Below are 144,179 nucleotides of genomic sequence, written 5' to 3'. Positions count from 1 at the left end.
GGATAATTGGACAGCTACATGTAAAAGAATGAAATTAGAACACTTCCTAACAGCATACACAAAGATAAACTCAAAATGGATTAAAGACCTAAATGTAAGGCCAGACACCATCAAACTCTTAAGAGGAAAACATAGGCAGAACACTCTATGACATAAATCACAGCAAGATCCTTTTTGACCCACCTCCTAGAGAAATGGAAATAAAAACAAAAAAAACAAATGGGACCTAATGAAACTTAAAAGCCTTTGCACAGCAAAGGAAACCATAAACAAGATGAAAAGACAGCCCTCAGAATGGGAAAAAATATTTGCAAATGAAGCAACTGACAAAGTATTAATCTCCCAAACATGCAAGCAACCCATGCAGCTCAATATCAAAAAAACAAAAAACCCAATCCAAAAATGGGCAGAAGACCTAAATAGACATTTCTCCAAAGCTGATATACAGACTGCCAACAGACACATGAAAGAATGCTCAACATCATTAATCATTACAGAAATGCAAATCAAAACTACAATGAGATATCATCTCACACCGGTCAGAATGGCCATCGTCAAAAAATCTACAAACAATAAATGCTGGAGAGGGTGTGGAGAAAAGGGAACACTCTTGCACTGCTGGTGGGAATATAAATTGATACAGCCACTATGGAGAACAGTATGGAGGTTCCTTAAAAAACTAAAAATAGAACTACCATATGACCCAATAATCCCATTACTGGGCATATACCCTGAGAAAACCATAATTAAGAAGGAGTCATGTACCAAAATGTTCATTGCAGCTCTATTTACAATAGCCAGGAGATGGAAGCAACCTAAGTGTCCATCAACAGATGAATGGATAAAGAAGATGTGGCACATATATACAATGGAATATTACTCAGACATAAAAAGGAACGAAACTGAGTTATTTGTAGTGAGATGGATGGACCCAGAGATTGTCATACAGAGTGAAGTCAGAAAGAGAAAAACAAATACCATATGCTAACACATATACATGGAATCTAAAAAAAGAAAAGAAAAGAAAAGAAAAGAAAACGGTCGGAAGAACCTAGGGGCAAGACGGGAATAAAGATGCAGACCTACTAGAGAATGGACTTGAGGATACGGGGAGGGGGAAGGGTAAACTGGGACAAAGTGAGAGAGAGGCACGGACATATGTACACTACCAAATGTAAAACAGATAGTGGGAAGCAGCCACATAGCACAGGGAGATCAGCTCGGTGCTTTGTGACCACCTAGAGGGGTGGGATAGGGAGGGTGGGAGGGAGGGAGATGCAAGAGGTAAGAGATATGGGGACATATGTATATGTATAACTGATTCACTTTGTTAAAAAGCAGAAACTGACACACCATTGTAAAGCAATTATACTACAATAAAGATGTTAAAAAAAAATTAGAACTGCTGAAGAAAATGCTTTAGGAATTTAGTTATGGGTGAATAAAAGGATAGCAGAACAGCATGAAGGCCCTAATTGCACAGAACTCAACTGGCAAGCTCGCCTGAATTTCTCCAGCAGTGCTTTGCAAAACAAGATCAACGGAGTTGTTAAAGCAAAGCAAAGCAAAACAAAACACAAGTGATAGGGTTTGATTAAATTCGGAATGATGGGAGATTAAAGAATCATTGGATCCAAAGGTAATAAGAAAGGTTACAGCCAGGCCAAGGTAGAAATCTGAAGGCAGGTGAGTGAAGCCAAGAAGAGGTTAATGGGTGATCTTTCACTTACAGTTCATTTGGAAGAAACATCAACTAGACTAACTGTGTAACATTATTGATGGCAAAAGACACAGCGTGTTTTTTCAATTTTACCCCCAGATACAGCTCTGCTTACTTGCAGTATAATTTATGTGCTAGTAGTCAGGCTGCTTATAATTTAAACTACCTTTTAAGATAATAGGATTTGGATAATGTTCTTGTTATTCAGAAATTCCTCTTTGGGCTCCCTCTGAAAAACTGATTCTACATATTCACTTTCTGGAATTCAAATATTTAAAGCTTTTTCATTTTGCTTCAGTTCTTACTTAGTGTCCAAGAATTTACACTTCTGACAAATTGAGAACAACAACAAGAGTTTAGACCTAGATGTAAAACAAGCACAAGGGGAAAGGAAAAAAGGAGAGGAAATGCAAAATAATCACATTAATGAAAACAATCAAGTTCTTGATTGCAATATGAAAACAGGAGAAACTGCTGTGCTAACTCACAAACTCTACACAATGGTTGCCAGGGGAACAATACTTGTATATTTCCTGGTTCTCAAAAATGTACCATGTAATGTTTGTGTCTCTTTTCTTTTCTTTTTGAAAATCTCTTCCAAGCTTGTGAGTTCTTCGCTATTCACCTCGTAATTTCATTCTTTAGAGCTCAAATCACAGAATCCACTAAGCAGGCAACATATAAAAAGGCACTGATTTTTTTCTTCAAAAGTCATGAGTGCTGTATGCAATGAAAATTTCTGCTCTCCCTGGAGCCTCTAAAAATAGCAAAGTGTAAACTGGTTATGCCTCTAAGTATCTTTCATTTTTGTTTACTCTCTTTCTACTTTTAGACTGTAAGTTCCTCCAGGGCAGGCACTAGATCTGCAATTTTTATGTAATTCCCCACATAAATTAAAGCAGATATAAACCTAGTATTACATATAAGATTAAAAAGTAGTTTTGGAAATTGTGAATTGGTTTTTCTTTTCAATTTGTTAAAATGAACTCAGGTGTTAGATATTTACCATCAGTAAATAATCTCATCTAAGAAACAGGCTGCAGAGGGAAAAGTGTTTTTCTTCCATACTGGGTAGTATGTGATGCTCCTATCCTGGTTTGGCCATTTCTGCTGCCTATTCTAGCCATTGCCCCCAGTGGTGAATGCTGCCCTTCATTTGTGTGACAAAAAACCCCAAATGGATTAGTCATGAATAACTTTAAGACTATAGTTAGGGATTTACTAAGACTAATAAAAATCATTAACTAAGACTTGGTTCAAGGCATATACTGCTTATGAAAAGAAAATGAATTCTTAGTAATAAGACAAACATAAATTAATTAATTCACCTGTCAAATATAGACACATGGATTTATTAAATATTTATTAAAACATTTATATAAATGCACCATAATTAGTGGGGATATAAAGAAGACAACATTTTTACTTTCAAGAAGCTAAAAACACGTTATTTTTTTTCCATGGGAGAAAAATATTTACTCTTTCTATATTATCCTAGTCTCAGCTGGTTTATAAGTAGAATTTCAATTTTAGATATTGTTAAAGCAAGACAACAAGCCCAAAATGGAGTTACTCATGCTAAGCCCCATGTCACCAAACTGAGACTTAATTCAGTTTCAGTTCTCCCAGAAATGGAACCTTAAAGCAGTCAGTCAGGAACCACCTGATCAGCACTAGTGGGGCTGTCTGCCTGACAGGCCCCTGCCATCCCCTGAAGGAAAGTAACTGCATTAACCCACCGCTTCTTGGCCTAGTTTACTTTCCTCGTTCCTGCTCCCTTCTGCCTGTAACTCTTTCATTTTCAACAGCTCCCTGGAGCTCCTTTCTGTCTTCTAGACTAGATGCTGCCCAATTCAAACTGACTTTTGCTCAAATAAACTCTTAAAATGTTTTCTATGCCTCAGTTTATCTTTTAACAGTTCTGTTAGTAACAGTAAGAAGCGGGGACCGAAGGAGACTCCCGACGGCCCCAGGAGCAACGAGCAACCAGACACGGTACCTGCTGAGCCGTGAGCTCGCTGCGTCTCCCGCCTCAGGAGGTGCTGGGTCCGTCCCTCGCGGAGCCTCAGCAGCTTCTGCCTGAGGAGCTTTCAGGCTTTATTTGAGCGTTTCTTTTCCAGACCGGGTCTAGAAACATCCAGAGGTGGGCCGGGTCCGACTTAGAAACCCTTCCGGGTCAAAGGTTGAACCGCGTCCTACTCAGAAGGCGGACCGGGTGGAGGGTAGGACAGCCAAGGAGTTAGAAGCAGGACTAGTTCCGGGTCGGACTGATTTAAGCCGGACTGGGCCTAGCCTGAGGTGTCAGGTGAATACAATTTTCTTTTAAGGCCAAACAAGCACGTTAATCTTACCCAACGTAATCCTGAATTACAGCGACCACAACAGAGAACTTTTTTTTTTTTTTTTTTATGCGGTACGCGGGCCTCTCGCTGTTGTGGCTTCTCCCGTTGCAGAGCACAGGCTCCGGACGCGCAGGCCCAGCGGCCATGGCTCACGGGGCTATCCGTTCCGCGGCATGTGGGATTTTCCCGGACCGGGGCACGAACCCGAGTCTCCTGCATCGGGAGGCGGACTCTCAACCACTGCGCCACCAGGGAAGCCCCAGAGAAATTTTAATGTAGATTAGTTTATCCATTTAGGAGGCGCCTCAAAGAAAAAGGGGTCTCAGCCAAGCGCTCACTACAAAGCGTAGAGGGAAAACCATTTTCCCTCCTCTTCAGCTGCTTGTGACCAGCCTGAGACCCGCTGGGACGCCTCGCGCGCTCCGGAGCCTGCAGAATCCTGAGGAAACTGGAAGAAGCCGGCAAAGGGTAAGAATTCTTATCAAAGTCAGCTCTCCTAGGCCTCTATCTGTGGTGCCTGGTCGCGAGAGGGAGGGAAACCTTCACGTTGTCCTTTCCTTTCAGATTGGCAGGCAAAAAGCATGTGTGAGAATTAAATATTTGAAGCATGACTTGTGAATTTGCTTTCGGATACCCACTGGTTGTCCACCTTTTCTCTCCCAGGAACAGCTATTGCCTTCTTGTTTGTCTCATTTTGTGCCCTGAGAACTTGACTTGGCTTTCTGCCTGACTGGGGCACGTGGGTTCTTATGTGTTCAGGCAGCTCCACTATTAGGTTGGGGGACCCCCAAAATACGGCTGGACAGAAATGTGGATTGCATTCCATTGGTGGCTAGGGCCCTACTGTTGCCAACACTCAGAGGAATTACCTTTTTCTTGGTTGTCTTTGGGAGTGGCTCTGGATCTTGGGAGGGTAGTATTTTTTGCACTATCTTTGGGGATGCCTCTTGTCTCCTTGGAGTTGTTCAGTACTGTCAAGAATATTTACTTTTTGTCCCTGATGAAAATATTCAGAAGGATTTTTTAAGAGAAAACATTAATCAGTTTACTTTGACTCCCTGATATAGCCAAATCAGTACAACTAGTTTGACCCACCCTTAGATGTTGGTTGGAGAGACAAGCCAAAGTCTCAAGTCATTGTTTTTGGACTTAGTCCCTTTGTGAAGTGGCTGGACAGAGGTACCATAGGAGCAGAAATACATCACTATTCTCAATACCTGATTTTCTAACCACCCTACCCCCCAATTTTAAAACCTATAGTAGTTAAAACTTACATGCATTCATCATCATACTCTATTTGATTTTACAAAGAACCAAATCCCTATTTTAGTTAATATAGCATACAGGAAAGATCACAGACTTTGTGATAAGTCAGAGGTTCAGTTTCTAGCTAAGTGAGTGTGGGCAAGTTACTCTTTGAGAATCAATTTTATCACCTCCAAAATGGGGAATAATCTCTACGTTGCACAATTGTGTTGAGATTTAAATGAGATAACCTGGTCCATGGTAAGTACTTGGTGATAGCCTTTATTTCTAACTTTTCATTGACGTATAACTAGCATATAACATTATTTTAGTTTCAGGTATACAACATAATGATTTAATATTTGTATACGTTACAAAATGATCAATAAGTCTCCTTAACATCCATCACCATACATAGTTATGATTTTTTTTCATGTGATGAGAACTTTTATGTAATATAGTGTTAACTATAGTCATAATGCTGTACAATACATCCCCTTGAAAACTTTTTTCACCCACCTACCCACCCCACCTTTTCTGGAAACCACCAATCTGTTCCCTGTATCTATCTAAGCTAGGGGTTTGCTTGTTGTTTTGGGTTTTTTTTTTTTTTAGATTCCATATATAAGTGAGATTATGGTATTTGCTTTCTCTGACTTATTTCATTTAGTATAATACCCCCAAAGTCCATCCATGGTGTTGCAAATAGCAAGATTCCATTCTTTTTTATGAGTGAATAATATTCACTTATTCCATCTGCCAGAAACACAATTTGGCTTTTATAAACTAGTGAGTTTTGCATTATTGTACCTGTCATATAGATAAAATTTTAAAATGAAAGTTATAAGATCTATGTGTTTCTGTATGTTTATGTATGTCTTCATATGTCATAGATGTGTGGTTTTTTCCTACCTCCAGTGGTATCACGAAAGTTAATTTATAAAGAGGTCTATTTAATTGGCTTAAAGACAAACAAGCATTTATGTAAATCAAGTATACTCTCAGAAATATAGAAACTAACCCAAATGTTTTTCAAGTTCATGTGATCTAAGATAATCTTCAGAAAATAAAATCTAGTTTAAGTTTGTTGGTTTAATTAAAACAGGCATGTCTTTAGAGTTATCAGCATTAAATATAAAACTTTTATTCTTCATAGGTTTAGTAAAATTCAAATAAGCTCATGCTGTCTCTATTCCAAAATTTGTCATCAAGAAAGATAATTTAAGGTGATGGTTAGCTGTTTAATGTCTCATCAGATTTTCATAAGTAATCTAAACATAATTGTCAAGAACAAGTAAATAGATTTATAAAAGTTTATAAATGAACTTTTCAACAATAATTCTACCTTTTGGTATGTCTACTTTAAGAGTTTCCAAAATCTTTTTGGTAACTTCAAATCTTAAAGTTATACTTAGGTAAGTTAAATGATGGATATTAATTGAATATCTAGATTATTTCCAAATAAGATAAAATACTAAAATATTAACTGAACATAGATATATCAACTTTTGTTCCTTTTACAGAGGAAATAAAGATATTTGGGTTTATTGATAAACATTTTGTGCCACTTTGGAAAATGTACTATGAGGAAGAATATGCTTCTATAAATTATAAAATGTATTTATGTTTGCCAGTCCACAGAATGCTATAATAGACAGCTCTCAATTGCTTACTTCTTAGTTTTCACTAGCAGTTAAGGATTCTGAGGCTTAAGAATTCTAATCAGTATATGTAATTAAAACTACTTAGAAATTATATGGGGGAAAGAAAACAACAGTGTATGAAAAATAGGTAAGGAAAGTAGAATAACTGATTGTTCCAGAATGAGAACAAAAGAGTAAAAACCAAAGGACAAAATCTGAATGGATATTAAAAAGTTGTAGGTTTGTGGGAAAGGAATCTTTGGAAAGGAATCTTATGTGTGGTCAAGTGACTGATATTGGAATGGATTTATTTAAGTTTTAAAAAATGAATTTCATTTCAAAAGTACACTAGTACAAAATTAGAATTTAGTTTTCTCTCTTAAAAGGACAAGTTTTTCCCTTTTTTAAATTGAAGTATAGTTGATTTACAGTATTTGTTTCAGGTATACAGCATGGTGATTCAATGTTTATACATTATACTCCATTTAAAGTTATACCAAAATACTGGCTACATTACCCTCTGCCGTACAATATATCCTGTTGCTTATTTATTTATTTATTTATAATAAATTTATTTATTTTATTTATTTATTTTTGGCTGCGTTGGGTCTTCGTTGCTGTACGCGGGCTTTCTCTACTTGCGGTGAGCGGGGGCTACTCTTCATTGCAGTGCACGGGCTTCTCATTGCGGTGGCTTCTCTTGTTGCGGAGCACAGGCTCTAGGCATGCGGGCTTCAGTAGTTGTGACTCGCAGGCTCTAGAGCGCAGGCGCGGTAGTTGTGCACGGGCTTAGTTGCTCCGCGGCATGTGGCATCTTCCTGGACCAGGGCTCGAACCCGTGTCGCCTGCATTGGCAGGTGGATTCTTAACCGCCGCACCACCAGGAAAGCCCTGCTTATTTATTTTATACATAGTAGTTTTTAATCTCATAATCTTCTACCATCTTGCCCCTCCCCCCTTCCTTCTCCTCACTGGTAACCACTAGTTTATTCTCTATAACTGTGAGTCTGTTTCTGTTTGTTATATTCATTTCTGTGTTTTATTTTTTAGATTCCACATATGTTATAGAGTATTTGTCTTTCTCTGTCTGACATATTTCACTAAGCATAATACCCTCCAGATCTATCCATGTTGTCACAAATGGCAAAACATCCTCACCAATATTTGTTGTTTGTAGGCTCTTTGATAATAACCATTCCGACAGGTGTTAGGTGATATCTCATTGCAGTTTTGATTTGCCTTTCTCTGATAATTAGTGAATATTGAGCATCTTTTCATTTTCCTGTTGGCCATCTACATATCTTCTTTGGAAAAATGTCTATTCAGATCTTCTGCCCATTTTTTAATCAGGTTGTTTTTTGGATATTGAGTTGTATGGGCTGTTTATATATTTTGGATATTAACCTCTTATTGGTCATATCATTTGCAAATATTTTCTGCAATTCAGTAGATTGTCTTTTCATTTTTTTGATGGTTTTCTTTGCTGTACAAAAGTTTTAAGTTTAATTGGGTCCCATTGAAAAGAATACATTTTTCTTGGAGTATTAGTCAGCTCTTTGTCTTTATCAGGTTTTACATTACTTTACAAAACCTAGTCTTTTCAATATTGAAAGAGCTAAATTTTGTTCACAACTATGTAACCTTCTATATTTACCTTTAAAATTGTCTATTGCCACTTTGGTAAAATAGATAATTAAGTGTTATTTCATAATAATCTGTGACCCTATTCATTCAAATGCTCAAACCTTTTGATGTTTTGACAAATTCCCAAAATCAAATTCTAAATGGAGTATTTTGACCTGAAATTAACTTTGAGATTCCCCTAGAGAATGTCAAAGGATTTGTTTCACACTTTGTAAAAGAGAGATGCTAAGTAAGAGATGTTATGTTTACTTGGTGCATTAAATGACATAAGAAGAATTGTCAAATAAGTGATGATAAGCCTTCTTACATATTTGTATTTATATTTGTATGGTTGCAGGTTATCAGTAAAAGTGTTCTAGAAATTGTATGAAATTTCTAAAAATCTGATATATTCTGATATATTATCAATCACCATTCCAGTCTTAACATATTGCAGGTCACAGAAATAACCAAATTTCATTGTCTGTTCTAAGGAACTCATCAAATCTTTAACCATGGGCATTTTTAAGTCTTTTGTCATTTACAGAGAGTTATTGTTTTACCCTAATGCTTTCACAAAAGTGAGATTTGTGGAAAGAACTCTACCGAGTACTTTTGACCAATGACACTGCAGCCAAATTACAAGTCAAAACTTGGATGCATATTTCACAACTGAAGACATGTGTTCTACCTGACATTTGATCCTGTGCAAATGCTGGAGGCCTCAAAATCAAATTGACTAGGAAAAGAAGTAGCTGACATCGAGCTAGACTACTTCCTCTCAAGACTTTCTTTACATTCTTCCTTTCCTCTCTGTCATCCTTTTCCTAATTCTTACACCATGAAACTCTTTATAATTCTTTTCTTCACCTTTTTTCTTGCTCTGACCTAGAAAGATAATACCACTGTTCACATATCTCAGGTTATTATAAGGGTGTGGGTAATCTAACCACCAAATGATAGTTGGATTTGCCACAATGCTAGTGATCCTGTAGTTCTTTCCATCACAAACTTCTCCCTGATATCCAAAGTCTCAGGGTCTCTGGAACAAACTCAGCCCCCTCTCTATAATGTCAGACTCCTAATCCTTAGTGTTTATTTCCTTGTCTCTGGTTAACAACTCCAAACTAGCAGAACATTTCATTCAGACTCTGTACAAAGAAGAGGACACAAGGCAAAAGTAACCAGAATAAAACCACCTGTGCAGCCTATAGACCCTTAAATTTTACTGGCCTCCATGGCAGTCACCTTTCCAGTCCTGAGCCACAGTCTCAAATGGGAATTACCAGGAGGCATAGAAGATTCACAATTAGTTTCCTTTGGCAGATCCCTACTGCCCTGGCTAGGAGTAAGTACAAATGAGGCTGTGATCAGGAATCTCTCCTTAACTTTCATTGCAGAATCTTCTGTTAAAGCAGTAGATGCCTGATAAAAATCCCTAGACTCTCTGGCCAAAGTTGTTCTTGATAATAGGATAGCCCCTGATAATAGGATATCTTTTAGCTGAGCACGGAGGTGTTTGTGCTGTGGCCAACACTGTGCTGCACTTGGACTGAGATTTCTGGGGAAGTTGAGACTCAGCTACATAAGATCACTGAACAAGCCAGCTGGCTTAAGAAAGTGACTCCTTCAGGGCTTCCCTGGTGGTGCAGTGGTTGAGAGTCTGCCTGCCGATGCAGGGGACACGGGTTCGTGCCCCGGTGCGGGAGGATCCCACATGCTGCAGAGCGGTTGGGCCCGTGAGCCATGGCCGCTGAGCCTGCACGTCCGGAGCCTGTGCTCCACAACGGGAGAGACCACAACAGTGAGAGGACTGTGTACCGAAAAAAAAGAAAGTAACTCCTTCAGTGGGGTCTTTCTTTGATTTGATTCCGATTGGTTTCAGTCTTAGGGACCATGGTACTGAAGTGTACTCCAGAAATTGGGAATTATCCTACATATAACAATCATAGTAGTCTCCCTGGTGTGCTGTATCCTCTCAAAAGCTTAAAATGCATGTTTACAGCCTCTAACCACCAAGCAAATAATCTCCCTAAGACTAGAACATCAGAAAAGAAACAAAGAGAATGACCAACTTAAAGAATGTGAACTCAACATCATGATCTGTGAATACCACACAGAGATCCTACAAAAGTTGAGAACTCCAGAGTGGTAGCTGGGAGTAGAGTTAATGCCTTAAAAGTTGATCATATCTCTCAGCCTGAAATGCTGATAAAAAGGGGGGAATTTTTAAAAACAAGACAATTGGCCCCAAATGGAATTGCTTTTGTTAAACCCCATATCACCAAACTGAGGCTTAATTATACTTTCATCTCTCCCAGAAATAGAATCTTAAACCAGTCAATCAGAAGTCACTTGATTAGCACTAGTTAGGTGATCTGCCTAATAGACCCTTGCCATCCCTAAAGGAAGGTAGCTTTGCAATAACCAACCCACTTTTTGGCCTGGTATAACTTCCTTGTTCCTGTTCCCTTCTGGCTATAAAAGTCTTTCATTTTTTCAGCTCCTTAGAGCTCCTTTCTATCTGCTAGATTAGATGCTGCCTGATTCAAATTGATTTTTGCTCAGATAAACTCTTAAAATCTTTAATATGCTTCAGTTTGTCTTTTAACAATACTATTGCTAAAGAAAAATTATCCTGACACTTGTAAAAATGGCAAGAAAGACTTTATTCAAGACTATTGCAATAGGGGAGAGAAATCAAGCTCAACTCTAAATATAGCAAAGCCAGCTGGGGATTTTTAGTCAACAAGCAGAGTGAGGGGGTTAGTGGATAGAAAATTACTGAGAGGAGACATCAGGGGCAGGGAGATTCTTGCTAACGTGACTTAGAATTCTTACTGAAGGCAAGCCAGGATTATCAGATATCAACCATGGGGGATAAGGAATTTGATTATATTGAGGGTGGAGGGGTTCTCATTAAACTGATTCAAGCAGGAATTTTGCTACAACTAGACTATGCAGCCAAAGACAAGACCTAAAGACAAGGCCTTGTTGAAAAGATAGCTCAGAGGAGTTTGTCTAAAGTTTGATTAAAAAGAGAGTGTTACTATACTGATGCTGCTTTGCTAAATAGTTGAGTCAAAGTGTCTTCAAGTCAGCTTGTATGATTGTAAAGGCAACCATGCATGGTGTACCAGGAAGTTCTCTAATGATCTTGAGACCCAGCCCTCCCACATACCTTCTTGGGTGGCTTGGGTATGTCACTTTTCTGCTCAGGGCCAGTTTCCTCATCTGTAAAATAGGAACAATATCTGCATTAATGGACTATTTGTGTAGCAGATAAGATGATATATTGAAAATGCCTTGAAAACTCTAATTTGCTATGCAAATGAAAGGTACTTTTGTTGTCAAGAATGCCTGTCTCTTCCTTGTTCCAGGGAACTCAAGTCACTACCAGCCTGATGCCTTCCATACCACAGATTTAAGTAGCTATAACTCCCTCTGTATGGTGTTAATGCCTCTCTTGCAGCCTTTATGATTTTGTCTTGCAATTATCTAGTTACACAGCTTTTCATTCCGGTACTCTTTTCCCAAGACAGGCAACATACGTATTCTTCTTTGTGCTCTCAATTCCTGTGGCATATATTTCGACTTCAGTGAGTATTTGCTGAAAAGACAAATAGTTATTTCACAGTTCCAATAACATCTACTAAGAGTTCTTTGTTTCTCTGGTTTTCCTAAAGCAGCCTCCTCCAGCAACCAAAGAAACTCTTTTCCTGGCTCTCCTTTTATATTAGCAGACCAGAATGAAGTCACATAGAGTTTATATTGAAGAAGAGCATGTGAAAAAAAATCACATGTAGTCGAATTTGTCTTTGAAAAAGGCCTTGAGTAGCCCTTTGTTTCTCTCTTGCAACCTCTTTCATTAGGTCACTGAAAGCAAAAAAAAAAAAAAAAAAAAAAAGAAAGAGGATTTCACATGAGATCTTGTAGGTAAGCAAAGCTATTTTTTTCGTAAGTTAAGTGTATATATACTGGTGTTGCCTTGTACTGTTGGGTCCTACCTAATTCCCCTCCTCTGATTTTCTTTTCCTCTTAGCTGGAAACTTGTCATTCTTGTTTAGGTTCAAACCTACATTCGTTTCTATCAAAGGCTCTGCAAGGCAAGAGAACTCAATGTTATGGTTCACCATGTGGGCAATTAGCAGCAAATTGTTGTCCCGACTAGTTTGGCCTGACCCTAATTATTGGTCCCAATTATGTTAGTGGATTTTTACCTTCTTCCCAAGATCACATTCTCTGCCTCATGCTTCATGAGTTAACTGCATGCCTGCCTTACCTTGATGCATCAGCCTCTGTCTGAGGAATCTGCCTGGTACCCTATTCCTCTAGGAGGTGGCAGTGGACTTAACAATTGCTAATCAGCTTCTCCTCATACATGTGGGAGTTCTAATTTCTTTCTCTTGTTCTCACAGTCTACCTACATTCTTGCTATATATTTCAGATAGCTTTACCTGTCAATACCTTTGCCTATATTGTCAACAAACCGATCGAGTACTTTTTTTTTTTTCAATTGCAAATGGGACTCTGCCCCAAGCCCAACAGCTGGTTCCAGGTCCTCACTTTCCTATCTTGCTACTGTGAATCTCATCATCATATCATCACATCATGAATCTAACTCAATTGCAGCAGCTCAGATGAATGGGTGCCTTTTAAAAGAGACCAGACTGTTGTCAACCACAACTAATATAGTATAAATAGAATTAAACCTTTAACACAAGAATCATGTATTAAACATTAACATATTTCCTCACACATCAACTATCTGGTGGATTTTATTTTTATGAAGAAAATGAATATCCAAAAATTTGTCTTCAAAGCATTAATTCTTTGAGTCATGAAGGGGTATTTTATTTAGGGAACAGAATCCAACAATGGATTTAACTCATAACCTTAAAATGTACTCAAAAGGTGATGTAGAATGATCTCTTCATCAGGAGAAAATGAGGAGGAATGAGAGCCAGACGGTGGTCACTATGAGATCTGTTGAATAAAAGTGATTAATTTCACAGATATGGGATTGATGGTCTTCAGTTTGAAATTTTTATATACTGTATCTCTACTTATAGAAGAATCCTGCATATGAAAACATTGATTTATCAAACAGTTTAATTTTCTTGGAGAGTTTCCAGCAGTGTGTGTTTTTTTAAAGAAACACATATATACACATATATACAGTTCTGTATCTTGAATTAGATTTAGAAAGTGTTGGAAGTGGGCTATAAAATCAAATTCAGGAATGAGGCGATGATGAAGATTTAGACTTATAAGACAGACCAAAATGAGAATTGGCTCATTTGTGTAGCTTCAGTCTCCAAACACCTGAGCTGAGATATGATAAGAAGTATGCCTTATTTCACATAATAACATGATTTGAATTAATTCTTTCCTACTGCCTGTTTCGCCTTCAAGCAATTGCAATCTTTGACCCAGCTGCACAAACATAGCAAAATCATGGTTCTTTATAGGCTCTTGGTTGTGTAAAGGAACAGCAATAAAAATCAAAGTGAGTTTTAGGAGTATCATGTGAAAAGCTGTCTGCATGTTGAAAGGTACTTGCTTTTTGCAATTCAGAACACTCTCTTCTAAGGAAAAAAAAAATCAAGACTCAAAAATCATGATTGGATTTCCATTGATGTCTCATTATTACTAGGAGTCCTGTGTGGTCCTAACATTTACTACTTTGTTATATGAGTACATGGAACAGTATAAACACTCTGACCCTTAACTCAGGCTCTCATCAACCATACCCCATGCCTTCCTAGTCTGGTCTGTTATCAACATAAAAATTGAGAAATATAGGATTTAATAACCATATTTAATTAATTTACCAAATAGATTCAAAGCAGGTATAGTTAGAGCTATCAGGTAGCTGATTTTTTCTGTGCACTTTATAAAAACAGAAAAACTAACATTGTTCAGAGAATAAAAAGATTGAGCAATGTATTTTCTGGGGTAATGGTTTGAAGGGGCCTGGCCCAGAGGAGGGTGGGAAAAAAAAAAGATGATGTACAGCATGATTTTTCCTTGAAGCCGTTTTCAGCTTTTTACAAAGCATGACAATACTTTACTAATCTGTTTTCCTGACTGTGATCATAGCTTTTAAGTCATACACTTAAAGAGAAAAAAAAAAAAGCATTCTCTCTACTGTTCCCAGGCTTGAGAAAAATTCTGTTTCAAGTTTACTGAAGTCATTTGGTATTTTGATGGAGATAGGATAAGACTATATATTCCTCAGGAAAGAGCAGTGTGGGAACATGGCATGTACGAACTCATATTAAGAAACAATTATAAACAATCTGAAGAAAACTGGGGTTTCATGAACATCAAAACAGGAAGACAATGGTATAAAAATAATCTAAGAGTTGATCAGGTTTACTGGGGGAAAAAAATGCCTGCTATTGTTACCATTATCAGCCCACTAGAATTAACAAAAAATGTTTTCTGCTGTGAATACTGTTGACAAGGGGAAGTTGGTCTAAGATTAGCTTTTTCCTTTTTGCTTTAATTGCCTGGGAATCAACTATCATTTTATTTCTGGGTTCATTCCACTAATTTATAGCCTAGAAACACACATGTGGGCTTAATTCATGGAGAGCTAAGCTAATCTCCTATCTGAGCTCACTCAACCTCATCATTCAAATTCCCCCAGTGATGGGGGAATTTTTTTTTTTTAAACATCTTTATTGGAATATAATTGCTTTACAATGGTGTGTTAGTTTCTGCTTTATAACAAAGTCAATCAGCTATACGTATACATATATCCCCGTATCTCCTCCCTCTTGTGCCTCCCTCCCACCCTCCCTATCCCACCCCTCTAGGTGGTCACAAAGCACCCAGCTGATCTCCCTGTGCTATGTAGCTGCTTCCCACTAGCTATCTGTTTCACATTTGGTAGTGTAGATATGTCCATGCTACTGTCTCACTTCGTCCCATCTTACCCTTCCCCCTCCCCTTGTCCTCAAGTCCATTCTCTATGTCTGTGTCTTGATGGGGGAATTTAAAGGACAATTGTTTTCTCTTTATTTCCATAATTTCATGCCTGTAAATCTTCATATTTCTTACATGATTTCATAAATTATATATAACTTCCAAATTGGTTTATAATTTACCTCACTCTTGCAAATAAAGTCATTTGCTTAAAGTCTCTGAAAATGATATATGTTAAACTAGTTGTAAAAGAATTTGAGAAGCATGAGGTTGTTTTAAATCACCTGCGCCTTGCCTGGAAAGATAGAAAAAGTAAAACATACTGTAAAACGATGACAAAGAGAGACGGGGAGAGACAGCAAGTGAAAGATTTCAAGAACTACTTTTCCTTTCAATGATTTTGTTCTTAGGATTATTTTACACACGCACACACACACACACACACACACACAGAATCTGTAAAAACTCACAACTCTTCTCAATAATACAGTCCCCCTACTCCACCCCCATAACCCCTGTGCTGCCCATGCCCATTTTGCCTCTGAGGGATATCTTGGATTTGAAAATTGTGATTGTTTAATATCTGCCTTACAATTCTCAAGAAATTTTCAAGTTCAGTACTATTTCCTTTAAGAGCATGTTATCAATTCCAGGATGTGGCTGTATACAAATGACCCTAAATCATTTCTTGATTTATAAAATTAATATTTCTAGATAACAGAGAGATTGTATTTTCTAATCTCTTTTCCATAGCCTTTCCTAACCATCATGGATTTTCTAATGCTCTACTTTAGAAGCAGTAAGATTATTAGATACTAGCTATGTAAACATGTTTAAAATATGACAGTTTCATATCAGAAATTTAACCAAATCTATAAATTGAATACATTAGTAACTGCAATTAATATTGCAAAGTCCCCACAGTTCAGTTGACATATGGCTCCGTTGATTATAACTTATATCAAAAAAGAATGAAATTTATTTAGCAGAAAATTTTGGCAATTTATGTTTATAGTAAAAAAGGCTCAATTTTTACATAGTTATGTAATCCTGGATAAATGAATGAAAAAGTAATTTGAGTTTTACTTTTGGAGCTTTTGCCCTTTCATACACAGGAAGGTGAATTCAGTGGTTAAAAATACAAAAAATAATTATTATAATTCATTCAAGACTGTCTATATAGCACATTATCTTTACAAGGATACATAGCCCACCAATTTATTTCCAAGCTATCACAGACAAAATTACTTAAAAAGAAGTTTCCGGGGCTTCCCTGGTGGCGCAGTGGTTGAGGGTCCGCCTGCCGATGCAGGGGATACGGGTTCGTGCCCCGGTCTGGGAGGATCCCGCATGCCGCGGAGCGGCTGGGCCCGTGGGCCATGGCCGCTGGGCCTGCGCGTCCGGAGCCTGTGCTCTGCAACGGGAGAGGCCGCAGCAGTGAGAGGCCCGCGTACAGCAAAAAAAAAAAAAAAAAAAAAAAAAGAAGTTTCCTCACTAACTAAAGTTAATACTCAATTACCCATTATTGAAATGGTAGATAAACTAAGGTGAAATATATTCAGATATTTTGATATCTGAGCAATAAGTCATTTGGCTTCAAGGACAAGCATGTAAATTTAGCTGTATGTCTTGGGGGAACTTTTCTTTTAATACTGTGCTTTTTATATTTTTCATCTGTCAAAGTAATTTATAATCTGTAAATTGTCAGCATAAACATTGTAGTTATGCTTTGCAAGTGTTTATGAAAACTTTGGGCAACATTATTGTGCAAATCTGAATTCAGATACCTTATAATCAACCATGAAATCTTTAGAAGTGGCATTTAAGATGATGTATTTACATATGAGCTTTGCCTCTGGGGTAAAAATTCACTTATGCCTTTCAGTTGCCTTCTTGTATTGCAGAGACTAGAAAGCTAAAAATTTTCCTGTTTCCCAGGGAGTTCCTTGGTGGCGTAGTGGTTAGGATTCTGGGCTTTCAGTGTTGGGACCCAGGTTCAATCCCTGGTCTGGGAACTGAGATCCCGCAAGCTGCACGGTGTGGGAAAAAAAAAAAAATTCCTAATTCCCTTGTAGCCATCACTCTAAATGGGATTTAACTTTATAACTATATATTTAGATGCACTGGTACAAGATTTGAATTGAATTCAGAACTGAGTTATTTGGAACAAAAGGTAAGGCATCCATCCATTACAAGGCATCACAGTAACAATACCAATTACTGAAAAATTTGACAGAGGAACCTTAGCAATGGTAGTGAGACTCTGGAGCTGATAGTTGTAGAAGTGACGTCTTAACTGCACCAGCAGCATCCTGCTCATGGCAGAGCTGCTGGTCCCATAGTGGTCCGATTCTGTAGTTTATAATTTCTACCACAGAGTCTTTCTTCCCAGAGAACACAGGTTTAGGGAGTCTTTGTCCACCCAAGACACACCTAGAAAATCTGGACAGGAGCTGCAAAATGACACATGGGAGCAACAGCCTGGGCAAGGTAGCCTGTTAAAACAGGTGAAGAAATTTAGCTCAGAGAGGTTAAGGACCTGTCCTTGGGTCACATTGTAAGATACTCTGTGAGAGAAATTCAAATTTAGTATGACTCAGGCCAGAAGGCAGCAGTACATCAATACTAGTGGTTGAAATATTGAAATATTTCTGTAATGGTTGGTAAATAGCCACTGCCTTGAGTCCTCTGTATGCCCCTGACCCTTCGCTTAGGACCCAGGGGACTTCCTTAGCAGCTAGAAATGAATAGATAATGGCTGGTGTAGCAGGGGGTAATTAGTATTTTAGCCATTTCTTTTCTGATTGTATGACTTGTGCCATCTAATTGCTAAATATTTTTATTTTCACTCCTGGGTGTGACTCTTCAGGCAGGTGCTTTTTACCACACCAGGTTATGTCTTTGCTTAATACTTTATTGAATTCAACAGAATACTTAGATTTCAAACTGAAGTAACATAATTTTTATCTCTCCTTAGAGCAATAATGCCATTACTGTTTTTGGAGGAGGGAGAAAATGCTAGAAACTCAGCAATTCTCTGTCATCAGAGTGGTTCATCCAAAGATGTCAATCTATAAAATTTTATTTTGACAGGTGGATAGCAGCCTTATAGCTCTGGTGAAATGCTTAACAAATTGAAAAATGAATTTGAGATGAAAGCCATCTATCTTGGTGCTAATAACAAACACAGAGCATAATCTTGAATACATAAGATTTTATAACTTTCACATTTGTAGAGAGCCAAGAGAAAATAAGCCAAAGGCCATTAAGCTATACAGTGCTATGCAACTGAGTTATTTTACTTCAGGAAACACTAGGTGTTATGACAAAATTCTTTACATTTATACCTCTTGACATCTGGGTTTGACAGCTGCATTTAGCAACAAACATACAGAATAACTCTCTTCTTATTATTGCTTGTTATCATAAATTACTCCCAAATTCTCAAAATGCAAAATTCCCTAGACTTTCTAGACCCTTGATCAGTAATGAGTGAGTCATTACACAAAGACTGCTGGGATGATCAGCCTTTATCCGAGAAATGGAAGATAGATTTTTTTGTCTTTCCTGGCACCTAATTCTGCTGTAAAATAAATGTGTCATAATTTATTTAAAGTTCAGGGAAAAGAGAAAGCCCAGGAGTTCCTGAACTGTAGTGTACTTACCTCATGGAAAAATTATATCTGGTCAGATAACTGCTACTACTGAATTTAAAAAATAATACTAAACATAATAGCATAATGGATGAGAGTAGAAGTTGGAGAAGTCACAAAATTCTCAAAACAAAATACAAATGTTCCCATCTCTAGGCTTTACAATTTTACTGGGAGAATTCAATAAAGAGTGAAAACAAAATTGTTTTTTAAAATATTAAAATAGTTGAAAAATAATGCTTGATATTGTGGTAAGCATGGGGAAATGAAAATGCATATTTATTCCACTCTGTCCTAAAACTCCACTAATATGAGTACAAATAAATATATCAATAAGTAAAATATTTTTACAGAGCAGGCTACTGCCCTCATAATCAAAAAGAATAGGAGAGGAGAAAATAGAAGAAAGTTGGTAATAAAAATTTAGGTGATGGAAATAGTGACTGACTTAGCAGAGTGATGAAAGCTGAAACTAAGTACTTGCATTTATCATTTACTAAATATTTATTCAGCACCTACTATGTACCAGGTCCTGTTTAGAGAGAAGCAATAGAGCAGTGAATTAAAAAGGCAAAAACTCTGCCCTTTTGGAACTTAAATAAAAGAACCCACAGAGAAGAAAGTTGATTTGTATCGCAAAACTGTAGACAATCTGAAAACAAATTTAGGGTATAAAGTATCAGATTCCTTCTCCTACTCAGAACAGCTAGTGTCTTGCACCAACCTTCCAAGTGTAAGAAATATGGCTCCTGCTTCCCTTCCATCTTCCAAACCTTGAGCAAAATGACTCATGCAGCCAGTGCTAATGGAGAACCATAGCAGGTGGGGCATCCTGGGAAATGTAATTCCAGTTTGTCTAAGTTGACACACTGCAAAACCACAGAAAGATTTGAGATTCAGGAAACAAGGGAGCCAAGAAAAGAATGAGGTAAGAGTACTTTGAGGATAATAAAGGGACGTTCAAGGAAAAAACAATTGAGCAAAATACCTAGAAAGAAATTAACCCATATTGGAGCAAGAGGACAGAGGGCCCCAAGAAATATGGATTTAAGAAAAATGTGAATTCAAGTGAACTGATTAACTGAGGTGTTTGGTTACAATAAGAGGTGTTTTTGAGTTCTTGTTGGAAAGCAGTTAAAACTACAGGAAAATAAAGAATAGATGTACAAGAAGCGAAGTGTAATCATAACATTCTGCACTGCTCAGTTGTTAATGGTATTTACATCATTATAATCATCTCTTCATTGAGTGGCGATTCAACAAAAATTAAGAAGAAATATATGGAGAGAGGAGGAAAGGTAGTATTAGAAAACTAAAACAACCTTATTCATGGTAGGGAGTCAGAATATAGCATGTAAGCTCTTTTAATTAATTATTTTTAGGACAGTTTTACATTGACAGAAAAATTGAGCTTATAGTACAGAATTCTCAAGAACCCCTCCCACACACATACAGTTTCCTCTATTATTCATATCTTGCATTAGTATATTATATGTGTTATAATTAATGAACCAATATTGATAATCATTACTACCTGAAGTCCATAGTTTACATTAAAGTTTACACTTTGGTTATATAGTCCTGTGCGTGAAGGAAGAGGATAAAATGCATAATGTCATGTATCTGCCATTACAATATCATAAGAATAGTTTCCCTACCCCCAAATTTCCCCTGTATTTCATTTTCATTTCTTTCCCTATTACCCAAACCTCTAGCAATCACTTCTCTTTATACCGTCTTTATATTTTTGTCTTTTTTCAGAATGTCAAATAGTTGGAATAATACAATAGTTAGCCTGTTCAGACTGGCTTCTTTCACTTAGCAATATGCATTTAAGTTTCCTCCATGCCTTTTTGTTGCTTAATAGCTCATTTCCTTTTATTGCCAGTTAATATTTCATTGTAGGTATGTACCTTAGTTTATTTATTCATTTACCTATGAAATGACATTTTGGTTGCTTCTCGTTTGGGGTAATTATGAGTAAAACTGCTAGAAACATTTATGTACAGATTCTTATATGGACAAAATGCTTTCAACTCATTTGGATTAGTACCTAGTAGAATGACTGCTGTATAATATGGTAGGATTATGCTAAGCTTTGTAAGAAACTGCCAAACTGTCTTCCAAAGTGGCTGGACCATTTGCATTCCTACCAGCAATAAATGAAACCTCCAGGTATTCTGCATCCCTATCAGCATTGGCCATTGTCATATTTTGGATTTTAACCATTCTAATATATGAGTAATTATATCTAATCGATGTTTTAATTTTCAGTTCCCTTATGACATGATGTTGAGCATCTTTTCATATGGTTAGTTGCTGTCTGTACATCTTCTTTGGTGACGTGTCTCCTCACATCTTTTCCCCATTCCTAAATTGGATTGTTTTCTTATTGTTGAGCTTTAAGAGTTCTTTGTGTATTTTAGAGACAAGTCCTTTATGTGTTTTGCAAATATTTTTTCTCAGTCTGTTGCTCATATTTTAATTTTTTTAATGGTGTTTTTATAGAGCAGAAGTTTTAATTTTAATAAAGTCTAACATCTATTTTTTTTTCCTCAGGGATTATGCTTACAGTGTTGTATCTAAAAACTCAAGTTCACTTAGATTTTTTCCTGTTGTATTCTAGAAGTTTTATAGTTTGTGTTTCCATTTAGGTCACTGATTCACTTTGATTTAATTTTTGCTAAAGATGTAAAATCTGTCTAATTTCTTTCTTTTTCCACAATGATATCCAGTTGTTCCAGCACCATTTGTTGAAAAAATATATATTTTTTCTTCATTTAATTGCTTTGTTCCTTTGTCAAAGATCAGTTGACTCTATTTGTGTGGGTCTATTTCTGGTGTCTCTTTTCTGTTGATCTATTTGTGCATTCCTTCTCCAGTGCCATGCTGTCTTGATTACTGTAGCTTTAAAGTAAGTCTTTGAATTCAGTGATGTCATTCCTCCAATTTTGTTCTTCTTTAGTCTTGTGTTGGCTATTCTGGATCTTTATCTTTTTAAATAAAGTTTATAATCAGTTTGTTGATATATTCAAAATAACATGTTGGCATTTTGATTGGGATTGCATTGAATCTGTAGATCAAGTTGAGAACAGGTATTTTAACAATATTGAGTCCTCTTTTTCATGAACATGGAACATCTCTCCATTTATTTTGATCTTTGATTTCTTTCATCAAAGTTTTATAGTTTTCCTCAAATATAGTTCCTGCACAATTTTCATTAGATTTATGTCTAAACATTTCATTTTATAATGCTAATGTGAATGGTATTATGTTTTAAATTTCAGATTTCAATATTTTGTTACTAGTATATAGGAAAGCAATTGACTTTTGTATATTAACCTTGTATTCTACAAACTTGTTATAATAGCTTATTAATTCCAGGGACTTTTTTGGTCAACTCTGAGATTTCTAAGTATATAATCATGTTATCATCAAACAAATACAATTTAATTTTAGTTCCCAATCTATATACCCTTTATTTCCTTTCCTGTGTTATTGCATTCTAGTACAATGCTGAATAGAAGTGCTGGGAAGGGACATCCTTGCCTTATTCCTGATTTTAAGGGGAAAGCAACCTTCATCAAAGAAGGAATTCAGACTATAATGTGTAAAATTTTTAAAGGCAATAAGTAGACTGTTAAGTGAGTTATTTTAAAATATAGAGTTAAATATTAGATAAAACTGTTAAAAATAAAGAGTTTGCCTCTGCAGAGTGGAATGTTGAGGATAAGGAGGAGTGATGAACGGGCCTGCTGTTTATCACTATATCTTTCTGTACTGTTCGACTTGCAAAACATATGTTACTATGAGTATTTTGATAATTTTCTTCAGAATAATGTCATAAGTAATTTTGATGAGGCCTATTTTGAGACTAACTGGGGACAACTTATGTAAATCAATTAACATAGTTTCTGGCACATAGACAGAAACCACTGAATCTTATTCACATAACTGAAGAGAAAAAGGTGATGATGATTTTAGTAGCAATCATATTAGTATCACTTTCATAGAGAATATCAACTAGAAAGTAGAAGAATAGTGATAAATTAAGATCCATGGTTGGATTTTAAAGGACTAATAGTAGGTGATTACTGGTTGCTTAATAAATCCCTATAGACAAACTTATAAAAGAATCATTCATTTGACTTGGTTGTGACAGCCTTGCCTTACTGGAGTAGGTAGGCATTAGCTTCTGATAGGCAGAGGAGGAAAAAGAAAATAGATTAGATTTTTTTGTTTTTGTTTGTTTTGCCTCTCTGTTGGCCCAAATTGGCCCAAAAAAAGGGAAATGCAAAGAATCTGGGAAGAGTGTCTGAATTCTTTTGGCAGTCACTCTGGGCACATCTTTTTAGTTCTTTCCAGGTAGTATTTGATTAGATGTTATTTCTACAATGCTAAACATTTAATTCACGTCCTTCTCCTTTTTTTATTTCCATTTCTCTCATTGGATAGTGAATCAATATGAAGTCAATATAGTAAAAACATAAGATCAATATAACTCACCACACACCTTTATCTCATCTGAAAACTGCATCCTTCCAAATGAAGTCTTTTCTTCCAACAAAAAATGATATGCACTTCAGACTCTATGTATCAGTCATAAAACACATCTTTTTTTCCTCACTCCAGTGATAAGAATTGAATTTGGGGACTTTTGCTTTAAAAAGTAAGGCAGACCAGATACTGGAAGACCATCCTTCTATTTAACAACCAAGTCCTTGATAAAACAAAACTTCAGTGCACTTTGAGGTATACAGTAAATAAAAGAAAATTTCTAAACAGCTCTCAAATTCTCCATCTTAAACACTACTAGCCCCTACTAGCCCCTACCCCTTTGAGAGGGAAAAAAAAAAAAAGACCGCTGAAACAAGGGCAGGGAGCAATGAAAAGTAAAACATTAAAAGGTGGTCTCTCTCTGAAGGAAAATGGTACTATCAGGCTATGTTTCTTTTTTATGCTGCGTAACAAACTACCATAAACTTAGTGACTTAGAGCAAGATACATTTACTATCTCACAGTTTCTGTGGACTAGTAGTCTTAGATTAGCTGAGTCCTCTGCAAGGCTGAATCAAGCTATCAGCAAGGTCCGGGTTCTCATCTGAAAACCTGTTGGAGAGGGTTTGTTTCCAAGTTCACTAATGTTGTTGGAAGAATTCATCTTCTTGCAGTTTGAGACTCATGATAGCTTCTTTCTTCAAAGTCAGCAAAGAGAACAAGATTTTAGAGCAAGTCAGCTAAGATAATGGAGTCTTATATAATGTAACGTAATGATCGGAATAGTATCTAATCACCTTTGCCATAGTGGTTGGAAGCAAGTTACAGGTCCTGCCCATACTCAAGGAGAGGGCATGTACACCAGGAGGTGGGAATCATGGTGGCCATCTGAAAGTCTGTCCACCATAAGACTAATATTGATCAGGATTCTAAGGACAATGAAATGGAAAAGGGTGGAACTTGAGATTCCTTCATTTAGCTAATAACTCAAAAGGGCATAAAAGGATCACCAACTGTCCATACACTATATGGCTTCTTGTAAGGACATAAGGAAGGAGGTTAGTGAGTCTTTCAGATGTTTAACTACATAAGGAGCATCATATTGGTACCAAAGAGCTTGTACCAATTTATATTTCAAAATCATCTCTGGATGATAACCTTCTCAATTTAGGCTTCCAGCACTCATACATAATAAAATCAGTGAAATTTGGGTTTATTACAACAAATGCAAATAAATACTTAAGGAAAAATTAAATGAATGAGAGTCTGTAAAAATAAGAAACAGCAGAGTTATGCCCCCATAGCACTTAGATATTGAAATTATCAAAAATGGTTTATAAACTGTGAATTAAATATTACAAAAATTTTAAAATGAGATTTTATTTTTAAAATAACTCACTAAAAAATAACAAGCCATATTTTTAAAAATAAATTTTTCATGAAAATTGTTAAAATCAGAGGATCAGTGAAAGAGTTAAAAAGCAGATTAGGTACAACTAAGAGTACCTAAAAGAGAGAATTAGTACATTGGAAGATAAAAGTAAAACACACAGACTCCTGCATAAAGAGAAAAGAAACTGAAAGATATTTTTTAAATGGCCTGAACAATGGAGAAAACAGAATGAGTTAGTATAATGTATACTCTACCAGAGTCTCAGGAAAAAGGATAGATAGTATGAAGAATAAGTTATATTTGAAGAGATAATATCTGTAATTTTTTTTCAGAGCTGATGAGAAATAGCACTTTACAAATGCAAGAGATGAAATTAATCCCTAATAGAATAAATAAAAAGAAATTCACACCTAGGTCCATCGTAGTTAAACCTCAGAATACCAAGCTGATTTTAAAATTTATATAGAATACCAAAAGCCTGAGAGTAGCCAAGACATTACTCAAGATGAAGAATAAAAAGGGACTGCTTGCTGTACCATTTATCAAGTCTTATTATAATGCTGTTTTAATTAAGGTGGTGGTGTAATTCTGCAGGAAAGTGACCTGTGGAACACGCGGCCCGTGCACGTACACACACTCGGAGAGGGAAAGAGAGAGCCCCAAAATAGAGCCACACATATATGCAAACTCAGTGTATGACAGAAATAGCCTTGCAGACCATGAGGAAAAGAAGGAACAATTTAATAAGCGATGCTTTTATCAATTTGGATAAAATTAAGTTGGACCTTTACCACACACCATACACAAAAATATATGCCAGATGGCTATGCCCTTAAATGTAAGAGGTAAAACTTTAAAATTTTGGTAGAAATTGTATGAGAACAATTTCTGATTTGGGGTTAGGAAATGATTTAAAATACTGAACATAGAAGATAAGATTAATAAATTTAACTATCTTAAAATTAAGAAATTCTATTTATAAAAAGGTACCATGAGGAAAGTGCAAATTAACTCTATGTTGTAGATAGTATCTCTAACATACATAACCAATAATGAAATGATACCTAAAGAATAAGTAACACAACTCAATAAGAAAAATAAAATAATCCAGGGAAAATGGCAAAAAAAAAAAAGAGTAGACATATCACAAAAGAGAAAACATGAAGAGACAATACCCATATAAAATTAGGTTCAGTCTTATGATCCAGAAATGCAAATTAAATTCCAGTGAATTTACTTTGGCCACAAATTAAGAAGTCTGCCAAGGTCAAGGATCAGCATGTTGAAATATAAATTTATAGAAGCACATTGGAAACAATTTGGTCCTATTTTAGATGGTTGATCATAAAATCCCAACAATTGCCAGTTTTATTCAAGGTATCAGTCTGAGAAAATTCTTGAGTTTGTATACCAATAGATTTTTTTACGAAAAATCATAACAGCATCATTCATAATAGAAATGTGAAATGAAAACAACAAGAAAATGAATCATAGTATATTCACTTAATGGAAAATTATACAATATGTCGATGACACTTAGAAGTATAATCTTAGGTTAAAAAGTCAGCTGCAAGAGAGGACTAGACATAATGATTCAATTTTTGTAAAGCTCAAAACCAAGCAAAGCCAAACAGAATATTATTTAGTAATGTGTGTGTTACTAATCACAATGACGATAATGATAATAAAAAATTAAAATTGGCACAGTGCTTACTATATGCAAGGCCTCTTTCTGCATGCTACAAATGTATTAATATAATTCTTATATGAGATAGATATTATAATTATCCCCAAAGTAGTAATTTGGAAACTGTGGCAAAAAGGGGTTAAGTAACTTGCCCGAAGTAATTGGTCTGACTCAGAGTCTGCATTCTTGACGATTATGCTATACTACATAGATATGATAGTTGGGAGGTGTGTGTAAAGCAGGGAGATGGGATGGGGAGGAGCACACAGGTTGATACAAAGGAATTGGTAACATTTAAGTTTTTGGTTCAATGCTGAGTGATAGGTATGCATTTTAATATTTCTACCTTAACATTCATACATATTATACATATTATTTTGTGCTTTCAAAATGTATGTAAATATTTTTGAATGAATAGAATTTGATGATAATTAGGCTGTCACCTGAATATCTGCTTTCAGTATCTTACTAGGTTAGATCTGCTTTGCCCTACCATTCTACTTAATGGTGGGTCTCTTGTAAGCATCACTAATTGTGTATTTCCCAGTACTAGGCATTGTCCTAAACATTTTATGTGCTTTCATTCTCTTATTATTCACAATAATCCTGTGGTAGATATTTTTTATTATTCCAACTTGACTGTTGAAAAAAAACAAACAAACAGTGTATAGAAGGAAGTTAAGTAACTTGCTCAAAATCACATAGCTAGGTAGTGCCAAAATCAGAGTTTTAACCATTCTGCCATAACATCTGTTTTTATGAGCACAGGTTAATCTCATCCACCTAAAGCAGAAGATAATAGTAAATTAATTATAAAATACGTAGACTGTCCCAAAGTTACATACATGACTTTTTTGTTAGCTATAATCACCTAAGCCAGTGGTTTCTAAGCACTGTTTTATTTACCCTTTGTTCAAAGTAAATTGGTATAAATTTACAGAAGCCCAATATATAAAATTGATAAAAACAAAACTTCTCTGGTTTGAGTAGATGAAAATCCACCTACACTGATTTCCCAGTAGTTCTACCAAATATATTTGTAAAACCTACAACATTTTATGGATAACTGAGAGGTGTTGGTGATAGATTGGATTACTGTGTCCATTCTTATCTCCATTTCTATTATGGAAATGTATATCCATGCCCTTTGCCAAGATAAGTAGGCATACCTCTCTTTAATGTAGACAATATATTTTCCCTCCTTGCCTGTTGCTCTTGAGCTTGGCCATGTGACTTGCATATGCCAATGGAATAGTAGCAAATGTGACACGAGCAAAGATTTTAAATACTGTTGTATGATTTGCCTTGGATTCTTGTGTTCCTGCCATTGCAATGAGAAGAGCATGCTCTGTGTAGCTACTTGTTCTACAATGGAATATATGGAATAAATACAACCTGACCCGCAGGTGAACTCACTGAACCCAGTTAAGCTCAACCAGGACCAGCCAAACTTCAGTTGACCCACAGACATAGAAGCAAGAAAAAATGTTTGTTATGGTAAGCCACTGAGATTTAGGGATTGTTTGTTATATAGCATTATTGCAGTAAAATCTGTCTAACGCTATAAGTGTGTTATAATTCAGAAAATAGTATTAACAAAAACATAGAAGTCTAAATTATAGCAAGTTTCTCAGCATTTAAAACACTTTCATGAGAGGCAGTACCGTGTAGTAAAGAAGCATGGCCTCCGATGTCTGGCAGATTTGGTTAGAGACTGAAGTTACTGAATGTCTGGGCCTCAGTTTTCATATCTAACAAATAGACAAATGGTTTGGGTAGATTAGAAATTATATATGTAAAGAGTTTAGAGCATGTAAACATTTAACAAATGGTGGTTTATTACTATTATATAGTCATTCTATATTAAGCAAATTAATGGAGACACAAGAACCTCTTTTCAAAAGAGCATCTTGAGAACAGAGATACCTTATATTTACCTCTGTTTTATCTCCATTCTTGTTCCAAGCAAAAGAGTGACAGACTCACTATGTGTATGGCACATATTCAAAATTAGGTGTTAGAAAAAAAAACAGAGTATGCCCCAATAACTTGAGAGCCTTGTCCAGTTTCTTATTTTTCTGCGAGTAATATTAGCAGAGGAAAGGACCTTGCTTATTAAACTGTGATCCCACAGTGCCTATTTGACAACAAGCATTTAACTTTTCATTTTCTTTTTGTTAAAGATTCTGAATATGCTTGACATTTCTTGTAAAAAATTTACTTATCTATTATGCACCACTAAATTTGTGTGGTGTCCTACATTTGAACTCATCTTCTACAACACACAGAATATGTTGAAAAATGTCTCTTTTTTTCCATGGCCTTCATGATACGACTCATTCCCTCATGGGTAGTCCGTAACTCTGCCCTTGGTCACTAAGTGAATGATTTGGAGAACCTCTGTGGCGGAACATATTCAAGTTAAATGATGCAGTGGGAAAGACAGGGGTCATGGAAAGAGCAGAGCCTGTAGATTGTCAAATGATGCATGGCAGGCTTCAGGAATGTGATGCAGATGGAGAGGCTGTGAATATGTTTCAGGTACTGCAGAAATTAGAACAAGCAGAAATCCACACAAGTTCCACTTGGATATTGGAATCTGGTATCAGTGTTCTCAAAAATACAAATGGTATTGCAATACACATAATAGCCTTAACTGTCACCATCTGGACCCAAAAGAGACTGCTTGCTTGGATTCCCTAATCAATGACCATGTTTTACTGCATGGGTAGCAATTAGAAGTAATGTTTCTGTACTTTTTTTTTTTTTTAAACTGATAACCTTAGCATTTCTATTTTCTTTCTCTGAATTGATTCCTCTAACCCTGTCACTTATAACCCTCTTTGCTCTGAGCTGATTAGGACACCTGATTCCAAGCAATTCTACTCTGTTCTTCATTCATCATATGAGAACAAATTTGTAGATGGGGAGTTTGAGCAGCACCCATCCTCCAAGGAAAGGTGATATGCTCATAAATAATTTGGTTCTGTCAACAAGCAGCAGAAGAAACATCTGGCATGAGCTTTTATGTTGTCTGTGCTACATGACTTAAGAGGAAAGCACCATCTCTCTGAGCTGCAGTGAAGCCAGTGTAAAGCAGTCACTCAAGATACAGTCCCATTGGAGTGGCAGGGTAACTCTTGGTGGTATTGGTTTGTGTTTTGCTCTCCTGCCCATTTTAAGAGAGTAGTCAGGTCCCCATACACATGCTTGCTTCAAAGAAACTTCATGTTATCAGGATGATAGCTGAGGTTGCCTAGACTTTATTCCTACAACTGAGTTTCTGGAAAAATTACTAGTGAGCAATTTAAAGAGCAACAGGGAATAAAAGCACTCATTGAATTTTGTCTCCCTAAAAGACATGTTGAAACCCTAACTCCCAATACCTGTGAATGTAACCTAATTCAGAAATACGATCTTTGCAGTAATCAGGTTAAGGTGAGGTCATACTGGATTAGGATGGGCATTAAATCCAATGGCTAATGTCCTTAGAAAAAGGCTATGTAAAGACACAGGAACACAGAGACACACGGAGAACACCATATGAAAAAGGAGGTAAAAACTGTAGTGATACAGCTGCAAGTCAGGGGACACCAAGGATTGCCAACAATCACCAGGAGAAGCTAGAAGTGAGTCATGGAACAAATTCTCCCTTTGAGACTCCAGAAGGAACCAAGCTTGCTGACTCCTTGATCACAGACTTCTAGCCTCTGGATTTGTGACAGAAAAAAAATTTTGTTGTTTCAAGCCACTCATTTTGTGGCATTCCTAGGAAACTAACTCAAAAATAAAGCCCTTGTGGGGCAAAAAGATTCTTAGGAGGCTAAAATGAGGTCATGATGAAATAGAGAAAATCAAGAGCAGAAATTCTGTATAGCTCCCTCATTTATTTAATTCTGTGATAATGAGCAACATATAATTTCTCTAGGGTTCATTTTCCTTCTTTACAAAATAAAGAAGGTAATTTATTTGAGCTAGGACAGTGTTCAATATATAATAGCTCTGATTCCTTTGTTGTCATGATCATGATCATGAATAATCATTATCACCATTGTGTGCACTACTTCATGAAGTCATGGGGCGGGGGAGCTTGCAATGGGACCAGGGCCTCAGCTGACCATGATACTAACCAAGCTGTGGTGTGCCCGAAATAGTGGACACAGTCTTAACCCAGCTAAGCTATAGAGCCATCTATAGCTTAAAACACAGTGGTTCCAACCCAATTTCCCTGTTAGGGAAAGTAATATTCTTCACACCGGGTGGTTGTCTCCCATCCAATGCTGTTAAGGTAAGAAGTCAAAGTGGCTTTGGGAGTAGAGACTAGAAAGATTTCTTGTAGCTTATTATTCTCATGATTTACTTCATTTTGATCCACAGAGTAGCAAGGATGTACAAAGACAAGAAAGAGAAATCAGGAAGGTACCTCATATTTTCAGTTCTGTGCATTTTTCCAGCACATTTGTTGTATCTTCAGTTTATAAAACTGTCCTGTTGTGAGTCTCTAAGAGATCTCAATTGAGTAGAACATCGTTTTGGATTTGATTCTCTGAGCAGGCTCCTTATCTTATCAAAGAAGAATCAGATCACAGTTTATGACTGGGTCATACCCCTCTCAAGTCAGTCATCTCACACACATGAGCCAATGCAGGGTCTCCAAGGTCCCTACCACCATCATTGTAAAACTATCCCATAAATCAATATATATTTTACTGCCTTTGTAACACATACTCTGATTAATGATCATCCCATACCATAATAGAAGGTAAAGGCATGATTGTATGATTTCCTCTAGAGTCAATAATGGCTCCTTTCAGTAACTTAGTCATCACATATTTGTGATGCTTGGTATCTTGACCTCTTCCTGTGACATCTGCTTTCTTTTTCTTATGATGATACCTTAAAAGGATATAAGCCAAGGTAGCCATTCTCCACATTTTATACAATCTGTTAAACCTTTTTTTATAGCTGATGGCTAAAAAATAATTAGTGCATGGCAGTGGCATCCTAAATCGTCTGCAATTTTTAAAATTTGATTTATCATTTCCTTGTGCTCAGTTACCAAAAACTAGTTAAGACTAAATAGGAATGTCTTAAAATCTTACTGATATATTATGGTACATTCCAACATGCAGATCTCCATCAGGTCTTGTACTATGGAAAACAATAGCCAAAAAATACATTTTATAATTGTTGTACCTGAAAAAAGTTAATCACTGATTGTTCCTGTCTCTGCTTTTTGTTTTTTTTTTACCAGCACATATAGTGGGGTAGAAAGGATGTGGCCCTAGAGACACAACTCTCCTAAGCATCATCCTGCAAGTTCACTTTTTTCTTGGCCTACCTATACTTCCCAAATGACTTGCAGTTAGATTTTCTAGGATGATCTGCATTTGGTTTTCTCAGATGAAATCTATAGCCCAAGGCTAAAATACAATCATTCCACTGAGGGGAAATGGGAATCTAACAAGATTGGGAGAACCCTGGCGAATCTAATCCTTGGCTAGTAGGGTTGGCAGAAAGTGGCACAGAAAGGTCATTTGCATGTGGTAAGGGATAATGGGGATTAGAAAAGATATTGGTTCCAAAGTTACCGTACAAATGCCAAAATATTACAGGTAGGTAACTCATGGCCAGTAGGAGTCCTGTAGAGAACATGTAGATTGAGGAAGATAAAATTATTATTAAATCCCAGTATTCTACCTAATCTCATTTCTGCATCCTGTCAGTGTGCCTATTATGTGAAGAATCTATGAGTTGGAGGGCAGCAACTCATTAAGAAGAACCAAACTAGCTTAATAAGTAAGATTTTTGGAAGATATGCCATTCAATTGCATAAAAGTTTTTAATTTCACCTAAAGTTACCTTCTTGAACTTTGCAGGTACGAATGATAGTAGATTGTACATTGAGCACTCATTATTGACACAGATGGCTTATTTTTAGCAAAGCAGCTCCCAGAATACTTTACAGCACCTACACAGAGAAAGAAATCTACATGTTAAAAAATACAGTGAGGCTGTCAAAATGAACATGCAACTGTGTAATAAATTCTTTCAAGAACTTATTTCAGGAAACAGGGCTGTAGCCTAAGAACTTTTCCTTGATGCTTTTATGTAGACCATTTTGACAAATCAGTTCTCCCCAAAGATGTCTATGTTAATATTTAAAGCATCAAATATTTTTAAGCATTTACCTAGTATATTTGTCCAATGATTTATAAGAAATTTGATATTTAGAATATTGTTTTCCATGGGAAGAGGAGGAGACTGCAACTCTTAGAAATATTTAGGATGTGATACTTTATATCCTGACCTCAAGAAATATATAGTCTAATCAGGAAAAATTAAACACAAATGGCAAATAACACCACAAAGCAGAATCAACGGAATTTGTTTAAAGTCATATTGGTTTTTCTTCTCTTACAATTTCTTAGATCTCTTTTACCACTTTCAAACTGTGTGCAAATAAATGGGAAATGAAAGCCTAAGAAGCAATGTCTTTATGTATTTCTTAGCATCCTTTTCAGTAATCCACACGCTGTACCAACCTCATCTTCATAAACAGTGACACCTAGCAAATGTGAGGTCCTCTAGACTGCAGCTGTACGGCTTATACAAAAACACATTTCAAAAATACATATGGAATTGGTCTCTTCCCTTTATATCTGCCTTGGAACATTCTACAAAGACTAAATTCTAAAGATGTCTTTCCCATCCTTCTCTGAAATGAAAGCCCAGCTCATAAAAGAGAACCCAGCTTTGTCATTCTTCCATTTTCACAAAACACACATTGAATTTTGTTGTGGAGACATCTTAGAGCTCCTCTTGACATTTCCAGAAATTCTGGTCTTTACACATTCAGAAAGAGATCAGTCTCCTGGTCCTAATTCTCAATGTTTGGCATCTTAAGGCTTCAGTTAATTTCCATCTCTTTCAAGATTTCTAGTTGAAGTCAAGATTTTGCAGTTAGGAAGAATGGTTCCCACTTAATTTTCACTCAGTGTGTTACTAAAATAAAATCTAAGCTGCTGTAACAAAAATACTTCAAAATACAGTAGTTCAGATATATAGCTATTTATTTTTCCATGTTGTAACAGTTCAAGAGGGTAGGCAGACTCTGTTTCATAATGTTATTCAGGGACTCAGGCTGGTGCAGTAGTTCTGCTATCACCAACAAGTGGCCTCCAGGCTTGCCTCAGTCATGGTTCTTTCTGTCATGAAGATCAGTGTGAATCTGTCTTATGTCCAGTGCAAAAGAGGAAAGATTACCAATATATTTTTTAAATTAGGTGGAATTTGTATACATCACTTACATTCACTTTTCACCAAGGAAAATTCATTTATGCAGCTACATAACTGCTTAGAAGGCTGGTAAATAGCCTTACAGGACAGCCATGTGCCCAAAGAAAGAGGGAAGAGATTATTAGGAAACAACTAAGAGTTTGCACACTCAGACGTTATGAATCATATGGTTCATTTTTTAACTTTTTTGTTTTTTCAAAGTTGCCAATTACAGGGGCAGTTGTTAGTTTTTCTCATTGAGGGAGATGGCTAGACACTACTTCCATCACATCCTGACTGAACATAAAAAGAAACCATAGCTCATAAGAAAGTAAACCATAAATCTTGATACTGTTTTTATTCCTTCGTCATTCTGCATATCCTAAACCGAACAGACATATTTCTAGTAGAAGACAATGTATCAAGTACTATAAAATTATTTGGCTGGAGAAAGTGACGGAAATTTCTTGTTCGAAGGCCATATTTTTATCCTGTAGAGCTCAATGAACTTGTTACCCGCTGAGCACCCATCGAGAGTTCTCCTAGCCCAATTCAGAGAATTAAAGGAGGTTTAGTGGCTGTCTGGAGGGCTTACCAATATACATTAGACAGAGGTGGAAATTTTCAGACGTATCAAACTTCAAAATATGTTACACAAACTATTGCACTAAAGTTAATAGGAGATAAAATTTTTGAATATTTCACAGGAATAAGAGCTACTGTCCTGGAGAAAAGGGAGAAAGTAATTTGGCCAGATGGCTAAATATTTTTAGAGGGAGAGAATGAATATCAGTATGAATTCAGTCCAGTTTACCCTGGCTAGGTCTACCAAGAAAAGTGCAAAGATTGCCAGGAATATTCTCAAGCCATCTAGCTAGGGAGTCTTATTTACTCAACCCTCAAATATTTATTCCTCACAATATCCATTATCTCACAGTTGCCCTCTATCAACTGTAGCCCTGGACCTTTAAATGTAGCCAGCATTTCCATGCACAATGGTAGTAAGCACCTCAAATCCAACAGTTGTATGTGTAACATGCATTCGATGACAATCAACCTTAACTTTAATTTCTGAATCCACTACTTTATGCTTGAATCTCTGTTCCTAGGAGATGCCCTCCAGTGTTTATTATTGCTTTTGACCCTTGTTGGTTTGGCCATTGTAGACTTTATCTCTAGCATACTGCCATGTGTCTTCACAAGGCCCAGTTCTGAAGACATCTCATTTGCCAGACTAACCATCTTTCTTTTGTCCTTCCCTTCAAGAAAATTGTATCCTGGCATTTTAGGTTCTGCAGTGGCAGAAATGGGGAATGCAGATTTGAGAGAAGTCTGGAGATCTGATAGCAATTAATATTCAATAAACCATTATAGTGCACCTTCTGTGAGTATAGTACTCTGTCAGGCAATATCGAGAATATGAAAAAGTGCCATTCTGTTGGAGAGACAACAGAACTATGCAAAACACAAAAATATATGTTTACCTGGTACTCACAAAAACAATGGAAATAAATTCTCTGTAATTTTTAATTGAGGTATGGTTGATTTACAGTATTATGTAAGTTTCAGGTGTACAGCACAGCGATTTATGATTTTTAAAGGTGTACTCCATTTATAGTTCTTATAAAATATTGGCTATACTCCCTGTGCTGTACAATATATTCTTATAACTTATTTATTTTATACGTAGAAGTTTGTACCTCTTAATCCCCTACACTATCTTGCCCCTCCCACCTTCCCTCTCACCACTGGTAACCACTAGTTTGTTCTCTGGACCTGTGAATCTGTTTCTTTTTTGTTATATTTACTAGTTTGTTTTATTTTTTAGATTCCACATATGAGTGCTATCTCAAAGTATTTGTCTGTCTGATTTATTTCACTGAACATAATACCATCCAGGCCCATCCATGTTGTTGTAAATGGCAAAATTTCATTCTTTTTTATGGCTGAATAGTAGCCCAGTACGACCCGTGTTGGACTTCTGACCTCCAAGCTATAAAGTAATAAATTTGTGGTTTTTTAAGCCATGAAATTTGTGACAATTTGATACAGCAGCAGTATGAAGCTAACACAAAGTAGAGTGTTAAGGGGGTGTCCTTTGAGGTTAAATTACCTAGATTTAAATGCTGGGTCAGCCATCGTCTAGTTGTGTGACTTGAAAACTACCCAACTCTCCAAGTTTCAGTTTTCTCGAGTGTCAAATAGGATAATCATCCATAACGCACAGGACTTTTATAAGAATTAAATAAAGCACTTAAAACAGTGTCTGGCACAACCTGTTTTTTAAAATGTTTGCTATTTTTATTATTGTTTTGTGATTATCATAAGGTCATATAGTAAAGCCAGCTATTTCACCCCCACCACCACCTCTTCTCCATATTCGTTCCACAAAGAATTTGAGAAGGCTTTCAGAAAATACATATGAGGGATGTATAGAAGGCAAAAATTAAGACCTCATAAAATACAAATTATGATGTAAGCATCAGGAACAAAAAAACAAAACTCTTGTACTGAATGATCCTCCCTAGTTGTGGTTGGGTTCGTGTCTCATAGAGAGACCTGGACATAAATAATTAGAATGCACAAAAAGTGACGTGAATCATTTAAGGCTTGAACAATGTACTTCGAGAACTGTCACCTAGATAGGTCATGGGAAAGTTTTAGGGAAGTAGAGGTAATTAGAGTGGGCCTTAGAAAATTATCAGGATTTAAATAAGTGGAGAATGGAAAAGAACAAAGAAACAGACATAGGCAGTAGATCCTTTCCATAGAATCCATCAATAGCCTACCTCCTTGACACAGTGCTCAGCAAGTTTACCCTTTTCTAAACAGAACTACCCACATCACACTCCATCCCACCTCTCAAATATCTTCCCAAATGTATGCTTAGTCATTCAGACTAACTCTTATCTAAATTCCCTTTCACTCTCCCCAGCTGTATATAAATATTTCCTCAGCTACAAGGCTTCCTGTTGAGCCCTGCTCCTCCTCAGGCATGCTTGCCTTGAAAGATTGAATACTTGCCTACTCGAGAAATCAATCAGCATTGCTATATCCCTCAGCTCAGAAAAGTGGACTGCCTCAAACCTTGTAGTAAGTCCCTTCAACCATAATTCTTATAAAAGAAGTGGCAACACCTTCCTAGATTTAGCAGTTGTGATAAAATATACCCCTCTCCAAATTATTGAGAACCTTCTCTTAGAATGTGAAAGAACAGATTTCTGAATGCAGAAATCTTGATCCTTTAAAGTTTTAAAAATTACCTATAAAAAACTTTGACTGCAAGACACCTAGATTATAGAAAATGAAGTATCTACCTTCTGAAGTATTAGGCTTTCTTCTGGGTAGTTAAGTATAGCCTAGTTTCTGGATAATTTCAGAGTGAATATTATGAGGTCCTGTAACACATATAATAAGAACATGTGAAACATTTAAATTTAGTCCCCAAATGACCTGGAAACAATAGGTTTTTTTAGTTTTTTTTTTATTTTAATTTTTTTGGAGTATAGTTGATTTACAATGTTGTGCTAGTTTCAGGTGTACAGCAAACAGATTCAGTTATACATATATATACATTCATTCTTTCTTAGACAATTTTCTCATATAGATCATAGAACACTGAATAGAGTTCCCTGTGCTATACAGTAGGTCCTTGTTGGCCATCTATCTTATATCCCAAGCTCCTGATTTATCCCCCCCCACCCCACTTCCCCTTGGGTAACCATAAGTTTGTTTTTGAGATCTGTAAGTCTGTTTCTGTTTGTAAATAAGTTCATTTTTATCATTTTCTAAATTAGATTTTACAAAGGAGAGATATCATATGGTATTTGTCTTTCTCTCTCTGACTTACTTCAGTTAGTATGATAATCTCTAGGTCCATCCTTGTTGCTGCAAATGGCAATATTTCATTCTTTTTAATGGATGAGTAATATTTCATTGTACCACATCTTCTTTATCTATTCCTCTGTTGATGAATATTTAGGTAGCTTCCATGTCTTCACTATTGTAAACGGTGCTGTAATGAACATTGAGGTGCATGTGTCTTTTCAAATTATGGTTTTCTCCAGATACATGCCCAGGAGTGGAACTGCTGGATCATATGGTAGTTCTATTTTTAGATTTTTAAGGAGCCTTCATACTGTCCTCCATAGTGGTGGTACCAATTTACATTCATTCCAACAGTGTAGGACAATTCCCTTTTCTTCACACCCTCTCCAGCATTTGAAACAATAGTTTTTAATGTTCGTTTTACTCTTGCCAAGAAAAAGGAAGCGCACACACACACACACACACACACACACACACACACACACACACACAAAAGGGAGAGTAATTTCAAACAGTCCTGCCTGAAGCATCACAGTTAATTGATGCATACAACAAATATTTCTTGAGCATTTACTTCAAGAGAATTGGAATCATAAAAATTAGAAAAATGGAAAACTATTCATTCTTACTAAAAAAAAAAATGAGCTCTTAATCTAGTAGTGAAGTTGAACCACAAAAAAATTACAGCAGACAGGTGCAAGATCACAGCTAGAAACAAACTGTGACAAGTAGGGACAAGTATGAACACTGGAGCAAAGTACTCTTGAAGCACTGGGGAAACAAAAATTTTTTTCAGAAGAAGTAATAATTGACTATTTTTGTGGGAGGGGAGTTTTTGGCCCTTTGTATTTTCTCCTCTCTCCATAGGCAAGAAAAAACATCATGCCCAATCTTCTGTCTTTCTTTACCCATGTCTTGGCAACTTTTTAAGGAAAGAGCTATTAACCTTATTAATCAAATCCCAGAATATTCACTGGAACCTGCTTTCTAGTGGGGCAGTTCCTGAGTTGTAAAAGACATAAGACCATACTCATAGCCTACTCTTTCTTCCATTTCCTTCCTCTCACTTCCTGCTCCTGTGAGGTCAGCATGGGAACATGACCCCTCTCATCTAGACAGCTACTCTGATACTTCAGATATTCTAGATTCCACAAATGAAATTAGAAGCCCCTTTTATCTAGACTTAAACTATGTGCTAGTCACAAGTCACTAGAGATGAATGGATAGTGGAACAATAGAGGGTAATTTCCCAGAAATCAAAATAATCATATTTCCCCATTTGGCTATAATTTCTTATTCTCTCACTTTCTAATAGGGAACGTCAAGGAGGAGGACAAGTGGGTGTTTGGATTCAGGGATGAAACCACCCAAAACTCCATTGTCAAAACAGCTTGAGCTGAGTTTTAAATGATAAGGAGGATTTTCTAAGCAAGGGGTAGGAGGTGAGGGTGGGAGGTAGCTGGAACAGGCAGCATACGGAGAGCATTTGAGAGTGGAGCAAACAGCATCAGCAAAACTGTGATACAACTTAGATAGAGTAGAAGATAGTAAGGCTGGATGGGACTGGGTCCAGGTCAAGAAAAGTTTGGTTGTTATGCTAATATATTTGGCTTTTATTCAGCAGGAAGCAATTGAAGGAATTTAAACCAAAGAAAAAGATAATCAACTAGTCTCTTGAAAAAGTGTCTTTGACAGTTGTGTGGATAATCAATAGGAGAAAAATGAGAACAGCTAGGAGATAATTGTGGTAACCTAGGTAAAAGAAAACAGTGGTGCTATGGACTGAATGTATTCTCCCAAAATTCATATGTTGGAGCCCTAATGTCCAATATGATGATATTTGGGAGTGGGGTCTTTGGGAGATAATTAAATCATAAGGATAGAGCCTTCATGAATGGAATTAGCCCCTATAAGAAGAGACATGAGAGAGGGGTTCTCTCTCTCTGCCGTGTGAAGATACAGCAAGAAGGTAACTGTCTGCAAGCCAGGAAGAGAGTTCTCACTAGGAACTTGCTCTTGGACTTCCCAGCCTCCAGAACTCTGATAAATAAATTTCTGTTGTTTAAGCCACCTAGTCTATGGTATTTGTTATAGCAACCTGAGCAAACTAAAACAAGTGGCATGGGTGGGAAGAATGAAATTATTTGAGTATCTGATACGTGATGGAGTTGACTGATCTCAGCACTTCAAACCCATTTACCTTTTATTCCTCAAAATTACTGTGGAAAGATAAAATTACTATCTCATATTGACATAAAATAAGATAGTCAGGATTAGAACCCATGTCTGCCTCATTTCAACTCTTACTGTCTTTTCACACTGAACTGTCTTAAATGCCAGAGGGAATGAAGAAATTAATATAGGCGAAAGAGAAGCTAGGAGGTCAAAATAACGCAAAAAGTAATCTGACGCATTAGAGAGAGGATGAAAGAGGAGCCTTTGATTTGTGATTCAGACAATAAAATGAATGCAGGTTCTCATGGAAAAACCAAGTGGAGATGCCCAGTGTAGTTGGAAGTTGATATGGAGACTAGCAGAATGGCCTGTGCTAGAGTGTTCACATCACACAGAATAACATTGCCTAAGGAAAAGCAGATAGAAACATAAAATTAAGGATGATGTATCTGTCAGGTTCTACTCAGGAAAAAGAAATCACACCAGTTGTTTTGTTTATTATTATTTTTAATAGAGAGAAATTAATGTAAAGATTCTTAAATTAGTATTGAAGAACTGAAAATATCAAAGTGGAACAATATGGTAATATGGAGGTAGCAAAAGCCCAAAGTATCTACCAGCCCTAGGACTGTGAGGATGGGAGAATAAGTGGGAATTATTAAAATTTAGAAGCTTAGAGAAGGGGTCCTGAGGCACTGCTTCTCAGGCCTCTGAGCAGGGGTGTGTTTGGTGTCCCCAAAACTACCCTCACCCTTCATAATTCACTAGAAGGACTTGCAGGACTCAGAAGAGCTGTTATACTCAGAGTTGTGGTTCATTAAAGCCAAGCAATACAGATTAAAATCGATAAAGGGAAAAGGTGCATGAGGAGAAATCCCTGAAAAACCAAGTATAAATTTCCAGGTGTTCTCTCTATATAGAATCACACAGATGCACTAATTCTCTCTGCTATGATATTCAACAACATCTGTGAGGTGTTGACAACCAGAGAAGCTCATCTTACCTTGGGGTTATTGGATTATTGGTTACTGGGAGTCTTTAGTAGGTTTAATAATGCCCCCTAAAAAGTTAATGTCTAAGGCCTAACCCTTGGTACTTGTGAATGTGACCTTATTTGGAAATAAGGTCCTTGCAGATATAAGTAAGACTTCCAAGATAATACCATATTGGATTTAGGATAGGCCCTAAAACCAATGACTGGTGTCATTACAAGAAAAGGAGAGGGAACAGGGACACAGGGAAGAAGGCCACGTGAAGGCAGAGGCAGAGCTTGCAGTTAGGAAACCACAAGCCAAGGAATGCCAGGAACTACCAGAAGGTGGAAGAGTTGAAGAAGGATTCTTCTCTGGTGCCTTCGGAAGGACCATGGTCCTGCCAACATCTTGAGTTCAAACTTCTGGCCTCCAGAACTGTGAGAGAATCAATTTCTGTTGTTTTAAGCCACCCAATTTTTGGTAATTTTTTTTAAACAGCCTAAGGAAGCTTTTACAGATTTTGGCACCAAGAAGTGAGGTGCTGCTATAGCAAATACCTAAAAATGTGGAAGGTGGCTTTGGGATATGGTAATGGGTAAAGACTGGAAGAATTTTGAGGTACATGATTTAAAAAGCCTGTGTTGCTTTAAAGAGAAAGTTGGTGGATATATATATATTAAAGGTGTTTCTCTGAGAGCTCAGGAAGAAGTGAGGAGCATATAAAGCTGTCTCTGGTGAGATCTCAGAAGGAATGAGGAACATGGTACTGGAAACTGGAGGAAAGGTGATCCTTATAACAAAGTGGCAGAAAATGTAGCTGAATTGTATTCTGCTGTTGTGTGGAAAGCAGAACTGATAAGCAATGAACTTGAGTATATAGCTGAGTAAATTTCCAAGCAAAGTGTTGAAGACACAGCCTGATTTCTCCTTATTGCTTAAAGTAAAATGCAAGAGGAAAAAGATAAATTGAGAAAGGAACTTTTAAGCAAAAAGGAACCAGCACTTGATGATTTGGAAAATTTTCAGCCTGTCCAGATTGCAAAAGATGCTAAAGTGTGCTCTGGAGACAGGACCAAGGGTATGGCTGGACATATTTCTGCTAAGGAGATTAGGGGTGGGGCTCAGGGATCCAATCATACAGCTGAGCTGAAGTCAGGCACAGAGATGGAGTTATCCAGGAAAGATCTGTGGAAGAACCTCTTGTCTCACGGTGTGGATCCCCTGACACACATGGGAGAGCCATGGTTTTTGAGAATGCTGTATCACCAAAAACAGTCTCAGCTCAGAATGAAGGAGACAGAGATTAGATGAAATGAAGAAAGTCTATCACATTTCTGGAATTCTACAGGGAAAACAGACTGATAATCCTCCTGGGCTGCAAATGTGATATCCTTCAAGAAAACAGAAGAATGACTTAAAGGGCAGAGCCACCGTTCCTGAAGGGGCTGCCAAGAGCCCAGAGAACTGAGTCAACCCTTTTCTGCACAAGGGTGCACTGCTTGATTACTGCTGGTGTCTTGAACTCAAAGAAGAGTTCTAGGCCTCTGAGGAGAGGGCAACAACGAGTTGGTGCTAGAATCCCAAAGGGGCATATATAGGATTATTGTATTCATTTCTATTGCTGTGTAACAAATTACCACAAAATGAGCAGCTTAAACCAGCCCCTGTATATTAACTTACAGTTCTGTAGATTAAAGTATCTACTCAGAAGGCTACAAGGTGTTGGCCAGAGCTGTTATCTCATCTGAGTCTGAGGGTTGCCTTTCAAGTTCATTGGTTGCTGTCAGAATTCAGTTTCTTGCAGTCCTAGGATGGAGGTGCCTGTTGCCTTGCAGGCTGTCAACTGGGAGGCATTCTCAGATCCTAGGGACTGCCTTTATTCTTTACCATGTGACCCCTTTATCTTTAAGACCATCAATAGAGAATCACCATTGCATTAAATCCTTCTTAAGCTTCTAATCTTTCATGCCAGGGAGGACCATGTCATATTTTTAAAGATTCACCTGATTAAACCAGGTCCAACAACAATAGTCTCTCTATTTTAAGGGCAGCCTGTTGCCTTGCAGGCTGTCAACTGGGAGGCATTCTCAGATCCTAGGGACTGCCTTTATTCTTTACCATGTGACCCCTTTATCTTTAAGACCATCAATAGAGAATCACCATTGCATTAAATCCTTCTTAAGCTTCTAATCTTTCATGCCAGGGAGGACCATGTCATATTTTTAAAGATTCACCTGATTAAACCAGGTCCAACAACAATAGTCTCTCTATTTTAAGGGCAGCTGATTTGGGATCTTAATTACTTTTGCAAAATCCCTTCACAGCAGTACCTAGATTAATGTTTGCTTGAATAATTGGAGGAAGTGTGACATCAGGGGCTGGGAATTTAGAGGCCAACTTACAATTCTACCAACCACACCAAAAGTGTTAGAATAACTGCCAACTGTTGCTTCTGTGAGGAACCACCACTTCTAAGTGAAGAAGGTGTATTGCTGGGAGACCCTGGGAAGAACAAGAAAACAGGAAGTAAACAGCAACAGGACGCAAACAGGCAGAGGAATCCAAGGGAAAGAAGCAAGTCCCTTCCCCTCACATCAGCCTTCCAGTCTTCCCTAGTGCCCCCTACTGGCAGAGCGAAATGTGCCTTGCAAAGTCATGACCCCAGCTGGGGATAGTAGGGTGGGCTTGAAGCTGAGAGGCAATATTTAATAGTTTAATAACTGTCCCAGATGGTACTAAAGGGCACATCAGCAGTATTGGCCAAGTTGGAGAGGGGATGCAGGACAGGAAGAGTAGGATGTTTATGGCCAGCTGGGTGTGGAGGGAGAGTGTCAAAGGAACATCCAGAGAGCTAGAACAAGAACCAAGGTGATTGGGGGAATTACTGTTACCCAAACATGATCAGGGATTTTGTTGATCTAGATGTATTTTAACTATTTCTTTGCATTGCTGTAATGATCCAAAGTAACCCTAATTGTCATATTAAAATGGAAATAATTTGGAATGCTTTCTTTAGATTTCCCATATGACTTCAAGGTAGAAGGGTAATGTGTTTGTTTGTTTCTGTGTAAGAGATTCAGATGAGATGGATGTCCTCTGATCTGCACAAAACTAAAAGGGAATATAAAAAGTTGTGACAGAGATTAAAAGCCACTAGAAGCAGAAAGCAATGTTCGTTCCCAAATTCATTAGGAAGTAATGAAGAACGCTTTTTTGGAGGATGACAAATTGCCTTTAATTTTGTTACTTTATATAACAGTTTAGGGCAATAGTTTTTTGTTTTTTTTTTAAACATCTTTATTGGGGTATAATTGCTTTACAATGGTGTGTTAGGGGCAATAGTTTTTGAAGTTCAGACTGTGATTTTCAGAGGTTAATATACTTCCAAAAAACAATCAAAGCAGACAGAGAAGATGTGAGAAGGAAATTGAGAGACATGGGGTAATATCTAGGGAAGAGCACCATCATTTATTACTTCCACTTATTCAGTTTTTTTCAGTTATATTCTTAACCTGTAATAGAAGCACAAAACTAAAAAAAACAAACAAAAAAAGCTTTGCAAAGCCTACTTTTAATTCTAGAAATTAAACTTTAAAATGTGCATATGATGGTGTCACATTTACCTGGAGTTAAATGAATTCCTATTCTCTAGAACTTTTGGACACATGCAAGTAGAAACTTATAAATTTATATCCACTTTATCGTCTTCTTAATTGAAGAGGAGGTGATTTTTTTAAGGTAGTAATGTGATCTCTGATTATATAATCTGTCTTTCCAGGGACAAGTGCTGTAGGGATTAAAACCCACCATTAGAAGACTGATTGGAAAGAAAGCTGTTAGAAGAAAAATCAACAGTAAAGTCAGCAACAGATTAATTAATAATGTGATTGACATCCTAAATTTCTCATGCAGATTGTTAGAAATTAAGAAATTAAAGATTCTCATACTGCTTCTCTGATCTGGCCCCCACTGCTGCGTCATTGCCTGCTCCCTTTCCTAACAGAAATTAATCAATGCCAGCCATAGTAGCTTCTCTGCTCTTTCCAAATACACCTAGCAGGCTCCTACCTCAGGGCCTTTGTATCTGCTGTTAAAGATGCCTGGAACATTCCTAATTTCAGATCTCTATGTAAATGGCACTTCTACATTTAGCACTTGCCTGGTAATTCTGTATAAAATAGTCCCCCCATTTCTGTGCCTATCCCATCTTTCTTTATTGCTTCACCTGCTTTATTTTTCTTCATATGGGAATTCAGTACCCAACCCATAGCATAATTTTGTTTATTCATCTGTCTTTCTCTTCACTCTAAAGTGAAAGATCTAAGAGGGTAGGAACTTTTTTGTTTAGTTTATTGTTATATCCCTAGAACCTAAAACTATGCTTGACATTGAAAAACCTCTCAGTAAATATTTGCTGAAAATTGTTCACCTAATCATCATTATTATTTTGGCCTGTTTCAGTCTGTATTTCACCAGGATGAAATTTAATGCCTTGATGATTATAACATGAATAGCTTACATTTATTAAGGTCTTGCTGTGAAGGGAGCACTGGGGGAAGAACTTCACAAACATCTCAGTCCCTACAAGCCTGTGAAGCAAGTATTAGCATCCCCATTGTATAGATAAGGAAATAAAGCCAGAGAGAGATGGATTCACTTGCCCAAGGTCACTCCAACTTGCACAAAACTAAGCCAGGATCTCAGCCCAGTTCTGGCTGGCTCTCACCACTTACTTTGGGTACTCTTGCAGCTGAACTGAATTCTATCAAAAGCATATACAAATTCAACAATTTCTATCTTTCTTTGAGGCTGTATCCTATCCTACAGGTCTAAGTGATATGCTCCCTTTTTACCTCTCCTTCCCTCAGGGCTTTTGCTAGTTGATATGGCACATTTGTGTGATTTGAAAGGTCCTCTAGGTGGACCAACTAGAAAAAAGATGTCTCCACTGGGCAGCTCAGTCCTAGGAGCAGAAAACGCTTTTGTGCAAAGAAAAAGGTTCCTCTTTTCTCCAGGCTGACCTAGCCTCTCTCCAAGAAACATGAGTTGGTTAGTGTCACATGAGTTGGATTTCAGCACCCACTTGCCTCTAGGACTGATGCTCATTTACCCAGCACAAATGCACAACTTCCCATCATCTTCTTCCGCCTTTCCCCCTCGCTTAATCTGCTGTATCTACATTTACCTTTCTGTTTTTCACTTGAACACTCCAAGTGTGCTCCATCTTAGGTCCTATGCATTTGCTGCTCCCTTTGTTTGAGAAATCTCTTTCCCTACATATTCTCATAACTCATTTGGGCTCTGTGCAAATATCACTTCTCAAAGAAGCCTATGACTATCTTATATAAACATAACACACCATTATTTTTTTCTGCCTTATGCTCCTACCTTTTGTTTCCTTCATATTAATCACCACTATTTACTTGATACTAGGTATTAGGAATGCATCTAATTTTGGTGGGGGAGACATTCCCATTTGTTTTATGTGTGAAGACGCAGTTCTGCTAGCTCATTTTTCCTTCTGAATTGAAGTTAACTTATCTATGCAGGTGTCTGTGAGGTAATTTGACCTTCAGTTATTGCGAATACATCCTCTATGTTGTAAGTTGACCTCGGTTCTTTACTCATTAGCCTCGGACAGTTGAAATAAAGCAAATAATGTCTTCATCATAATTGCAATGTATTTGAATATAAGATATGTATATATTATAGAATATGCTTAGTTAATTTTTAATATCAATGTGTAAACATAAAATTTTAAATGCTCATCAGTGACTTTCAGATTACCCCCTTTAATCTCTCCACACTTTTAAAGATATTATTTTTCAAAGTTTTCATAAGAATAATTGAGAAAACAAATGACTGAAACATAGTAAGTGAACAATAAATTGAGTCCTGACTTTGTTCCCTAAAACCCACATACCCAAGCACACAAACACACACACACATATACACACACAGGACATAATATATACTTACATTTCAGTTGTCACAGACTATATTTCAGGAAAGGCTGGCTATTTTGCTTCAACGATTACAAGCCTGTGGTTAAAGTAAATGAATAAAAACAGAAATGTTGTCAGTTAAGCTCATATTTTTATTTCTTAGTATTTATCGTAAAGTTCCCAATTCTGTAATTCTTAATCACTCAATTTCTAACATCTTTAATTCATTGCTTATAGGTTTGTCCAGTGAGAACACAAAAATAGGTCTTTTGGAATCTCATAAAATCCATTCTTTATTTCTCACATTATAGTAGAAGGAATTTAAATTTAGTTCAAAATGATTTATCAACAGGTAGAAAAATATATGACAAATAATTTGCAGCATAGCATATATTTGTATCCAGTATACTTAAAAAGATAAAAACTCACAGTTTCACAATTTTGTAACCATAACAAATGTGACCAGGATAATTTTTTTCTTTTTAGATATAATGTAGCTTTTTCTATGATTTAAAATGATGAGAAAAAATATGCAGAATGAAGAACATTTGAGAAAATTTCTAGAAAAATAGCAAGTATTCTTCAGACCTCAAAAACATTTTGCAACTGCTGATGGACATTTAAATGATATTATTTCTCATATGTTTTCTGCAATCAAAATCTCTTTGATTAGCTGATTCTGAAATAAATGACAATTAGTCAATACTTCCATGATCTTTTAATTATTTAGAATTAAAAATGAATTTATGACCTCTGGTGCATGCTATATAGACTTTATAATTTTCTGTAGTTTACTCTATGATTCTAATGCATTATAAACTACAAACATGAATTATAAAGAGGTAACTTGGGGGAAGAAGATGAATGGAAAAAAGCAAGGCTCACAGTAGAACATAATTACAAAATCTTCATATACTCCCTAAATTAAAATTTATTCTCCTAACTTCAGCTATTACAGCAAGTCTCCATTAGAATTGTCCCTTTGCACATAAATATCCATATTACAATATACTTTATTATCATGAATAGTAAAGCCAAACTTACAAATTCTGTCTTGGTAGACAAAAGTCGAAACCTATTATAGCAAATATTTACTTGAGCTGAGACAAATAGGTAGGGATGAAAACAGAGGATCTTGGTCTCTACTGCAGATATAAATCAAACCAGATATTTCTTTTTGTTTCTGGTTGCAAAGGTAAAGAAAATCTGCATTTCATTTCAGACAGCCAATAAACAAAACTCTTATTTTAATGATTGAGACTTATACATGTATTATATTTATTATATATTAAATAGATATTATATACAATAGTCCCCCCTTATTGGTGGGGGATACATTCCAAGAGACCCAGTGGATGCCTGAAACTGCAGATAGTACTAAACTCTGATTTTCGTTCATGTCCTCCACTCACAAGTTTAATGCTTTTTTTCCATCTTAACTCAGCACTTGTTATGCATTGTGGCTGTAACTTTTGTAGTTTGAGGTGCAACCACAAAACTAGCACAGATTTCTTTTTCTTTTTCACAGTTTCACATACAGAAGATTTGTTCTTAATGTAGATCTTTGCAACTCAGTATTGGATATTTTTCTTTCCTTGTTAATAGAGAACTTTCACCTCTTCACTTAAAGGCTTCTCTTATGGCTTCTCTTTGGCACACCCAAATTGCCAGAATCACTACTCTTGCACTTTGGGACCATTATTAAGTAAACTTGAGCACAAGCACTGAGATACTGTGACAGTTGATCTGATAAGTGACTAAGATGGGATAAGCTGGACAAAGGGATGATTCACATCCCAGGAAGGATGGAACGTGACATTGGAGATTACATGCCAGTACTCAGAACAGCTTGAATTTTAAAATGTATGAATTGTTTATTTCTGGAATTTTCCATTTAATATTTTTGGACTGTGGTTGATCTAGGGTAACTGAAAACACAGAAAGCAAAACTGCAGATAAGGGAGGACAAGTGTACATACCACATATACTGTATATACTGTATATGTAAACTTCTGTTACATATAAATGTAATATATTTAAGTATATGTATTATATAATTTTATATATATATTATACTTCTGTAATATAAGATACCCCAAAACAGAGTGGCTTAAATATGATAGATATTTATTTTTATCTCATATGGTAGTTCAGAGATGTGCAGAGTGTAGTTTAGTTCCACAAGGTTTTCAGGGACACCGTCCCTCTATCTTGTGGCTCCATCATCATGGACATTGTCTTTACAAAGTGGAAGCAAAGTGCAAACTGGAAGCTGACAACTTTCACATTCCTGTTCTACCCTATGAGAAGAGAAAGAGAAGTTTCAGGAGAAAAACACCATATCTTTAAGCAGATTCATTGGAAGTTGTAAACATCAGTTATGCATGCACATACCAAATGCAGGCACAAGCCTCACCTAGCTGCAACACTGACTAAAAAATGTCTGTAGCACAGTGGTCATATGTCTGTAATAACTTGAAAGATTCTATTACCAAAAGAAAAGGGGAAATGGAGACTGCTCATCTATGTGTTCTCTCTCTCCCTTTCTCTCTCTCTCGTTTTCTCTCTCTCTCTCTCTCTCTCTCTATATATATATGCGTATATATATATGTATATATATGTGTGTATATATATGCGCATATATATGTGTATATATATATATATGTGTGTGTGTGTATATATATATATATATATATATATACACACACTCCAAATCAAGACTTAGCCAGTGAGATGAAACAAGGGTTTTAACCACCTAGAAAAACAAAAGCAGCTTCAAATTAATAAGTCATAAATTTTGTTCTAAATGTAGAAAGTATGGATTTCATTTGAAAAGGCATATCTTAAATTCTTAAATTGTGAGTAGGAAGAGAGAGCTAGGACCTAAAATCCCTGAGGGGCCAAACATGTTCTACACCGTTTATTCAAGCTGTCTGTCATTGAGCAGTATGGCAGATGGAGAGAACTTTTTCTTATCTGAAACATATAATACCAACACTGGGATTTTGTGAGTGTTAGCTAGAACTGATTTACAAAAACACATGATATATGTATAATGTATTTACCCAACACAATGCCTGGCACATATTAGGTATCTTATAAATGATAATGGCTGTCATTAGTGTTACTTTAAAAATTTACTTAAGAATTACATTACCAGTCATTGGTATTTAGTGATGAATGCACAGACAAAACAAACATCCTGGTACTCAGGGAGCACTCAGAGTCCAGGGATAATGCTAATCAGAGAAGTAAACAATTTTAATAATATGTAATAAAAATTACCATAAATTTAAGCTCACAATGCTATGTTGTCTCAAAGGAAAGTTACCCACTCAGCGAAATTTGTGTGTGTGTGTGTGTGTGTGTGTGTGTGTGTGTATAAAGTCCACCAGCTCTATTAGTACCATACTTTTAAAATATTTCTTTGAATATTTTTTTAACTTATAGTGAGAAAGTAAAAGTACTGATATCAGTGATAACACAATTGAGTGAAAGACTAAAATGATGAAGCATATCAACTCACTAACATTTAGCATGAATCTGACATTCATATGCTATATATTAGTTCACTCTGTGCTAACATTAAAAGAAAATAACATTTAAAAACAAATTAACAATGCTGGATATATAACATCAAAAATAGTAGCTAAAACATGAACTCTCATGTAGGAGGATAAGCAGATAAGGTCCAGAAATTGAAGGATCACAATAAAGAAAATGCAGAGCTACTACCTAAGTATAGTGATCAACATTAAACTGTTTCTATTATACAAAGCAGAAAGAAAGGCGTTCACAGGTTCACAGAAATTTGATAGAAATAACAGCATATCACTGATTCTCTATATCAAGAAGTAAAGGCATATATTCAGTATCCCTGCCCAGATTTCCAGAAGAGTTAATAAACCACTCTTGAATCAACATCAAAATAACCTGCTCTATCTCCTGCAAAAGTTCCTTCTAAATTCCTTGCCAAATCACCATCAGTAAATCTTTCTGCTCAACATTAAAATCAGTTTCTTCTGTCTACTGAGAAAGTTAAGGTAACTAAACTACAAGGTAAAAAGTTATTTTTGACAATCATTTTCACTGTGTATATTCAATACTTAGCCTAATTTACTGTATTAAAATAATACATAAATCATATAATATTCATTATAGGCAGGCTTCAGCGATATTGCATGTCCACAGTATTTCAGACCACCACAATAAAGTGAATGTCTCATGAATTTTTTTTGCTTCCCAGGGAAGATAAAAGTTATGTTTATACTATACTCTAGTCTCTTAAGTGTGCAATAGCATTATGCCTAAAAAAACAATGTACATATCTTAATTTAAAACTACTTTATTGCTAAAAATTACTAACCATTATCAGAGCCCTTAGCGAGTAACATCAAAGATTACTGATCACAGATCACCATAACAAATATAATAATAATAATAGTTTGAATTATTATAAGAATTACCAAAATGTGACACAGAGACATGAAGTGAGCAAATGCTGTGGGAAAAAATGGCGCCAATAGACTTGCTTGATGCAGGGTTGCCACAAAATTTAACTTGTAAAAAACACTCTATCTGCAAAGCACAATAAAACAAAGCATAATAAAACAGATATGCTGGTATTTAACCAACCATGATCACAATAACTAGGTATTTTATCATATATTTCAGCTGTTGAGGAATGGAAGTGTCCTTACCGCTCAACTCTTGTAGATTTTACTTTCATAGATGTTCTTACATTAAAACAGTAAATATTTCTTATGAATGTACATACATATACTCACATTTTCAATGAATAGTTATCAAGCGCCAGGTGGAACACCTAGCTTCAGACACTAAACTAGATCCTCAGGTTAGAGGGGTGAATGTTATAGACATAGTTCCAGCTTTCATGGAATCAATACCAAAGAGTGGCATGAGATAATCAAGAAAAAATAAAACCTAGAATAATTAAAACCAACACCTACATGGTTGAGGAGTTCAGCTCTAGCCCAAAATCCTCAATGTGATCTTTCAAGCCCAACCATAGGCAATTCCAAAGATCTTACCCAGCAGGCTTCATGGGGGAAAGCTGTCCTCCCCACATCAGACTTGGTGCAAAGACACTGCATTGCAGTCTCTAGAGGGAGTTGCATTCAAGGACACAGTCTCCCCTGGTTGTGGCCACGCTCTTCCTTATATCTGTGTTCTTAGCCCAGGAGCCTCCATTCCAAAGCCTGCTTATTGAGGGACCATCAGCCATGGCCTTTCTTAGGCATCTTTGCTGAGACCACGTTATGGCAGACGGGTGGTGGCAGGGTGGGTTTAAAACACTTCTCCACTCTGACTCAGTATTAAGTACTTTGCCACTCCTAGCCCTTCCCACTGTCTCTACTCCACCCCAGCTAGCTCCCTGGGACCATAAAGTAACAAGAGCCTTTTTTCAGGGCTCCCTCTACAATGAAGGGATCCTTCCCCACTCCCCATCTTTTTCTGTTCTAATACATCTGACCCTTGCTTGACACTGTTCCATGTGGAACAATAGAACATAACGGGGGCTAGCATTTTTAGTCTCTTGCTTATACTCTCATAATTAAGTGACTAGAGTTTTGATTGTGACTTTCATTTTGGCTTGTCTTAACCACCTGGATACATGGCAGCTCAGGTCTCTCCAGCTCAGCTCTTAACAACACAATGTTTTGTTGGCTACAGACCTTCTGCATATGTTAAGGAATCTCATCTTTACAGCCTCCCCAGAAAAGTAAATTAGGCACAAAGAGGTTAAGTGGCTCCCAACGATCATCCAGCTGATAAGAGATTGAGCCATGGTATAAGGCCAAGCAGTAGGGCTCAAGGGCCTGAACTATAAATAAGCTCCATGGATGTATGGCCATTCAGAAAGTGATGGAAGCCATGAAGAAAATATAACAAGAAGAAATAAGCAACATTATAGACAGTGGTTCGGGAATGGCTCTCTGAGGATGTGACTTTTAGCTAAGATATGAATAACAGGAAGAAACTGAGACTGAGAAGATATGGAAGAGGAAAGTTCCAGGCTGAGGGAAGTAGAAAAGGCCTTAAACAGAACAATCTAGTGTGCTTTGGGCACTGAAGGCAGGAGGTGTGTCTGGAGCATGGAAGCATGCCATAGGGGTGGCAGACAAGTTGGAGAGTTGGGAAGTCACCGATTATGGAGGGCTTTGAAAGTCATTGGTAAGAGTTTGATTTTATTCTAAGTGTAATGGGAAATCATCAGTGAGTTTACACAGGGAGTATCGTGCATGATACCTATTTTTAAAAAGATTATACTGACTGCTGTGAGTAAATGGATTGAATAGAGAAAAATTGGAAGTAGGGACATCAATGAAATTAGTCAGGAAGAGGCAAAAAGAAGATGCACATTTCAGGCAGAAGAAATGCCACAGAAAAAGGCAAAAAGTTGATAGAAAGCATGGGGACCTGAAGGAGGTACAAGTCCTAAAGAATTACTAAATTATTGGGTGCAAGTTGGTGAGCGACTATTTGGGGAGGCTGAGAAATTCATCAGCGTGCATCCAAACCTTACCCAAGCCTTGATAAGGAGTCTGGACTAAGAACAATGGCAGCTCATTGCTATTTAAAAGAAAAGGTTTCTCATTCACAAGTCAAATCTACCTCTTAGAAAGGGGTAGAGAAAATGAGAATATACAGGCAAATGGTATAGCATATCCCTAATCCCATAGCCATCCTACAGGCAACTTCTTGTAAATAGGACATTACCATCTCTTGCCCAGAACACCTGAAGACCATAGACTGGCAGGTCTGCTCCACCGAGACAACCACATAATCCTGACCTAGCCTAGCAGGTTATTAAACGTAGGTGACGTGTACCATGTACCTGACTGCCATTAAACTGAGAGTCTGGCTTTCCTGAGGCAAACTTTGCACTCTTGTGTCTGTGGAGTTTCAGACTCATTTCTAATCCCCGTCATGTTTGTGTAGGCCCTAAAGTAAGATCTCTGTCTAGATTTCCCAACTACATTTGCTTCTCCTACTGAGATAGAAGTATTGCAAACTCCAGGTAGCAAGGAAAGAGTCTGGCCCCTGACCTTCCTCTCAAAGGGCTGCAGATTCTACACATGAGTATCCTCATTTTTTTCAGAAGACTTTCTTCAAAAACCACTGTGAAATCACAGTGCTATCCCCGATTGCATATATCTATTCACCGTTTGGATACTCTGGTTACTTTGTACTCTTCAACCCCAAATCAGTCTCTTTATGCAGCCCCAGATACCTGTAAGCAAGCCCATAATTCCCTCTCCCCATGACCTACCTGTGACTCCCAGCATTTTAAACAGCAATACCTCTCAATCCATTTTATTAACCTGGTAGCTTTGGGGAATAAAGTTCTAAAGTAGGTCCAATCCCTTTCCCTTTAACCAAGAACCCATTCCATTTCCTGGACGTTTTGTGACTTTTAGTTACCACAGACTTTGTTATTGCTGACTAGTTTATGTTTATATACTGTAAAATAATCAGCATCTCCATGTAACCATAAGAAAAAAAATCAAACAAATCCCAATTAAGAGACATTTTTAAAAATACTTAACCAGTACTTCTCAAAACTGTCAAGATCATTAAAAATAAGGAGAAATCTCAGAAACTGGTCACAACCAAGAGGATCCTAAGGAGACATGACAGTTAGATGTATTGTGGTATCCCAGATGGGATTCTGAAACAGAAAAAGGACATTAGGGAAAAAATGAGGAAATGTGAATAAACGATGGACTTCAGTTAAATAATAATTATCAATATTGGCCCATTAATTGTGACAAATGTACTATACTAATATAAAATGTTAATTAGAGGAAAACTGGATGTAGGGTATATAGAAGCTCTCTGTACTAGCTTTGCAATAATTCTGTAAATCTGAAACTGTCTTTAAATTAAAATCTATTTTAAAATAAGCAGTTAGGACAATGGCCATATATTCTACTTTATTCCAGAAATTATGCTCCTTGCCATAACTTTTCAAACCTCCTTTTTATTTCTTTGGTTAAATTCAACTCCCTCGTTTCTTTGAAAGATATATAAAGATCTCCCCTTTTTTCCTGAACAGATTGATGAGATTATTTAAGGTCAGGTTATCTAAATATTAGGACTGGCTTCATTTGGAGTTGAAAGGAGAACACTTAAAATCATTTTTAATTATTTATTCCTGAAGTTTCTGATTCTTCCTTTTATATATTGATTTACATGAGTACAAGTGACCATCCTGAATGCTTAATTAAGGTATTATTATGCTTCCTTTCTCTATCTTCGAAATGCATCTTTTCAATTGACCCATTTTCCATCATCTAAGCACCTGAAGAAAGAAGATAATGTTCTCACCTTTGACAGTAATGATAATGGAGCATATGGAAGATAGGAAAAATAGAAGCTCCACCACTCAGTAGCTTTTTGACCTTGTACAACCTCTGCAACTTAGCTTGCTCCATCTCTAAAGCAGAAATAGTACTAGTAATGAACTCATATATATGGTGAGGGTTAAGTGAGATAATGTATTTAAAATGCTTAGCGTAGGACCTACCACATAAGTTCTCAATAAATGGTAGCTATTGTTTTTAGGGCTGTGGTCTCCTCTGAGCCTATATACGACAGAGAAGGCAAACCACCTGTCATGGAGCAGTAAAACATAAAAGTCCGGGTCCTCCTAAACTGGGAGAACAAAACGAGAAAATAGAGAAAAGGATTTCCTGTACATGGATAAGGGAATGATGGTGATGTGCAAAGTCAAGGAAGCAGATGGAAGCATAGAGCACCTTGGCTTTTCCTACAGCTTTATAATGTCTCTGCAATGTATGATGACTATTACCAAGTCACTACCTCTTCATACGTGTAAAGAGGTCACCAAAGTGGTGGTTTTGAATTTAAGAGAATTTCATTATTGTCGAGACCTACTCTGATCTCTAGGGGAGACAAAAAAAGGGGGAAATAAAATGTCATTATCTTACCCACAGTTATCTCTGGAGACCACACACAAAAATGAGTAAATAAGTATTTGTTGAATAAATTTATCCTTATAAGGCAACAAAACTGTATTTTTATTAACATTGTGTATATGACATGCATTCTATATATCTCATCTTGTTTACTGTTCACTACAAACCAATAAGATAGCTTTGCATCACTTTCAGTTTAGAAAGATAAAGTAAAACACGAAATTCTATAGCATGTCCAAAGGCACACAGCTAGGACAAACGGTTGGATGCCAGGTCTCTCTAACTCCAGATCAACATTTGAAACTTACTCCTCGTGCAGGCACTAGAGGTAATAGTGCATAAGATATAATCCCTGCACTCAATGAGCTGAGAGTCCAGTGAGGAATACAGATAGGGTAAGTGAAGTGCAGGTCTGTGGGATAACAGGGGTCGAAGCTCTAACACAGAGACAATTATTCAGTATTCATGGCTCACATCAAAGCACATTTTCCCACTTGGTTCAGATATGTGAGATCCTCTCTTTTTTTTTTTTTTTTTACATATTTATTGGAGTATAATTGCTTTACAATGTTGTGTTAAATTCTGTTGTATAACAAAGTGAATGAGGTATATGTATAAATATATCCATATCCCCTCCCTCTTGCGCCTCCCTCCCACCCTCGCTATCCCACCCCTCTAAGTGGTCACAAAGCACCTAGCTGATCTCCCAGTGCTATGCAGCTGCTTCCCACTAGCTATCTATTCTACATTTGGTAGTGTATATATGTCAATGCTACTCTCTCACTTCATCCCAGGTTACCCTTCCCCCACCCACCATGTCCTCAAGTCTCTACATCTGCATCTTTATTCCTGTCCTGCCCCTAGGTTCTTCACAACCACTTTTTTTTTTTTTTTTTTTTTTTAGATTCCATATATATGTGTTAGCATACGGTATTTGTTTTTCTCTTTCTGACATTTCACTCTGTATGACAGACTCTGGGTCCATCCACCTCACTACAAATAACTCAATTCCGTTTCTTTTTATGGCTGAGTAATATGCCATTGTATATATGTGCCACATCTTCTTTATCCATTCATCTGTCGATGGACACTTACGTTGCTTCTATGTCCTGTCTATTGTAGATAGTGCTGCAATGAACATTGTGGCACATGTCTCTTTTGTATTATGGTTTTCTCAGGGTATATGCCCAGTAGTGGGATTGCCGGGTCATATGGTAGTTCTATTTGTAGTTTTTTAAGGAACCTCCATACTGTTCTCCATAGTAGCTGTATCAATTTACATTCCCACCAACAGTGCAAGAGGGTTGCCTTTTGTCCACACCCTCTCCAGCGTTTATTGTTTGTAGATTTTTTGATGATGGCCATTCTGACAGATGTGAGGTGATACCTCATTGTGGTATTGATTTGCATTTCTGTAATGATTAGTGATGTTGAGCATCCTTTCATGTGTTTGATGGCAATCTGTATATCTTTTTTGGAGAAATGTCTATTGACATCTTCTGCCCATTTTTTGATTGAGTTGTTTGTTTTTGTTGATATTGAGCTGCATGAGCTGCTTGCATATTTTGGAGATTAATTCTTTGTCAGTTGCTTCATTTGCAAATATTTCCTCCCATTCTGAGGGTTGTCTTTTTATCTTGTTTATTGTTTCTTTTGCTGTGCAAATGCTTTTAAGTATCACTAGGTCCCATTTGTATATTTTTGTTTTTATTTCCATTTCTCTAGGAAGTAGGTCAAAAAGGATCTTTCTGTGATTTATGTCATAGAGTGTTCTTCCTATGTTTTCCTCTAAGAGCTTTATAGCATCTGGCCGTACATTTAGGTCTTTAATCTATTTTGAGTTTATTTTTGTGTATGGTGTTAGGACATATTCTAATTTCATTCTTTTACATGTAGCTGTCCAGTTTTCCCAGCACCACTTATTGAAGAGGCAGTCTTTTCTCCATTGTATATGCTTGCCTCCTTCTCAAAGATAAGGTGACCATATGTGTGTGGATTTATCTCTGGGCTTTCTATCCTGTGCCATTGATCTCTAGTTCTGTTTTTGTGCTAGTACCATACTGTCTTGATTACTGTAGCCTTGGAGTATAGTCTGAAGTCAGGGAGCCTGATTCCTCCAGCTCTGTCTTTCCTTCTCAAGATTGCTTTGGTTTTTCGGGGTCTTTTGTGTTTCTATGCAAATTGTAAAAATTTTGTTCTTGTTCTGTGAAAAATGGCATTGGTAGTTTGATAGGGATTGCATTGAATCTGTAGATTGCTTTGGGTAGAATAGTCATTTTCACAATGTTGACTCTTCCACCCCAAGAACATGGTATATCTCTCCATCTATTTGTATCATCTTTAATTTCTTTCATCAGTGTCTTATAATTTTCTGCATTCAGGTCTTTTGTCTCCTTAGGTAGGTTTATTCCTAGGTATTTTATTCTTTTTGTTGCAATGGTAAATGGGAGTGTTTCCTTTATTTCTCTTTCAGATTTTTCATCATTAGTGTATAGGAATGTGAGCGATTTCTGTGCATTAATTTTGTATCCTGCTACTTTACCAAATTCATTGATTAGCTCTAGTAGTTTTCTGGTAGCATCTTTAGGATACTCTATGTATAGTATCATGTCATCTGCAAATAGTGACAGTTTCACTTCTAATTTTCCAATTTGGATTCCTTTTATTTTTCTTCTCTGACTTCTGTGGCTATAACTCCCAAAACTTGTTGAATAATAGCGGTGAGAGTGGGCAACATTCTCTTGTTCCTGATCTTAGAGGAAATGGTTTCAGTTTTTTCACCATTGAGGATGATGCTGACTGTGGGTTTGTCATATATGGTCTTTATTATGTTGAGGTTGGTTCCCTCTATGCCCACTTTCTGTAGAGGTTTTATCATAAATGGGTGTTGAATTTTGTTGAAAGCTTTTTCTGTATCTATTGAGATTTTCATATGGTTTTTATCCTTCAGTTTGTTAATATGGTGTATCACATTGATTGATTTGCATATATTGAAGAATCCTTGCATTCCAGGGATAAACCCCACTTGATCATGGTGTATGATCCTTTTAATGTGCTGTTGGATTCTGTTTGCTAGTATTTTGTTGAGGAATTTTGCATCTGTGTTCATCAGTGATATTAGCCTGTAGTTTTCTTTTTTTTATGACATCTTTTTCTGGTTTTGGTATCAGGGTTTTGGTGGCCTCATAGAATGAGTTTGGGAGTGTTCCTCTCTCTGCTATATTTTGGAAGCATTTGAGAAGGATAGGTGTTAGCTCTTCTCTAAATGTTTGCTAGAATTCACCTGTGAATCCATCTGGTCCTGGGCTTTTGTTTGTTGGAAGATTTTAAATCACAGTTTCAATTTCAGTGCTTGTGATTGGGTTGTTCATAATTTCTGTTTCTTCCTGGTTCAGTCTCAGAAGGTTGTGCTTTTCTAAGAATTTGTCCACTTCTTCCAGGTTGTCCATTTTATTGTCATATAGTTGCTTGTAGTAATCTCTCATGATCCTTTGTGTTTCTGTAGTGTCAATTGTTCCTTCTCTTTCTTCATTTCTAATTCTGTTGATTTTAGTCTTCCCCCCTTTTTTTCTTGATGAGTGTGGCTAATGGTTTATCAATTTTGTTTATCTTCTCAAAGAACCAGCTTTTAGTTTTATTGATCTTTGCTATTGTTTCCTTCATTTCTCTTTCATTTATTTCTCATCTGATCTTTATGATTCCTTCCTTCTACTAACTTTGGGCTTTTCTTGTTCTTCTTTCTCTAGTTGCCTTAGGTGTAAGGTTAAGTTGTATATTTGAGATTTTTCTTTTTTCTTGAGGTAAGATTGTATCGCTATAAACTCCCCTCTTAGAACTGCTTTTGCTGCATCCTGTAGGTTTTGAGTCATCGTGGTTTCATTGTCGTTGGTTTCTAGGTTCTTTTGATTTCCTCTTTGATTTCTTTAGTGATCTCTTGGTTATTTAGTAGCGTATTTTTTAGCTTCCATGTGTTTGTAGTTTTTACAGATTTTTTTTCCCGTAATTGATATCTAGTCTCATAGTGTTGTGGTTGGAAAAGACACTTGATACGATTTCAGTTTTCTTAATTTACCAAGGCTTGATTTTGACCCAAGATATGGTCTATCCTGGAGAATGTTCCATGAGCACTTGAGAAGAAAGTGTATTCTGTTGTTTTTGGATGGAATGTCCTATAAATATCAATTAAGTCCATCTGGTTTAATGTGTCTTTTATTATTTTTTTTCATTTATTGATTATTTATTTTTGGCTGCGTTGGTTCTTTGTTGCTGTGTGCGGCCTTTTAAATAATTGCAGCGAGCAGGGGCTACTCTTCATTGCGGTGTGTGGGCTTCGCATTGGGTTGCTTCTCTTGTTGCAGAGCACGGGCTCTAGGCACACAGGCTTTGGTAGTCGTGGCACTCGGGCTCAGTAGTTGTGGCATGCAGGCTCTAGAGCGCAGGCTCAGTAGTTGTGGTGCACAGGCTTAGTTGCTCCACAGCATGTGGAATCTTCCCAGAGCAGGGCTCAAACCCGTGTCCCCTGCATTGGCAGGAGGATCCTTAACCACTGCACCAGCAGGGAAGCCCTAATGTGTCTTTTAAATCTTGTGTTTCCTTATTTATTTTCATTTTGGATGATCTGCCCATTGGTGAAAGTGGGGTGTGAAAATCCCCTACTATTATTATGTTACTGTTGATTTCCTCTTTTATGGCTGTTAGCATTTGTCTTATGTATTGAGGTGCTCCTGTGTTGGGTGCATAAATATTTACAAGTGTTTTATCTTCTTCTTGGATGGATCCCTTGATCATTATGTGGTGTCCTTCTTTGTCTCTTGTAATAGTCTGCATTTTCAAGTGTATTTTGTCCGATATGAGTATTGCTACTCCAGCTTTCTTTTGATTTCCATTTGAGTGGAATATCTTTTTCCATCCCCTCACTTTCAGGCTGTATGTGCCCCTAGGTCTGAAGTGGGTCTCTTGTAGACAGCATATATACGGGTCTTGTTTTTGTATCTATTCAGCTAGCCTGTGTCTTTTGGTTGGAGCATTTAATCCATTTACACTTAAGGCAGTTATCAATATGTATGTTCCTGTTACCATTTTCATAATTGTTTTGGGGTTTTTTTTTGTGGGTCTTTTCTTTCTCTTGTGTTTCCTGCCTAGAGAAGTTCCTTTAGCATTTGTTGTAAAGCTGGTTTGGTGGTGCTGAATTCTCTTAGCTTTTGCTTGTCTGTAAAGGTTTAATTTTCCATTGAATCTGAATGAGATCCTTGCTTGGTAGAGTAATCTTGGTTGTAGGTTTTTCCCTTTCATCCCTTTAAATATGTCTTGCCAGTCCCTTCTGGCTTGCAGGATCTCTACTGAAGGATCAGCTTTAACCTTATGGGGATTCCCTTGTATGTTATTTGCTGCTTTTCCCTTGCTGCTTTTAATATTTTTCCTTTGTTTTTAATTTTTGATAGTTTAATATGTTTCTCCTTGGATTTATCCTGTATGGGACTCTGCGCTTCCTGGACTTGATTGACTATTTCCTTTCCCATGTTAGGGAAGTTTTCGACTTATAATCCTTTCAAATATTTTCTCAGACCCTTTCTTTTATTCTTCTTCTTCTGGGACCCCTATATTTTGAGTGTTGGTGTGTTTAATGTTGTCCCAGTGGTCTCTGAGACTGTCCTCAATTCTTTTCATTCTTTTTTCATTATTCTGCTCTGTGGGAGTTATTTCCACTATTCTATCTTCCAGGTCACTTATCTGTTTTTCCGCCTCAGTTATTCTGATATTGATTCCTTCTAGAGAATTTTTAATTTCATTTATTGTGTTGATCATCATTGTTTGTTTACTCTTTAGTTCTTCTAGATCCTTGTTAAACGTTTCTTGTATTTTCTCCATTCTGCTTCTGAGATTTTGGATCATCTTTACTAAATTCTATTTCAGGTAGACTGCCTATTTCCTCTTCATTTGTTTCATCTGGTACTTTTTTTTACCTTGCTCCTTCATCTGCTGCATATTTCTCTGTCTTCTCATTTTGTTTACCTTAATGTGTTTAGGGTCTCTTTTTCACAGGCTGCCGGTTCGTAGTTCCTGTTATTTTTGGTGTCTGCCCCCAGTGGGTGGGGTTGGTTCAGTGGCTTGTTTAGGCTTCCTGGTGGGGGAGACTGGTGCCTGTGTTGTGGTGGGTGGGGCTGGATCTTGTCCTCTGGTGGGCAGGACCGTGTCCAGTGGTGTGTTTTGGGGTTTTTGTGAACTTAGTATGACTTTAGTCAGCCTCTCTGCTAATGGGTGGGGTTGTGCTCCTGTCTTGCTAGTTGTTTGTCATGGGGCGTCCAGCACTGGAGCTTGCAGGCCGTTGGGTGGAGTTGGGTCTTAGTGTTGAGACGGAGATCTCTGGGAGAGCTCTTGCCGATTAATATTACGTGGGGCTGGGAAGTCTCTGGTGGTCCAAAGTCTTGGACTCGGCTCTGCCACCTCAGAGGCTCTGGCCTGACACCCAGCCAGAGCATGAAAACCCTGCCAGCCATGTGGCTCAGAAGAAAAGGAAGGAAAAAACAAAAACTGACAGAACCCCAAAACAAATGTTAAAGCAAACTAAACAGATAAAAATCACACAAGGAAACATACCCACACACACACACACTCAAAAAAGAAAAACAAAAAAACCAAGAAAACAAAAACAAACAAACAAAACGAACCCACAGAACCCTAAGACAAATGGTAAAAGCAAACCTCAACAGACAGAATCACACAAACATACACACACAGTCACAAAAAGAGCAAAAAGAAAAAAATAAAGGAAGAGCACAACAAAACCAATAAACAAATCCACCAATGATAACAAGCACTAAAAACTAAACTCAGATAAAGATATAACCGAAAACAAATCAGAAGCAGAATTCAAACCCCAAGTCAGCATTTGCTCCCAAAGTCCACCGCCTCAATTTTGGGAACATTTTTTGTCTATTCAGGTATTCCACAGATGCAGGGTTCATCAAGTTGATGGTGGGGATTTAATCCACTGTTCTTGAGGCTGCACGGAGAAATTTCCTTTTCTTTTCTTTTTTCACACAGCTCCTGGCATTCAGCTTTGGTTTTGGCCCCGCCTGTGCATGTAGGCCGCCCTCACGTGTCTGAGGTTAAAGCAGCAGCTGATTAGGGCCCTCTTGCTCACTCAGGCCAGGGAGAGGGAGGGATGTGGTAGTCATAATTGGAATGCAGGGCGAGCCTGCAGAGGCAAAGGCCAGTGTGACGTTGCAACAGCCTGAGGCATGCCGTGTGTTCTCTCAGGGAAGTTGTCCCTGGATCAGGGTACCCTGGCAGTGGCATGCTGCACAGGCTCCTGGGAGGGTGGGGTAGTGACCTGCACTTGCACACAGAACCCTTGGTGACAGCAGCGGCAGCAATAGAAGTCCGTGCCTGCCTCTGGGGTCCGAGATGAAAGCCATGGCTTGCACTGGTCTCTGGAGCTCACTTAGGCAGTGCTCTGCCATCTGTGGGCACATGAAGCAGGAAGCCCCTCTCCTCCTGCATCCTGAAACAGTGGTCTCTTGCTTCTCCAGCAGGTTCCAACTTTTTCCTGGACTCCCTTCCGGCTAGCTGTGGCGTACTAGCCCCCTTCAGGTTGTGTTCACACAGCCAACCCCAGTCCTCTCCCAGAGATCTGACCTCCAAAGCCCAAGCCTCAGCTCCCAGCCCCCACCCACTCTGGCAGGTGAGCAGACAAGCCTTTCAGGTTGGTGAGTGCTGGTCGGCACCGATCCTCTGTGCGGGAATCTCTCTGTTTTTCCCTCTGCACCCCTGTTGCTGCACTCTCCTCTGTGGCTCCAAAGCTTCCCCACCCCCGCCACCCCCCATCTCCACTAGTGAAGGGGCTTCCTAGAGTGTGGAAACTTTTCCTCCTTCACAGGTGGAGGTGCAGGTCCCATCCCTATTCTTTTGTCTCTGTTTTTTCTTTTTTCTTTTGCCCTGCCCAGGTTTGTGGGGATTTTCTTGCCTTTGGGGAAGTGTGAGGTCTTCTGCCAGCATTCAGTAGGTGTTCTGTAGGAGTTGTTCCACATGTAGATGTATTTTTGATGTATTTGTGGGGAGGAAGGTGATCTCCACATCTTACTCCTCCGCCATCTTGAATGTCTCTCCTATTTGAGATCCTTAACAGCAGAGATTATGCTGCAAGAGAGGTAGTGGTTTAGCACACCTACTTTAGAGAGAGAGAGAGCATATGTGAGCTATAACTGAGCAGTTACTGCCATGTTTTGGGTATGTTGTGGCTTGGTTTTCTCATCTATTAAAAGGGGATGCTGACAGTCACACTGTGCCACAGGAAGGTATTTTTTGGAGGCACTTAGAATAGTGTCTGTCATATATATACATATATTTGACTCCTTCCTCTTCACAGCCAGCACTATGCTTGACTACACTAGGCACTCGATCAATGTTTTTAAGTCATTGGAGAGGTTGTGGAAACTCTGTCTATATTTTAGACAACCCTGTAAATAAACTCAGACCCAAGGGGGTAAAAAGCCAATTTGGCATAAAAAGAATAAATAAATAAACCAATAAATAAATAAATACTCTCTTCTGCCAGAGCCAGCAGGTAGGTGTGAAAGTTTAGACGAGTGCCCGAGGCTTATGCAAGGCTGGGTTTTATCAAGAAGTCAACCAGTCTTCTTTCAATTTCTGTATCTGTACTTCTGTCTCTTCTGCTGCTTCACGACCATCTTACCTTCTCCTCAGCTTCTGGAATTATCCAGAAAATTCCCTGTCTGTTGGGTAAGGATAGTGGGTGGTAGTTGGTCTCCACTGAGTCAAATCATTGCCTTGGATACAGGCAAAACGTTCCAGATGTGCTGGCCCATGATTTAGGTTTCCATGAATATTTATTCATGGCTAATTGTGTCTTAAATTCTCAGTGGAGTAGATCCTTTTATTCTGATTTTATTCTCCTGATATGCACTACAATAGAAGGGATCAAGAGAAGTAAAGCATAATATGGGAAATAGAATTGAGATACGATCTATCTGGATTTTGTAGTTTCATTAGAATAGCAAGTGTCACAAGACTCTAAGAAATTATTTACAAGATTAACCCCAAAGCTTTTTATTCTAACACCTTCCCAGTGAAAGAATGAGAAAACATGTTAACACTCTCAATGTGATAACAATCTAAAATTTTCCAAATAAACCTAGAGTAATAACAGTAGTAGAAAGGAGGGAATTCCCTGGCTGTTGAGTGATTAGGAGCCCGTGCTTTCATTTCCATGGGGCTGTGTTCGATCCCTGGTTGGGGAACTACGATCCTGCTAGCCATGTGGTGAGGCCAAAAAAAATTTTTTTTAAAGGAAAAAATGCTTTCCTTTTCTAGAATGACCCAAACTCTAATTTCATGTCTGAGGCTCATAAAACTAATCACAGTGAATTCATTTAGTATGATTGTGGGGTGCAGTTCAGCTCTTCACATGGAATTTTGTTCTATTGTAATTTTGTTCCAGAGCACTATATCATTAAAGTGAACTATTAATGATATTTTTATTACAATTATCAAGAAAATTATGGACAGGATTCCAAAAAGATAAAAGCTTGTAATTGTTTTAGAAACCTACATTTTAAAAGTGTACTATTCAAAGACATTCAACTTCTTAAGAAAATAACATATGACGACTCACATTTATCATGGGTACTTATTATTCCAAAATTACAAAATGCTAGGCTGAACCAAAGAGCAACAGTAAAAGAATTTATATGAAAGATTAATTAGAATATAATGTTTCTCTTTAGAACAATTCTAAAGGAATTCAGTGTATTGGTGTTCATTAGAATTTTCATTTCTTTAAAAAAAGTAATACTTTTTTCACAGCTGTATCTGCCCTGAGAAAAAGATACTTTCAAATCACAGCTCTTTGGGGAATATTAAAATAGTGTCTTTGGCTCCCAAAATGACTATGTGCAACCTAAACCACGAAAATGTGTCTTGTTTTAAATTCCCATGGACAAAATTAGTATGAGTCCTGAACCACTGTTTCCTGTGGAAAATACTAGCCCACTACTGGGAATAAGTTTTCCCCTAAAAACTTGCTGATATTATAGAACAATTTTGACAACAGTACTGCTAGTAGCAAAGAGTTTTTGTTTGCTAATTTTTATGTGTCACTATGAAGTTCAATAAACTCTTATCAACTTAGATTTTGAACAAAATTTATTTAAGAACACATTTCAATAAAAATAAATTAAGGAAGTGTGTGACAAATATTTCCTTCCTGTCTTTCTTTTTGTATTTCTTTTGTCTTTCTTTCTGGAAAAAAAAAAAAAACTAACAGATTAATGCAGTTGTTAGATTCAGTAAATAGGCCTTAATCATTGAAAAAGCTTCTCTTTGGGAGAGAAGGTTGATGTAGAACCTAGAAGAAAAACATATACTTGTCAATAAAGTCAAACTTTGTTAATTTAAAAGATCCTTGACTTATCCAGAGTTCTTTTATCTGATAACACAAAAGTCCGGAATATACTTGGAATTTGTAAGAGAAAAAATTAAGTATCTTAGATGTCACAAAATTCTTTTATTTAATTCCACATATTGCATTCAAAGGGGATCATTTTAGTACTTTGATCATAATGTTCTGTACTCTATTTTCAAACTCAGGTTAAATCATATTGATTTTCATGTTATACAGGCTGTGGAGAATTCAAAGGGTGCTAAGTGGCAGCTTTCCTGTTGTCAGGGTAGTAAAAAAGAGAAAAACTATAAAAATGAATCCCAAACTAAAAAAAAAAAAAAAAGCAACTAATGACCCAATTATTGTAGACATTCTCAGTTCATGAGAATATTGACCTTGGGTTGAATTGTATAATATGGTATCAGAAAACTGTCAAAAAATTGTGCTAAATATATCCTGTTGAAGAGTACATGAGGTGATATCCTGAGATGGCTGAATAAGTTCCCATAATACTTGACCCTCCTGAAGGTAACACTTCAAACTCTAGACAAGAAATATTTTTTTAAAATAGCCTGGAAGCATTGAAGACGGTTACCAAACAGGCGAATTCTAGAGGGAATTTGAAACTTGGAAGAATGGATCACAGGAAGTGAGTTGCCTATTGTTATGGTATTTAGCTTTTAAATGCCAATGATAAACCTGCAGTCTTTCTGGCCTGAAGTTTCAGACCATAGAGTTTGAGGCAAAAAAATCTTGGAAAATAAGGAGAAAATCCCAGAAAGGAGAGCTCTGGACAGGCAGAGTTTCAAATTTTGTTTCTAAACTTACTTAATAATCTGACTGACCTATGAGCTATGCATGCACAAAACAGCTTCAAAGCAGTCCAAGTAAAGATTTTTTTTTTTTTATGAATTGAAATTTGAGTTATCTACAAAATAAAGTTTGTAGATTGAGACCTAACAAGTTAATTGCCCACTAAGACAAAAACCTTAACACTCTGTGGAAAAATAAATAACAAAATCCAAAGTCCCTGTAATATGACAGTCACACTGTGTTTGTTCCAATCCAAAATTATTTGACATCAGATGATCCAGGAAAATGTGATCTGTTTTCTAAAGGAAAGACAATCAAGACCAACCCTGAGATGACTCAGGTTTTAGAATTATAAGGCAAGGTATATTAAGCAGCTCTTATAACTATGTTCAGTGAGGTAAAGGAAAATATGCTTGTAATGAAGAAATCTCTGAGGAGAAATAGAAATCACATTAAAGTGCAAATTCTAGAACTGAAAAACAACATCTGAAATAAAATATTAACTGGAGGGAGTTAATAGCGGAATAAAGATGACAGAGAAAAGAGTTAGTAACTATGAAGATAGATCCATAGAAAATGTTCACCTGAAGAATACAATAAGAAACATTAAAAAAAAAAAGAAAATTAGAGAAACTCAGTGGCTTGTGGGACAATAACAGAAGATCTAACATATGTGTAATTGGAGTTGCAGTAGAAATAAAAGAATGTGACAAAACAAATATTTGAAGGTAAAATAAGTAAAGGTTTTCAAATTTAGAGAAAGACATCAATTTACAGATTAAGAAATTCAATAAATCACAAGCAGGAAAAATACAAAGAAAATCATGACCAAGCATGAGATTATCAACTTGCTGATAACTAAAGATAAACAGAATATCTTGAAAATAACCAGAGGTAAATAACACTCTACATGCAGAGAAGCAACTATGAAAATTTTCTGACTTCTTATGAAAAACTGTAGAGGCCAGAAGAAAGTGAAATAAATATCTTTAAAGTAATAAATGGGGTGGAAAAGGCAATCCAAAATTATTTATCAAGTAATAATATTCTTCAAGAATGATAATAAAGACATTTTCATATGAAAGAAAGCAAAGAAAATTTGTCACCAGCAGACTTATACTATAGAAAATAAAGATTTCAAGCTAAAATAAAATGATCCCGGATGGAAATTTGGATCATCAGTAAGAAGTAATTAACAGCAGAAGTGGTAAATGTCTGCAAAATGTAAAAGAACATTTTTCTTTTAACTTCTTTAAAATATATAGAACTATTTAAATCAAAAACATAAAATTATTTTGTGTTCATAATGCATGCAGGGCAACTATAACATAAACAAGGATGGGAGAAGATGAACTCTTAAAACTGCAAGTTTTCTATACTTCTTCCTGAAGTGTTACAATATCAACTTTCAGTAGATTGAAAAAACTTTGTATATTGCAATCCTTAAAGCAACCACTAAAAAAAATAACATGAAAAGTTACAGCTAAACAAGACAATAGATATATTAAAATGTAGTTTAAAAAAATTACAAATAACAAAGAAGGAGGCAAAAGTACAGATGGACTTAAAATATATAGACCTAAATCAAATCATATCAATAATTGCATTAAATGATTATGGAATAAACACATCAATTAAAAAGCAGAAATTGTTGGAATAGATCAAAATAGAAAGAGCCAAGTAACTGCTGTCAATAAGAGATGCACTTTAAATATAAAGACAGATAAAATGAAATTTAATAATTGGAAAAAGATATACCCTGAAAACAGTAAGCGTAAGATGGCTGTGTTGGCTGAAATGATACCAGACAATATAAGCTTCAAGATAAAGAGTATTATCTGAGGGGGAAAAAAAAGAAAAAGAGGCCTCCTCATAATAATAAAATGGTCGGTTCATCAAGGAGATAACCATTATAAATGTGTAAGTACCTATAAATAGAGCTTCAAAATGTACAGATTATAAAGTGAACAGAAAGAAAATGCAAAATAAATAATTCAGCACTGCTGGAGATTTTAACAACCCTCTCTCAGCAATTGATAAAACAACAAAAATCAGTAAACACATAGAGGAATCTGAATGAGGCCATTAACCAGCTTGACCTAATTGTTATTTATAGAACACTGTACATACACTAGAATTGCAGAATATACCTTCTTTTCAAACACACATAGTTCATTCATTGAGATAGAAATATGTTGAATCATTAAAGCGAGTCTCAATAGATACAAAATCATTTAATTTATAGAGAGTATGTTTTTTCACCACAATGGAATTAAATGCAAAATTAATATTAAAATCAAGAATTACCTCAAATATTTTGAAATTTAAAAAAAAATCTACTTTGGCGGTTGGACCCTGGTATCAGAGTTTTTTAAAACTTCTTCACATGATTCTAATGGGCAGTAGGGCTGGGACCTGGCCAAGGAGCTAATAATGGCATAAGAGATTGAGTGGATGAGGGAACAAAGAGAAAGAAGGAAGGATGACTTTCACTCTTCATGTGAGTGAAGTTGACAGTGATAAAAGTAATGTAGTGATCTCTATTCCTAAAGATCTATTCATCCAATCTTTATGTACATATGTTTTAAAGTAAAATCATCATAGATCTTCATGGCTCCTTCCTAGAAGTTTACATTTTTAAAAAAAGGAAAATCCAACAATTATGTCATTTGTCACAAACAAATATTTCATAAATATGTTTCTTCTAAAACCTCTTATTTCGTTGCTATTTGATAATATTATGTTTTATTTTTGCTAAAGTTTAATTTAAGAAAAAAACAAGAATAACACTTATCCTATTATGTTAAAGAAAATATGTGAACTTCATTTAAATTAGTTCTCATTTCCTCAATGTAAATGAAATGTCTGTATAAAAATATCTTGATTTGCAAAAGAAATGTCCTAAAATAAAAAATAAATATATTTTTTAAAAACCCCTCCATCTTACTAATAGACTCAGTAGAGAGACCAGAGAGATGCCCCTAGGTAGCTTAATGAGTATGCTGCCATGATGGGGAGACCCACATGGCAAGGAACCGTGGATGACCTCTGAGAACCGCAGGTGGCCTCTAGTCATTGGGCAAAAAACAGAAGCTCTCTGTCTGATACCCACAAAGAATTGATTATTCCAAATAGCCATTGGAGTTTGGAAGAGGTCCCTGAACTTCTGGTGAGAAACCAACTCTAGTCAACACCAAGAATGCAGCTTCATGAGACAGTAAGAAATGGATCCAGTTAAGCTACGCTCAGATTCCTGATCCACAGAAGCAGTGAGAAAGTAGATGCAGTGCCACAAAATAAATAAATAAATAGATAAAATTAAAACACTTCCAAATAATCTATTGGTCATAGAAGTAATCAAAGAAAATTATAAAATATTTTGGACGTAAGGATAACAACAAAAATGCAACCTATCAAAAATCGAGGGATGCAGCTAAAACAGTGATTAGTGAAATTTATAACTAACAATAGAAAGAAAAAAACACAAATCCAAAATTAGATTATTTGAGAAGATGTGCAAAATTGACACACTCCTACCTAAACGAATCCAAATAAAAAGACGGAAAATGCATTCCCATATAAAGAATGAAACAAGGACTATCACTGCAAATTCTACAGAAATTAGAAGAAAAATAATAGTATAAACACCTTTATGCCAACAAATTTGACAACTTAGATGAAACAAGCAAATTACCTGAAAAATACAGCTGACAAACATGAAGCAGAAAATCTGATTATCCCTGTAACTATTAAAGAGATTGAATTTTTATCAAAAATTCTCCTACAAAGAAAATTCCAGTCTTAGGTGCTTTAAGTGTTGAATTCTGTCAAACATTGAAGAAAGAAATATTACCAATTTTACACAAAATACTATCAAATAGTAGAAAAGTTTATACTTCTCAACAAAGACATTATAAAAAAGAAAGTTCTTTCTTTAACCAATACCGCCTCATGAATAGATACAAAAACACTTAGCAAAATAGTAGCAATTGAATGTAGCAACATACGAAAGGATACATCATGACCACAGTTTATTCCAGGAAGATAATGTTTTAACATTCACTAATTTAATTTACCATGTTAATATATTAAGAAGAGAAAAAAGACATAATTATCTCAATAATGCAAAAAAAATGACAAAATTGAACATACATCCATGATAAAAACTCTCCAGGCAAGGAAGAGAGATTCCTCAAACTCATTTTTTTTTAGAAAGAAAAAACCTTACTGCTAACCTCATACTTAATGGTAAAAGATTGAATGTTTTCTTCTTAAATTTGGTAGTAATGCAAAAATGCCTGCCCTCATCACTTATATTTGACATCATACGAGAAGTCCTAATAACTGCAATATGGCGATAAAGTCATAAAGATTAGAAAAAAATTTAATGGCACCATATAAAGTTTTGCATAGAAATAGAACCATATGGTATGTATTCTTGGTGTAAGGCTTCTGTGATTTACATAATGTTTTGAGATTCATATATGTTGATGTGTGTATCCATAATTTGTTCCTTTTTATTGTGGAGAAGTGTTTCATCAAATGAATACCTACCAATTGTTTATCCATTATCCTATTAATGGATGCACTAGCTATTTCTAGATTACTGGCTATTGTGAATAAAGTCAATGCAAACTTTGGACACATCTTTTTGTGAACATATGTTTTCATTTCATTTTTTTGTGAGTGGACCTCTTGGGTCATGTTGTAGTTTTAATTTATTTTTCCTCAATGAATAATGTAGAGCACTTTTTCATGTGTTTCTTGACCATTATTTGGTGAAGTCCCCAGCAGATTTTTCTGTAGAAATTGATGAACTGATTGTACGATACAAATATAGAAGGCCTAAAATTTCCAAAGCAACCTTAAAAATGTAAATAATATAATGTAGTGTAACATGCTTAATGATAAATGTAACTCATATATGGTGGAGAACAATTAGAAAATTTGCCTTTGGGTGGGTGAAGGTAGAAAATGAAAAGGAAAGGACATGAGGAAACTTTCAGGGAAATGGTAGTATTCTAGAACTTAATAGGTGTTTGAGTTACATAGGTACATACATTAGTCAAAACTCAGCAAATGTACACTTGAGATTTGTGCATTTTATTGTACATAAATTTTACCATGAAAGAAAAATAAACTGTACAGTAGATAATGTTATATAAGCTAAAGTATTTGATAGAAAGTATACTGATGTCTGCAATTTACTTTGAAGTGAACCAGATATAAGATGCCTTAGTGGCTTGGGTGAAGGAGGAATAGATGGATCAACACATGCTATAGTTCCTATCATAAAACATTAATAATAGAATCTATGTGGTGTGTATATGGATGGGTACTGAATTCATACAAAATTCTTTCAACATTGCTGTAGATTTCAAATTTTTCATATTAACTTTTGGGAAACAAGGAGGACAGGAAACGGAATAATACATTTTTAAATATTTCAAATAAAAATAGAAATAAAATATTAATTTTGGCACTTAAGGCAGACATTTTACATCTCTGAAAATTCAATAAGTAGAGTAACTCCTTTTCCTTTATTGCTGGGTAAGTAAAGCTGTTCTTTATTAAATAGAGAATCTTTTCAAGGAAATCTTTATTTTCTTACTTTCTCCTCATTGAAGCATTTTCTTAAATAGATTTAATTCCAAAATGGCTTTCAGTACAGAATGGCATATGTTGTCCTACAGTGTGCATATTAAAACATTTTAAAATATAAAAAGATATTTTATATGCCTATAGAATCTCTACTGGTGTTCCTATTTTATAACTGAAAATGGTTATTTTTGCCTGCTCTTTCTTCTTTTTGAGTCTTGCTTGGATTTTAGAAACTTGTTAATCTTTTCAAAGAAACGAATATTTGCTTTTTTGTACTCTCTAATGTACAATTGCTTTTTATTTCATCAATTTATTCCTTTATCATTATTTTCTTTCTTCTGTTTTTTGTGGGGAAGGTAGTTATGTTTTTGTTCTTTTCCTCACTTCTTGGGCTGGATGCTTAGATAATTTATTTTGGGCCTTTCTTTTTCTCTTATAACTGCATTTAGGTCTATAAGTTCCTCTCAGCTGTATCTCTCATGTTCCGATGTCATATTTTCATTTAATTCAGCTCAAAGTATTCCACTGATTCCCTCTTTGCCCAATGGGTTCTTTAAAAGTATATTGCCTGATTTTTAAATCTTCCACTGTGGTCAGAACATATACTTTGTTTAATTTTAGGACTTCAAAAATTGTTGAGACTTACATTTTATTGCTCAGCCTTTTGTTTTTTAACCATGGATGTTTAGTTCAACAAAGTAAAAAGTTAAATGCTATTTTAATCCCTATGCCACACAATATAAAGATCTTAGAATATTTTAAAGCTGATCAACTCCCTGTATATTTATATAATATTGTTTTTATTATTTTAGTTTTCCTTTTTACCCTACATACTAGAGATTATTCATGTTTTATATTAGCATTAGCATTGTATGTTAAGCTTAGTTACGTATTGGCCGTTTTATTTGGTCATCATTCTTTCATTTCTGGCTGTCACTCTGGGCTTTTGTCTCTTCTTTCTGAATTTATATTCTTTAAAAAAAATTTTAAGACAAGGAATTGGTAGTGAAGCCTTTCCATTTTTATTCACCTGAAGGTGTAATACCTGCACTACTTTGGGGCAGACAAACATTCCTTACACAGAACACAAGAAGCACTAACCATAAATGATAAGATTAGTAAAGTTGATTTGATTATAATCAGAAGCTTTATCAAAAGACACCACTGAATAAAAACATAGACAACAGAATGTGTGAGAAAACATTTTCAATACATGTGACCAACAGTAAACTAATATCCAAAGTTTATTTTTAGATGTGTGGGTTTATCTCTGGACTTTCTATCTTGTTCCATTGATCTATATTTGTGTTTTGGTGCCAGTACCATACTGTTTTGATTACTGTAGCTTTGTAGTATAGCCTGAAGTAAGGGAGCCTGATTCCTCCAGCTCTGTTTTTCTTTCTCTTTATCTATTTGGGGTTGTTTGTGTTTCCATATAAATTGTAAAATTTTTTGTTCTAATTCTGTGAAAAATGCCATTGGTAATTTGATAGGGATTGCACTGAATCTGTAGGTTGCTTTGGGTAGTATAGTCACTTTGATAATATTGATTCTTCCAATCTAAGAACACAGTATATCTCTCCATCTGTTTGTGTCATCTTTGATTTCTGTCATCAGTATCTTATAGTTTTCTGAGCACAGGTCTTTTGCCTCCTTACGTAGGTTTATCCTAGGTATTTTATTCTTTTCGGTGCAATGGTAAATGATATCATTTCTTTAATTTCTCTTTCTGATCTTTCATTGTTAGTATATAGGAATGCAAGAGATTTCTGTGTATTCATTTTGTATACTGCAACTTTACCAAATTCATTGATGAGCTCTAGTAATTTTCTGGTAGCATCTTTAGGATTTTCTGTATATAATATCATGTCATCTGCAAACTTTTAAAAGAGAAAAATGCCTACAAATCAGGAAGACAAAGACTTTCCCAAAAGACACAATAGCAATTTCCAAAAGAACGGTAAACATGGGAAAGGTTGATCCATCTCATTTGGCATCAAGGAAATGTAAGTTAAAATCACAAAGAGATACTAAACTCCAGAGAAATAGTGAAAATTTAAAAGAGTGACAATACTAATGGTTGGCAATGATTTGGAGCAATTAGAAAACTTCTACAATCTTTTGATTTGTGAAATTTTCTTTCTGTTTTTTGTTTGTTTTTAATAAATTTATTTATTTTTGCTGTTTTGGGTCTTCATTGCTGTGTGTGGGCTTTCTCTAGTTGTGGCAAGCAGGGGCCACTCTTCATTGTGGTGTATGGGCTTCTCATTGTAGTGGCTTCTCTTGTTGCGGAGCATGGGCTCTAGGTGCACAGGCTTCAGTAGTTGTGGCATGTAGGCTCAGTAGTTGTGGCTCGCGGGCTCTAGAGCGCAGGCTCAGTAGTTGTGGCACACGGGCTTAGTTGCTCCGCGGCATGTGGGATCTTCCCAGACCAGGGCTCGAACCCGTGTCTCCTGCATTGGCAGGCGGATTCTTAACCACTGCACCACCAGGGAAGTCCCTGATTTGTGCAATTTTCTGTATGTGGGTTTTACTCTAATGTAATTTGTTATTTTAAAAATGCATAGGGGGACTTCCCTGGTGGTGCAGTGGCTAAGAATCTGCCTGCCAATGCAGGGGACGCAGGTTTGAGCCCTGGTCCCGGAAGATCCCACATGCCGCAGAACAACTAAGCCCATGCGCCACAACTACTGAACCCCCATATTTATATCAGGTAATTTATTTCTCTCTTCTTCATTTTTAGGAGCTTACTAAAATGGGTTATTAGTGTTCTGTTTGTGGCACAAGTTACAGAAAACTTTTCCTTAATTATTTTGTTTTTGCTTTGTTTATGTTTTTTTTCTCTTTCATGGGCAATAAAAATAAATTGCTGGCTTTTTTAATTAATCCTTTTTTGCTTCTGGGTTTGAATTATAGTTAGGAAGATTTTCTTCAATCTTGGATTATAGAAGAAATTGTTCATCTTTTTCTTAAGGAACTTGTATGTTTTCTTTTCCTCCCACTTTCATAACTCTAATCCATTTAGAATTAATTTTAGCATTTAGAGTGAAATATGGATTGAAATTTTTCTTTCCCCCTCCAAATACTATCTGGTTGATTAATTTTCTTGATGTCATTACATCATTCCTCTCCCTTAGAGGTCAGAATACATGCGCGCACACACACACACACACACACACACACACACACACACACACACGTACCCCTTTTCTTATAAGGGTACTAATCTCATCAGACCAGGACCCCACCCTCATGACCTCATCTAACCCTACTTGCCTCTCCAAATATGTGTGTGTAAATATGTACATAATATTTCTGTCTTTTAGTAGTTATGTTGAAATGTTATTATGCATTTTCTTTGGCCATGCCACACGGCTTACATAATCTTCAAAAAAGTTCAAAGAAGAAAAAAATGAAAATGATTCTTAAACATCTGAAAAGGTGGTTAATTCATAACAAAATACAAATTAAACTGTTTCTAAGTTCCTATTTGTCACCATCAGATCAGCAGAAATCCAAGTTTAACAATATCTGAGTTGGCCATGGGAAAACAGTCGTTGGCATCTATTTCTAATAAAAATGTAAAATGCTAAAACCCTTGTGAAGGAGAATTTGATAATATTTAGCTTTCATAGTTGGTAGTATTTGTGCAGCTTCATTCAACAATCCTGAACAAAAAAAGAAAGAAAAAACTTTTACATAAAATTATTGATTGTGGCATTATTTGTAATAGCAGAATATTGGAAACAATCCAAATGTCCATCAGTGGAGAACTGGCTGAATAAACTACAGTGCATCCATGCAATAATATTCTATACTACAGTAAAAAGTAATGAGGTCATTCTTTATTCCCTGATAAGACATGAACCTCAGGGTGTATTATTAAGTGAAAAAAGCAAACATCCAAATGTAGAACAGTGTATATAGTATGCTACCTTTTATGAAAGAAAATGAGGAAACACAATTTTCCGTGTGCATATGTTTGTGTTGCTTATATTTGCAAAGGGATTTCCTACTAGGAAAACCCAAAACTGAAACGGTTACATCTAAGGACAAGAGGTAATAAAGGTGAAGAATAGTAATGAAGACTTCTTTTAGTATACCTTGCTATATAATTCTATTTTGGAATTTAGAAAATGTTGACATCTTCCAAAAATAATATGAAAAAAAAGGAAAAAAGCAAACTCTGAAAACTGAAAATAGAAATAAATGAACTTAACCATCTATCAAGTTGATGTCATAACCACACAGAGAGAATTGTTATTTTCTGTGACTTGGGAACACAGTATTTTGATTGCAGATCCTTGATAGAATCAATTCTATGAACAAATAGAACTGTAAAAAAAATCTTCACTAGTTTTGTTGTAGTTTTATATGTAGTAACATCAAGTTAATAAGTGATTATACTGTTAGAAATGTTGTTAAGAACAAAGATTTTCAGAATATTGAAAACAATTCAAATGTCCATCAATAGAGAACTGACTGAATAAATAAATAATAATTTATTAATTATAAATATTATAAATAAATGCAATTTATTTATTATAAATATAAATAAATGCAATTTATTTCTAATTAGTTTATTATAATTCATAAAATATGGATGACTCTTAGAAACACAATATTGAATGAATAGAAACTCAAGTCTCAAAAGATGAAGACAATAATATGCCTTTTTTTTTTTTTCCCGCGGTACGCGGGCCTCTCACTGTGTGGCCTCTCCTGTTGCGGAGCACAGCCTCCAGATGCGCAGGCTCAGCAGCCATGGCTCACGGGCCCAGCAGCTCCGCAGCATGTGGGATCTTCCCAGACTGGGGCACAAACCCGTGTTACCTGCATTGGCAGGCAGACTCTCAACCACTGCACCACCAGGGAAGCCCCTAAAATACCATTTTTATAAAACTTGAAAACAATTACAATCAAATATGTGGAGGCAGGCTCTGAGATAGCCTCCAGTGAGCTTCACCTCCTGGTGTTCATGGTCCTGTAATCTCCTCTGGTGAGTGTGGGCTGAATTTACTGACATGCATCTAGTAAATAGAATGTAGCTGAGGTGATAGGATTTCAGTCCTGAGCCTAAGTTTTGTAAAAACTATGGCTTCTGTCTTGGGCTCTCTGTTACATTTTCTCACCTGCTTGCTGTTATGGGTTGCATTGTCTTGTCTGTAAAAACACTGAAGAAGTCCTCATCCCCAGTATCTTAGAATGTGGCCTCTTTCGGAAATAGGGTCATTGCAGATGTAATTAGTTAAGATGAGGTCATACTGGAGTAGGGTGAGCCCCTACTCCAATATGACTGGTGTTCTTATAAAAGGATGGTAATGTGAAAACAGAGGAAACAGAGAACACGATGTGGTGGTGAAGTCAGAGGCTGGAGTTATGCAGCTGTAAGCCAAAGAGCACCAAAGATTGCCAGCAAACCACCAAAAGCCAGGGAGAAGGAAGGAAGGATTCCTCTTTAGGTTTTAGAGAAAGCATGCCCCTACCAACACCTTGATCTTGGACTCCTAGCCTCCAGAATTGTGAGGGAACACACTTCTGTTGTTTTATGCCACCCAGCTTATGGTATTTTGTTATAGCAGCCCTGGGAAACAAATACACTTGCTCTGAGTTCTGACCCACAGATATGGAGATAATAAAGGGTTGCTATCTTAAGCTGCTGAGCTTTTGGGTAATTTGCTATGCAGCAACGGTAACTGTACACGTTACACATGAACTGTACACAACGATAACTGTACACTATATAAATATGTGACCATTTTAAGAAGATTAGACTTGGGAATTGGTGAGATCTGGGCAGTTCTGAGAGACAGGGCAGCAGGAAACACAGAAAACACCTCATAGCAAGAATAGTCTGACCTGTACATTGCCACCGAGATGAATTTATATCAGACTCTTTTTGTGTCCCTGCATCATTTGCTCTGCATTCACAATCCTGGAAGAAGAAAGCTTCCAGTGGGCAAGATTAAATCATGTCCCCACCACTGGCTGTATCAGGGAATTAGAGAAAAATTGTTGGGCTTTGGATTTCTAAGGGGACTGAGTGGATTGTATCTGGCTTTACAATTATGTAAAAGCTATTCAAATTGGGGGTAGGATAGTTACTTCCAAAGAAACTGAGGTATATTGCCATGGGGCAAAGATTTCAGGGACCCTCAATGCAACATATACATATCCTCTAAAAGAAAGTGTTTGAAGACATAACAAAAATGAGTTGGTATCATGATAGATGAAAAAATCCAAACTGTCAAAATAAAGAAGTAGCTCTCAGTGAACTGACAACCCACATTAGATGGGCCTGCTTTGAATTCTTCCTCAAATTCCTTTCACTGGAATTCTAGGTGTGGCATTCATCAATTCAAGACTAAAGGGAGAGGAATGGCAAAAGCAAAGCTTAACTCAAACTACCCTATGCACTGTTTTTTTAAAACCATCTTAAAATGTTTTTGTTTGACTGGTGGCAAATTTTATTGAACACTATTTTTAGTCTCTCTCTCTCTCTCACATACACACACACACACACACACACACACACACAAATAGGCAGAATTGATTACACACACAGCATTGAACAAAAAAGTAATCAGACTGGTAATACACATACCACTCCCATCTTAATAAACAGTGTACTCAAACGCGTTGTAAATCATTTGTTTTCATTCTGTTTTGCAGAAAGAAGATAGCACGTATCAGGATTGTGCTCACCTCATTACAGGAGAGTGAATCCTCCTGTCTTTAACAATTAACACTTTAAAATTTGGGTTTTTTTCCCAATTTGGAGTGTGTGTGTGTACGTGCACATGTATGCCTTTTATAAGAATTAAATAGCTAAGCAGTTAAGTGGTTAAATAAATAATAGAGAAAAAGGGAAGAGAACACAGTTAAACCATTCTCATAAAACTTATTACTGGTTATTTTTCTCAAGTTAATGTACCACAAGCCACATGCTTGCTTATAAGTTCCGGACGCATCAGAGAAAATGGCATTCAAATGAAGCTCCACGCACCCCACTTTGGTATGTTCCACAGGCAGCTGCTGCCTTGCAGTTCTATAACTGCCTGATGTTAATATCCTAAACCAGTCTTTAAAGGCTTCTTTGCTTGCTTGTGAGCTGCCCACCTCAGGGAAAGGCCTGTGTCCAGCACCCTGGCAGCATAGGTGAATTTGTCAGCTCCAGCAAGTGTCTCATTCCGGTGCCACAGTCTGTGCACCCACACTGCTCTTTCTGAGTGCTTTGCTCTGGGTCTTCGATCCCTTGAAGGCTACCGTGGTTCTGATCATTACCAGACAAAGTACTCAGGGAATGAACACAACCTTCTGGAACTGCAGATATCTAGCAGAATTAACACACCCCAGAGAACTGCTTATTGAAGTGACATGAGACAAAATCCAAAGCCTGAGTATTTAACTGAAAAGGGGTATTAGTCCCGACCCTTTATTCATTGGGCCTCTCATTTTTAATCTGCACTACTAAAATACAAATGTTAAAACATAGAAAAATATTCACTGCCTTCTGTATTTTATGGGTGTCATCTACAAGATGTTTCAAAAAGAAATTCCAAAACCAATAAGCAATACAAAGTAGAGAATGTATGCGGGAAATATGTTCAGAGAACATACTTCAGGGGCAAACACCTCACTTAAATCTTTTAAACTTCTAGAAATTGGATGAATAACTACTCAGCCTAGCTGAACAGAGAACTTATTGTTCCGTGTCTTTGAAGAAGACAGAGTAATACTCATTGTTTTGTTCTTGTCTCAAATACAGCAGTTTCTTTAAAATCAACATACCCCCAAACAAACAAGCAAAAAGGTATTTCTTTTGTGTTCTCCCAAACGTGTTGGTCCTATTAACTTACTATCTCAGTTATAGAATCTACATCCCTTCTGTCATCCAAATTGGAAATCTTAAATCTAGAAAGTCAGCAAAAAAAAGAAAAGAATTATTCTCCATCTCCCTATCAGAATGGCCATCAGGATTTGTCAATTCCACCCTCACTGGGTGCTTCACTCCCTCTCCATCTGTCACTGTCAGAGCATTCATTCAGGCCCCTCTCATGTTTGCTGGATTGTAATAACACCCCCACCCTCCAAAAAAGGATCACCTTGCTCCCGTCTCTGCTCTGTGCAATAATTCATCCTCTACATTGCTTTCAGTCACTTCTTCTGACAAACAGAAGCAAACCTCTCACTCCCAGCTTGAAATTCTTATCATGGCAATCACACCTCTTCATTCTCCAGCTCCAGGCTACCTACCCTGTAGTGGATCCTGCTTTTCTACTCACCAAATGCACTTCCCAGGACGCTGTATACACCCTTTCCTGAATGTGATGCATGTTCTGATGCCTCTCTGCTTCTTCCTTGCATCAGGAAAGGTCCCATCAAGAAAGAGAAATTTGAACAGGGGAAGTTTAATATAAAGAATTATCGACTATAACAGGGGGTTTCAGTGATGAAAGATAGGCTAAAAAGAAGTAAAGTGAACTCAAAATTACATAGGAATAGTAGCTATAAAAAGTAATTGTCCCCTCCAGGGCTGAGATAGCACATATGAGCAACACTCACCTCCTCCCAAGGCTAAGATCTAGACCCCACTGGGGAGGGCATGGCCATGGCTCACTGAAGGTAGATAAATCAGTGGAGGAATTTGCTGGAAATTCATTCTCTGGAACTTACCAGGGAAACTATTCATGGCGAGGTGTCTCATCAGAGGCACTTCACTATGAAATGACCCTAGGGGGTTTCATGGGGCAGCTGCTGGCTTCTGGGTTCTGCTGGCTGCTGTTCACTGCAGGATCTGCGTGCTGGAGGAGCTGCCCATACTGCAGGAGCTGAAAGCTGGAAAAGCCACAAGAGCACCTGTTGAACAAGCACCCTGGAATGAGGAAGCCAAACCCTTTTCCTCTTGCAGTGTCTCCCCAGCACCCACTGCTGATAAAGCTTAGCATCCTAAAGCTTAGAAAAGAAAAATTTTTAAAGAGCCCATCTCCAATGAAGGAAGGGTGAGTTTGGACCCACGAGGCATACTTGATAACTGGCACATGCCATACTTTTTCCTCAGCATGGAAAGCCCCTCTCTTATGGGCCAGTTCAAATGTTGCCTCCTCTCTAAAGCCTTTTCCCACCATCACATCCTAATCCCAAGCAAAATTAATTCTTTGGAATGTTGTCCATATCATTATTAAAAACATCTTTCTGTATCATTTATTTCTATGACTCTCATAAACCACTTATTTATTTCTGTGATAACTTCAAGAGTAGGAACCATGACTTATGCATCTTGGTGTCATAGCCCCTAAAATAAGACCTGAAATTAGAGTACAAAAGAGACCTCAACTTCAGAGTACAAAAGAGAGTAGAGAAGCTAGAAGTTGCGAGAGAGTGAAAATGCTTTTGGTTGCTATCCATTACTTCTTTTAAGTTAGATGGGCGCAGAGTTCCCACATACTTTTGTTCTTTATCAGCCAAGGCCTGGAGAGATCAAGTAACTCATCAAGCATTATGTAACTTGTCAGTGGCAAAGCAAAGACTACCACCCAGCTGATGCGTATGACTTCAATTTTAGTGCTTTCTCCACCCTTTCATACGAATTCCTGCTAGGAAATATAATTCACGCATTATTTTGTATTAAATTTTTATTTTTCCGTAAGTGGTAGTTTAGTCACCAGATTTCTGTCAGTAACTTATCTTCTTATTCAACTTATTCATTGATCCCCAAAATGGGATCAATGAAATAGGAAAACATGTAGATCATGTTTCCACGTATGCTGTGATCTCTTTTACAGACTGGCTCGTCACTTTTTCTCTGTTTTGTAATTTCCTTCCCCACCTTTTCATCTGTCTTCATTAAGGCTCTCTATTGTTGGAATAATAGAGACATATTAACTCTAGCTTAATTAAAGGAGATGAAGTGGGGTCTTGCAAGGCACTGAAAATGGAATCTGGAAAATCATAAAGAACCATAGCAAATAGCAGCTCGCGCGCTCTCTCTCTCTCTCTCTCTCTCTCTCTTTCTCTTTCTCTCTCCCCTCCGCCCTCCTTACCTTTCCTTTCATCTCTGCCTCTTATAAAATTTTCACTCTTTCTTTACACCTAGACCAACCTTTTCTGCCTCTCTATGAACATGACAAAATAATAATATAGTCACCTTAAACTCTAAGTTAACCTGTCCTAACAGGTCCAACACCTGCTGCTAACTGCCAGGAAGTTTAAAGTCTCAACTACAAATCTCAGGGAGAGAGAAACTGATTGACCATCTTGAATCAGGATATCAATTCAAATCGAATCAATTGTGATTGGTGGGCTGAAGCAGAGATCTGTTTTGTTTTGCTCTCCCCTAATAAGTGTCTCGCCTAACAGAAAAGAGCGGAAATTAGTTTAACAGAGAGAGACTATGATCTAAGTCAAAAACTTCAATGTTTGCTACATTCTACTACTGAAATCTTATATAGCTTTCAGGCCCAGTTTAAATGCCCTCCACTGGCCAATCTTGCCCAGATCTTTGAACCAAATTTAGTCACTCCTGGATGTTGTACCTCTGTCATACAATTCGCTTCATTCATTCTTATTGTACACTTTTGCTTATCTATCTTTTCCAACCATGTGATTCATCTTTGTGTCCCCTTAGACAGTTGTGTGGCATTGTATATATGGCACACTGAAAGAATAAAGAAAACCATCTTTCTTCCTTTGATTTTTTTTTTGACTTCTTAACATTTGTGATGTACTCATTTATTATTTCAACAATTATTTATTGAGCACATATTATGTTTTAGGCAGTGTGGTTGACACCATATACAATAGACTGCCCATATGAACCTCTCTCTATATATTGTAGAATTAAGTAGTCAAGCAAGTAAATATAAAGTTGTAAATTATGATTAGTGCTATCAAGAAAATATAGGGTACCATGTCAGTATAATTAAGGGACCTAATTTAAACTGAATTATCAGAGGATTCCTCTCTGATTAAGTAACCTGTCATCTGTGATATAAGGGATGACCAGAAATCTACCAGGTGAATAGTGCTGGTAGGAGAAAGGGGAAAATTTTTCCAGGAAAAGGATAATATGTATGAGGGCCCCAAAGTGGTAAGGAATTTGATGCATCTCAAGAATGACAGAAGGTCAGTATGCCTGCAAAGTAATCAGCAATCAGACAGAAGAAGCAAACTGGCTGAAGTGGTATGCCAAAATCAGCTTCTAGACAGGACAACACTTAGTGTTTGATCCTGAAAGAAATGGAGTGCTGCTGTAGTGCTTTAAACAGGGCAGGATCATGATTCAAATTTGAATTCTTAAAAGAGCACTCTAAATTCAGGTTGGAAAATGGATTAGAAAGAGGAGACATTGTAAAAATGGAAGCAAAATGTAATAAGTTCTATAAGAGAAGTGGCACATATATTTAAACTCTCTGAAGACATCTTTCTCTACTTATACTGCTGAATTTCTCTTTCTGCCTTCACCTTCAGGACTATTACTCTCAATGACTTCCTTTCTACCTCCTCTGTGGCTGAGCCATGGATTCCTCTTCTTGACATTCCTGTGTCTCTTCCATCTTCTCCCAAGCCAATCCTCTGTCCTTAACAACACCTGTACTTCTCTCCTGTCTTGGAATTTCAGTCAGCCTCAATGTAGTCAAAACTTTTTTGTTGATTCATATACTTCTGTGAATTGTGACAGATTTGAAGTATGACTGGTCACTGGAATTATTTAGGAAACTTTTTCAAAATATAGATTTCTTAGCTTTACTTCCAGAAACTCCCAATCAGCAGGCATATGGTGGTCTTAGACCTTTATATTTTTAATGGTTCCCCTGAACAAAACTGATGATCATCCATGTTTGAGAAACTTTGTTATTAGACTGTTATCAAATTCATATCTTAATAACTTTGTTATAGAAATCTTCTACCATCTCTTAAGTTTCCAGAGGCCACTTAAGAGGCATGTTGGAAATTCAGCTTTTGAAGTCATAATCCAGTCATTTGCCAGTGATTTGTCCAAGGCTGGCAACATCCTTTTCTTCAGTGACAATAGCTCACCAGTTATATGCCTGTCCTCAGTGACAGAAAATTGTATCTCAGATCTAAAATAACATGGTGGATTTTTCTAGATCCTGCAGCCATATTTTATTAACAATTTGATACTAGTTGCACATAATCCTAGTAGTAGCAATAAACATTTTGATGCTGTGTCATATTAGGAGAAAATTTTCCTGATTTTTTTATTACTCACTTAAAAGGTTAAGATATCAGGTAATGTGAGAGAAACGAAAACTATAAGCTTATGTGATATGCCTACGAGAAAAAAGCAAGAGCAAATTCAAAAACCCTGAGCTCCCAAATTTCCAGTCTTCTGTTTCTCCCCCGGAGCCGTACTGCCTCCCACACTGCACATGTTGTAAACTGTATGTGGCCCATCTGTTAAGTAGTTTGTTTTCCAAATTTGCAGGGGCTTGGCACTTCTGGACCAAGTATTAGAACTAAGTGTGACATAAATTTTTACCTTTTTAATAATTTTGAACTGCAAGGACACTGGTGTTGTAAAGGGTCCAGGAAACAGAGGAAGTAACGCTTAACGCACAGAAGCAGTACAGCAAGGGTTAAACATCGTGGCTTAGGCAAAGGTATACTTAACACCCGCCATGATGACAGCAGTAGCAATGCTAAGGGCATATTGAGTTTCCAGGTTCAGTTGTGGGCTGAATGTGGGCACAGTTTGGCATTTGAAATTGGGCAGATTCAGACCATGATGTTTTCTCACAATTAATGCAGAGACCATAGATAATAATTATGTTGCTGAGCCTACAGAGAATCTTTACGACTGATCCTCTATTAAACTGGCAAAACAAGAGGATAATGTCTCCAGCACTAACAAGTTGGCAGGGAAGTAGCTGGCAACTCCTCCCACTAATCTTCCATCTGTGCAAACCTTCAGTATGATCCAGGAGATTGTTTCCCCACACAGGTTGTGCCTGCAGTATAATCAAGAGAGAGGGAGACAGAGTGGAGATATCTTTATTGTTTTTGCAAGTCACTGCCATTGGAGGGGGAGCAGTGCATGGGATTGAACACTAATGCTGTTATGTCATTCTAAGGAGAAGTATCTATGCGGGGATTTAGACAGGAAAATAACCATTTCTAAGTGCTGACTAGTCTCAGTGACATAAAAGTAACAGAACAAGAACAGTTTCTAACTGGGATTCATTTTAGAAAAGTCTTTTGTTTCTTTTCATGGAAGCTTGGAAAACCACTTTTGTTTAAAAATATCTTTTCTGTTGATTGCTAACACAGTCCACGGTACTTTCCCAGCCTTGACTCTCCTCCAACATCCTGGGTCAGTTGGCTCAGATTTTGCTCTAAAAGCACAGAGGAGGAGGAGGAAAGGCTTGTGAATGCAAAGGGAGTACACAAAAAGGCTGAGGCACATCCTAACTTTCATCCCTGTAGTGATGTCTGTCATCATACACTTCCGATGCCACCCAGGAAATAGTCCCTGGATGTTCCAGGCAGAAGTAACATCTGCCTCCTCTGAACTCCTAAGCATCATTTGATATTTAACATGTACTGCCCGGTTTTAGAAATATTGAACTGTATTGCTTATTCTTCCTTTTATATGATCCACAGTGCCTAGATTAGGGTCTCATTTAACACACTTTGTCTCATGACTAAATAAATGGATTCTAAGCTGTCCTCATTGAAGGCCACAGGCAGGGAAACTGATCATTATCATCAGGTTACTCACCAAGAAGGCATATCACCAGTGCCTTACTCATCCTCAGTGGACCCTATGTAATACCAGGTCATAATAGCTAATACTTTGATGCTTTTATGTGCTGAGCTGGTTCGAAGCACTTTATATGTTTCACCCATTTAATTATCACAATAGGAAGTACCTGTTTTTATTATTTCCATTTTGTAGATTAAAAAAATCTAAGTCCCCAAACAGTGGAAATTTTTTAGAATGTTACAACTACTAAGTGGGAATGTTGAGACGTAAACTTGAATGATCTGTCTTCAAAGCTCAAATTCTTAAACACTGCACGTACTGCCTCTGAATGGGATTCATAAATGTCTACAAAGGACATGAATATACCATTTTTACATCATCTCTAAGACCTTACGTGACAGAAATTTAGAGGAGGCAAATGTTTTAATTACCTGCTTTCTCTTGTGTTCTCATGTGTTCTCCTTCATGGAATTAACTTTGAATACATATTAGGAGATTGAAGAAGTCCAGGAAATTACATCCTTCCATCTCCTCTTCATTAATTCATACCCATACTCCCACCCTACACTTTTTCATTCCCTTCCTACTCTTCCAAACAAGGCAGAGACAAAAAATATAAAATATTATTGCTACCAGAGACGCAAAGATAGGGCCAATTCTTCCTCTCTGGAAGGTTCCGTCATTACCTGAATCATCTATCAACTCTTGTTCATCCAAACATGGTCTCACTGGAGTGTTTCCTTACGTGTAGGCCACTTAGGTGCCTCCCACAGTTCTTCGTTCATAGCTACATTATAGCAATTATCTTTTTAGAAGACTGTTATTTATTTGCACTTAAATCTCCCTTCCTAAGCTATAAATTCCTTGAGAATAAAGACTAGGTCTTTTATTTACTATTCCTAGCTCTGTGCATTATAGCAGACACTTCAAAAGGATGTTCTGAATGAATTAACAAATTCAATACAAAGCCCTCATTTTATAGAGGAAGAAACTGCAGTGGAGGTGGAAATGTAAAGTGACTGCCCATGATCACATAACTACTCAGTGGAAAAGCTGACCTTAAGTCGGCTCCACTTTCCATTATGAATGCCAACTTGTCCTCCCCAGCCTAAATCAAACCTGCCCTCCTTAATACCTGAAAACCATAGCCCAGCACTAATAGCTATCTCCCTTGGATCTTATAATGCTTATAATCTATAACACTCACTTAGCTCTTCTGTTACTACTGCCTTGTATTTTAACCTAGGTGTACATGTGTGTGTTTTACTTCTTTCTGCCTGGATTATAATTATTTGAAAGTTAGAAATGCACCTATTTTTTCTTTTCACAATGCTTTGATTGTTTGAGTGTTTGCACTTGGAAAAATTAGGAATTGATCATCTTATCCACTCTCACCACTTCCATCATCACATCTAACTCCAGCACCAGGCACATGCTCAAGTGCCAGACTTCTGTTTCCATCTATGTGCATAGTTCTGCATCTCCATGTCTCCCCTAGAACCTTCAAAACACTCCTTTGGACCATTATCAACGGTCACAAAACAAAAATCAGACTATTCTGAGATTGGGTTAAGTGGGCTTATTGATTTCCCTTGGAAGATCTCTGTGGAATGGCAGGGGATAATTATCCTGGATAAAGATATTTTTTGTTGTGCAAGTTACAGACACTCTTCAGAATATCTTGAGTAAGTGTGTCTGCAAGTGCAGGAAGCTCTCAGGGCCTGGAGGAACCAGATTGCAAAAGCTGTCAGAAAGCAAAGCAGCTACTTTGCCAGTTTTCCATTCTCATTCTCTGTCCTTCTCTCTCCCTCTCCCTCACTCCCGCCCTCTTTCTCAATCTATCTCTATCTCTGTCCGCCTCTCTACCTCAAGGAACACATGGTCTTTCTTCTGCATGGCTGCTTTATCATTCTCTCTCTCAAGATCTGCTGTCTTTGTTTGTCTACATGTGTACAGGGCAGTTGATGCCCTATACCTCCCAAGTACACTCATTCAAGTAACAGGCATCTCTGAATCCCAATTCCAAGGTTCTGAAAGAGCCAGTAAGATTGCACCAACTTAGGTCAGGTGTCCCCCCACACCGCAACATGGTCTGTTCAGCCCCAGGAGTCATGGTCATGTGGAATAGACATGAGTTTATACCATCTGATATGACCTCTGCTAGACACCATGGAGAAATAAAGAGATGAGAAAAGGGGAAAACTTACTTTCAAAAACTTAATAGTAAGCTGCAGAGCAAGACTAAAGGTATTTTTTTATGACCTCTATTATCTTTCCTGAAATCAAGGAAAACAGAAAGTGTCATCATTAGTTGGTCAGAAAAATGGAGGAACGGTTGTCATTATCTTCCACAGTATTTCACCATTACCCACATCTCAAAGATTCCACCGTCTCTTCTATCCACAGCAAACTCCTTCACTCAGGATGGAGAAAATAGGGAAAAGATGCAGGACCTCTTCAAGCTCCCTATAACACCTAAGATGTGGCCGCCTAGGATGTGGCCCCAGGCTTCTAGGGCTCAACACAATTATTATATCTCCAAACATCACACTAACATCCCAAGCAAATAGGTAAATGAAGAGAATAAGAAAGAAATGCTACCTCTCTTTTAAGGATACTTATCAGAGGTTCCATGCAATGATTCATTATCTCATCGATCAGATCTAGTCACATGATCACACTGAGATGCAAAAAGGGTGAGGATATGTAATCCTTTAACTGGGCAACATTGTGTCCAGCTAAGAACCAGGAATACATTCGTCTCTAAAAAAGAAGGGCAGAATATTTTATAGCTCATTAATTGTCTCTGCCATAACCTTTAGTTCTTGCCCTCAATCTATTTACGTGTCTATAGCTTTTGATCCTGACAATTTTTCTTGGCTCTTTTAAACCTTATCCTCCCCTTGACTACTGTGATACTGAACTATGCTTACACTTCTTCCTTTCTGATTACTTTTCTAATTTTTCTACTTTCCTCAGTTCCTCAATTTCTTCCTACCCTCTAAGTATTAAGTGCCCCAAGGGCTCTGTCTTTTCCTCTTTGTGTATGTGTCATCCACTCCCATCATTTTAACTACCGACACTATATTCTAACTTATTCTCTCTTCTAACTTCCAAGAACATATTTTAGACCACTTGCTGATCATTTCTAATTGACTATCCTAGCAATTAAGAACTCCAAAAATCTAATGAGGTCTAAGAAAACAATTCAAAATGCAATTCAGAGAAATTTCAGCAGGGAAATTCTGACTCCCCTCATCAGGTAAGGTTGCTCCTTACACACCTTCATTATACCCTGAAGTTCTTCATCAGGCTTACAACAGTTGTAAAAGTTTTACTTGTTTTAACTGTACAATGATTTGTTCAATGTCTGTGCTTCCTACATAGAAGTCATTCAGAATAACAAATGGACACATAAATGAATGAATAAAAATATCATTTGGTTTACTTCCCAAAGTCCTCATGGGGTGACATTAGCTTGGTCCTCAGTGTATTGCCTGATGTTTTAAACAGACGAAGAATGAGTTGGTACTCCCAGGTAGAATCAACTCCCACATTCACTATGTCCATACACCAATAATTTTCAAAGACGGAAACAAACACCATAGTATATGGAAGAGTTGTGTCAACTAGTCAAGGGCTAGGAAGCCAAATTATATTCAGAAAGTTACCTGATGACCACAGAATCAGAACAAGGGGCATACTCACATGATTCAGTGTTTAGTGTGTCCAGGTCCAGATATGCTAACATATCCATCTTCATAATAAGGATAATTTTGATGATAGGGTCATAATACTTGAAATATGTTGACTTATACTTCTCCCTTGCACAGTCCTTAAGAGTAAGAGATTTGAGTCTGAAAAAAATATATATCATTATCTACCTTTGGGGACTGTTATAAGGACTAATAAAATACCTAGCACAATTTCTCACATTGAGTAAGCACTCAATAACTGGAAGTTATTGCCCCCCTCCCCGCACCCAGGTTTCCATGGATGATCAATCTCTTTTCAAATTAACCTATTTCTTTAGATATGTAAAGTTAGGTCTCAGTCCAATTGGTCAGGGAATCCATTTTTTATGTCTCTATTCTGATACATTGTGTGTTGGTTTAATAGTTTTAACTTTCAGAGGCTCTTATTATCTAAAACTCAGCTTTCTGTAGGCCTCATCAACCTAATACACCAAAAAAGTCATATTGATAATAATAATAATTTGCATTTCCTACTTCCTGTTCCCATCCACTAACGGAAGACCTCCATCTCCCAAGAGAGCTCCCTCTACCCACCCAAATACTTCTGAGAGTCTCCAGGGTCAGTCTCACATGGGCTAAATCAGTGTTTCTGCCGCAATGAATATTTTTCCTCTTTTTCTCTGTATTTTCTTCCTATTGCCCTTTATATATGGTCTTGCTTGCCCTCTCTCTATCAATAATCAACTTAGCCCAGCGGCAACACTGAGGAAGAAGCTCCATCATGTCCTCCATTTCTCTTTTCCAAGTACACTTTCACCATCATCTCCTTGCTCTTCAGCCAAAACCCCAAGAAGCTCACATACTTATCAACACATGCCTGGGGACCTCAGGTGGGCAGAGGTGCCTAGCCCTATAATCCCAATGCCTGCTTAGATTCAGTCAGGACATCCTGTTGACTTATTTATATTCTTTTTAAGTTATTGGGCTCCACAGCAATGTAGTTTCTATCTACCTATAATTTCTTTTCAATAACTTCTTATTCTATGGTCTATATTTCTGGTAATGGTGCCAGGCTCAAAAACTCAGAGTAGTCTCCAATCAGTTCCAATTACTGCAGATTTTACCTCCATAATCTCTCTTGTTTTTATTGCCTTCTTTCTCCATTTCACAGATACCAGCCAAGGTGAACCATTAATTACTCTTGCCTAGATTGCTGAAAAGTCCTCCTAATTTGTCTTTTTGCCTCTCCCCTTACCTTCCATCTACACAACAATTTTCTGATCTACAGAGTTTGAATACTGGAGTAAGTCTTGCAGCTCTAAAAGCCATTGAGTCCATGAAAATCAAGTTAAATGGTCCAGACATTTGCCTACAATTTATATCATTGTTTCCTTCCATTTTAGGTAAATCTGATGAACTAGGTCAGTTTTTTTCCAGTTCAGGTTGAAAAAAAATTGTTAGAAGCCAAGCTATACTTCCTTTTGAAAACCAAAAGTAAATGTTCCAGATTTCAAATACAGAAGTTACAGAGATGTACACCCATCAAAGAGGTTGCTATGGGACTGCTTTTATCTTAAATAGAAGAAAGTTAAGCTTGAGAAATAGTTGGAATTATCCATAACCAATTATGGGCAGCTGCCATAGTATCAAAGCAAAAGTAATATGCATGGCATACTCCCCCAAACTATAAACCCCATGAAAATAAGATGGTATCTGCCTTGTATCCTCGGTGTCTAGACATAGGGCCTGATACATAGTTCAAACCAGATATTTATTGAATAGATAAATGAATGAGTGTCTTTCCAGAGTACAATTCTAATACTTGATAATACTTGTAAATGGAAAGCTTCTTAAGAGCAGAGGCAGTAGCCTATTTATCTTTCTATGCCTAGCGAGACACTGTGCAGTACTTTTCATAGGTCAGACATTCAAAAGGATTGAAATTCTTGATTCTTTTAAAAATTTATAGGTGCATTCATGTATATCACCAAAGCAAGTATTGCTCTCAGCATGGCAATACATAACAGAATCTGGAAATGGAAGAAGAAGTCATAGAAGAAGTTGTCAAGCCTTTAAGGTAAGGACTTCTCAATAAATTCCTTTACAACCTGGTCAGAAAAATTTTAAATGTATGAGATCACTCAGGGAGAAGCAAACAATCCCTCTCCAAAGGAATTCCCATTAGGAAGGGAGGTCATAACAACTTCCAAGCTTTGTGCATACCATATTCAAACTTTTCACCACTCCATTGTTAAACTTTAGAACAAAGAAAAGAAACCCTTCCTTCTCTCAACAAGAATAGGAAGATTACTGGTGAAAAGATGTTTGCCAGAGTTAGAGTCAGATGACAAGGTAGTCACTAGCTGAGTGCCTTGAGGAAGTTCATACACACTTCATAGCTCAAATGACATATCTATCAAATCCTGTCCTCTGAAAACCATTGTTCAGAGAATAAAAGAAGATCATGTGTGTTAAAGTGCTTTTTAAAATATGAAATGGATAAAGAAGATGTGGTATGTATGTGTGTATATATGTGTGTGTGTGTATGTATATATATATATATACATATATATATATACACATACACACACACACACACACACACACACACACACACACACACATTTGAATATTACTCAGCCATAAAAAATGAAATTTTGCCATTTGCGATAACATGAATGGACCTGGAGAGTATTATTCTTAGTGAAATAAGTCAGACAAGAAAGACAAATACTGTATGTTTTCACTTACATGTGGAATCTATAAAATAAAACAAATGAATGAATATAACAAAACAAAAACTGACTCACAGGTATAGAGAACAAGCTGATGGTTACCAGTGGGGAGAGGGAAGAGGGGAGGGACAAGACAGGTGAAGAGGATTAAGAGGTACAAACTACTAGGTATAAAATAAATAAGTTACAAGGATGTAATATACAGCACAAGGAATATAGCCAGTATTTTATAATGACTTTGTATGGAGTATAATCTATAAAAATATTGAATCACTGTGTTGTACACTTGAAACTAATGTAATATTGTAAGTAAACTATACTTCAATTGAAAGAAAAAACGTGAAATGAGATACGTGTTAGGTATTATAATTGCTTCTGCTGCTTTTGTTATTGTTTTATATCTTGGGAACTCTGGTTTGAATTATGAGGATACCTGAATATCAATAATCACCTGAATACACAACCCTAAGGTGTGGCTTCTCAATATGGTTACAAAGAATGCTGTAATAATGAAATTCTCTAAACAAATATTCAGTTTGGGACACACTACATCCCCATAATTCCAGGTGCAAGTTCGAAAGCATCTCAAGGGAGCAGAGGTAATTAAAACTATTTTAATGAAGCAAGAAAAAAAAATCAAAAAAGACCATAGGTATTGCACAGAAGGAAAAGAATGGGAAGAGAAATGAGTTGTACATCTAGGATACTGGATACTCCCAATTACATTAAATAGAAAAAAATTCCAACCTTACACTCCCTTGATTATCCTGAATAAAATAATATGGCATTCCAATTTTGTTATTAAAAAACTCAACCCCCCTACTCCAAGACTAATCTCTTAGTTCATCTGCTTTCTTTAATCTGCCATTCTTTATCTCTACTAGTGTTTTCCCTCTGTCCTTTTATGTTTGACGATTTCACTGTTTCATAAATAGTTCAAAGTTTTATTGTCTTTTATTTCTTGCTTAAATTTTTTTCTTCTTCATGCTATCTTATCTTTGTATCAATTTTTCTATTTTCTCTTATTACCCATCATTTTTAATTTCCACTGCTTTTGATCTGCCCTTTACTTCTCTCCATTTCATTTACAGACTGTTCTGGTGTGTCTGCCTTCTATTGATGTTTCCTCTGTTGTTTCCCCCTTTTATCTCTTTCCCAATCCTACCATCTGTCTTACTTTTTATTATTATTATTTTTTTTTAAACATGGGTGGGTGGCCTTAAAATATTGCAGGAACAATTTGTAACTAGGATATTTAGGGGGAGTAAAACCACAGCAAACATTTATTCTAATGAGTATGTTTCTGTGAGTGTGTGGTGGCAGGTGGTTGACTCAAAGCACTAGGTGGCAGTAGTCCAGATCTGATCCTAATCAGATGACTGTGCCCCTCCCCCTTCTTCCTTAATGTTTATGCCCTATATATGGATTTTTCTTCAAAAGTTCGTTTGGTTCTCTGCAGCATCTACTTTTGAAATCTAGGACGTGTCACATCAGTTCTCAAAAATAACATAACTTAACAGTTAAGGGTTTATGACTGCTGATTTGAGCCTGAACTGGGGAGAATTGTTTGGTTGATTGGCTTTATTTGCATGAAAAAAAAAAGAAATACATTTGAAGAACTTAATACATAAATGTGATAATGCATAAAATACCAATCCAAATGTTTAGTTTGTGAGGTAAAATGTATTTTGAGCATTTCATACAAACATATCTTTCAAGATCTCCAAATCTTGATTATTAGATAATTTGAGTAACCCACTTTGTGTTCTATTGAATATGTAATGCACACCTGCTGCTTTTTGTCTACCCTATACCTTTTTCTTTTTCAAACTGGCCCTGCTCTAACTATTTACTAACTAGGAAACTTTAGACTCAGTATGAAATCTCACTGTTCCTTAGTTTTTCCCATCTGTAAAATGGAAATATTAATGATATATACCTCATGGAGTTACTTAAAGTTTGAATGAGTTAATATATGTAAAACTTTTAGAACAGTAACTGGCATATAGTAATATTTTTAATGATACATATTATTTATTCAAGATTTCCTTAGACCTCCTATTATTTTTAAGTGTTAGATCAGGGGCTAAAAATTAAATGGGAACTGTTCCCTGTAACTTATAAATAATGTAATCAGATAATTACAATACAGTATGGTAAAGGTGATGGAGGAGGAAAAACACAGAATTCTCTAGAATGAAATAGGATCAAGTGACTCACTGTTGGGTATGGGAAGGAGAGAGGGAAATCATCCCAGATAAAGTTATATGTTGGTTGAAACCCAAGTATGAGAAAGTTTGACTGGATGAATTGTTGGGGAGAGAAGATTGAGAAAAGTGTTTCTGGGAAGAGGATGAGCATATGCCCTTCGTGCAGGTGTGACTAAGAAGGTAACACTAGCTTTACTCACGAATTAGGCCATTTGTTTTCCTTAATGCTCCTTGGGATCTGTGAATAATTCATTCTGATTCTCTATAAAGCAAAAGTGAAGAAGTCATTTCAAGGACCAAGAAGAAGCTATTATATAGCCTGGTCTACTGAAATGTGACTATTAAATAATGAAACAGATTTTTAAACAAAATATGGCATGAATCTTTTCTCAGATAACATGCTGATCTCCTCTCTATAGAATGCTACTAAATTTGAATAAGGATACATTCTTGAATTATATTTTCCAAGAGTGGTGATGGGTTTATACTCAGTCATCAGTTATTCTGTACTTTGGGCCAAGTGTGTGAATTTGCAAATCAGCTTGATATGGGATGGGAGAAGTGCACAATCTGGAGCTGGGCACAAAATGAAGCCACTGAACATAAGAGCAATAAAAGTCTGGATTATTATTTTTTTTTTTTTTTTTTTACAATCAACTGACCTTAGGTTTTACTCACTGAAATGAGATCACCAAGAATGGGACCTGGAGGGAATGAGTTCCCCATAACTTCTAGTCCCATAAAGATGTAGTCTTGATTTCCCAAATGGATAAAACAAACTTCCTATAGAATGCAAAACCAGACCTGGCTTTGCCCTTTTTTAAAAGCAAACAGCAGAAATGTGGGACAACAGAAATTAGTTTAACTATCCAGAAATTGAGTCGGAAAACCACCTACATATCCTTTCAGGAAACATGTACTTCTGTAAGGCAGAGAATTGTGGACACTTTGTGTGATGAAATATGTAAGAAAAACCCCATGGGTCTGTATGTGGATGCAAAGTGATTAAATTGAGCACTTACTGTAATTGCTTTCTACCATTTAGTCAAGTATTGATTAAAATGGCAGCCATGCCATATGAGCGAGAAAAGGGTCAAGTGTATTTCTAGCTCTGGGTATGTCCTTCCAGTCTTCAACTCTTCTTTTTATGTTCCTCCTTTTATGCATCTCCCTTTGTATATTGAACTATCAGACTTGAAAATACCAGAATTCCTCTCTGCCTCTCTCTCTCTCTCTTTCTCTCTCTCTCTCTCTCTCTTTCTTTCTCACCCTCAGGACCCAGATTTAGAGTTTAAAGGATAGTCAGGGACCCTAAGTAACTCCTTCCTGATCTAGAGCAGTGAAGGGCTTCAGGTAATTGTGGGTGGGTTGAGAAGAATTTGAGAGTAATATTCCCCCAGGCCCACCTTCCAGCAGATATATGGTTCCCATAAAGCACTTTACATCCTGAAGGTTAGCTATTGGCAACCATTTAAGAATTTTCCCCCTATTAAAAATTTACCAAGAGTCTCATCCTTAAGGAAAGCCCCCTCTTTCAGTAAATCTTAACTCAGTAATTACTCCCACATTTCCTCTTACTCATCCTGTTTGGATTGTGGGAAACCCTTTCCCCTCTTCTGAGCAATTTGTGCCACCTTGTTTTTCAGGAATTTTCCTGGAATGGAGAGTGAGTAGTTAGTGATACTACTCTTTCTTTTAGATTTCTCCATTATACAATGTGACGTCATGAAGTTACTAGACTGGTGCAGTTAGCAGAGATGCCTTCTCTCATTTCATAAGCCTGAACATAGTATCTGTAGTTCAAAAAGAAACTTATCAACAACAATCATCCCCTTTTGATTGTTTTTCTTTTTTATTTCTAATTTGTTGCGATACCACATGCTTTTATTATTATATCTCATAAAGCTCACATATCATTAAATATTCCACAATGCCCACCTACAGCACACTGATACATATAATGTATTATCTCCTTCATTTTTCCACCCTTATCAATTCTACCATTACTATTTAATTATACCCTTACTAAACCCATTCAACTATTCCTTGTCTTCTTCCCACCTGAGTTACTTTAAGATGCATAAGTTATGGGTCCTTTTCCTATAAGGTTCCACTCAGCTTGGCTTTTAACTTTTAACCCAATTTTTCTACCTTCCAGGGCTAACTACATAGCTCCAGCAATGATCTCCCTTCTTCTTTTTCATACCCCCAGTCCAGCCCCTTAGTATCTAAAAACAGGTATTTTCCCATCCATTGCAGCTCCACACCAAAACCTTAGTGAACTTGTCCACTTTGGGAAGGAATCAAGGGAAACTCCAAACCAGTAGAGTACATTAAAGGAAATTTTTTAGATATATATTGAGTGAGAACATCAATATGTTCTCACTTACGATGTAATTAAAACATTTCTAAAACATCCCATATTGGATTTGGGATGTGGTAATTCAAAGATAAATGGCTAAGGGTAATGTGAAAATGTGCATTTGCTGTGTATGTGTATATGATGCTGTATATTGGATACTAAAGGCTAACCCATCTGCACCTAGTATGTTGGAGAAGTTTTTCAATAGTAGACAATCCATTGTCCACAACTTATTCCTCTGCCTGGGAAAATCAATGTCCATCTCCACCAATCTGCTACAGTTCCATTCCAAACAAGGTTTGAACTTGGATACTTGACCTTTTTGTCCCACTCTAGGTTTTTAGAATTGGCACATTTACAGTCATGATTTTTACCTTGATTTCCCTTCTTCACGTCGTGTAAGAACATGAGGCTTTTGGTATGACTTGTTGAATAGTAAACAGCATCTTAGTAAACTGCAGATTTTTTCTAATCAGAACATAAACCTGCGCTGTAACATCCCCCTGAGACAGTACAAAGATGATGAAGATGGCCATTGAATCACCCTGGTCTCAAAAGATAAGGTGTCTTTGTGCTTACTGAGAATAACACTACACTTCCTTAATATTTTCAGTATTATCAGGTAAATTATAACAATTCAACTTTTATCCCAGATCCTAAGTTAACTGAAATAAAAATTGTCCTTAATCCCAAACCACCAGAGTCTGTTTCAAGCAAAAACTTCAGAACAGATATAGTCTTCAAGTGGTCCTTGTATTTCCTGGTAGAAAAGGGTACACAAGAAAAATAACCAAGCATCAGATGCAGAGACAGCTTCCAGGAAGCCAACTATGTTCAAGAGCAGACCTAAACTGAGCAGCTATCCTAAGATTGAATTCCAAGAGTCATTCGGGTCATCTTCCTTTTTGCCCAGCCTCCCCTCACCCTCTCAATCAGCCTCAAGGTTTCTAAAACCTGACCAAGCAGTTCTAGTTAGAACAAACTCACCCTTTAGCTATGGGAGGAGAAATTAGCTTCTCTGGGCCCTGGCCCTGTGGCATTTGCCTGGCAGTGGAGTTTCCAAGAATAGCTATTTTCTGTGGTTTTCTCAATCCCCACTCCCTAGGGAAACCAGGGGGTATAAACATTTTTGGTTCTAAGGTTTAAGCATCAGCTAAATGTTTACCTTGAGTTTTAGCCAGCATCTTATTTCCCAAATCTCAACTTACACAAATCAAAATGCCCACCAGACAGATCAGCAAGTTTCTATTCTGTAACATTAATAGAAAAAGAAATAGTTAAAAGGAGGCTAAGTGACCTCTAGAAAGAGTTTTTGGTTGAGTGGCAGATAGGGCAAGTTAAAGCTGAAAGCCAGCACTTCAGTCTCAGATTAACGTAATATTATTTTGAGTCACAATTGATGTTAATTGGTAGCAAAGGGAGCTCTTTGAGCACACATCTTTGAGTAAGAGAAATTTAAGAAGGAAACAGAGTATCTCTGAAAATTCATTTGTAATGGAAAATGAAAAGCAGGGCAGGGCACTAAGCAAAAAGTTCACAGCATCGTTCAACCCCAACATGTAAATAATCTTTTTGAGGAAATTTTTTTCACCATTTGAGTCAAAATTAGAGTTACAAATGGAACACTTAGGAATGTCTCCTTAATCTTGGAATGCAAAGATGTTGTATATCTTTTAGTTCCTGATTAACCAACCTAAGCTTTCACCTGTCATATTGGCAGGAAGAGCATTAGAGAACCAGCACAGTGTAGCAGGAAGGAGCACAGGCTCTGGGGCCAGTTTGGCTCCATACCCTCCTCACTTCTTTGTGTGATCTGGAGGAGTATAGGAAGACGAGGTGACTTTCCCAAGATCACACAGTTACAGTCAGGTGGGCTGGCCTGGCTTCCAAATCCAAGCAGTCAGAGCAAGGGGTCTGTTTGATTTAACTTCTGCTCACCATTTTTTTGCCACTCAGTACAACTATGGACAAGTAGCCCTATGAACTGGACAGATAAGGCTATTGGCAAGTAGTTCTATCAGTCTGACAGATAAGGCAAACCCCCATAGATCCAGGTCTCTAAACAGGCCATTGTGGATACACTGGGAGAATGACTTTCCTCCTCCAAGGCTGAGCCTTTTGTGACAGTGGTGTATTAATTTCCCATGGCTGCTGTAACAAATTACCACAGACTTGGTGACTTAAAACAATAGAATCTTATCTTCTCAGTTCTGGGGCCAGAAGTCTGAAATCAGTTTCACTGAACTGAAATCACGGGGTCAGTCAGCAGGACTGTGCCCCCTGCAGAGGCTTTAAGGGAGAATCCATTCCCTGCTTTTTCCAGCTTCCAGTGACTGCCAGCACTTTGGCTTGTGGCTGCTTTACTCCATTTTCTGCTCCTGGGCTGGGGTCATAATGCCTATTCCTCTTCCCTGTGTGTGTGTGTGTGTGTGTGTGTGTGTGTGTGTGTGTGATGAAATCTCCCTCTGGATCCTCTCAGAAGAACACATGTGATAGCATTTATGGCCCATCTGAATGATGCAGGATAATCTCCCCATCTCAAGGTCTCCTCAAAACACAGAAGGCATAAAATCATTATTCACTTTCCCAACAATAAATGTTCCTGCCTGCCTGTCCTACTGATCATAGGGTTGTACACAATATTTACAGCCTGGAGAAAATCTGCATCTGCTTGCACTCCTATCTTAGGAAAATGACCAGATTTTTCCAGTGCCTCAGAGATTATTAACCCATCCAAAGATACCTAAGGTGGCTCTTCAGCTTTTCTCTTACTAAAGCAAAGCAAGTAAAAAACTTTGTGCAATGCCAAAATAAATAAATAAGTTCCAATCTGTGCTGTGAGGTGGTGTCAAAATCAGAGAATAGACTATGGAGATGGCCCTGATATATTTTAAGGTAATTTTCCTCTTTTTTTTTTTTTTTTTTTTTTTTTTGCGGTACGCGGGCCTGTCACTGTTGCGGCCTCTCCCGTTGCGGAGCACAGGCTCCGGACGCGCAGGCTCAGCGGCCATGGCTTATGGGCCCAGCCGCTCCGCGGCATGTGGGATCCTCCCGGACCGGGGCACGAACCCGTGTCCCCTGCATCGGCAGGCGGACTCTCAACCACTGCGCCACCAGGGAAACCCCGGTAATTTTCCTCTTGCTCCCCATTGCAGTCTACACAAGTTTAGTCCCCTGCCTTCGTGGTCGATATTCTCTTTCTTCTAGGCTTGTCCATTTCTTTTATATAATGGTTGGCATGTATAGTTGTTAAAGAGAGAACCCAGAAGGCTGGGGTTCAGAGCCCCGCTCCGCATTTTCCTAGCTATGTAGTCATGGAAAAATTACAAAATCTTCTCTTCATACTTGTTTCTGATTTATAAAATAAAAGCATCTGCTCATTGTCTATTATGAAGATTAAATAAATTAATGAAGTGCTTAGAATGGTGTCTGACACATATTAAGCACACAATAACTTTAGCTATTACTGTCCTCTTTCCCTTCCTTGATGTTTCCCTGTAGAAAACTCTCATTCACTCATTCCCCCTCATTCACAGAAGGCTTTGGCACATGGTTCTCAGGCTTCCTTTCTACTTCATGGGCTGGAGCCATGATAGATGACTTTGGCATCCTCAATGAAGACTTATTTCCAAGCTTTTAATCTCCAGGGAGTGTATTTACCTTGAAACTAATAAAACTGAAGCTACAGGGTCATCCCTCATTTGCATATGCCCTGTCCAAGGCCTTAGGAGCTACCTTGTCATTTGTATTTGTAGTTTGTATTCTGTTTTTTAAAGAGGATCCTCCCCCAATGGTATAAGCTCCAGGCCCCACAGGAGCCGAATCCATCCCTGCTTCTTTCCAGTGATTTTCTGCACCTCAACCACATTCTCCACTGGCCACTCTGGAAATTGGCAGCAGCCTAGCCTATGCCTGCTTTGAAATCACCTTACCCTGACCACAATGCCCCAGTTCTTCCAGCTTTCTCTCTAGAGTTCCTATAAAATCCATTTTTTGACCGCATAATCATTTTCTCCATAAATTAGTAGTTATCTTTTCTTAGAAATTGCAGAAATTGTGATTTTATATTTTTTAACCCACAAATAATTTTAAAACTCAATTATTATCGTATATAATATGCCCTAAAAATATTTCAGTCATGAAAAATGAGCCCTTATGCTCCAATACTTGGGAAACCTTGCACTGAAGTTACTAGTTAAATCAAGATACAAACCCAGCACTCATTTTGAACTGTAGATCATCAACTTCCAATGTCTCTATACATCAGGAATTTTCCTTGCCATGTTGGTGGTCACTGGAGTTATATTCACAATGAAATTATGTTCAAGGGCCTCTGTATCCACAAAAAATTACGCAGTGTCGCCTATCACTAAGAGCTTTGCCTCAGAAAGGCAAAAAGATAACTTGTATTTTTATCTATGTTCGTTGCTTAGGGCCAAACCTAATATTTCAGAATCTTAACCTTCAAAGATCTAAATTCAAGTGTAATGAGGGAAATCAAAGGTGACTGATGTTTAATGAGCATCAAAGATTGTCTGCATTTCTTTGATTGTTCTCAAATAATATATTAATGATGAGGTAGTGTAATGTTAGTATATCAGAATTCACACTGCTGGATTTTAATTCCTGACCTGCCAGCCACCAGCTGTGAGACCATAGTCAAATCAACCAAACTTCCCTTGCTTCAGTTTTCTCATTTGTAAAGTAAGGGTATTATAGTATCTGCATAATGGGAATATTTTGAGGATTAATACATTAAAATATGGAATAGCACCTGACTCATAGGAAACACTCCATAAATGTTCACTATTTTTATTGCCGTATGTCATTTCAATAAGCATGCCATTTGTCAGAGTGTAGAAATATTTCTAATAATACTAAAATTTTGTGTAGGTTTTTACTATGATCATAGTTTTTTCTTAGATTTTACCTTAAATGTAGATTAAGATACTTCTTCTGAGGTAAAAAATTACATGGGGCGGAGGGGGAACCTTATGGTCCTGATGTCTAAACCTTAGTAATATAACTGAAGGAATAGAATTCCTGATTGTCTTTGAAATATGCATTTACACATAGGATATAAGCCATAAACTTTAAAGACTAAGAGTGTATTCAAGACTGTGTGTCCTGCCCCAGAAGACTGTTTTTAGAAGGAGTATTCCCTCATCAAACATTTATTAAGGATGACACTGATAATAATTAGGATAAAAATATTAATAAAAATGTATACCCTCATAAGCTTACAATCTAGTAAGAGATAAAGATAACTAAACACACCTTTATCACACTGTGAACAGTGTGTGATTGAATAGTGTTTTAGAGTATTTAAGCTTTAAGTTTCTTTTAATTACAAATAAGCCATGTTACCCATATGAAACAGTTTGACCCCTTGTTTTCATGATTATCTTCATTTTAGATTCTTTGTTTACTAATGAATTTATCTTTCTGCCATCACTACCTGAGACCAAGCAAATGTGTTCCGTTCTGTTCCCTTGATGAAGTTTTAGTGTCAAAAAAGGTTAATATACTGGTTAATTTGCTCCTTTAAAGAAATTAAATACAGAAGGATTCAATATTACTCAATATAAGTACATAACCCAGAGTCATAACCCAGGACATAATTAAGCCCATGTGTCCTCCTGACCAAATCAGTGCCCAGGAAGAGAAGAAATCCCAGCAGACGATTGGTGTGAACTTAAATCAGTTAAACGTCAAATTCTGCGCCCAAGATAGGGCTTGCCTTTCAGTCAATCAAAGCACTGTGCCTTGCATTTTGACACCAAAAGCAGAAAGTCAGAGAACACAGTTAGATCTTTGAAGGCTGTGGATAAAGTAGAAGTGTCTCATCTGAGTCATTCCTTTGTGATGTGTCGAGAAATTGAGGATGTTTCCCAAGGTGCTAAAGGATGTGGAAGCCATTCTCCCACCCACTAGGTGTAGGTGCAGTGCTGTATGGCTGATGCATCACTGGGTGAGGCTGGGTTATGATGCAGCATAAGCAAAGTTCCAGCAATGCAATTGCTTGGAGTGGACCAAATTCAACCCCATGTCAGGATCACAGCACTCAGTAGTGGCTCTCTCTACTTCCCAAGGGCGGAAATCAAAGAGACTGGTAGAATGCAGGCATTGGGGATGGGAGGGTGGGAGTGTGGGGGAGGAAAGTAACTATCTCCCCTTTATATTCATGGAGGGGTACGTGATGTATGTGAAATGAATTATACATCTCAACCTCCTTCACTCTTATCTGGAGTGAATAGACTGCTTTGTCATACAGCTGCCTGAGGCTAATCCTCCACACTCCCACAGTCTTCTCAGTCTACTGCCTGAGTACCTTTGAAGCCAGGATTTAAAACCCTAAAAATAGAAGCAGGATTACTGGTTGCAAACTGCTGAAGAAGGTGGGGGGGAGGAGGGAGGATGTACAGCGGCAAGAGGAGGGATAAATGGAAAGGGGAAATGTCAGTTTTTAAGAGAAATGTTAAACTCCAATCTAGGGCAGTATTTGAATAAATTTGACTTCTCTTTTCCTGACTGTCAGAAATTTTGTGGATTTTCACAATTAGAAATTACATCCAGTCAATTTAAGTCTTTATTTATAAAATGTCCTCTTCCCTTCCACCAGTTGAATTCATCTCTGCATCACTGCTAAGGCAGGCTTATGATATCCATCCACCAATTCTGCTGGCTCATTTCTTGCCTGGGTTTTCTGATTGACAGCCCTACAGTTCTAAGATTGCACGCACCATCAAGAGGGGTAATCACTGCCCTGGAGACAGGGTCTGGCAAAGCACCACATACTGGTTGAACAGGCAAGCCCTATAAACACTTTTATAAACCCAGGCCTTCTAGGTTAGCATGGAGCAAAGGCTAATAAATATATTTTAATAATTACATTTGATACTAGATTCAGAATTGAGAGTGAATGAGACTCTTATGGGTACCTGAGGTCTTAGGGCTATTCACAAGTATTTATTTCCACATTCCTGTCAATTACTATTAGGATGTTACTGCCTCATCCTGATGAACTCAAATGTGGCCATGTGGTTTTCTTTGGCCAGTGAATGGATATTATGAATGTCATTTCCAATCAGAAGCTTTAAGAGACATCATACACCTTGTCACGTGCTCTGTTGCCTCTCCCACAGTAAATGGCAGTGTTTAGGAGAAGAGGCTGAGTCACCAAGAAAGGACAACAATGTAGGAACAGAGACCACAGTCAACTCTCAGTGGATAGCAATAAACCTTTGTTTTAAGTGAGTGATATTTGAGGGTCGTTTGTTACTGCAACGTAACCTAGCCAATCCCAGCTAATACATACCATACAATGCTTCTGGGATACTAAGTTGTTAAATATCATGGTCTTCCACTTTTAAATATATCTTTTAAGGAGGCTTACTTTCAATAAATGTCTTCAAAGTAATTTTACACATCTTAAAAGCAGTCAAGGGAATGAAAGTTAAGTCTAAACCTAATGAAATCCTGGCAGAGTTATAAACAGAACTCAAAGTCCAAGCTGTCCTCTAGCTTCTATCATATGAATATTTTCATAAGAAAAAGGTTTTGCCTACAAAATTAAGCATATTCTTCCCTCCAGATCTTCACTAGGGAAAAAGTAAATTCAGTATACACCAAGTGTTAGAAAATAAAGCTTATTCTTAGTTCATCAACAGTAGTCTAAAGAATATTATTAAACTGAGATAAATAAACACAAATGTTTTTGAAAACAGAAAAGGTAAATACATAAAGATTTCCATCTCCACCTTAATGAGGCTACACCAAAGCAATTCAACACTCCAAGGCATTCTAATATAATAACATCTTATTAATATATAACAACTTTTCTTTTAATCTCAGTGGGATTATTACTCTAATCATTTCCCTTGTCATTAATTGAAATATTTTTTTATCCATTTGCAACTTTTTTCCTGGGTCTATTTTATTTTCAAATTCATCATTTTGCAATTTCTTTCTCAAAGTTTTAATAAAGTAAAACAAAATGTCATCTGTTCATCTGCCAGCTATGAATTAGAACTTGAGATTGGTAAATGTTAAATATGTCTGTTTCTCCAGAAACAAAAGAGTAATTTCAAAATCCCCTTTAAAGTTGCATGACTTAACTCCACAGCATTTGGACTCCATTTATGTTAGTAAGCTAAGAATAACAACTCTTTACCTAATCAAGTTCTCCCTAGCAATAGGGCCAAGAGTAATAGATATTATCTTCAATGTCGCAGAACTTTCCACATATTACTTAGGTTAGAGATTCCCTTAGAAATGCACAGAGAAAGGTAAAGACTGGAGACTCCTTAGTGACATAGACTAGAGCCAGCTATTTTGAAATAGTAAAAACAAAATTGGAGTGTGTGTTAGTCTGTATGCCTCCTGTACACCAGTTCCCTAGTCTCTGTGGAGCATATTAGTCAAACATTTTTACAACAATGGGGACTTATCTGTTTGGGGGTCCAAAGACAACTAGCAAGAGCTTCCACTCATTTTTTTCCAGCTAAAATTGCTACCAAAAAAAGATATAACCACAATTCTTAGCATTTTACAACTTCTTTTCACATGTTTTTAATATTAAATGCATGTCTCCTGTGTGATTGTCAATGTACTAGTCTTCAAGAATCTAACGATGAGTAGAATCTACATTGGCTCTGTCCTGGTGGAACATACATTGTAGTGAGAAAGACAGACAATCAAATCAGCAACAATATAAAGGATGGTAATAGAGATATTCCAGAGTAACAAGAACATGTAGTATAAGCACCTAGTCTTGTCCAAAAAGGAAAGGAGAGGGGAATGCAGAAGACATCTAACATATCACCACCAGAAATGGAATCAGCCACGCAAAAATATGCGAGCATATCTCAGGGTGCTGGGAGCTAGAGAAAGTACCCCTGAGGACAAGATTCTGACCAGAATTTTTAGAAAACTCAAGTGGGCCTACACTGTGCACAAGAAAAGCCGTGTCCCATGTTTGGCTCCACAGCTCTAAAAGCACAGGAAATGAAGCCAAGGAATGGAGAGAAGGAAGCAGAGGACCATCAAGTCAGAAAGGAAAGGATCAGAAAGAATTGTGGAAGCAACATAAAAATGCATGGCGCAGTGGTTGAGAGTCCGCCTGCCGATGCAGGAGACATGGGTTCGTGCCCCGGTCCGGGAGGATCCCACATGCCGCGGAGCGGCTGGGCCTGTGAGCCATGGCCACTGAACCTGCACGTCCGGAGCCTGTGCTCTGCAATGGGAGAGGCCACAACAGTGAGAGGCCTGCATACCGAAAAAAAAAAAAAAAAGCACTCATCTAGGAGTCAGGTGAGCTAGGCACTGGGTGTTACAACTGTAAACTATAGCACTGCCAACATGCTCGCCCCTGTGATTAGCCTTCTAGATGCATTAAGTCATTCAGCTATCACTATAAAGCATTAAGGTGGGTATCATAGTATCCCATCTTAAAGATGAGCAAAATGAGGCTTAGATAGGGTAATAAGTTAGATATTTCTACCTTCCAATCCTGAGCTCTGAACCACCAACCCACTGCCCATTCAAGTTAGATTCACATACAAAGGGTTTTTTAAACGCCAGTGTGCAGGCCCACCCCAGACCAACTAAATCAAATTCTCTGGGGTAGGACTCAGAAATGAGCATTGTTTTAAGCTTTCCAGATGACTCTAATGTGCAACCAAAATTGAGAACCACTGTGGCCTCTGCTTCTAAGCCACTAAATGACTTTAAAAATATATAAATTTTTTCCACTCAGGCTTTTATCAGTAAAGCAAAGAACTAGGACTAGATTATTCCTGAGGTCCCTTCAGTCATTCTTCACTTCTATACAAAGAAATTTCTATTAAAACAAATGTTTCCAAAAGGTTTGAAAATGGGTAAGGGAATTTATGACCTAACTAGGTCATTAATTACATAGATCTCATCTTGTCAGTAGTTAGAAACTTGATGTATATTTATGAAACATCAAAATGCAAAGTCTTCCAATATTATGATACTTCCACTATTGGAATCCAGTAAGTGAGTGAGCTTATCACTCCAGCACTATCTTATGTGATGAATTAGAGAAGACCGGAAGAACTGAAAGTCAATTCCAGTTAGTGATCTTAGACAATATATAAGCCATTGTAGTACAAATTATGTAAAATTATGATGCTTATTATTTTTAAAACTAGTATGCAGCCTATATGCTTTTTCTTCCCAGAAGATCCCTCTAGCATACAGTTTCAGAGAGCTGCTAAATTGATACAGCTATGAAACAGAGCTGAATGTTTAAGGAGAGAGAAACAGAAGCTGGGACCTAGTAATAAGAAAGGTCTGCTAAGATGAATAGAACATTTTTGCATATTCAGTGGAGCAGCCCAAAGAAGAAGAGAATGGAAAAAAGAGCAGATAAGCTAAAGATAAGTGAGACAGAACTCCATATGGATTTATAATTTGGAAAATAATAAATTAATGCCTCCAGGGGAACTGATTGAGCCCATGGGAGAGAAAAGGAAAAATAAAAATTCTAGCTTTAAGAACTGAAGAGGAGACCAGATATGCTGAGAGGAGTACAGCACTATGCAATTTTTGTATTTTCAAATTTACTGCAAGCTTAAGAGCCATGCCATGGCACCATGTTCAGTTGCTTAATGATGGGGCAGAACTGTTCATAAAAAAATTCAGCATCCTTTAGTCCCAATAAAACAATAATTGGGCCTTTAGGCATAATTAAATACCATCTCACCAGTTAGAAAATAGCCACAACCGTCCATGAGGCTTATTCATACAAAATGGGTCTGAAGTCGACCTGGACTTTGGAATGCATGTACCTTAGTCATGGGCATTAATGTTGAGTCACTAATAAACAGCATCTGGTGTTTTGAATGTTTCCTGTGAATGTTGCTTTCTCAGCCAGGAATCAAACGTTGAAAGGCATTAAGGAATCAACCACGTTCCTCATCACTTGAGCCCAAGGTTGTAAGCCATTATATCCCCTTGCTTCCTAAACAACACTATACATACGTATGCAAAATGGGTGAGTCTGGCATAAAGCTTAGCTTACCTCACCTCATAGCAACTTTATAATTGCCACCATGAGATTTGTCTGTAGACATTTTCACCAACCCCTCAGGATAACAAGTAAATAGAAAAGGCATGGGAAAGAAAATATATAAAAGTCACTAAAGTGAATAGGAAGAAAAAGGAAAAGGAAGATAGAGAAGAAAAGGAAGAAAAAGGGAGAAGAAGTAGGAAGGACATAGAAGTAAAAGGAAGGATGTGGTAAGGGGTGATGAGGTGCAAACAGCCCTGAACTACATTTGGTAAGAATCTAGTTCAATTCAACAAATATTTGTTGAGTACCAATCAAGTAGTAGACTCTGTTGGAAGATCTAGAGATAACAATATACAAGATCCAATTCATTCTTTAAAGAGCTCATAGCCCCTTGGGATAGGTAGTCACACACATGTTTGTGTGTATGTGTATATATATATACTTTTTCAAATATTCAACTGACAAGCTATTTTTTTAAGTAAGTACTATATACCAGCCATCATCCTAGGAACTTAGCATGCAAAAATCAATGTAGTCTCAGAAGTGCAGTACTAGCACTAAGAATAAAATACCATAGGAACACAGAGAAAAGAATGACCTTCAATGACGAGGTCATTGAAGGCTTCAGACGTGTCAGCATCACAGGCCTGGGGGCCAGTGCTGGGTCTTACACTTACCAGCTGTGTGACTTTGAACAAGTTCCAAAATCACCATCACCCTCTACAATATTGTTAGAAGAAACAGATTTCTTTTTATCATATGACAATTCTAATAATAGTGCATGCACATCCAAATTCACAGATTAAAACCATTGGAAAAACAATCCTTCTCACTCCACTGCCCACAAGGGTGACTCAATCAGATTTTTTCAAATTTAAGAAAGTCTGCAATTAAGACAGTCTGTGCTGATCACATTTCTAGATAACCAGAGTTTAAGACCAAAAGAATATGTAAAAGAAGTTAAATACCTGCTCTCTGCCCATCAACTGCAGTGATGACAGGCCAAGGGACATGATTAGGCTGAACACAGTACCTTAATGGTCACTCTCATAGCTGTCTATTCCCTCACTATTTATGGCACATTGAAATGAGTGAATTCAGAATGAGTGAATTTGTCATTTTGTGCAGGCATAGAGTGCTGAACCTGTTATCTAACCTAACTCCTTCCATTAACACACAAGAAAACCAGGGAAAAAATGTCAAATGATATTCCCAAATTACAGAACTCATTAATAAAGCATCTTATGTAAGTGGCTACTCAACTCAGGCAAGAGAATGATCAGGTTTTGACAGGGGGTAAAAAACAGTGAGATTTTATGGGTCTGCCTGTGTTTCTGTTCCGGGAGGAAAAGGCGTGGTGATACTGAAGGAGGAGTAGAAGAGGGTTTCTAAGGAAAAAATTAACAGGTGATGGGAGAACTAATTAGCCACACACACACACTTAGTTTTCAACATCCATAACTGACCTGTTTCTTTAATATTGTAAAGGAAATAGTCCATAGGAAATAACTCTTATGCCTATGGCTCTGAATTTAACAGAGTTTGCTTTTCTATCTTAATAAGAAAGCAACCCAATTTCTTCTATATGCTTGACATGTTACCAGTTCGTGACTAAATAACTAATAAATAGCTGCAGACAGGTAAACCTCAAGGGGCCTCCAAGGCACAGCTTGGATGTTTGTGTTAATAAGTCTAGTCTCAAAGTAGAAATGGCACTCTCAAAAGAAAATTGCCTCAGCAGTTCACATCTCCACCCATTGTTTTGCTAATCCTAACCACCACTTCATCATGCAAAATGGGATTTGGGCATGTTTATCTTGGTTGAATGTTTAAAAGAATGGCTAAATATGGCTCAGAATACTGTAGTTTATCTATAAGAGTCTAATCATTGCCTCTAATCACACCAGCTCTTTAACAACACTGACATTAGAAAATTCGTTGTCAGTGTGCCTTCCCTCTTGTTTTGCTACATATTAGCAACTCAGTAAAATAGACCTAGCTTATTCCATGTGTGATGGCAGAGGGGAGATTCAAAGGGAAACAGGAATCTCAGTTCCATTGGGATTCAACATGAAGGTTGCAATAATTTACCTGTTGGTTAATATTGTTGTTCATTTTTCCCATACGGTGTGTGTGTGTGTGTGTGTGTGTGTGTGTATGTTAGGAACTGAAGGTGACAGAAAGAAAATAGAGAGGTAGTAATGGTAGAAATTAGAAGTAGTGTCTTGAAAGGTGTCTCAAACCATAACAATGATAAAACTTGGCCACCTCTCACCCATTTCTAAATGGGTTGAATGAAGTCCAGAAACCTCACTGACTTTCCCAGCACAACATGGACAAATGAACAGATGAGAGTTAATGCTTATTGCCTCCCAGATTATCAGCCTCCTTTATATCTAATGCTTTATCCATTTGTAATTAACGAGTAGCTTTGGAAATGTTCTTGACTTCCTTTCGCAAATGTTTTACTATCTCAACTAGATGATGAGCTCCTCCAAGTCATAGTCTATATCTGCTCTGCATTTGCTACTACTTCTTATTCCTACTTTGTCCCTCACCCCTGCCACCCCACCCACCACCACTCATAGTCACAGCACATAGAACATGGCCTGAAGCAAAGCTGTAGCATCTTCTCTGGTGTACCATATATATGAGGCCAAACTGTCCTAAACTTTTGTGACCACAACCTGTTCCCTAATGTTATATTCACATTTTCTTGACTTTATGTCTTATAGCCTCAGAGTTTTTTATCCAAATTCTGCTGTCTCAGCAAATAGCTGTTCTGATTGGCTCCACTCTTATCAGAATGTGCAATCAGAATAATCTTCACATTTTATTCCTAATTATACTCTAAATACAATCCTAAATTTATTTTTCTTTTATCCCTAGCCTTAGAAAAATTTTACTATTTGATAATACAGTGAAAAAACATTGGACTAGGAGCAAGAAGATGGCAGTTAGGTCTTGCTTCTGTCTTCTTGATGCTGTAACGATCTCAGTATGTGCTATATTCATAGTCTGATGAGTGAATGTCACAATTTATTAATCTACCTAGGACAGATCACACAGTATTTTGGAAACTTGGTTCCCTCATCTATATAACAGGAGTGTTGTAATCTATAATCTTAAAATTAAGAGAAATAATCCAAAAGAAATGAAATCATCTCAGAGAGAGATCTGTATGCTGTGTTCATCACAGCATTATTCACAATAAACAAGGTATAGAAACACTCTAAGCATCTGCCAACAGATGAATGGATAAAGAAAATGTGGTACGTATACACAAGGGAATATTATTCGGCCTTAAAAAAGAAGGAAATCCTGCCATTTGCAACAACATGGATGAACCTGGGGGGCACTATGCTAAATGAAATAAGCCAGACAGAGAGACAAATACTGCATGGTAAGACTTATATGTAGAATCAAAAAAAAGTTGAATTCATAGAAACAGAGAGTAGAAAAGTAGTTGCCAGGGGCTGTGGGGTGGGGAAGATAGGCAGAGATACAGACTTTCAGTTATAAGGTGAATAAGGTCTGAGGATCTAATATATAATGTGGTGACTGTAGTTGATGACACTATATTGTATAATAGATATTTGCTTGAAAATTAGAACTTAAATATTCTCAATAACAACAAACAAGATGAATATATGAGGCAATAGATGTGTTAAATAATCCAATGGGGATAATCTTTTCATAATGTATACATATATCAAATCATCACATTGTACACTTTAAATATCTTACAATTGTATTTGTCAATTATCCCTCAATTAAAAAAGGAGCACGTTTTAAAAAGGAAGAGAAATAGTGGGTACTTATACGGTACCAGGTATTTTAAAATAGATATAGAGCTGCAAATATACAGATAATGAATAGATATAGTTTAGTCATTACAACAACCCCCGTTAATCCCATTTTACATGGGAAGAAAACTGAAATTCACTAAAACTATGTACAATAACTGGCTGAAAGTCACACAGTGAGAAAGTGGCAGAACTGATTTTTAATCTCAGGTGTGTGTGTCTCCAATATCAATGCTCTGACCCCTCTGTCACACTACTTCTCTTTATTTTTCTAATTCTTTATCTCTGTATGAACTCCATCTTGTCAATCTGCACTTGATTTAGGTAAAGAATACCCTAAATTTTAGTAACTTTGGATGCTTTTCAGTGTCTTTAAAGAAAGCATGCCATTCAGAAGAGGTAGGGGCTGTTTCCTGTAATTAACAGACCAAAGGAATGGTTGTGTTACAGGGAACACAGATAGGTATCTCAATTTAAAAAAGAAATTACATTCCTTCCCAATGTTCATTCCTGGTAGACACTATGGGCTCCCTTGCTGAATGAAATTTAAAACTCTGCAAAGAGTTGTACACCATGTTTCAAGAAATGCAAACAGAGCCTTCCCTTTTTTCTCTCCCTGGTTTACTGAAAGTTTAATTATTCTAATAGTCTGACATATATCTGGATTTACAAGTAATCTCTTAAGAGTGCCCTGCATCCATTTTGCTGTTCTCTGAAGCAACCCATTTCTGTCTGCTGAAAGAGCCCAGTTTAGCAACTTTATTTATTTTAATGCGTCTTTCAACCTACAAACTAAAGGTTAGTGACAAGAGGGTAACTCAGACTGCAAATTCCTTGATCTTTTCTGCCTGCAACCAACAAAATGTAGCTTTAAAAAAATGGCGGCATTTTTTTCTACCTTTAGGAAAGGGCTTTGTATGTCCCAGATATAACATTTAGATGAGTTCATCATCATCTTCCAGACTCTGTACACCTAGTTTGTATATTTTCCTTTAATCAAAATGACTTTAGTAACAGAAAGGAACTTATTCTACTTCATTAAAGAGGTGATCGCATGCAAAACTATGACAGATTCTTTAAGGTTTTCTCTTAAAATCTAGCTTAAATGATAACAGCGTTCATTACTGAAAGCTTTGTGGTCAGGTATCAGGAAATTATCCCGAAGTATAACCCTACTTAACTAAAACAAAACTGTTCCTTGTTCAGGTCATCCCATCCCAGTTGCCTCAGCCTTAGCCTTTAGCAACTATATTTAGATTATTGATGTTTGGAATGGTGATCCAAGGACACTGCAAGATCAGAATCATCAAGAAAGTTCAGGTAGCATTTGAAAACCATACTTACAATGACAAGAAAGCTAAATAGTATATTTTAGAATGCCTATTCAATAACAAAGACTGAAATATAGTCATAGAACTCACTCTTATCCAGAAACCCAACTAATTGAACAACCCATTTACCAAGAAGTCTGGTTAATCATATATTCTAGTGCATTTTGTACTTGAATTTACAAGGTCAGGAATATCCTGCTGTCCCCAAAGTTAATTTTGGGTTGATTCATGTATAAACAGGTATTACAGGAAAATCAGGCCAAGTATTCCTGTAGAAAGTCAGTGTATTTTTATGGTTGTTCTTCCCACATGGTGGGAGGCAGAAGGGGATGGAGGATAAAAGGAGGCATAAAGGCTTCTGGGGTCAAATGCCACATTCTATCAAGGTTCAGTTCCCACTGTTCCATTTATTCAACCTGACTTCATCACAGCAGATAGCACAATGCCATTCGCCAGATGTAAATATTCCCTCTTGGAGCTGTCAGACATTTTTGGTGGTTCACCAGCCTGACCTTCAAAATCATGTTCATGACATTTATCTCAAGCCTAAAAGTTTCATGCCAGAGAATTTAAACTGAGTAACATAGAAATAGCAAGCTCTTACGTCAAAGTTCGAATTCTATTTAAAAAAAAACCAAAACAAATCTTGGTCAGTTTTTAAAATCCTGGCTGGGGGGAGGGGGAGGACAGAAAATGTTTTGTTTGTTTTGCTTTGTTATTTCATGACATCAAATTATAAAATGAAAATTTTATATAATTTACATTTAAATGAAAATTTAAAATTGAAGCTAGGGCACTAAATTACTAAAATTTATCTTTTTCAAGAAAAATTATATAAGATTTAGTTTTTCAACATTGACCATTCCACATGAGGCAGGGTGTTTTTTCTTGGGTTTTCTATTTATTTTGTGTTCTTAAAAGCATGTGAAAAACTCAGTCATAAAAGTAAAGTATATAGTGATGTTTTTTCTAAATACCTCATGTTATTTTAGCCAAAGCTATCTGTTTCTTTCCTTCACAGAACCATGGACTCTGAGTTAGCCTCTAAATAAGACAGACAGCTTTCTCTTCAGTGGTGCCATCCTATAATAATAGGCTACATTTTGTAAAAGTAAGCAATATAATACATTTACAAAAAAAAAAAAAGAGAGAGAAAGAAAAGGAAAGAAAAAGACAAATTTACCTATTCCTCAAGTAATTAAACTAAAGCCTCCTGGAAATTTCTCCAACTATTTTGTCCTTCTCCAACTCTGATTTGTCCTTCTTTAACTCTGATTACACTTCCAAACAGGTCAACAGTAGACACATAAGCATTTTCTAACCCTTCATAATGGTTCATATGTACCATCTCCCTAAGCAGCTACATCTTAAGGAAGAAATCTTGTCTTTCTCTCCCTTTGCATCCTCCACAGTGCTAGGCCAGTAAATATTTAAGAAGCCCTGGCTGATTTATTACTTCTTCAAAACCACACAGCTACACACACACAAGAAAATTGAAAATTCCAGAAAGACAGAAAGGGGGGCTTTTTTGTCACATGACATAGATGATCCATTCAAAGAAAAAAGTTCAAAGGATAAAAGTGAATCTAAGATATATTTCTTCAGACACTAAAAAACTGTCACAACGTTCTCTATAGAGTCAAAAACCATGAGGTTTTAGTGACACTTGCACTTAACACCTGCAGGCCCACCCCACTATGTGGGCCAGGAGAGTAAGGCAATTATCCAGGTGACTCATGGAAATAAGCCTTTTTTAGCTGAAATATCTAAGCAGTTCAAGCTAAAGTAGGCTGTTACTTGGGTCATTCAGGCAAAAGCAGTTTGTTTGGTTTAAATTCTCTGGTAGTAGGAGGCAGGGTAAAGGCCAACAGAACTAAAAGATCAGCCAGGAGCCCTCCCAGAGCCCTGGAATTGCTGCTTATGGCATAACAGGCAGGCTTCAGGAAATAGTGAGAAGGGGAAGAAACTAACATTTTGGTGATCTTGTATTCTACGGCATGCATACACAAATGTAGTCTTAATTTGAAATCAGGAGCTTTGGGTCTTAAGAAACTTCCTTTTACCATCATTGATTAGGAAAGAGGGACACTTGATTATACAGATCCTGACTGTTCAAGCACTGAAAGGCACTTCACAGACATCAGTTTATCTAACAATAGATTCTGACATCAAAACCATAGTAACGTTCCTGGTCCTTGTAGAAATAACATTTGAGATCTGTGTCATTCATGTTGCACACAATACCGTTTCCTGGCTATGACATCTGAAGGACTTGAGTCCGTTATACACTCTACCTCAGGGGTGATTGATGCCTGCCATCTGGGTGCTAGCCCAGAGCTCCCCCATCGGATGTCTGCCCAAGAGCTTTGTTGAAAAGCTACTTCTCTACATGTCCAGGCTATTTACTGCCGGGGCCAGGAACCATTTTGCTTTCTTGGATCTTTGCAATAGCATTGCTTGTACTTGTGTCTCAGTAGCACGTTCCATGTTTATTTTGCATATTCTGCTCACTGCAGCTCTAAAACCATAGGTCCTGCCAAAGAAACTATTGTAAGCCATTGTGTTTTTCAGACCACAGCAAGCTCAGCTTTAGTGAAAAGGGACAGAGAGTGATGAAATAGAGTACAATAGATAAGATGCCCCAAGGAGTAAGGATACTCATGCAACATCCAGGGACATTTCTTAGCCCTTGATAGTGATTCACAGTACAGTCAGCCATGTCACATCCATGGATTCAACCAACTGCAGACCAGAAATTTTTTTTTTTAATTTCAGAAAATTTCAAAAAGCAAAACTTTTATTTGCTGCACCCCAGCAACTCTTTACATAGCGTTTACATTGTATTAGGTATTAAAGTAATCTAGAGATGCTTTAAAGTATATGGGAGGATATGTGTAGGTTATAAGCAAATACTATGCCATTTTATATAAGGGAATTGAGCATATCATGGATTTTGGTATCCAAGGGGCATCTGGAAACCAATCCACGGATATTGAGTGAGGACTGTGTAGACTCCAGAGTCAGGTTAGGCAGGCATAGAATTCTAGTTCTTCTGTTTACTAATGGAATGACTTTAGAAAAGTTGCTTTAACCTCTTTAAGTCTCAATTTCCTCATCTCCAATATAAATATAAATATTAATACAACCTTACACAGTTGTTAAATCAGACAATATCTGTAAAGCATTTAGCACAGGGATGGTAGAAAATAGGCCTTCTAACATGGTAGCTATTTGATCACTATCATCATCATTTTCTTCCTACTGCTTTAGGGATTGTCCAGCCTATTGCTCTTCATGAGTGACATTTCTTCTCTAGACCACTACAAAGTGAAACAAAATTAATAGTTTCCCCCCTTCTTTTGTAACCCCACATTAGATTCATGGCATGATTGACATTTTCTAAGATATTTAACCAGTAGTAATATCAAGAAAACCACAAATGAAATGCCTTCGACATATTGAGCTGGTTTTCATGTTTTTGGTATTTTGGTTCCCTTAAACACAATCATAGCCATTCATGAATGTGTATAGCCAGCCGGGCTTAGAAAGACTAAAAGACTAAGGAAAGAGGCATCTTCAAAGAGAAGAAAAACAGAGGCAAGTTGTGTTAGACATTGAATTCATGAATCAGTTCTAGGGATCTGAGTTCAGCTTTTCAGAATGAGATAGAAGAGAAGAAACTGTAGCTGGCGACAGCAGGGAAGAAAGGAGAATTCCTGATGCCACTAGGCATATCGGCAATATTTCATGAAACAAGAGTGAGTCATGTCGTTGTCTAAAAAGCATGTCAGTGTACCTAACGTGCAAGAGAATATATATAACAAAACTGTCCTGGAAAATCTGGGCTTAGTGGTTACATCAGCTAGGACAACAAATCTTGGCGAACCCTTCATATATATTAGAATTTGGACTGTTTGTGTTAAATCTAGTGTGAAGCGCCTTTCTATGGGGCCTCCCTGTCTAATAGCTTTGAGTCCCCATCCATACTGAACTGAAAAAGGTGTCCAGGTAGCATTATCAGCCTTTGGAAATTTCACTTCTCCCTTACAACTGAAAAATCTGTGATACATGTTTTTTGGGTTTTGTAGGTATTTCCAGACGTATTTTGAAACACCTCAGTTTTTTTCATCCCAGCTACACATTACTTTTTTAATTAAAAATTTCTTAGGTTCCATTTCTGGTATTTGATGTTTGGTCACTGATAAAAGATCTACCACCTCTAAATCCCAAAGTGACAGATAATTAAATCCAGCAGAAGATTTGCTATTTATAAATTCTTAACCATCACAATGGGTTAAGTTAATGGTTCAAGTTAAGAATGTGGTCCTTCAATTACATACGAATTATCTTCTTTACTATGTAAAACTCAAATTAGATTAAAAATTAAATTGAAAAAGTATGTCTTCAGTAGGGAAAAAAGTCCTAAAGGAAAATTACTCCTGTAATCAACAATAGTATGTTTTATTAAAATTCCACTAAATTGTATTGTTTATTTATCACTTCCCTCCATGAAATTTCTCAAAGACTCCCTTTATTTTCTGTTGAGTCCATTATGCCCAGCATGATTTACTGCTTCCTATCTCTCCAAATTTATCTTGTGCCCTTCTCTCCCTGTTTTCCTTTCTCTAACCACAAAAGCCTTCATTCAGTCTTTCGAAGAGCTAAATCCCTTACTAGCACGGGCCCTTTGCATGTGTAGACCATCTTTACTTGTATGCTCTTATTCCTCACACACCCCCACCACTCTTCCTTTACTCTATTGCACATGCTCCTACCTCTATGTACTTATCCTATGTACATGTTCATAATTGTAATTAATTCATTATTGGAGTGCTATCTCTTTCCCTGCTGGACTTGATTTCCATGAGAATAGACACTTTGTCCTGCTTTTTCATAGCTCTATCTGCTCCTAATGAGAAAGCACACAGTGGGTGTTCACTAAAAAATTGGCTGGCTGTTGGAATAAATACTACAGATTTTAGAGAAACTTTTAAAGTTATCATATTACAGCTTCTTCCTGGCTTAACTAACGATGTTATAGTTCTTCTGAGAAGCTGGCAGTCATCTGTAGGTTCTACAAAACTACTCAGAGAGCAGTTAATGTCAATAGTCATTTTTTTAAGTCCTGAAGGAAATGACTAGTTCAACAGTTTTTAGTGGGCAGAACTGCCTTGACTCATATCTGCCTAAAATGAAGGTACCTAGTCTTTTCATTAAAATTCCTTGCCTTTCTATCTGTTAATTTCAACTAGAATTCTCTCCTAACCAAGGCTGTAGTAGATAAAATACTTCCTTTTGAACCATATGGTTATATCTTTATCTTTAAAAAGGAAAATCCTAACAATTAAAAACTTGATTCTTTATCAAAGTCTTACCATTTTCCCTCTTTCATTCTTTTTAAGTTGTGTGATGTCACAGATCAACTCTAGTATCCCACCAAATAAATGCTGTAGACCAAGAACCAAACCTACTCTGCAATTGTCCAAATTATAGTGAACATCAGATAAAAGGTTTGCTATCTCCTGTTCTCTATTTTCAGGAGCCATAAATAGCCCAGCACAAGCAGAGCTCCCCTCTGCAAACAACACAATACACGCTGGAAGTTAGAATAGAGGGAGAACAATCTTACAGTTTCAGTAATATAAGTGGAAGTCACATAAATTATCAACTTAGCAATCAAAATTGACCGGAACATCATGACCAGCCAAGCCCCATCTTGTGCTCTGCATTTCCCCCCAAAATGTCTTACTATACAATGCTGCTATTATTTGCTATCCATGTGTGGTTATCACTAAAACAGAGAGATGAACCAACATTTCTGTTTGTGTTTGTGAGACTTTTTAATAATTCACACAATAATTATATAATTCTTAAACTGTCCTGTCCTGACATTTAAGACACAAGACCCTTCAAATAAAGAAAATAGAAAAGCTATCTCTGACTCTCCAAAGAGAGGAAGGTTGATACTGGTTTCTTTTGAGCTATCCTGTGATCAAATGAAGTCTACAGCACAAGTAGGCCTCCAGGCCTTGGAGAGGGTTAGCTCAGGGAGCAGCAAGTTTACACAGGATCAGCTGCCATAATGTGAACTTGGACCTGGCTCCACTTCCCTTACAAAAGTAAAGAATGGAAAGTCTTGTCACACTGGAGATTCAGTTAAACTTGATTCAAATATTTAGGCTGTGACTACCCAGGATGAAGTGGAGATGAAATATAGTTAATTTGACTAATGTGTTCACCCTGGACCTCAGTCATCTTCCCCCCCACCCCCCCCACACACACACACTCTGGTTAGCCCCTCGTCCTCTGTGTTTCCATAGTACCCCATGCTAACCTCTACCAAATGATTGACTGCTTTTAATTACCTATTTGGTTGTCTTTTACCTTAATAAGACCCATGAGCTGCTTAATGGCAAGAATCTTATTTTATTTCTCCCTATATTCCCAGCACCCAGTTCTGTTCCTGGCCAATAATTATTTGATAAAAAGAATGAATTAAGGAATTATACTAAAAGATTCCCTGTGGAGTCACAAAATGCATGACAAGGTAACTTTCTTGGAACCAAGGAATATATATCTTCTTACTATTATTCTAAAATACACAGCCTAAAAGTACCAACTCTGAGATTTCCAGAACTGCCCTCAGAGATAGCACAGTGCCTGAGGAGTACCACAGTTGGCTACATGCAGTGACAACTTAGAAATTAAGAGGAAAATCTTGTATCCAGAATCCTGGCCCCACTTCAACTTAACTTTTTGAGGATTCTATCACTTCCCTCTAATCCTGCCATGGGAAGTCCTGCTCCCCCGTAACCACTCAGCTTCTTATATCAAGGAGACAGAGAATGTGTTCTTCTTCCGCACAGTGTTTACCTGCCTTGTTCCACCATCTTTATTGCTTCCTCGAAACCCTCCATCTATTGAGCTTGCTCTCTTACCCACTCCATCTGTCATCTACCAATACCCAGTGATCCACCCTTTATTGATTGAGGATATTGGAACTTGGCTTATAGTTTTTCTCTTCCTGTAGTCTCCACCCATCATCCGAGGCAACTCCACTACCCACACTAAAAAATCGCTTTAGCTTCTATTTCTTGAGCTTCTCTGATCCAGTATTTTGTATCTAAGCACCAGAATCTCAATTCTTCAGTTTACTTGCCTCCTCCTGGCTGTTTTCTCCTGTGTAGGGTGCTGATTAGGAAAGGGGGAGGATGGATGGAGACAGGGGTTTGGCTTAGGCTAGGATCCCTGAGCAAAAGAGAAATGGTGAGCCATGTAACATGGTAACATATCTTGGACAAGGAAGAACAAAAACGTAAGGATGAGTTCAAAATATAAAGTACAATGAAGGAAGGTAAAATTAGTCTGACAGGTAAAAATCTAGAAAAATGTTAATACAGAAGTAGTGTTTAGCACTCTCTAGCTGCCTAAAAGAACCTGCCTTCACCTTCCCCTCACATTTCTCCATCTCATCCTCATCTCCACCTTTGGAAACAAGCCTGACTCTGCTAGATCTGTTCCCAGACTTGTATAATGCAGAATGAAAGGAAAGGTTTGGGGAGATTAGAGAAGGAAAGGAATTAATTGACCCAGTCAGGAGCTGAGGGAAAGTAATAGGAGGAATATGAACAGGACAGGTCCCCCTGAGGGCTGGAGTAATGGAGGGAGCAGTGGGAGTTGGAAATAGGAGGCTCCAACGGTATATAATTGCAAAGGAAAAAAAAATTCAAAAATTGGATCCCAATTTACCTTCCAAGAAATACAAATGGATTTCCTCAGTGTGTATGTATGCATGCATGCGTGCACTTTACTCTGTCTGAATCATGTAAGTTACAGCCTCAATTGAATTACTTTGGAATCCAATGTGAAGGGTTGATATCAGACAGTGGACCAACTAATCAAGGACATTTAGGATGCAGAGAATTCTATGAATGCTACTGACCAGTCCCTGAGTGAGCAGAGAGCTGTGGAGGCACAGAACCAAGATGGGCAGCCTTGAACTCCCACTACTGCTAGTTTGCTGAGTGCCAATCCCTAACCTGGACCAACCCAACCATCTGTTTCTGTGGGCTTGCTCCCAAGCTACCAAATGCAGTTGGAGGAAATTGTCTCTAAAACAGATTTATAATTTTCAAGCTCAGCTGGACTGTCAGTGCTGCTCAGCACTTCTTTTACTTACCCGTGATTGGTTCCCTTTCCCATTCCCAGTAGCAGCTGTGCCAATATTTTATCATTCTTTTTCAGGGCTCCAATCCACTTTCTCCATTCATGCATGCATTCAGCAACCATTTATTGAGCACTTACTATAATCCAAACACTTTTTATGGGCCTGTGGAAGATACAAAATAGTCACAAATTCATTGAAGCTTCTCTCATCAAAAAGATGAGGTCGATTTTCCTACCCCATCTAGCTATCTGATTTTCTTTGGTGACTAGAATACAGCAGAAATAATGTTGCACTACTTTCAAACGAGGTCTCAAGAGTCCCTGCAGCTTCCTCTCACCCTCCTGGAACCCTGAGACCATCATGCTCTGAAAAGCCCTAATCTAGTCTCTTTGAGGATGAAAGACAACAAGGGTAGAGGCACCCAATCAGCTCAGCCATCACAGCTCAGCCCAGCCACCAGCCAACCCGCCAACTGAAGGCACCCACCTGAGGATGCCCCTCTGGTCTTTGTGCATTTCCTTCTATCTCTGCTTGAAATCAACTAATTGTTGCCAGATCTCATCTCTTTCATGTAATACTTATAGCAGCCAATAGTAGCCAATGCACACTTTCGCTTTGACTCTTCGAAGTCTGACTCCAACCTGCTTTCCTGTATCAATCTACTCCACTGTTCATCACATTCATCACTCCTATGTATGGTCCAGGCCTCTGGATTGCTCGCCATTTCCCAGATATGCCCTGTATGTTCACACCATGCCCTTGCCTTTGTTCATCATTGAAGATTAAAACTCCTGATGAGGCTTCCCTGGTGGCGCAGTGGTTGAAAGTCTGCCTGCCGATGCAGGGGACACGGTTTCATGCCCTGGTCTGGGAAGATCCCACATGCCACGGAGTGGCTGGGCCCGTGAGCCATGGCCGCTGAGCCTGCGCGTCCGGAGCCTGTGCTCCGCAATGGGAGAGGCCACATCAGTGAGAGGCCCGCATACTGAAAAACAAAACAAAACAAAAAAAACTCCTGATGTATTTTTCAAGGTTCTGCTTAAGTATATCTTTTGTGAAGTTGTCTACAACCTCATCCCATCGAAAAACTTCTGTCAAAATGAGTCTCTTCTTCCTCTGTTGTCCCAGAGCAATTTTTTTAATCCTAGTAAAATATAACATCGTTTTGTAGTTAAAGTTTATATATATTTTTTGCCCCCAATCTGCATCTTGATCTTTAGTTACTAAAGAATGGGAATTTGGGATCACAGATCTCTGTGTTCCTGGTGTGTAATATGGAACATAATGGAAGGTTAGTTGATGTTTATAAAATTAAATATATGTATACAAAGCTAACAGGATTCTAGTCAATTGAATAATTCTGCCCACCCACATCTCACCAATCATCACTGCCAAATTAAGTATGCAACAATCTACCGTGATATTAGCTCAGGCAAAATGACCAAGCCAGCCATGGGACAATCAGATCATTTTACACCGAGAGTACCATTCTAATTTGTTCAGAGCATTAAAAGGGAGGAGTTCTTAATAATACACAGATGGCAAAAAAGATCTAATGAACTCTATCTCCAAAGCAGACACTTTATTTTCTTCTTGCCACCAATACAAGACTCATTATCTAATTTTGTGCCTCTATCTTGAAGTTATTTATAAATACAGACCATTACTTTAAAAGGACAATTTTTGGTAGCTGTTTAGAACTACCTCATATAAATGCATGAAATCCTGAAAATGTAGTGAGTGCATTTTCAATGAATGAAATTGAAAAATGCAGAGAAGCATAAAAAAATGGATATCTTTTTAGAAGATTTTAGTTCACATTGCTTTTTATTCCTGGTCATAGCACAAAGCTCTTGAGAAACATATCTTATTTTGTGAAGGTTACATAATATTCTATTATGTATCTTTTATTTTCCACTCATTTATTTTTATATTTATATTTTATATTTATTTTTATATTTTTATATTTCAAATCTTAAGCATTTCACATATGCTTTCTGGTTGTGTTTTTATATTTTTTTCTTAGCTTTGTAGCTTGTTAAAGCTAGAAGGAACGTAAAGATCATACAGCCTAATCCCTTTATGTTACTGAAATTCAGAAAGGTCAAGTGACTTACCCAAGTTCATAGAATAAGAAAATAGTAAGATTAAAAACAAGGTTTCCTGAGCCCACTAAAATTGGAAGTGGTATAGTAAAATTAACATTTACCAAGGAGGTTATAAGTAAAACTGTCACTGTTTGCAGATAACATGATACTATACATAGAAAATGCTAAAGATGCTACCAGAAAACTACTAGAGCTAATCAATGAATTTGGTAAAGTTGCAGTATACAAAATTAATGCACAGAAATCTCTTGCATTCCTATACACTAATGATGAAAAATCTGAACGAGAAATTAAGGAAACACTCCCATTTACCACTGCAACAAAAAGATTAAAATACCTAGGAATAAACCTACCTAGGGAGACAAAAGACCTGTATGCAGAAAACTGTAAGACACTGATGAAAGAAATTAAAGATGATACAAACAGATGGAGAGATATACCATATTCTTGGATTGGAAGAATCAATATTGTTAAAATGACTCTACTACCCAAAGCAATCTAGAGATTCAGTGCAATCCCTATCAAATTACCAATGGCATTTTTTAAAGAACTAGAACAAAATCTCTTAAAATTTGTATGGAGACACAAAAGACTCCAAATAGCCAAAGCGGTCTTGAGGGAAAATAACGGAGCTGGAGGAATCAGGCTCCCAGACTTCAGACTATACTACAGAGCTACAGTAATCAAGACGATATGGTACTGGCACAAAAACAGAAATATAGATCAATGGAACAGGATAGAAAGCCCAGAGATAAACCCACACACTTATGGTCAACTAATCTATGACAAAGGAGGCAAGGATATACAATGGAGAAAAGACAGTCTCTTCAATAAGTGGTCATGGGAGAACTGGACAGCTATATGTAAAAGAATGAAATTAGAACACTTCCTAACACCATATACAAAAATAAACTCAAAATGGATTAGACACCTAAATGTAAGACTGGACACTATAAAACTCTTAGAGGAAAACATAGGAAATACACTCTTTGACATAAATCACAACAAGATCTTTTGTGATCCATCTCCTAGAGTAATGGAAATAAAAGCAAAAATAAACAAATGGGACCTACTGAAACTTAAAAGTTTTGGGACAGCAAAGGAAACTACAAACAAGACGAAAAGACAACCCTCAGAATGGGAGAAAATCTTTGCAAATGAATCAACAGACAGAGGATTAATCTCCAAAATATATAAACAGCTCATGCAGCTCAATATTAAAAAAACAAACAACCCAATCCAAAAATGGGTAGAAGACCTGAATAGACATTTCCCCAAAGAAGACATGCAGATGGCCAAGAAGCACATGAAAAGCTGCTCAACATCACTAATTATTAGAGCAATGCAAATCAAAACTACAATGAGGTATCACCTCACTCCAGTTAGGATGGGCATCATCAGAAAATCTGCAAACAACAAATGCTGGAGAGGATGTGGAGAAAATGGAACCCTCTTGCACTGTTGGTGGAAATGTAAATTGATACAGCCACTATGGAGAACAGTTTGGAGGTTCCTTAAAAAACTAAAAATAGAATTACCATATGACCCAGCAATCCCACTACTGGGCATATACCCAGAGAAAACCGTAATTCAGAAAGACACATGCCCCCCAGTGTTCATTGCAGCACTATTTACAATTGCCAGGACATGGAAGCAACCTAAATGCCCATCGACAGATGAAGGGATAAAGAAGATGTGGTACATATATACAATGGAATATTACTCAGCCATAAAAAGGAATGAAATTGGGTCATTTGTTGAGACATGGATGAATCTAGAGACTGTCATACAGAGTGAAGTAAGTCAGAAAGAGAAAAACAAATATCGTATATTAACACATATATGTGGAACCTAGAAAAATGGTACAGATGAACCAGTTTGCAGGGCAGAAATTGAGACACAGATGCAGAGGACAAACGTATGGACACCAAGGGGGGAAAGTGGGGTGTGTGTGTGTGTGTGTGTGATGAATTGGGAGATTGGGATTGACATGTATACACTAATATGTATAAAATGGATAACTAATAAGAACCTGCTGTATAAAAAAATAAATAAAATTCAAAAACACCAAAAAGCAAACAAAAAAAACTAACATTTACCAAGGAGGTTATACTCTGGGTTCCATTCTCAGCTCAGAGCAATTAAACATTGTTTTCATTTGTAAAGAAATTGGAGAGAAAATATAATCCTGCTTTTTTCTAAACTGATAGAGTACCATACAATACACATGTACCATAATTGTACCAAAGAATCTGTGACTTTTAAAATTCCTGTTCTTGATCAGCCTAATTAGAGATTTATTTTATATTGCAACACAGTTTGCTTATACACACACACACGCATATTCAATAGCCTAGCTTAACTGGAAGATGCCTACTTAACTAATGTGTATGCCTAATGTATAGTAATGAAAATCTTCCCATGCCTGAATCCCTCAGATACATCAGTCACTTTTTTCTTGGTGATTTGATCGCATCCTTCCATTTAATTACTTTGAGGATTAACTGTGGGCAAATGTATTCCAATAATAGGCTAATTTACAAAGAACAGGAAGCTTTCCTCACAGTCCCAGGTGAAATTTAGCACTTTGACTGTAACTCTGCATTACAGCTCTCATGTTTCTTTTAGCCCTTAAGCCATGTGTGTCACCTTACTTGTTTGGGTGTAAAAAAATGTCATGGAATGCACTGTTTACATACTAGCATTAGTACACAACTTCTGGCAGGAGTAAAGATAGCTTTTCTTAATCCAGGCCATACAGGAAGCTGTTTCTTTCCAAATCAAGTCATTAATGCTTAAACAAGCAAACCATGCTGCTAAGACAAAAATCAATTTGCAAAAAAGGGAAGCATTTTTTCCAAACACTCCAGCGGTCACTGAGGAATGATGCTTTTATAAATCTAATGCTTGAGGGTGTTACAGTATTAGGTTAGGTTGATCCTGTTTTTCTAGTTGGATTTATTTTACCTGAGAGTCAAGGTGATTGATAGCATTGAATACTACCTGCATTGTTTTCACTACCAGAAGAAATACTTTTCCTTCTGAATAATAAGCATAGAAGTTGTTCCAGTGACCTTCATTTGACCTGTTGGCCACATGTGTCTGGGCATCTTCCAATGGCTAGATGCTCCATGACAGTGGTCCCTAAACTTTGTTGCACATTAGAATCTCCTGAAGAGCTTTTAAAAATCCAAATGCCCAAGTTGCACCCATCTCAATGAAATCAAAATGTCTGGTGAATGGAAGCCAAGCATTAGTATTTTGTTTTGTCTTTTTTACTTTATTTTTTATTGAAGTATAGCTGATTTACAATGTTGTGTTAATTTCTGTTATATAGCAATATGATTCAGATATATATTCTTTTTTTATATTCTTTTCCATTATGGTTTATCCCAGGATATTGAATACAGTTCCCTGTCCTATACATTAGGACCTTGTTGTTTATCCATTCTAAATGTAATAGTTTGCATCTGCTAACCACAACCTCCCAGTCCACCCCATTAGTATTTTTAATGAGTCCTTAGATGATTGCAATGAGCAGCAAAGTTTGGGAACCACTGTTCCATGACATTTCTGATTCATGTTTCTTTCCAATAGATAAAGTCTCAGAACCGAGAATAAGTACAGAATTTCCTTTTCTTTTCTGACTTCTACTTTTATAAAGTCAAGAAATCTTAAAAATATATGTATTTGCAGGATATGTTTATTAAAATAGAGGAAAATTCATGTTTACATTGTGAGCCATGAAACTATTTATACCCTTAGATATACCTATTTTAATTTATGAATCTATTTTAAGGATAAAATATGCAGATATGTGTGCATAGATGTCCATAGCAGTGTTAATTATAATTTTAAAATATTTAAATAACTATTTCTACCAAGATGTCATAACTTAATGAATTGTGAAACAACTGTATAAAGAACATTATGTTTTCAGTAAGTATTTTTAATTAAGCAAAAAAATCTCAATATGTTAAGTATAAAAGTTCAACACAAACGTATATATCCATACATAAAAATATCCTATGTATACATACATACATCAGATGTATGTCCATATATGTGCATGTATGTATATATGTGTGTGTGCATGTGTGTGTATATAAAATATTTGAAAGTATATACATGGACAAATATGCCTAAATGCAAAAAGACAGGTCTGGAAGGTCACATTTTAAATTGGAAACAGTGTTTACTCTGGACAGGGTAGTAGGGCTGGGTGAAGTGAAGGAAGACTTTCTTTTTTTATTGCATGTCCTTTTTTATTGTTTGTGTTTTTACACTGTTACAATGTAGATCATTAAAATTTTTAAATAAACATAATTAAACCAGAAAAGTAAACACTCATATATATGGAGAAAAAAGCTCACCAAAATGTAAATATATCTGATTTAGCCATGTGTGGGTTTTTTTTCCCTTTGTTATACTTTTTAGGGTTTTTTTCCCACTTTTTTACTAAACATCTATTACAATTAGAAAAGTTTTAAATGTTGAACCTAGGAGTATATTATTAGATAAATTGATCCTCAAATTTGAAAGGATTAATTCACATTGCAAATGCATTCTCACCTTGCTAGACAGACCAGGAATAATATTTGTATCTCATTTAGTTTTTTACACTAATGAGTTTACAGCACTTTAGAAAACACTATTCAGACCTTGCTTACTCCATTATCGTATTGTCTATTTCAAAGGTGCCTTTTACAGAGCAGTTAACCTGTATGTTTTTCAATTTAAAAAAGAGGAGGGAAAATTCTAACTGAAGAGATATCAGAACATTTCAGACCATCTAGATATTCCCACAGCTGAAGCTTAAAGATTCTTCACATGGGGGAAAATCGTAACTAACACAAGCACCCACCAATAAAGTGAAGTGTAAATTATACCATAACTGTTTAACAAGGAAACTAAATGGACAGTAATCTATATGTGATTTAAGTGGGGTAAATGGAGGAGAGCAGCAAACAAGAGGGCGAAATCAGAGAAGTTGGGCAAAAGAATGTCTAGAAACTTTAAGACAAGTAAAGGAATTTAGTAGGAGCTTATTGGTATAACTTCTATCAAAGATACTTGATTTTGAAGCCTTTCAACAGGCTTGGTTTGAGGAGGTACAAGCCCTTTGGTTTGTTTGCAGATTTACTTAAAACTTGAAAAGCAGGAAGCGATAAAATTAGACAAGGCGTCACACCCACCAGTCTGTAGCAGAGGGCTGGAAATTTCTGTAAGTTACTGAGGATAAAAATTAGGTTTGGGGCTTCCCTGGTGGCGCAGTGGTTGAGAGTCCGCCTGCCGATGCAGGGGACACGGGTTCGTGCCCTGGTCCGGGAAGATCCCACATGCCGGGGAATGGCTGGGCCCGTGGGCCATGGCCGCTGAGCCTGCGCGTCCGGACCCTGTGCTCCGCAATGGGAGAGGCCACAACAGTGAGAGGCCAGTGTAGCGAAAAAAAAAAAAAAAAAAAAATTAGGTTTGGTGAGAAAATATAAACAAACAAGATGTTAGAGAAAAGAATGTTAAATCAAAACGCGGATGGATCTTTCAGGGACTAAACTGGCTCCATGTGCCATGCCATTTTTGCTCAACTAGAAATCCCAAGAAAGTTGATCACTGAATCTTGTGTTTCTAAGTAATCCTTATTTTTCCTAATGATGTGAATGCAAATAATGCTATTTTTTTTGAGTTGGGGGTGCCATGTCGTGTGGCTTGCGTTACCAATCTTAGTTTCCCGACCAGGGATTGAACCCAGGCCACGGGAGTGAAAGTGCTGGGTCCTAACCACTGGACCACCAGGGAATTCCCATGAATACAAATATTTAAAAATAATTAAATATAGAAGGCACACTCTACTGATATAATGGCTGCTATAATTAAACAACCCAGAAAATGTTAGTGGCTTAACACCATAGAAATGATTTCCTTGTTCATGAATAGGTTCAACACAGATTCAATGCAGGTGTTAGAGGGATGGCCCTCCAGGCAGTGATTCAGGGCCCCAGACTCCTATCGTCTCATAGCCAAATCATCTTCTGGGCCCTAGAAATCTTTTACTTCCCATCAGTAGATGGTGAAAGAGTAGGTAGAGAAGAAGACAACATCACTTCTGCTTGCATTCCATTAGCAAGAACTGAACACAAGTCTTCATCTAGATGTAGCTCCCTCCTGGGCAGGCACATCCTAGCAACATTACCTTGTTAAAGAAGGGAAGGGAAGCACAAATCTTTGAAGGACAGTGAGGCAAGTCATCTGGACCACAAATGCTATTTCAAATATCGGTGATAGTCTTGTCAGAGGTTCAGTTCTCAATAGCCTAACCTAAATATAATTCCAGTTGTACCTAATTGCACTGGCTTATGATTGTTCTATAGATAGAACATATATGCATGCTTTTAGTTCCCAACTGGACTGTCGGAGCAGGGACAATCTTTTCTCAAATTTTTATTAAATTCCTTCCTACCCAGAGTTCTGAAAGAGCAACAATTATGCTCAACTAATGTTGACTCTGGATAAACTCTCTTAGTTTCCATCTTCACCCCAGACTGAGAGACATGGAACAGCTTCTGTTTCCTCTCATTTTCACCCATAGGCTCTGAATGAATGGCTAGGGAACTTTCTCTTTGTAAAACAAACAAACAAATAGCTCCTAAGTAATAAACCAACCTAGTTTTAAGGTAAGCAAATATTAACTTTAATTTAGATTCTTCTCATTGTCATTTATGTCTTATCCTCTTCATTTCATCTTTTGTTTTTGACTCAACACTTGCTTCTTTTAGCATTTTGCTCCCCTTCCCACCAATTTTTGTTGAAAACTCTACATTTTTTAATCTCTTTCATGGCAGATTCATGTGTCACCTGGGCTAGTTGTTACATTTAGCTAATATTTTGCAATGAATGATATATGGTTAACAGACAAGCCAGTTACTTAGTTTCTGAAGTTCTGAAGTGGCAACTATATCTTGCTTTGTGGAATTATTATCCTAGTATGGTGACTCACATTCCCTGTATTTTAATAAAGATAACATCTGTATTTAAGATTCTTCTTAATTCTAATAATCTCACCAGTCATTTCATACCTGTAAAAATAGGCCTTATAGCTGTTCCTTCCTTCCCCACTACTGCCCGTAAGTCAGATGCTGCCTGTCACAAATTCCCAATGAACATGAACATGCCCCCAGGGACTGCTGCTGGGGAAGAGAATAGAGATGGATCTGGGCAGACCCATTACTGTTACTGTAAAAGCACATGCCCTCCTGAGGGTGAGTCACATATTAAGACCAGTCTATTTTTGTGCCCTTACTTTTATAGCCCAGATGAATCTGGTGTAACTTTATTATAATAATGTGAACCCTGTTGTCTAAGTCCATTATCATACACTGTTGTTAAGATAGGAATCCTTTGGCGGTATGGAAAATATCTAAAAATATTGTCTTTGAATGGTGACCAAAAAATATATAAAATATTTTTCTATTTTTGTAAGACAGCCAACTGTCCTCTAATATGATCCCCCATTCCGAACTAGTGGCTAAGAAAATGCAATACCTAGATGTTTCTTTTATCTACATTTGCCTTATGTCTTCTTGCCAGAGCTGCAAGCATTTCTCAGTTGTGTTTGAGAGACAGGAAAAGAAAGAGAAAATCTGTAATCTGTACACATGCTCTTAAGTGGCACAGCCAAAGCTCTGGTACTGCTTTATTTATTGCAGAACTCAGTAACAGATCTGTTATGTCTTTTAATATACCCCTATCCAAAGACATGTTATGGTCATCATTCACAAAAATGTTATTAAAAATTCATCCCCATTAACAAATATGTAATAATCACCTCTGATGTGTAAGGCATTGTATTAGGTAACTGAGTGGCAGTGAGTATGGAGAAGACACCTACAAAGAAAATAAAAGCTCTATTATTTTAGTAACCTGAATTTTAGGGTTAACTGTGAATGTGTAATCTAAACATTGTCCTACCTATTAAAATAACTGCAGCTGTAAGAAATCTTGATTATTCAAGTCTTTCGCTATCTATTGCCTCCTTATCACAGCCCACCAATCCTGGTGTCCTTGATTGATTGCAGAGTTGCAGTGTTTGGGATTGAATTTACCTCTAACTTGAACCACTCAAATAAGACCTCACAGTCTTACCAAACTTTTCTTATTTTAGTCTCAAATCATATATTACTTCATCTGTATAATCTTGTTCAAGCTACTCTATGTGTGCCCTTTTTTCTGTGGTTTTTCCACTTCAGAATATATATACCATGATGAGTTTTAGCCCAGCTAAATTGTTTTAGTGTAGAACTATCATCTTTTCTGACCTATATATATAGACTGCAATGAGACTGCAGTCTTAACAGTAGTAGTATTACCTGCTCATAATAATACTAATAAACATTTTTCTAAATATAAAATCAGTTCTATTATCATGCAGTTAGAGCCATCATTTTATAGATTCATTTTCTGGGCAGAACATTTCAGGGGCTGCTGTTTATTGCTGATAAATATAGCTTGCTTATTTAAGCTCTTTACCTTTTCCTAACCCTGCCAAAAGATCTTCTGAAGCAAGAAGTTTTAGAATGACATAGGTAATGTGCTGAAAGCATTGGACAACCTCTTATTGGAGGCACCATGATCAGATAGTAAAGCAACCACTGTAACTCAAGGTCAAATGATCCTTAATCTAAAAACAATCTCTAAAAGACATAAGAAGGGTTTTAACCTTAACAGCTGCTGCATTTGAGGCCCTATTTTATCTCCCTGCAGAGTAAAGTCAATAATATGAGAATCATAAACCGAGCAGGATTGCAAATCCTCTTATCCTATCTGCTAGAAATCAAGCAAGTGGGGGAAAGCATTGTTTCAAAATTTCACTAATGCAAAGAAATTAGAAAATAGTTCATAAGATGATTGTTCAATGTAAGCAGTGGTCAGATAATGATATTTGATGGGAGTTTTTTTCTCTGCTTCCTTCCTGAATCCACTATTTAACATTCTAGAAAACCATTCTGATGGAAAAAAGTCAAAGATATGCAAAAATAAAATTAGGCTTATTAATCACTTTGTAATCAGAAAACTTGAACAGTTTTATTCAAAGAGAAGCTTCCTAACTCTTATACCTTATTTACTCAGAATCTAAAACAGAAATTAAATTCAACAATTCATATTTCTGTATTGAGTTTTTTGCCTCAGAATACTTTATATTCATACTTATTCCTACAACCAAAGGGATGAAGCAGTCATTTGGATAATTTTTTTTAAACAGAATTTTAATTTTATTTTGTTAGAGAAAAGATTTGTAGAGTAATGCTTCTCAAACTTTAATATGTATACAAATCACTTGGAGACCTTGTTAAAAAGCAGGTTCTGATTCAGCAGGTTTGGGATGGGGCCTGAGATTCTACATTTCTAACAAGCAACTAGTGGGTACCAATTGTATTGGGCCAAGGCTCACACTTTGAGTGGTCAGATCATAGAATTCTGTGTTATTCCTGCACAGTATTTAAAGAGAGAGTGAAGGGAGGATAGATGTGAAAATGGATTTTCTGGATTTTCTCATTCTTTGCTTTCATTTGCATGCATAGATATTTCTATCAGTTTTTAAAAAGCAAACAGGGAGTACACGTTTTATCCTTTTGAAAATACAAAACACAAAGCAAATGCAAAATAAGCACTATTATGATTTATACTAAGCTTTGCATCAACATCTAATGCACCTCTTATTAATTCATGGACTACTAATTTAATCTTCCTCCTGTGATCGGTCAACAAGTAAACAACGCTCAGATTGTTGAGGAAATACAAATTTAAATGTAACCAATCAAAATATTCAGTTAAGTTTCATTGAATAGTTTACAAATAATAGTGTAAAAAGACCGTTTTAAATTAGAAATTCACTGAAAGTAACATTTTTCTTTGTTGAGCTCAGAAATTAACATATTACTTAAAATGCTGGCTCAGCCCTTGGACAGGTTCCTTGACTTCACTGAGGAGTTCAAACTATGTTAAATCTTTTAATAAAGCTCTGGGGGAAATTCCACTGCCATATAATGAAATTCCATTATGTATGACTTATTTTTCGCTCTCCAACTGATAATAAAATGTATCAAATGGCATTTCCCTTTATTTTTTTCCTGAGGTTTGTTTATTGTACTACTATTTATGTATTCTTCAAGGGCAGTGTTTCTGCTTAAAAGTATTTTTAATTTTGTTCTTCAAGAAGTACTAAAATATGTAAATTTTGTTATTGTAATGATGTCATAGTGTATTAAGAATTATGAATTAGCAATTATCCTGCTTAATGATTTCCATAAATATTCTGCCATTTATAGTGTTTAAATGCCAAGAAATAACTTTATGACAAAAAAAGATTTATTTTCTCAAAGTCCTGCACATAGTTAGCATCTAATAAATATTTATGTATGAACTGTAGCCTGATCCTTCGATGGCTGAGCAAGAACTGCTGCAATGGCTGTGGACTTTCAATTTTAAAGGAAGGAAATATGTACATTAAAAAACTGGAGTACTTGATTCATATCAAGTACCTATCACAAAGCAGGCCTTTAACAGATGTTTGTTGATGATGGTATTAATTATAAATTAACATTTGTAGGAAGTTTTACAGCTAACAAAATAAGTTCACTCACAGAACCCTGTTAAATAGGTGAGAAACACACAGAGAGACATGGCCCAGATCCCTCTTCGAGGAATGACATTTTTGTCCCCACTGCTGGGAATGCTATCAGCAACCCCTTCAGGAATCACATCAGAGACGCCTTTTTAAAAATGGTCCACATCCAGTGACACATGGAAGCAGAGGTATTGCTACAGACTAAATGTTTTTATCCCCCAAAATCCCTATGGTGAAACCTAACCCTCAGTGTGATCATATTTGGCAATGGGGCCTCTGGGAGGTACTTAGGTCATGAAGTTGGAGCCCTCATTAATGGGATTAGTACCCTCATAAAAGAGACCCCACAGAACTCCCTAGCCCTTCTGTCATGTGAGGACACAGCAAGAAGACAGCTGTCTTTGAACCAGGAAATGAGCCCTCACCAGACACTGAATCAGCTGGCATCTTGATCTTGGACTTCCTAGCCTCCAGAACTGTGAGAAATAAATCTTTGTTTTTTAAGTCACCAAATCTATGGTATTTTTGTTATGGCAGCCCAGACTGACTAAGACAAGTTTAAAGGTCCAAGCACTTCAGATCAGTGCAGGACAAGCTCAGGCTTGATTTTGCCCTCTACCTAATTCTGATCTTACACCCCTTGTTTTCATAGGAGTTGATCCCAAAAGCCTCCCCAGCCTGGCACAATAGGCACTGTCATCTTTGTCTTATAGATAAGGAAACAGAGGGGAGTGACTTGCCCTAGGTTAGGCAGCTTTGCCAAGTCATGAGCTGAGTCCTACTTGTTATAAATCTTAGTTCCTCTATCATGGGACTTTGATCTCTCTGGCCTGTCAGATCCTTGGAATGGATTTTATCTGTAGAAGATGCATTCAACTAAAGCAGCTTGAGGTCCCTTTAATTATTTTCCAAATGTTTGGTGCCAGATATTCCTTTTCTCCACCTTCACCTCAAGAAGTGCAATGGAAACTGGTATACAGTTAACACTGACTGTCCTCAGGCATGCTGCTCTAAAACTCTGACATCAAATTCAGAATGCCCTTGGCCCCAGGCCCCTTGTCTGCAAGGAAAGGGCCGATATTGAGATAGAAGTGTCTGGGGCAGGGCCAAAAGCAGGCATAAACCAGGGTAAATCCAGGATTCACTAAAAAGCACAGAAAATGGGGTAAGAGCAAGGGAAATGTCTGGAACTGGAGTAGAAGTAAGGACAGGGAAAAGGCAGGAGAAATGACAGAGACAGAGGCAAAATAAGGCAGAGATAGAGGCCTTCCTTCCTGGGTTTTTGCAGCTGCTCTATCTGTGAGCCCTCAGACCTAGTAGATACTGGACATGCTTCAAAAAGATCTTCCCTTTTTACTGATGAGGCAGTTCTCACTTCTCCAATTATCCTGCTTTATCCCTGGGGGATGGGAGAGTCCTTAAAAGCTCCACATGGAGTATGTTCTGTAGCTGTGAATAGCTTTGAGTGTGTTGTAGTGTTTCGAGTCAAACCAAACACCAGCCACAACTCAAACATACTGTGGGTCTTCATTACAAGAATCATTATCAAAGAAGGAATTTTTCAAACCAAATCTATGGGCCCACTTTTTTAAGTTTTATTTGATAGCACACATTCCCAATAGAACAAGAAAAAAATAAGAATTTTTCCTTTGCATCTGTTGTAATAAGATTTGATCAGTTTTTATGAAGAGAAGAAAATGCTCACTGTTGAATTTGTCAGTCTGTTCTAGAGGACTTAAAATTGGAAAAAAAAAAGGAAGGGGAGGGGTCAGGGTAAAACTCTAAGTATGAAACCAGTGTTGAATGTACCTAGTAACCCACATGAGAAAATAATTAAAGAGTCAGTAGGACATAGCACTTAGGTTCCTAGTTGCCTGAATACCAATTACCAAACATATAATGTGATGTTCATGAAAGAAAACCAACACCCTCCCATAGACATTATTGCATCTTGGCAAAATAAGATTCACAAGTGGCAACTCTTACGGAAAGCACCACATTGTTTAAAGGGAATATCGTTCTGTGTCAGGAAGATATATACCTTTGTGAAAAATCCCAAAATCAGGGATGGCAGGATGATAAACAACATCTGGCTAGAGATAAAAAGAAGGAACATCAAAATGATATTACTGTTGGAGAGGATAGGATAGGAGTGATGGTTGGTAAAGTAGCCATTCCAGGCAGAAGGAGAGAATGGATGATCACTTCCTGACACTGATCACACATCTGGCACAAATACAGAGGCAAGAACAGAAGTGATGAAGAATTGTGCTTATCTAGACATCTCCAGGAAGTCAGTCAGCTAAAAGTATAGCATTGGATACATCTCACTGACAACTTCATCTTTTAGAAGGCAGGAAAGGTAATGAAGGGGATTTCCGCATAGAACCTAATCCTGACAAGCAGAGAAAGTACTGGTTGGCAGAGTGGAAATGATAGAATCCTTGAGGAGGAGGAGAAAACCAGTAATAGCAACTTACGGTCTGTGATAGAAAAAGCTTTGAACCTTGAGCAAAGCTAGATATTTGGCCTAAACTAAAAGAAGACAGATTTCCAAAGGTTCAGAAAAAAGATAGGAATGATCTACAGCCAGAGACTGGGCACACAAAGAAGGACTCTATGCTCTTAAACACCCAATCCGAGAATCTAATGATGAAGGTGAGGGAGAGGTAGCTAAGGAAACTGCTCAACCAGCTCTCAGATGAACGGAGACATTTTAAAGACATCATTTATAAAGAATGGAAGGACCAACATGTAACCTCAAAGAAATGAAAACTAATACCAAGGGAATAAAGTAAAGCTTGTGAAAATTGCCAAAGATGATGAAAATAGGTTTCCTAAAGGGAGCAAGAAACAGATATGGGAAAATACCATGAAATCTACAGAAAAGAGTCAAAAAGCAAAACGTTTCAGGTCTTTTCTCTGTTGTAGAAGACCTTTGTTTCTTTGTCCCACATCTCGTGAGGTTGGCCCTGGCCATGGTCATGAACACATGCTCAAACAGGATGTCTCCCTATGAGATCTGATACATGGATACTGAGAATGTGTTTCTCTTCCTTTTGGATTTGAACCAAGCCCATGAGCTATCTTCCCTACCATGTAGAGAGCCCATCTACAAAAGGAATCAGAACTCAAATATGGCAAGAAATTTAGGCTTCTGATGACATCTTATGAATCCCTGAATCCAGCCATGATTGAAGCAAGCCTTACCCTTGAATTCCCCAGCTATGTGAGCTAAGGTGTTCTTTTTTATCGTAAGAGTTTAAGTTGGGCTTCTTGTAATCAAAAGAGGCCTGACTAATACATTGGTTGAGAAGGTTAACTGTCAGATTAAAAAGGAGAAAGCAAATACTGGGAGGAGGAAATTAAAGCCCAAGCAAGAAAAGGGGTTGAAAAATACACCTTTCAAAGGACTTTGGTTCCATTCCGTAAAACCAAAAGAAGGCTCAGATGACATCAGTGAACTGTAAATAGTCATCTTTGAAGAATTATGGGAACAGAAGTCTTGCTGGCAGGTGGAAAAAGGGCAAATAAATGTTACCATTTTCAAAAAGGTGAAAGAAGTTAAATTCTTTAAACTACATGCCAAAGAGATTAGCTAGATCTCTAGCAAAATGTTAGAGTATAAAATGTGGGTAAATACTTATAAAGCAGAGAGGCAATCATTAGGGACCAGTACAGGTTCATGAAGTTCAGTTCCTGCTGGGATTATATTATTTCCTTTTTGAACTGCATATCCCAGAGATGTTGAAGGGATTATTCATTATGCCAGGTACTGTGTGAGGCACTGTGCTGATATAGTAGAGTATTATGTGTGATGGTTGTGGTCATAATTGGTTTGCCTACTTAAGTATAATAATGTCTACTGTGTGTTGACAACCTCACATGTTCCAAAATACACACACATACATACTGCACAGTACACATACACACATGCATGCACACATAATATACACAGGCATGCATATATATATATATAAACACATATGCATGTGCACAAGTGCACATGCACGGGCATACACAGACACATGCACATAAATATGTCACATATACACACAATACATGCACATTTACACATATACAAAAACACATTTACACATATAAGTACATACAACATACACATGTATATGAACATACACACATATATATACACACACCAGTATAAAAATCTAATGTGGGCAATACAAATCCCTATTGGAGAAAATTGGAGTGAAGCAATTTGTCCAAGGTCACACACTAGTAACATCAAAATATGTATATGAATCTAAAATTTTCTGTTTCTTAAACTAATATTCTTTGTCAGCAATGGGTATCTATGTGCACCATAGAAAAGCTACTGAAAGAGGAAGCTGAGGAAAAGGTCTGAAATATCTTTGACCTCTTCAACTTTTAAAAATTTGAATGACAATAGAGAGCATTACAATCAAGTCTGAAAATAATTCAGAAATATATGTTGTTGAAAGAATTGGAATCTATACTGAAGACAACAAGAAGAAATATATTAGCAATAAAATGAATTCTCAGACACAGGCTGCACACAGCACAGGCACCTTAAGGAGAATTTCACTTGACTGTGAGCTCAAGGAATTAACAGTAAGAAGTTGCGTCTAAAAGAATAAACTCATCCCTGGGCTGCATTAACAGCAGTATGAAGTTCAGGAAAAGGGAGGAAATTATCATTTTTAACCCTATATGGACTAAATTAACACAGTGACACAGACACAGAGGAGACTGGCCATGATAATGAGGAATTTAATCTTGTAATAGCTAGATTAGAGAAAGATGACCACTATGTTTGATCAGACAAGTAAAGACTTTCACCGTGGGTGTGTGAGAAGAATTCATTACATATCCTTCTATCATCCAGAGAGTTTTAAAAGGAAAAATGGGAATTAATGGAAAACTTCTGTGAGTCAGATGTCAACACAATATAAATGTAAGAATTCCTGGTATTGCAGAGATTAAATGCAGTGCCATGGAAAGCAGTGATCAAACATTTTAGTAAGATGATGCTTTCCTGACATAAAGGAAGTCAGAGGATCATGGAAGACATCTCTTTGCTCCTAGAAAGAATGACTTGAGTGGTCTTTCATATGAAATGTAGGTAGGGTGGGCATCCATTACCCAATTGCCCTAACAGTCCCCCAAACAAAACCCACTAAACAATCTCTGTGGAAGGAAATTGATCTACTAGCACAAGAAGCTTCCCAGAAGTTTCTCTGGGAAAGAAGGAACTCAGATCCTGGTCTGTGTGTCCCAAGATTTGAATTTAGAGAAAACTTTAAGTGCAGGCTGAGGTGACTTTGACCCCCAAAGGGAGAGCTTATCAGGAGGACAGGAGGGAGCCACTTATTGCATTAAGCTCAGCACATAGGATGTTTGTGGGGAAGAGCTAGTTATAGCATGATATGTGGCTGAGGCTGAGAGCTGCTTGAGCTGTAGTTTACTGGAGGTTATGTTTAAAGAATAATTAATGAACATGCGTGCAACCACCTTGGTATGCAAGCAGGGCATACGAATGTGACATGTGCAGGGATATGGACCAACAAGGCTGTAACCAAGATGAAGGGAACATCAATTCATCTGTGCGGTTGAGTCTTCAACAGGACATCATGTGGCAGACAGCAAGCAGCAAAAGCAGAAGGCAATGATCCTCCTCTATTTTTTGTCATCTCTACCTTCAGTAGTACGAATGATTGCCATGACTTCTTTCACTGTCTAGTCTCTGGGATTCCTGGACAATTGGAATTGGGTGGTGATCAATGGAGAGATACTGTGGTTCTGTTATTAAGGATAGGTAGGTGCTTGTCTGTCCAACATTAGAGGAGGCTTCCCTCTCTAACCAATGGAAAGAAGCAGAGATCAGTTAAGCACTTTTACACACGTGTGGTTTTTTTATTAAGGCAATGCCCAATCATATTTAATATTACCTACACTGCTTTGAGATCTGTGCCTGAAATTGGAAAACTTTCAGGGTTCTAAAAGTCCTGAGTCCCAAGCCTCTGTGTCTTGCTTTTAGGGGCAGAGGAACAGGAAAGGGCATCCGCAGCTGAATTAGTTTCCCATTGCTGCTGTAACAAATTACCATAAACTTGATGGCTTAAAACAACACAAATTTATTATCTTACAGTTCTGGAGGTCAGATGTCTGAAGTGTGTCTCAGGAGGATACAATCAAGATGTCAGCAGAGCTGCTTTCCTTCTGGAGGCTCTGGGAGAGAATTCATTTCCTTGCCTTTTCCAGTTTTTATAGGCTACCCACTCTCCTTGGCTGTGGCCACCTTTGAACAGTCTCATCACTCCAACCTCTGCTTCCATTGTCACATCTTCTCTCTCATGTCTCCCTCTCTCCCTTATAAAGACCCTTCTGATTACATTGGGTCCACCAGAGTAATTCAAGATAATCTCCCCCATTTCAAGATATTTAACTTAATCACATCTGAAAAATCTTTTTGCTGTATAACATAGTCACAGTTTCCAGGGACTGGGACATAGACACCTCTGGGGCCATGATTTTACCTTCCACAGCAGCCTGTGACAACTTTAGCAGAAATTCTGAGCTATTACTTCAGCAGCTAGAAGGAATGTTCTGTTTTCTTGTTTTTTAACCTCTGTCAAAGCTGAGAGGACAGAGGTTTTAGTTTATTGATGCAATATCCACAAGCCTAATCCATTAGATCTCGCAGAGGAGAAAGTTTCAGAGAAATCCTTAAACGGACACAGACCTCCCAAACTTCAAGAAGGCAAGTGGTACAGAGAACAAACAGGATTACTTAAAAGAAAATCTCCCCCTCAGTGTGGTTCTAACATCCTATAGGAAGATGACAATAATCTTTGGCTTACCTGGTTTGGGGAACAGTTTTAATTTTAATATTTTCTATTCCTGCCCCCAAAATTAAAATCATTGTTTGGCAAAGCATCAAGTGGTTCAGGCCCTTATGGGAGAATTTCCTCCAAATCTCCCTTACCAGTGCTCAAGAAGCTCATAAGGGAAATGAAGAGGAAGTGGCCTTACTTGAAACCTAACTTGGTGAAACAAGTCACAAAAGCTACATGAAGAAAAATCTTTAATTTAGTACAGTTTCTAAAAGCATCTGCCTCTTTAACATGTTTCTCATTTCTGTTTCTGCCAACTTCAGGCAGTAGGCAACCGCATATTTTTTTCACTTTATGATGATACCAAAAGACTAGCCAGTAGTACCTATTCCTTTCTATGGCCCAACTTGCTTATTAGAAACTGTAGTTACTATATCCCATACTAAGACCAACCCAAGTCTGAAAGTTGGAGACATTTTAACTGGCAGGCACAGAAACTATAAAACATGCAAGCTTTTTACATTGTAGTCACCTGTATGTAAGAAAAAAATTCTACTCGTTCTCTGACCAGTGCAAGCCAATCATTAACCCCTTGTCTAGAGACAACACAGGTAACTCAGTATCAATAACCACAGAGCATGAATGCCTAGCAAGGTCAAAATAGATGCTTGGAAATGCCCTGTCTACAAATAAAATTTGGTATTCTTCTTATTACTATTCTATCTACAAATAAAACACAATGTTTTTATTATTACTGTCATATTCTGATGAAACTAATCTATTTTTTTTCTTTAACATCTTTATTGGGGTACAATTGCTTTACAATGGTGTGTTAGCCTCCGCTTTATAACAAAGTGAATCAGTTATACATATGTTCCCATATCTCTTCCCTCTTGTGTCTCCCGCCCTCCCACCCTCCGTATCCCACCCCTCCAGGCGGTCAAAACGCACCGAGCCGATATCCGTGTGCCATGCGGCTGCTTCCCACTAGCTATCTACCTTACGTTTGGTAGTGTATATATGTCCATGCCTCTCTCCCGCCCTGTAACAGCTCACCCTTCCCCCTCCCCATATCCTCAAGTCCGTTCTCCAGTAGGTGTGTGTCTTTATTCCTGTCTTACCCCTAGGTTCTTCATGACATTTTTTTTTTCTTAAATACCATATATATGTGTTAGCATACGGTATTCGTCTTTCTATTTCTGACTTACTTCACTCTGTATGACAGACTCTAGGTCTATCCACCTCATTACAAATAGCTCAATTTCATTTCTTTTTATGGCTGAGTAATATTCCATTGAATATATGTGCCACATCTTCTTTATCCATTCATCTGATGATGGGCACTTAGGTTGTTTCCATCTCGGGGCGATTGTAAATAGACCTGCAATGAACGTTTTGGTACATGACTCTTTTTGAATTATGGTTTTCTCAGGGTATATGCCCAGTAGTGGGATTGCTGGGTCATATGGTAGTTCTATTTGTAGTTTTTTAAGGAACCTCCATACTGTTCTCCATAGTGGCTGGACCAATTCACATTCCCACCAGCAGTGCAAGAGTGTTGCCTTTTCTCCACACCCTCTCCAGCATTTATTGTTTCTAGATTTTTTGATGATGCCCATTCTGACTGGTGTGAGATGATATCTCATTGTAGTTTTGATTTGCATTTCTCTAATGATTAATGATGTTGAGCATTCTTTCATGTGTTTGTTGGCAGTCTGTATATCTTCTTTGGAGAAATGTCTATTTAGGTCTTCTGCCCATTTTTGGATTGGGTTGTTTGTTTTTTTGTTATTGAGCTGCATGAGCTGCTTATAAATTTTGGAAATTAATCCTTTGTCAGTTGCTTCATTTGCAAATATTTTCTCCAATTCTGAGGGTTGTCCTTTGGTCTTGTTTATGGTTTCCTTTGCTGTACAAAAGCTTTGAAGTTTCATTAGGTCCCATTTGTTTATTTTTGTTTTTATTTCCATTTCTCTAGGAGGTGGGTCAAAAAGGATCTTGCTGTGATTTATGTCATAGAGTGTTCTGCCTATGTTTTCCTCTAAGAGTTTGAGAGTTTCTGGCCTTACATTTAGGTCTTTAATCCATTTTGAGTTATTTTTGTGTATGGTGTTAGGGAGTGATCTAATCTCATACTTTTACATGTACCTGTCCAGTTTTCCCAGCACCACTTATTGAAGAGGCTGTCCTTTCTCCACTGTACATTCCTGCCTCCTTTATCAAAGATAAGGTGACCATATGTGTGTGGGTTTATCTCTGGGCTTTCTATCCTGTTCCATTGATCTTTCTGTTTTTGTGCCAGTACCATACTGTCTTGATTACTGTAGCTTTGTAGTATAGTCTGAAGTCAGGGAGCCTGATTCCTCCAGCTCCGTTTTTCGTTCTCAAGATTGTTTTGGCTATTCGGGGTCTTTTGTGTTTCCATACAAATTGTGAAATTTTTTGTTCTAGTTCTGTGAAAAATGCCAGTGGTAGTTTGATAGGGATTGCAGTGAATCTGTAGATTGCTTTGGGTAGTAGAGTCATTTTCACAATGTTGATTCTCCCAATCCAAGAACATGGTATACCTCTCCATCTATTTGTATCCTCTTTAATTTCTTTCATCAGTGTCTTATAATTTTCTGCATACAGGTCTTTTGTCTCCTTAGGTAGGTTTATTCCTAGATATTTTATTCTTTTCGTTGAAATGGTAAATGGGAGTGTTTTCTTGATTTCACTTTCAGATTTTCATCATTAGTGTATAGGAATGCCAGAGATATCTGTGCATTAATTTTGTATCCTGCTACTTTACCAAATTCATTGATTAGCTCTAGCAGTTTTCTGGTAGCATCTTTAGGATTCTCTATGTAT

At 37.1% G+C, this 144,179-nt stretch overlaps 1 long non-coding RNA gene across 1 annotated transcript; it reads left to right on the top strand.

Annotated features, from left to right (window-relative positions):
- Positions 1 to 28,200: 28,200 nt before the first annotated feature.
- Positions 28,201 to 92,208, top strand: LOC125960539 (uncharacterized). Its single transcript, XR_007470318.1, has 3 exons — positions 28,201 to 28,233; positions 63,435 to 63,583; positions 92,106 to 92,208. It is a non-coding gene; the product is annotated as an uncharacterized LOC125960539 (long non-coding RNA).
- The last annotated feature ends 51,971 nt before the right edge of the window (positions 92,209 to 144,179 follow it).

This window comes from Orcinus orca, chromosome 11, assembly GCF_937001465.1.
Source record: "Orcinus orca chromosome 11, mOrcOrc1.1, whole genome shotgun sequence".
In the NCBI taxonomy this organism is placed as follows: Eukaryota; Metazoa; Chordata; class Mammalia; order Artiodactyla; family Delphinidae; genus Orcinus; species Orcinus orca.
Note: the sequence above shows the minus strand (reverse complement) of the source record. Positions and strands in the feature narration are given on the sequence as shown.